Source organism: Apodemus sylvaticus, chromosome X (genome assembly GCF_947179515.1).
Source record: "Apodemus sylvaticus chromosome X, mApoSyl1.1, whole genome shotgun sequence".
Classification (NCBI taxonomy): domain Eukaryota; kingdom Metazoa; phylum Chordata; class Mammalia; order Rodentia; family Muridae; genus Apodemus; species Apodemus sylvaticus.
Window position 1 is genome coordinate 38,490,367 of NC_067495.1, and position 144,179 is coordinate 38,634,545.

The 144,179-nt window shown below is 37.0% G+C and overlaps 3 protein-coding genes across 3 annotated transcripts; all 3 read left to right on the forward strand.

The window, feature by feature from the left end:
* Positions 1–6,542: 6,542 nt before the first annotated feature.
* On the forward strand, positions 6,543–49,754 carry LOC127674430 (odorant-binding protein 1a-like). Its single transcript, XM_052170217.1, has 6 exons — positions 6,543–6,593; positions 7,063–7,202; positions 8,239–8,312; positions 9,683–9,793; positions 10,472–10,570; positions 49,684–49,754. Exons 1-6 carry the CDS (start codon positions 6,543–6,545, stop codon positions 49,752–49,754), a joined length of 546 nt encoding a protein of 181 aa, XP_052026177.1.
* Positions 49,755–50,332: 578 nt separating this feature from the next.
* On the forward strand, positions 50,333–54,716 carry LOC127674431 (odorant-binding protein 1a-like). The gene is made up of 6 exons (XM_052170218.1): positions 50,333–50,383; positions 50,849–50,988; positions 52,086–52,159; positions 53,546–53,656; positions 54,334–54,432; positions 54,700–54,716. Exons 1-6 carry the CDS (start codon positions 50,333–50,335, stop codon positions 54,714–54,716), a joined length of 492 nt encoding a protein of 163 aa, XP_052026178.1.
* A 69,267-nt stretch (positions 54,717–123,983) lies between these two features.
* Positions 123,984–128,352, forward strand: LOC127674432 (odorant-binding protein 1a-like). The gene is made up of 6 exons (XM_052170219.1): positions 123,984–124,034; positions 124,499–124,638; positions 125,757–125,830; positions 127,196–127,306; positions 127,985–128,083; positions 128,336–128,352. The coding sequence occupies exons 1-6, from the start codon at positions 123,984–123,986 to the stop codon at positions 128,350–128,352; spliced, it is 492 nt and encodes a 163-aa protein (XP_052026179.1).
* The last annotated feature ends 15,827 nt before the right edge of the window (positions 128,353–144,179 follow it).

The following is a 144,179-nucleotide window of genomic DNA, read 5'->3' on the forward strand; positions in this document are numbered from 1 at the left end:
TTGAATTTCATTGACCATGAAAATTGTAGAGAAGGTAAAGGGAAACATTTCATGATCTATTCTGATTTGAGATTAACCTGAATGGATAAGTCAAATTGTTTATATTGTACATAAAGACTAAGCCACTGGGAATGTTGAGGATGGAGACTCTTAGGTGATTTGTCACTCAATTGAAAATAAACCCTGTTTACTTTTGTGACTGTCATGATTGACTGAACTTGCTACTGTTTGAACCTCAGTTTTATCAAAGAATTTGTTATTTCTCATAATGTAATGAGATCAAAATATGGATATAAAATAAGTAATAATTAATATATACTGTATAGTAGAAAATGTAAAGGAGATAGTTATTAGTGGATATTAAGAAGGGTTATTATAAGCATTAAATAAAAACGTTGTCAATAATAAACAAACTTGTGGAGAGTAACGAATATTTGCAGTAAAATATATCAGAATCATATCCCCAACATATACTAGAGCTTTGTCCAGATGAAACATGGATCTATATATTTCAGAAGCAAAGTTGAAAAAACTTTAGAAGAACTGATTGTGTTAAAGTGCAAGAACTGGACATTGGACACAGGAACATTCCATTAGGTAAAACACCAATGAGTGAATGTTTTATTCTAAGATTGAAAATGAGTTGAAGAGTACAGGTAAACTTAATTAACCTTTAGATATTTTGTACTCCTGAAATAGTGCTGCATTAGCCAATACAAAATATGTATGACTTGACTCTAGCAAGGACCCATGGAGTGTCCAGGACATATTTTGCTGTCATACAAAAGAAGAAATTTTATGTAAGCAGAAAACAGTAAAATACATCCATTCTGGTTTGACATCAAACTGAATGTTGGATGATGATTTAATTGGATGATTGAGAAATACAAGCCAAAGGCAATGGTGGAGCTTGAGGATTCTGAGATGATTTGTCACTCAACCAAAACTAAAGAGTATTGATTTTCAGAATCATCATCATTGAGTCATGCTGATGGTTTGTAATTAATAACTCTAAATTTTACAGAAAAGTTTTGCAATTTGAATAATATCCAAATTTTGTTATGAATTTGTTAATAGTAAAAATAAAATGTTTTATTGAAAATGTCAAGAAGCACATTGATGTTAGATATTCTGTCCAGAAGGATTTTGATAAATATTGAAGTTTAAAATTGACTTCTTACAATGTATTTATTTTCAGGAAATCACATGAACATCTGTAACCAGAAATGTCTCTATCATTTCCATCATACAGAAATACATATTCTAGAAAATCAGAGAGCAATATATTTAAGAGGCAAAGCTGGATAAGATTTAGGAGAACTGAAAACTTGAGGCTTTAAAATATAAATATATGAGAGAAGAAAATTCATTTGGACAACAATTATTGAATGTCTAGATTGTCAAATAAAGTAGACAGAGAGACAGAGAGATAGAGACAGGGTAAATTTTATCCAAATTTAGACATTTGGAACTTTATGTTAATTGAAAACATTTTTAACTAAAACATATATAGTCACATATGTGTATGTATTCATATATATTTGAAAGATATTTAAGTATATTGTTAAAAGAGCACATGTATAAACCCCTCATAATTATTAATAAAATAAACACAGTATAGATAAATAAGTAATAATTTGAAAATTGGAGTATAGATAATAATGAAATGCAACAATTTAATAACGTCATTTATTCTTTCTGAAATTATAAAATAAAATTCCAGTTAAAATCATAAAATATCTGTTAGATAGTTTCTGTGTATGAAGTGTGAAAATTGGCAAAACGGCGGCAAGTTGAATCCACACAGGCTTTTGGGAACTGGGAAAATATACAGGTGCCTTCCTCTGTTCATATTGATCTTGAGCATCAAGTCAAGAAATACAGCAGCTCACTTCTTGACAAACAGAAGTCAGTGTATTATCCATTTGGTTTGAAAAGGTCAACATTTTCCTGATGACTAATGAAGTTGAGCATTTTTTAAGATGTTTCTCTGCCATCCGAAGTTCTTCAGGTGAGAATTCTTTGTTTAACTCTGTACCCCATTTTTTAATAGGGTTATTTGTTTTTGGGGTCTAACTTCTTGAGTTCTTTGTATATATTGGATATTAGCCCTATATCTGATGTAGGGTTGGTGAAGATCTTTTACCAATTTGTTGGTTGCCGACTTGTCCTTTTGATGGTGTCCTTTGCCAAACAGAAACTTTGTAATTTTATGATGTCCCATTTGTCAATTCTTGATCTTAGAGCATATGCTATTGGTGATCTGTTCAGAAACTTCCCCCCTGTACCGATGTCCTCAAGGGTGTTCCCCAGTTTCTTTTCTATTAGCTTCAGAGTGTCTGGCTTTATGTGGAGGTCCTTGATCCATTTGGAGTTGACCTTAGTACAAGGAGACAAGACAACCCTGAGATTTCACTTCACACCAGTCAGAATGGCTAAGATTAAAAACTCAGGAGACAGCAGGTGTTGGCGAGGATCTGGAGAAAGAGGAACTCTCCTCCACTGCTGGTGGGGTTGCAAATTGGTATATCAACTCTGGAAATCAGTCTGGCGGTCCTCAGAAAACTGGGCACATCACTTCCAGAAGATCCTGCTAAACCACTCCTGGGCATATACCCAGAGGATTCCCCACCATGTAATAAGGATACATGCGCTACTATGTTCATGGCAGCCCTATTTATAATATCCAGAAGCTGCAAAGAACCCAGGTATCCTTCAACAGAAGAATGGATGCAAAAAATGTGGTATATATACACAATGGAGTACTATTCAGCCATTAGAAACAATGAATTCATGAAATTCTTAGGCAAATGGATGGAGCTAGAGAACATCATACTAAGTGAGGTAACCCAGACTCAAAAGGTGACTCATGGTATGCACTCACTAATAAGTGGATATTAACCTAGAAAGCTGGAATACCCCAAACACAATCCACACATCAAATGAGGTACAAGAAGAGCAGAGGAGTGGCCCCTGGTTCTGGAAAGACTCAGTAAAGCAGTATTCGGCAAAACCAGAACGGGGAAGTGGGAAGGGGTGGTTGGGAGAACAGTGGGAGGTAAGGGGGCTTATGTGACTTTTGGGGAGTGGGGGACCAGAAAAGCGGAAATCATTTGAAATGTAAATAAAAATATATAGAATAAAAAAAAAAGAAAAGGTCAACAAACATGGAAGCATATCATCAATCTGTAATTGGATTGTGACATGGACTATTCTCTCATTCTTACTGGCATGGAACAGAACACAAATGCAAAGGAAGAATGTGTGATTTCTCAGGGATATCTCTGTAATGTGCTCTCAAACCAAATTTTTGTTTGTTGATAATTTCACACATAGAAAAATACTTTTATTTTTTTGTCCCATTTCAAAAATCTTCATTTCAAGCTTGGTAAATACCCTACACACAACAGGATCTTTACACAATATCATTTATTTTTAGTTTTATTAGTGGCTCTTTTAGTTTATTCAGGGTTATGCATGCCATTTTTGCTTGGTAACTAACTCTTGGTCCCTAAAGTCCTCATAAGGAAACAATAGGTAAATCACTGTTCTTACTAACTCTAAACCTACCAGTGGTCTCTAGCTCAGAAAGGAAGTATGTAGTCCCACGATCAAAATCCTCATTTTTGGTGTCTACTGGACAGGCAAAATCTACCATAGGCCTTGGAGGCAAACATGCTATCTGTGAACTAATATTCAGAATACATAAAAATTTAAAACACAATGTGTCAGAAAGCCCATGGAATCATGAATTTTCAGATAAATGACAGGTATCATAAAAGATTCTGTTGGTTGAAATAATCCCTGATCTAAAAAGACTAATGTGGCATGTTTTGTCTTTTGTGTTTTTCCTAGGTCCAAGTCTTCTAATAACAGATTTGGAAACACTTGAGACTTTGTAATAGTCATGCCAAAAATCACTATCTTCATGAAATTCTTCCCTTATTGTACAGGAAACCCTGTGGAACAGAGGTAGAAATTATAGCCATGGGTGATAGAGAACACCAAGCAAACATGCCATTTTTATTCAATATGAAGCATGGAGATATGAACAAACTGAAACTGAAGCACCACACAGAGGGCCAGCACAGGTCTGTACCAGAGAGAGACCTGGAACTACATGATGTGGACACATGCCCCATTTGTAAATCAGAAACCACTCCAATAGTCTTTTTCAAATCAAACTTAGTATCCTTCAAGGGAATCTCACCAAGCAATCAAACTAAACTTAAGCATAGCTACAAGCCCATCAGTAGATGGCCAGCAGAATTTGGAAGCAAGAGTATCTTTGGAGGTCTCTTTTCTTCCAATGTTGTCTTTTTTCCTTGAAAAATTATCTATTTTAAAAATTTTATTTATTTTATTTTATTATTTTATTTTTTCATTTTCCAATGATTCTGTAACTTAATAATGTTATTTGTTTATATCCAAAATGTTGCCCCAAATCTCCCTCTCTGATGGTTCTCTTTCAATCTGCTTCCCCTTCACAACTTTCCTCCTTTTTATATACTGTCATTTGCTTGTATTCTATAACTTCCAAGTTAGTGATTTCATGGGATTCTAGAGTATTTGAAGGTATTGTTATGTTTTTATTGTGGTTTCCATTGGGCTCTTTTTTTGTTACTTTGTTTTTTCCTAATTGGTTGTATTATTGTTTTACTTATCTTATTATGCTACTTTTATTTTCTTATTATTTCTTAGAGGAATTTTTGGCTTCCAATAAGAGACAGAAAGCCAATGAACCTAAGTAAGTACAGAGGTGTGGAGGAACTGGGAGGAGCAGAGAGATGGAAATCCACAAACTGTACATATTATATGAGAAAAACCCTACTTTGAATAAAAGGAAAAGGATTTCAGGTTCACTCATCACAACAAAATCTTCCCTTTGTAGCATCAGGTGGAGACCAGTTCAGAAAACCAGAACCAACCAAAATACAGAGATGTGGAGCCTAGTCATATCTATTCTACTGATTCCATACCTAAGGATCTAGCTTCATTGCAGATGAAAGAATGGAAGGATTATAAAGAACATAGGAAGAGACAGTTGGAAAGGTATAGAGAGAAGCCACAGCCAAAAAATGACACTGTGACTAAATATAAGTTTTATTGGGAAAACAATGGAAATGATAATTTGTACATAGAAAAGATCATGAAGCAACAATTCTGTATTAAGAACTACAGGAAATGTAGGAAGTTGAGAGTAGGAAGAGGGGCACAGCTCGTTATTCTACATCAGTTGATCAGCCCTGTAAGCATATGTTCAAGTAAAGTTATATATTTTGAGAAATAGTGGTTTAGGTGTGTGTGTGTGTGTGTATCAATATTATGTGAAGAAATATTTCACCAGATTTTATAAGATCATGGGAATGCATATGAGAGTCTTCAAAGGGAAGACAGGAAAGTGGGACATTATGTAATGATAACCTCAAAACAAAATAAGTGGAGATAAAACTACAAAGAAAATGTCACAAAGTATACACCTTTAATGTTTTATAGTGATGTAGCTATCAACCATGGTTTTTCAAACAAAAATAGGACAGTGTGACCTGTAGCTTATTCCATATGTTAGAGAGTATAGCCCCAGAGTATAAAAACTAATCTAGAATATTGATAGTCTCTTTGGTTGTTCCTAGATATGGCAGAATGCATCTTGTTTCTAAAGCCAACAGAGATCTTGGATGCAATGTATAAAGTAGTCACAGTGTTGCTGGGAAAATGGATATTCCATTAGAAAATATAATGCATAAATTTTAACCTGAATACAGTCCATTTATACATATGTAAAGTCTTTTATAATACTATTTTTTTACATATTTTTACATTTGCTTTGGTTTCTTTTCATTAGTAATTTTTGTATTTATAAGTAGTAAGCATCTGACCTCATTTTCATCCAAATTTATAGTTATTTTTCAATTATCTCTCTTGTAGCTATGTACATGTGGTGGTGGATGATATTGGAATGGAAGAATGAAGAAGTCGATATATGGAAAGGTTTAAATGTAGGAGAAGACTTATGACTATATCCTTATTGTCCTTACTCTTTAACAAATTTTCGAGCAAGCATGTGGTTACTCTGGCTCATATTGCCAAAGCCAGAGTTTTAAATTCCTTTATCTGAACAGTATTAGGCTATGATTCAGAATGTATCTTAATTTGCATGTCACCTTGGTTAAATGAATCTTATATGCATAGTGATATGCATTGTGACATTTACCCACCACTACATTTCTGGAGCCAAAGAATTACTCACAAATGCTATCATAGGGACACTCCTTTCATTCTAACTGAAATGCTCAATTAATCATCAAAACATATCACTACCTGGCAGATAATCTTATTCCTTTAAGGACATGAGTTCATATTTCATCTGCCATGGCACAGCAGGAAGTACTGAACAGAACTATGTTGTTATGATAGGAAATCATTTGTTGATTCCATGTCCCTCCCTTCCACTAACTTTATAAAAACCTTTGTCAGTCCACATCCTTCACAATTAGTTATCTACTTTGAGCTTCTGTAGAAGAGCAAAGTCAGGTGCCATCATGGTAAAATTTCTGCTGCTGGCTTTGGCATTTGGACTGGCTCAGGCTGAGGTAAATGTGTGAGGTCTGTGTTTGTGTGTGAGCTTTCTCAGTAGCATCATTCTATGGATGTGATATGTCATTCAGTTTATCCATGCAAGTCCATCTTCATTAAATAACCCTTCTGAGTTTTATTCAGGTACATTTTTCCAATCAGATGTTTTCTAAGATGAAAGATGTGAAATAATGGATTGGATTTACACATTGTATGAGGACAAAAGATAAGCAGTCTCAGGTCTATAATTCTATATATATCAGGTCATCATATATTTTGAGTTCCTGGTAATATTATCTTGAACTAACAAATGAAATATCAATGATGAATATTTCCAGTAATTTTAAATATATTAATGCTTGAGAGAAGAAATGTGAATACCTACTCTTAAAGTGTTGTATGGTTTTTGAGAGAAGAGATGTGAATTCCAACTCATACTTTAATGGTCTGTATGGTTTTCTTTTGTCATTTTTATTGCTTTTCCAGATTGAAGGAGAATGGAAAACTGTTGCTATCGCTGCTGATAATGTAGACAAGATAGAACCAGCTGGAGAAATGAGACTCTATTGTCGTGAAATTACTTGCGAAGCAGATTGCAAGATATTGAAAATCACATTTTATGTCCAGTAAGCAAATAATCCAGAATGTAAACTGAGCAAACTATTTAAATTTCCTATAATTTTTGTTTTTGTTTTTGTTTGCTTTGTTTTTTAAGACTGGCCTCTCTGTATAGCCGAGGCTTTCCTGGAATTCACTCTGTATACAAGGCTGGCCTTAAACTCAAAAATTGTTCTTCCTCTGCCTCCTGAGTTCTAGGATTAAAGTTGTGCACCAGCACTGCCTGTACTATTTCTTACTTCTAAAGTGATTTATTTTACAGGGGAATGTTTTACTTCTGGTCATGAATCCAAAGACTTCATTTTTAGCAATGCAATAATATTATTATATGATGGGTCATATCTGGATAATACTCAGAGAGATAATGCATGTCTCAAATTTCATGAGTACACCCTGAGGGATAATTGTGTTTGGAAGGATGCCATTGAATTTTATCATCTCTGTATGACAAGGAACCCTCTAAAGTAATCATCTGTAGTTAGGTGAAGGTTGTGATCACCTAGGTCTGAGCCATAGATATTTTATTATTCAATCAGTGATTTCATAAACATCTTCCACAAATAGGTCAGATAAATCTTGCTTTAGTATCTTTTTGATGAACTCTACATTCAGAGGTTCTCTCTGACATTTTGATTACTATTCACAACTTTAACTTTTTGGTTACATATAATACCACTTGAAATACATACATTTAAAAACATTTCTATATTGTGGTTGGACTAGTTCAAGAGAATTTTCGTTCAGAAATTCTTTCTCAATGACTATTTCAGTTTGTATAAGGATATCACAGAAACTTCATAGTATGGGGACAAATTGGCACAAATAAAAGAAACTATATGACTACAACCAGTATATTTTCTGAACAAGAAATAGGAAAATTTTAGATGAACAATTAAGAAAAAAGAGGTAATTAGGTCCAATTTCTGTACAGCGATAACATAACTGATCACAGTTCTTACTTAAATGCATTATAAACTTGATCTTTAATATGAATTCAATGGTAGCAATGAAGAAACCATTGTTCCTCTCTCTAATATTTTTTAGTGAAAATGGACATTGCTCTTTGACCACAGTCACTGGGTATTTGCAAGAAGATGGTGAGACCTTCAGAACCCAGTGTAAGTACAGTTTCTGGGGGCACCATCTGGGACTAAAGCATTGTGGTTTATGTTGAGAGTTCAGCTGGCCAATCTCATATAGGTTAAGAGTTAATTTGATTGTTTGGAAATTTATTAATCTCTCCAACCACCTCAAATATGTTACTAAGAACAAATACATTCTAGGTCACCTGAGGTTTACTTGGAGAAAACCATTATTATATAAAGATGTGACCAATTCTATTGTGACAATATATGTTGCAAGTAGTTTTTCACAAAAACAATATTTCCAGATAATTTTTACTGTTTTATCTTTTAATATTGCATCAATATTTTATTTGCAAATCCTGCTACTACATAGTAGGCCTTATTGTTATTAAATATATTTGAAGAATTCTTGCTTCTTTCCCCCCTGTTTTTGCAAGAAAAAACATGACCTGTCATCCTTGAGTGAGGGAAATTTTAGTTTGCACTTTTATTTTAAATATTTATTTTCTCAGGTATGGTAGATATTTTAATATTCTGAATATTGACTGAAAAACTTTCATTCTGAAAAGGAGTTATGCATAATACATGTTAAAATATTTCAAACTGACTTCTTCAATGTTATAAGTAATCCTAAAATAATAGCAACAGTATTCAAATAAATTATACATAATTTGACTTTGCACTTGATATTAAAGCATGAAAAACAAACAAAATCAAACAAAAGATGGCATAGTCTATTGTCCTGAAGATTTGTTAACTAATTTAATATCATTATTCAAAAACAGATTTGGAATAGAGAGGGACCAGATCCTAATATTCTTTTACTTGCTTGTAAGTTTGATAACAGAATAAGTGCAATTGTTTCACAAATCTCTGTCTCTGTCACTCTGTGTTACACACATACACTTTATGAGCATCTAGTAATCTCTAAAAATGTCTTATATACTTTTTAATAATAGAGAAAGTACAATATATTGTGAATGTTACTAATTAGTAACTATCTCTTTGAGTATATGTATACATTTCTCATCACGTTTTCCAATATTTAAAAACATAGTTTTATCTTCTGAAAAAATTCACCAACAGCCTTTGATATCTGGTTGAAAGTGCCAGTAGTACCTAAACAACAGTCCCACTAGTCTTGGCACAAGATATTCTGAGAATTGGAAAGTCTCTATACTTTGGATTTTTGATCAGTTTTGTGGCATACAAATTGATATTCTTCATATTATAATGTATATATGGAACGTGAATGTCTACAGGAATAGGCATGTATGCATGGATTGTATATTAGTGAATCAGTGACTATTGCTTCTGTCAGGGTCAAATTAATGTTTCACAAATAGGTGACATCAGAAAATTGAGTGTCACTGACTTTTGAAATATTTCTATTATCATTACAGATCAAGGGGATAATCACTATGCAGTTGTGAAGCAGACACCAGAGAACATAGTCTTTTACAGTGAGAATGTTGACAGAGCCAGCCGGAAAACAAAATTGATATTTGTTGTTGGTAAGAATGGCAATGCATCTCTGAAATAGTAACAAAGCTACTACTCTGAAAATAAAGACTAAGTCAGATTCACTATTCCCCCAGTACCGTGTTATAGATGTCCAAAGTTCTTTCCACTCACTGATAACCACATTGTGTGTGGACCTACATGAATGTTGTATTGTAATAGAGTGGCATGACACTAAAGATTGTGGGCAATGAAGGAAGTGATTGGAGGAGTTCATGTTCATGTTTTCTCCATGGACAAATGGGGCATATGTGATTTTCCCAAAGTTCAGACCATTTTCAGTGTCATTTCATGAAATGTGTAGAAAATTAAAGCATACAGTATAGCCCAAGAGAAATGGGGAGTTTCCATTTTCCATCGAAGTTCTTGACACTTTTATTTTTAAGAGTAGATGAGATTGATATGTGTAGTTTCCATAGACAAATAGTTTCTAAGTTTTTGTTCATCATGAAATACTGGAAAGTGATCTAATATCACAAGTTTTACCTTATTATTTATGTGCATGAGCCTTGGGTTAATTTTTATTAACAATATTAACCCCATCCAGAATGGATGAATTTGGAGAAGTTGGGACTTTTCATTAAATATCATAGTGGGACACAAAGGAAACAATATTCATAATGCAGGATTGTCATAAACAAATCTCTGACACTATTATTCATGGAATGCAGGAAAAAAACCTTTAACTCCTGAACAAGAGGATAAACTTGGTGAATTTGCTGTGTCAAAGAACATTCCTCCTGAAAACATTCGAGAAGTCCTGGGTACAGGTAAAGTTAATGCATGTTGTTTTTGCTATAGCATATATATATATATATATATATATATATATATATATATATATATATATATATATATATATATATATATATATAATATACTAATAATCATATACAAATTTATCTCTATTTGCATATGTATATATGTATATATACATAAACACACACACACATACACACACATATATATATATATGTTTATATATTTATACGCACACATATTTCATTCCTGATTTAGATAGAAAAATTTGGGAGCTTTTCTCATTTCCTAGTGATAAAATCTTTGTTGCTTCTTACCCCACTTACTTTCTTTTACAGATCCCTGTCCTCAGTAACAGTCTTCTGTAGGTGAGTAGAAAGGGACCCCATATATACCCACATATATGTTTTAAGTGAGAAATGTTTTTATGTAAAATTTGATATAAGCATGTTAGTAAAAGTACTTGATTTTAAATGAAGCGAGAGTGTTAAAAGTGTTTTATATTTGAAAGTCCTATAGTGACGAGTGTGACATAGAGAATAATTTCATTTATGAAATAATATTAAAGATTTTTGTATCATTCAGAATTGTTAATGTTTTTATTTCGAAAATATTCCATCAAGAAAATGTGTTTTTTTCATTTGAAATCTTTTCATTTTAATATGATTTCTGGAGTATATTTTCAGCAGATTTGGTATAAGCCTGTTTCCTTTTCAATATGTACTTTGATCACTCTCATTTTAAATTTGTATGTAGGACCACATTGTTATTATTTCCTGTAGTTACAATCTATATATCCAATGTATGGGGCACAGATTATATTTGTGAAAGAATTCCTTGTGTACAAATCTTTATCTATAATCTACATTGTTATATTTAACTTTGTTCTGTTGCAACCTCAGTGAGGAAACCTTTCCTGTCAGCTCAACCATGTGTTAATTTTTTTCATGTTTGCACAGATAACAACAGGATGAGAATTATGCATCGTAACCTCTTCACTGTGGAATCAGTATCATGTATAATTAAACTTTCCTTTCAAAATACTTTTTTGCCTCCCTGGTGCAGTCAAGGTACTGCATACCTGACTTGACTTTCCTTCCTCTTCTCATGACCTGTTCTTCCTTTTTGAATGAATAAATAAAACGATTCAAGAAGCAATAATGACCTTGTGAAAAGAGTCTCATTTAAAAGGCATGTGAATATAATACCTAAATATATGTAGCACATAAATGTTGACCAAATGATATATTTATATGTAAAACAATTGTAATATTTGAAAATGTCACACTTCAGGAGGCATTGCCAAGAACATCACAGAACTGAACTTTATGTTTTTCTTAGTATTTAGTTTCAACTGTAACTTTTCATAGGAGTTTGAATTATCCCAGCACACTAAAATATCTCACATAGCAAACTCATTGTTTCTGGCTATATTTTACACATTATTTAAAATAGATAAAATAAATATCTTTTCCAAAAAATCCCTCTACAGGGATTATCTTTTGCTTAATGACTCCAGCAATCAAATGAATCCAGGCACATTCAAATAGTATACAAATGAGTCAATCAGTTTTGAGAAATAGAATAAACTCACTGTAATCCATAATACCAAACCCTAGAAATATGCATTTATATACTACATTTTTCTATGTGTATTACAATGATTCCCTAGAAGGTAGTTAGCTATCAAGAAATAAGAAGCAGATACAGTCTTCTTAGAGGTTTGGAACAGTGAAATGAAGATGTAGACAGTGTTGTTACATCCTGTTTGGAAAGTCTAAAGATGAAACAGATGCAAAGTAGTATCCATAGGCAGCTGATGTGATTAAGAAACCATGGCACAGTCTTTTTGTTGTTGAAAGAAGGCTGTTATTTCACATTCCTTCCTGTTCCTTGTTAAAAGATGTCACTTAAAAAAAACACATATGTATAATCATTTTTTACAGTCCAGACATTTCCCCTCCTAGTCCACCCTCAGAAAGTTCCTCATCCCATTTCTCCTCCTCTGTCTCCAGTAGGATGTCCCTAAACTCATAGACCACCCCCACCCACCCTGTCAGTCCTCCCCATTCCCTGGGCCCTCAAGTATCTCCAGGGTTAAGTGCATCTTCTCTCACTGAGGTCACACCAGAGAGTGTTTTGCTGTATATTTGTCAGGGGCCTGGGACCAGCTTGTGTGTGCTGCTTGGTTGTTGACTCAGTATCTGTAAGATCTTAGGGGTCCAGCTTTGTTGAGATGCTGGTTTCCTATGGGGTCACCCTGTTCCTCAACTTCTTCCAGCCTTTCCCTAATTCAACCACAGGGGTCCCCCAACTTCAGATCGTTGTTTGGGTATAATTATTTGCATCAGTCTTGGTCAGCTGGCTGTTGAGCCTCTGGGAGCACAGCTTACCTAGGCTCCTATCTGCAAGTACATCATAGAATCAGTAATAGTGTCAGGTCTTGGAGTTTCCTCTTGAGATGGGTCCTAATTTGAACCAGTCACTGAACCTCATTTCCCTGACTTTTCTCCATTTGTGTTGCTGAAGTTCTTTAGACAAGAGCAATTCTGGATTAGAGTTTTTGACCGTGGGGTTGCAATCCTATCCCTTGACTGTATGCCCTGTCTTTCTACTGGAGATGGACTCTTTGAGTTCCTGCTCCCCACTGTTGTATATTTCATCTAAGGACCATACCATTGAGTCATGAGAGTCTCTCACATTCCAGGTCTCTGGTACATTCTAGAGAGACCCCTGACCTCCCAACTCCTGAGGCTGCCTGTTTCCATTAATTCTGCTGGTCCTCAGGGATTTACTCCTGAACCCCTCATGGAATACCTTGTCAGGTTCCGTTTCCCCCCCCCCCCTTCTTCTCCTAACCTTATCTATCCCTCTGTCCCCTGTGATTGCTTTCTTTACACTCCCAAGTAGGGTTTAAGCATCCTTACTTGAGTACTTCAGCTTGTTAACCTTCTTGAGTTCTGTGCATAGTTTTCTGGGTGTTCTGTAATTTTTTGCCTGATATTCATTTATCAGTGAGTACATACCATGCGTGTTTTTTTGGGTGTGAGTTACCTCACTCAGAAATTATATTTTCTAGTTCCATTCATTTGCCTGCAAACCTCATAATGTTCTTGTTTTTATAGCTGAATAGTATTCAATTATGTAAATTAACTGCAATTTCTGTATCCATTCTTCTGTTGTAGGACATCTGGGTTGTTTCCAGCTTCTGGTTATCACAAAATAAGGTCACTCTGAACAATAAAAGAACTTTATGGAACACATGGCCTTGTGGAATCATTGAGCATCTTTTGCGTATATGCCCTGGAGTGGTATAATTGGGTCTTCAGCTAGGTCTATTTCTATTTTCTTAGGAAACTCAGGATTGATTTCCAGAATGGTTATATCAGTTTGTAATCCTACCAGCAATGGGTGAGTCTTTGTCTTCCTCCACATTCTCTCCAACAGGTGCTGTCATCTGTTTGGTTTTTTTTAAATCTTAGTAAGTATGATTAGTGCTACCTGGAATCTCAGAGTTGTTTCGATTTGCAGTTTCCTGATGACTAAGGACATTGACCATTTCTTTAATGCTTCTTGGCAATTCGAGATTCCTCTGTTGTGAGTACTTTGCTTAGATTGTACCCCATTTTTGATTGGGCTGTTTGGCTTTTTTTGGAGGCTACCTTCTTGAGCTCTTTGTGTATTTTGAATATTAGCCCCTGTCAGATATGGAGTTAGTGAGGATTTTTTCCAATTTGTAGGTTGTCAATTTGTCTTATTGACTATGTCCCTGCCTTATAGAAGTTTTTCTGTTTCATCAGGCCCTGTTTATTAATTCTTCATTTTAGAGCCTGAACCATTGGTGTTCTGTTCATGAAATTTCCACTGTGCCCATGAATTTGAGGCTCTTGCCCTCTTCCCCTTCTATAAGATTCTATAAGATCCCCTTCTATAAAATCCTTCAGTGGATTTTGTTTGATGTGGAGGTCCTCACTCCCCTTGGACTTGACCTTAGTGTAAGGTGACAAATATTGCTCTATTTTCATTTTTTGACATACCAACTACCAGTTAGACCTTCACCATTTATTGAAGATGCTTTCTGTTTACCATTGTGTATTTTTGACTTCTTTGTCAAATGCCAAGTTACCATAGGTGTGTGGTTTTATTTCTGGGTTTTCAATTCTATTCCATTGATCAACCTGTCTGTTTCTTTACCAATATCATGCAATTTTTATCAGTATTGCTCTCTAGTATATCTTGAGAACAAGGTTGGTGATTCCCCCAGAAGTTCTTTTATTGTTACTAATTGTTTTTGGCATTCTGGGTTTTTTCTACCCCAGATTGCTCTTTCCCTGTCTTTGAAGAATTTTGTTGGAATATTTATGGAGATTGCATTGAATGTATAGATTGCTTTTGGTAGGATGGCCATTTTTCTATGCTAATGCTACAAATCCCTGAGCCTGGGAGATCTCTGCATTTTTTGAAGTCTTCTTTGATTTCTTTCTTTAGAGACTTGAAGTTATGGTCGTGCAGATCTTTCACTTTTTTTGGTTATCTCAATGTAATTTATATTATATGTGACTATTGTGATGGGTGTTGTTTCCTTATTTTCTTTCTCATCCCATTTATCATTTGTAAAGTTTGAATGCTGAATGTACATTTATGTCACTACCCCATTCTCCACCTTATTATTACTATTTCTTTGCCTCTAAACTCTCCTTATAATTCAAAACTTCTGCATTAATTTAATACTTATTTGAGTGGATATGTTTTGTTTGGTTTTATGTGTGCCCTCTTATGCCTTCTTGTCTTTCCCTAGCATCCACATTCCCAAGGGGAATCAAGTCTCTACAGAATTAGGTGCATCCTCTCCCACTGAAGCCAAACAAGGCAGTCCTATGCTATACATGTGCTGGGTGCCACAGACCATTGCATGTATGTTCTTTGGCTGGTGCCTTATTGTCTGGGAGATCTGAGGAGTCCTGATTAGTTGATATTGTTGCTCTTTCTAAGGGCTTGTAATCCCTACAGCTCCTTCTATCTTTCCACTAATTCTTCTGTAGGGGTCCACAACCTCAGTCCAATGGTTGGCTGTGTTTATCTGCACTTGGAGACGGTGGGTTGTAGCAAGGGATGTTCCTGATCCAGAGGCTGAAACCAGAATATTCCTGCCAGAGGCCTCCAGACAGGATCCTCCAATCTGTGAGGCAGGTGTAACCTGTGCAGGCTTCCTCTTCCACGCTGGCTGCTGGGTGGATCTCTATCTTCCTGTACCACTTGAAGATGGCACGCTTTGGCTGATTGTATTTTCTTGTATTTCTTTTATTTATTCATTTCCCTTTAAGGGATTCTACCTGCTTGACTATATTTTCCTTAATTTCATTAAATAAGGGATTTATTCATTTAATATTTAAATGCCTATGTCATCTGTATAAAATTAGACTTAAGGTCATTTTCTTGTACTTTAGTTGTGTTAGAATATCTATGCTTAGATGTGGTATTGTAGCTGATTTCTGATGGTGCCATATTGTTCTGGTTTTGATGATTGTACTTTTACACTGGCCTATAGCCATCTGGTTATTTCTTTGTATTGGCAGGCCTGAAAGTTTTTGATGGTAATAGGTCTCTGGGGATTCAGGTAGAGCTGCTTGTCCCAGGTGGCAGATGACTTCAAGGGATACAGGCAGGGCTGGTAGTACCTGATGGCTTCACACCTCTGGTTGTTCTGGATAGCAGCAGGCCTCTGTGATGCTTGCGTAGAAGAGCACAGAACAATTGTACTCTGAGAGGCTTCACCTAGCAGCTGAACAAACAGATGCAGAGACCTACAGCCAAACACAAGATGGAGCTCTGGAAGTCTTGTGAAAGATTTGGGGGAAGGTCTGAGAGACCCAGCAAGTATAGGGACTCAACAAGATAACCAACAATGCCAACTAATCTGGACCCTTGGGGGCTCCCAGAGATTGAACCACCAACCTAAAACCATATATGATCTGGACTTAGGACCCCTGCACATATGTAACAGGAGCATGGATTGTTCACGGATAATCTTTCTGCATTAAGAATGCATAAATGTTGTTTTTATTGTTGTTTAAAACTACTTGAAGATTTTTGTATTATTAAAGTAAAAATAACAAAGATCAGTAAAAGAACAATGACTCATTTTGGTGGACATACAGGAAAAGGGCTACTCTTGTTCATTTTTGATAAAAGTGAAAACTGGATCATCACTATAAAAATTAGTATGTAGTTCCCCCCCAAAGGTCTTCATTGTTTTAACCACAAGTTTTTGTATCCTGAATGGTTGAGAACACTTAATGAAATGTTCAACATCCTTAGTCATTAGGGAATTGCACATTAGAACCATCCTGAGATTCTACCGCACACCAATCAGAATGGTCAAAATCAAAAAGTTAGGTGACAGAAGATGCTGGTGAGTATGTGGAGAAAGAAGAACACTCCTATATTTTTGGTGGTATTGCAAACTTTTATAACCACTCTGGACATCAGTCTAGTGGTTCCTCAGACAATTGGATATAGTACTACCTAAGGACCCAGCTATAACACTCCTGGGCATATACCCCAAAATGCCCCAACATGTAACAAAGGGCACATTGTCCACTATATTCATAGCAGTCTTATTTATAACAGTCAGAAGTTGGAAAGAACCAAGATATCCTTCAGCAGAGGAATAGACACAGAAAATGTGGTACATTTACCCAATGGATTTTAACCAGCTATTAAAAACAATGACTTTATGAAATTCATAGGCACATGGATGGAACTTGAAAATATTATCCTGAGTGAGGTAACTCAGTCATAAAAGAACACACTCACTGAGAAGTGGATATTAGCCAAAAAGCTCACAATGCCCATGATACAACCCACAGACTATATGAAGCTCAAGATAAGGAAGTCCAAAGCCCTTAGAACGGAGAATGAAATATCCATGGGAGGATATACAGAGACAAAGTGTGGAGCAGAGATTGAAGGAAAGGTCATCCAGAGACTTCTCTACTTGGGGATCCATCCCATATACAATCATCAATCCCAGACACCATTGTGGATGCCAAGAAGTGCTTGCTGATTGGGGTCTGATATAGGTGTCTCCTGAGAGGGTCTTCCAGAGCCTGACCTTACAGAGACAAATTCTTGCAGCTAACCAATGGACTGAGCATGGGTTCCACAAAGGAGGAGTGAGCAAAAGGATTGATGGAGCTGAAGGGGGTTTGCAACCCATAAGAAGAACAACAGTATCAACCAACCAGAACTGTCAGAGCTCCCAGGGACTAAACTACTAACCAAAGAGTACACATGGCTCCAGCTACATGTATAATATAGGATGGTCTTGTTGAAGGGAGGAGAGGGTCAATGCTCCAATGAAGGGGATTGCCCGAGTTGGTGGGTGGGATTTGGATGGTGGCTGGGTGGGGTAAAATCCTCATAGAAGCAGGGGTATGGGTATGGGATAGGGAGTTTCGGGAGGGGTGCTTACTGGGAAGGAGCATAACATTTGAACTGTAAATGAAAAACATCTTGAAGAAGACAGGCTACTTGCTATGTCCACCCATTTTTAATGTTGTGCTTGGGACAGTAAACTACACAATGCAATAAGAGTAGGAGATTAAAAGCACACATGTAATTCAATATACACACATATTATACATAAGAGAGCCCCCAAATTGTACCAGAACACATGTGTATCAGTCAGCAATTTCTGTGATATTACAACAAAAAGATTCCGATTGCAAACATCAACCAGATTTATATAAATCTGAAGCAAACACATGAAAAATAATCATAGACATATTTTCATTTATATTAGCATCAAAGAAAAACATCTTTGAATAAACATAACCAAGAAGATGAAAGTAAACTTCTAATCTCAGCAGTAAGACTTTGAGGAAAAAGAAAACCCAGAAAATGGAAAGGCATTTATTTTAGTTTTTAAATATTTTTTTATTTATTTAATTCTAGCTGTTGTCACCCTTCCTGGTCCCCTTCCAGAGTGCCTCATCCCATTCCTCTTTCCCTTTGTTTTGGAGAGCGTGCTCATTCCTCCTATACCACCAGGCATTCCCCTTCCCTGGGGCCTCAAGTCTCTTTAGGATTAGGCACATTTCTCCCACTGAGGCCAGAATATGCAGTTTTCTGCTATGTATGTGCCAGGGGTCCTTAAGCCAGGCTCTGTATGCTACCTGTCTAGTGTCTCAATCTCTGGGAGCTCCCAGGGTTTGAGAAGATTTGAGACTGATGGTCTTCCTATGGGGTTGCCCTCCCCTTCAGCTTCCTCAATCCTTCCCCTAATTCAACTATAGGGGTCCTTGACTTCATTCTAATGGTTAGGTGTAAGTATCTGCCTCTGTCTCAGTCATTTGCTGGTAGGGCCTCTCAGAGGACAGCCATGCTCGGTTCCTGTCTGTAAGCACATCATAGCATCAGTAATGGTGTCAGGTCTTGGTGTCTCCTCATAAGGTAGATCTCCATTTGGGCCAGTCACTGGACCACCTTTCCTTCAGACCCTTATCCATTTTCCCCCTGAATTTCTTTTAAATGGGAACAATTCTATGTCACAAATTTTGACTATGAGTTGGGTAACTTAGTCCCTCCATTTGAGGGTGGTCCCACTTCTACTCCTCACTGTTGGACATTTATACTATGGTCACCCACAGTGAGTCCTGATACTCTCTCACCTTCCAGATCTATGGTATTTTCTAGAGGGTCCCCTACCCCCAACCCCCAGAGGCTACATAGCTTTGTTCATTCTCCTGGCTATCTGGGCTCCTCTCCTGTCCCTGCCTCTCATACCTTATCCTTCCATCTATTTCCCTCCCTCTCTCTGCCTCCTATGATTATTTTGTTCCCCTTTCGAAATGGAATATAAGCCTCCTTAGTTGGGCCTTCCCTGCTAGTTAAACTTATGGTCTATGACTTATATCTTAGGTATTCTGTACTTTTTGGCTAATATCCACTCATCTGCAACTACATGCCATTCATGTCCTTTGGTTTACCTACGTCAGGGTGATATTTTCTAGTTCTACCCTCTTGCCTGCAAAATTCACGATGTCCTCATTTTTAATAGTTGAATGATAGTATTCCATTGTGTAAATGAACCCCATTTTCTGTATCCATTTGTACATTGAAGGACTTGTTGGTTTATTCCAGCTTCTGGATATTAAAAATAAGGCTGTTATTAACACAGTGGCATATGTGTCCTTGTGGCATGATGGGTAATCTTTTGGAATATGCCCAGGAGTTGTATAGCTGGGTTTTCAGGTGGAAGTAATTATAATTTCCTAAGGAGCTGTAAGATTGATTTCCAGAATGTTCATCTTTCTCCACATCATGGTCAACATACGCTGTCACCTGATTTTTTTATCTTAGTCATTCTGACTGGTATAAGGTGGTATCGTAGGCTTGTTTTGTTTTACATTTTCCTGAAAACTAAGAAGCTTGTACATTTATGTTCTTCTTAGGCATTTGAGATTCTTTTAGTGTAAATTCTTTAAGTCTGTACCCCATTTGTAATTAGGTTACTTGTGTTTTTGGATGTTGATGTCTTTCATTCTTTGTATATCTTTGAAATGAGCCCTTTATGGAATATTAGTCAAGTGGAATAGTGAAGATTATGTTCTTAATCTGTAGGTTGCCAGTTTGACCTATTGACTGTGTCTCTTGCCTTACATAAGTTTTTTTGAGGTCCCATTTATCAATTGTTGATTTTAAAGCCAGAGTCAATTGTGTTCTGTTCAGGAAATTTTACCCTGTTCAAATGAGTTTGAGGTTCATTCCCAGTTTGCATACAAATAGAATATGTGTATCTGGTTTCATGTTGAGGTTCTTGATCCACTTGGACTTGAGCTTTATGCCAAGTGATAAATGGATCTATTTTATTCTTCTATAAACAGACTGCTAGTTAGACCAGCACTATTTGTTGAAGATCCCCCCCCCCCCCCGCTACTGCATGATTTTAGTTTCTTTGTCATAGATCAACTGTCCATAGTGTGTGGGTTAATTTCTGTGTTTGGGATGCAAGGATGGTTCAATGTATGAAAATTCATCAATGTCATATACTATGTAAACAAACTTAATGAAAAATCACATGATCATCTTATTAAATGCTAAAAATGCCTTTCACAAAATACAACACCCATTCTTTTTTGGCTTGGTGAGATCAGAAATTCATGGCACATACTTATTCATAATAAAAGCAATACACAACAACCTAATAGCCAATAACAAATTAAATGGAGAGAAACCAGATTTTATCTTTCTAAAATCAGGGACAAGACAAGGCTCTCCATTCTCTCACTATCTATTCAATATATTACTTGAAGTTCTAGTAAGAACAATTAGAGAACAAAAGGAGAAGGGTGAGTTAACTCAGTACCAAAAGGACATGTATGGCATATATTCACTAATAAGTTGATATCATGCAAAAAATGTACAGAATACCCAGGATACAAGCCACATAACTCAAGAATGTTAACAAGCTGACAAGTCCAAGTAAGAATTCTTCAATCCCACTTGGGAAGGAGAAGAAAGCAATCCTTGGGGTGGAGGTCAGAGGGAGTGAGTGAGCTGGGTAGCAGAGAGATGGGGGTGGAAGGGAACATGATCAGGTATATAGAGAGAAGGGTTCAGGAGTGAAGCCTTGAGGACCAGCAGAATGAATGGAAAGAGGCAACCTCAGGAGGTGGAAGGATGGGGGACTTGATAGAATGTACAAGAGACCTGGGAGGTGAGAGACTCTCAGGACTCAAAGGGAGGGACTTTAGATGAATTGCTCTACAATGAAGAGATGGAACTCAGGGTCCATCTCTAGTAGAAAGAGAAGGTATCAAGTGGAGGGATTAGGTTGCCATCCCACAGTTAAAAACTCTGACCCAGAATAGTTCCTTTCTAAAAGAACTTCAGGGACAAAAATTAAGACTAGACTGAGGGAAAGAAAATCCAGTGACTATCACAAATTGCCATCCATCTCAAATGGATGCTCCAAGGCTTGACACTATTACTGATGCTATGGTGTTCTTACAGACAGGGGCCTAATATGGCTATCCTCTGAGAGGTTCCAGGGAGTAGAGAGGCCAGGCAGGATCAAGTTGGTTGGGGGAAGGAGGGGGACATCCTCTCAGAGTGAGGGGAGGAGGAAATATTTGAAGAACTGTTGAAGGCAGACCAGGAATGAGATAACTACTGGACTATAAAACAAAATAAAGATCAAAAGAAACAAAAGAAAAAAAGAATAGCTATATATGTCAGGCTGGCTTCAAATTTGCAGAGATCTGCCTGCTTTAGCCTCTAGAGTAAAGGCATAAAACCATGTTCCATCATGCCCATTAATATTTGTGGCTTTTATGGGTATTTTAGTATTAACAATATGACCTACTAAAATGCCATGGCATTAATTCATTGCTAAATACTATGAATGTGAATAAGGCTACAACTTTAGTCATGACTTGAGTTTAGTAGCCACTGTAAATATTGTCTGCATCCATGAAGTAATTGACATCCAGATTTTTTAATCCATAGACTGAATGCTGGAGAGGTCTTGTTATCTCGTAGATCCTGTTCATGGAAATAAGCTAGGAGCTAATAAAAACCCGAAGCCTGTCTTACTTTTCAGTGATTGTAAAGGTTTCCTTCACATCATTTTCTCTGTATAGTTAACTCCCAGCTTTAGTGGTTAGTGTAAATGGAAACAACAGAAAGTGAATCTCTTCAAATGCTACTGATATATAAAATGGAAATGTGACCCATAGTACAAAGGCCTTAAAAACAAGAAGCTGATAGAGTCTCATAGACACTTCTGTAATTTATTTTTTTCAATCCTTATTTTTAGTGATGGTCCTTAAACACTTAAACCTCCCTTATAGCCTACCACCCACCAGCTGTAGTAGAAAGGAAAGATATGGGGAAAGTGAACTTGCTTAGAAATGGTTCTTTGGAGCAAATACCATCTGCTTTGTTAGGAAATCATCAATTCAGTTCACAGGTCAGCAGGGACAGCTCTATCCACTTCATGGATATAACAGCAGTTCAATATGGTAGAGTTGGAATACCAAACAGGAATCAGCAGTGGTAGAACTACTAAGCAGAAACAAATAGGCCTAAGCCTCCCCACAAGTCAGCAGGAAGGGCCAGGAGGGACAGCAGGAGAAGTGTCTTGGTTGTGCCTCTCTCAGTGAAGTGAAGATCAGCTAAGATGTAAGACCAACAAGGATTACCCAGCTAGTTCTACAACCAAGCCAAGTTAGCTCTATAAGTAAGTCTCAAGATCACTATTCTTTAATGTCCATCCATTCCTATTTATATTCCCTCCAAACATCATGTGTCCTTCATGGGTCTTGCCTCAGCATTATGACAAGTAGCCAGAGCTCCCAGAAGCAACAGGAAACTGCACCCCATCACCAGAAGTATATAGGTGTATTCTCTCTGTGGTGTCCTGAAAAAAGTAGCTCGACTATGCAATGTAATGTGGACCAATATTTGTGTGTCATTAGCAAGGAATCTTTCATTACATGCCCTTTCACATATTTGTTTATCAGAACATCCTTTCACTTGTGTCTGCCTCAGCAAAGTGTTTCATCTTGAGTCTGCCTTAGCCTTTCACCTGTGTCCACTTCAAGAAAACACTTCTTCACATATTTACCCCAGGAAAATATCATCCAACACAACCGATTTTCCAAAGAACCCTTAAATTTCCACTTCAAATTCTGTCATGCATAGAGTCTGAAATGCGTTTCTGGATTGATGTTGGGTGGTGGCACTGACTGGAGGAGAGTGTGGAAACTTTGGCAGATGGGACCTGTGGCAATTAGTTTTTGTCAACTTGCCACAAACTCAGGATTACATTATCCTATGAGCTTGATCACCAGGATCTCATGTCTCCAGAGGCATCTTGACTCCCAGGAGCTCTGCCAAACTCAGAATCTCGGGATCACAGGATCCTGGAATCACAGGACCACAGAGACAGCTGGACTCTGAGGAGTTCTTAAACAACTAGGATCACAGAAAGGAAGTCTCAAGTCAGATCTAGTGAAGGCAGGTAGCAGTAGAGATGAGGAGATGGCAGGAGGCAAGCTTAAGAACATAAGCAACAAAAACCAAGGTAACCCGGCATCATCAGAACCAAATTCTCCTACCATAGCAAATCCTGGATACACCATCACACAGGCAAAATAAGATTGGGATCTAAAATCACTTCTCATGATGATGATAGAAGACTTTAAGAAAAAATAAGCAACCTCTTTAAAGGAACACAGGAGAACACAGGTAAACAGATAGAAGCCCTTGAAGAGGAAACACAAAGATCTCTTATAAATTTCAGGAAAACACAATCAAAGAGGTGAAGGAAATGAACAAAGCCATCCAAGATCTAAAAATTGAAATAGAAAGAATAAAGAAGTCAAATCACAAAGGGAGACAACACTGAAGATAGAAAACCTAGGAAAGGTATGAGGAGTCATGGATGGAAGCATCAGAAACAGCACACAAGAAATAGAAAAGAGAATATCAGGTGTAGAAGATACCAGAGAAAACATTGATATAACCCTCAAAGAAAATGCAAAAGGCAAAAAGCTCCTAACTGAAAACATCCAGGAAATATAGAACACAATGAGATGATCAAACCTATCTATAATATGTATAGAAGATAGTGAAGATTCCCAACTTAAAGGGCCGGTAAATATATTCAATAAAATTATAGAAGAAAACTTTCCTAAGAGAAGGGCACCCACATTCATAAACGGAACTTGACTAAAGTACAAAACACACATCACACCCCACAAAATAATAAAGGGAGAATTCAACACCTCAAATGTCAGCAATGGAAAGATCATGGAAACAAACTAAAAAGAGATACGGTAAAACTAACAGAAGTTATGAACCAAATTGATCTAATAGCTATTTATAGAACATTTCATCCTAAAGCAAAAAAAAAAAAAAAAAAAAAAAAAAAAAAAAAAAAAAAAAAAAACCAAACCAAACCAAACCAAAACAAAACAAAACAAAAACCTTCTTCTCAGCACTTCATGGTACCTTCTCCAAAACTAACCATATAACTAGTCACAAATCAGGCCTCATTATATACAAGAAGATTGAAATAATACCATACAACCTATCAGATCACCCCTGCCCAAGGCTGTTCTTGCCACCAAAATAATGGAAAACACACATACATATGGAAGCTGAACAGTGCTCTACTCAATGTTAACTTGGTCAAGAAAGAAATAAAAAAGAAATTAAAGACTTTTTAGAATTTAATGAAAATGAAGACACATCATACCAAAACTTATGGAACACAATGAAAGCAATGGGAAGAGGAAAACTCATAGCTCTAAGTGTATACAAAAAGAAACTGGAGAGAGTTTTCACTAGCAGCTTGACAGAACACCTGAAAACACTAGAACAAAAAGAAGCAAATGCACCCAAGAAGAGTAGACAGCAGGAAATAATCAAACTCAGGGCTGAAATCAATGAAGTAGAAAAAAAGAGAAATAAACAAAGAATCAACAAAAGCAGGATCTAGTTCTTTGAGAAAACCAACAAGATATATAAACCCTTAGCCAGACTAACCAGAGATCTCAAAGACAGTATCCAAATGATTAAAATCAGAAATGAAAAGGGAGACATAATAACAGAAAATGTGGAAATTAAAAAATTCATCAGATCCTACTACAAAAGCTTATACTCAACAAAATTGGGAAATCTGCATGAAATGGACAATTTTCTAGACAGATACTAGGTACCAAATTTAAATCAGGAGCAGATAAACCAACTAAACAGTCCTAGAACCCTGAAAGAAATAGAAGGACTCATTAATAGTCTCCAAAACAAAAAGTCCAGTACTAGATGGGTTTAGTGGAGAATTCTATCAGACCTTCAAAGAAGACCTAATGCTAGTACTCTTCAAACTATTCCACAGAATAGAAACAGAAGGAACCCTACCCAATTCATTCTATGAAGCCACAATTGTGCTTATATCAAAAGCACACAAAAGCCAAACAAGAAAGAGAATTTCAGACCAATTTCCCTTATGAACATTGATGCAAAAATACTCAATAAAATTCTTGACAACCAAATCCAAGAACACATCAAAATGATCATTCACCATCATCAATTTGGCTTCATCCCAGGGATTCGGGGATTGTTCAACATCCTGCAATCCATCAACATAATCTACTACATAAACAAACTCCTTGAAATAAACCACAAGGCCATTTCATTAGATGCTGAAAAAGCATTTGACAAAACTCAGCATCCCTTCATGTTAAAAATCTTGGAAAGGTCAGTAATTCAAGGCCCATACCTAAACATAGTAAAAGCAATATACGCAAACCAGTAGCCAACATCAAACTAAATGGAGAGAAACTGGAAGCAGCCTCACTAAAATCAGGGACCAGACAAGGCTGCTTTCTCTCCCTATGTATTCAATATAGTACTTGAAGTTCTATCTAGAGCAATTAGACAGTAAATGGCGGTCAAAGGGATACAAATTGCAAAGGAAGAAGCCAAAATATCACTATTTGCAGGTGAAATAATAGTATACATAAGTGACCCCATAAATTCTACTAGATAACTACTGAACCTGATAAACAAATTCAGCAATGTGGCTGGATTTAAAATTAACTCAAACACATCAGTAGCATTCTTCTACTAAGGGATAAACAGGCTAAGAAAGAAATTAGGGAAACAACACACTTCAAAATAGTCACAAATAATATAAAATACCTTGGTGTGACTCTAACCAAGCAAGTGAAAGATCTGTGTGACAACAACTTCAAGTCTCAGAAGAAAGAAATTTAACAAGATCTCAGAAGATGGAAAGATCTCCTATACTCATGGATTGGCATTATTAATATAGTAAAAATGGCCATATTGCTGAATGCAATCTACAGATTCAATGCAATCCCCATCAAAATTCCAACTCAATTCTTCACAGAGTTCGAAAGAGCAATTTGCAAATTCATTTGGAATAACAAAAAAGTCAGGATAGTGAAAACTCTTTTCAACAATAAAAGAACTGGGTAAATCATTATCTCTGACATAAATATTACAGAGCAATAGCAAAGAAACTTGCACTGTATTTGTACAGTGACAAGCAGGTAGACCAATGGAATAAAATTGAAGACCCAGCAATGAACCCACACAATTGTAGTCACTTGATCTTTGACAAAGGAGCTAAAACCATGCAGTGGATAAAAGACAGCTTTTTAAAAAAATGGTGATGGTTCAACTGGCAGTAAACATGTAGAAGAATGAAAATCAATCCATTCTTCTCCCCTTGTACAAATCTGAAGTCCAAGTGCATCATGGAACGCCACGTAAGACCTGAATACTAAAACACTGAAGCTAATAGATGAGAAAGTGGAGCATAACTTTAAATACATGGGTACAGGGGAACAGTTACTGAACAGAACACCAACAGCTTATGACTTAAGATCAAGAGTTGACAAAGGGGACCTCATAAAATGGCCCAAGCTTCTTTAAAGCAAAGGACACTGCCAATAGGACAAAACAGCAATCAACAGATTGGGAAAAGATCTTTACCAATCATACATCCAATAGAGGACTAATATCCAATAAATATATATAAATTGGAGTGAGGACACACCTATTCAATTCCTGGGCATATACACAAAATATTCTCCAACATATAACAAGGACACATGCTCCATTATGTTCATAGTAGCCTTATTTTTAATAGCCAGAAACTGGAAAGAACACAGTTTTCCTTTACCAGAGGAATGGATACAGAAAACGTGGTACATTTACACAATGGAGTACTACTTAGCTATTAAAAGAAATGACCTCATAAAATTCCCAGGTAAATAGATGGAACTAGAAAATATCATCCTGAGTGAGGTAAACCAATCACAAAAGAACACACATGAGGAGAAAGAGAAACATTTCTCCATTGCTGGTGGGATTGCATGCTGGTACAACCAGTCTGAAAATCAGTTTGGCAGCTCCTCAGAAAACTGGACATAATACTACCTGGGGACCCAGCTATACCACTCCTGGACATATACACAGAAGATGTTTCAACATGTAATAAGAAAACACACTCCACTATGTTCATAGCAACCGTATTTTTAATAGGCAGAAGCTGGAAAGAACCCAGAAGTAATTCACCATATGAATGGATACAGAAAATGTGGTATATTCACACAATGGAACACTACTCATCTATTAAAAAATGAATTCATGAAATTCTTGGGAAAATGTATGGAACTAGAAAATGTCATCCTGAGTGAAGTAACCAAATCACAAAAGAACACACAGGTTATTCACTAATAAGTGGATATTCGCCCCAAAGCTTGGAATACCCAAGGTAAAATTCACAGACCACATGAAGCTCAAAAAGAAGGAAGACCAAAGTGTGGGTGCTTCAGTTCTTCTAAGAAGATGAACAAAATACTCACAGGAGAAAATATGGAGATAAAGTGTATAGCAGAGACTGAAAGAAAGGCCATCTAGAGACTTTCACACCTGGGGATTCATCCCATATATAATCACCAAACCCAACACTATTATGAATGCTAAGGAAGGCCTGCTGAAAGGAGACTGATATAGCTGTCTTTTTAGAGGCCCTGCCAGAGCCTTACAAATAAAGAGGCAAATACTCAGAGCCAACCACTGGACTGAGTGTGTGGTCCCCAATAGAGGAACTAGAGTTTGGACTGATGGAGCTGAAGAAGTTTGCAACCACATAGGAAGAACAATAATATCAACCAACTAGACCACCCAGCATTTCCGTGGACTAAGTGATCAACCAAGGAGTACACATGGATCCAGCTGCATATGTAGCAGAGGATTGCCTTGTCTAGCATGAGGTAGGAGAGGTCCTTGATTGTATGAAGTATCAATAGAGGCCCTACTGCAGAGGAATTGAGGGTGGGGAATTGGGAGTGGGGTGGGTGGAGGAACACCCTTATAGAAGCATGAGGATAGGGAGTTTCCAGCAGGGAAACTGGGAAAGGGAATAACAATTGGAATGTAAATAAAGATTTTGTTATATTTAGTACATTTAAATGAGATGAGATTAAGCATATCAATCATATTAAAACTTCTCTTATTTGATTAAATTTTCTTTTTTTTATTCGATATAATTTATTTACATTTCAAATGACTTCCCCTTTTCTAGCCCCCCCACTCCCCGAAAGTCCCGTAAGCCCCCTTCTTGATTAAATTTTCTAATCCCAAAACATCAGTAGTTGAGCAAGGAAATTATGATTTCCAGGTCAAAAGTTCAGAAAGAACTGAAGCCCTTGTGTTCAAAAGCATGTACTAGGGATCTGGAATGTTAACTACACTGGGTTGGCTCTTTAAAGGCAGTAATGCATAACCTATCATCAGACCGAGGGATTGTGACAACATGATGAACTTTGGTTTACCTGTGTGGAAGAGACCATACCAGAGCCTCCCCCAGACCCTGATTGTGAGCTTGTTTATTCTCAGCCATTCCATTGTATCTTCCTGTATTGGGGGTGTCACATATAATGAATCTATAGAAACAATCTTGATGAAAGGTATGACAAGTGGTTAATCTTTATAGCCCACCTTGCTGTAAGACATCACATTACTTCACAATGAATTTTAATGTTTTTCTGTCTAATAAATTATTTAACTTACTTAGTAGATTATTGTGCACATGGTATTGAGTTAATAACACCAGGGAATATTTTTTGACAAATTGTGTGGTAGTTAACTATGTCTATATCAAACTACGTGGGGCCAGATTCCCAAAGTTTGAACAAAGCCTATTTAGTTGTGTTGAAACAACAATTTAGCTTCCTATGGATTTTTACTCTTTAACTCTGGTGGTTGTGGAGACCCCTATAAAAATGTGCTATGTATATATGTACCATCTCAAATTTGTTAACTTTTTAGGTTCATGGGAGATATCTCATTTATTAATATTTTCAGAGTCAGTATATTGACCTAAGTTTACATCCCTCTTCTGTATAATATGGCAGATATGGGATACATCCATGTCAATTCTTTTCTGAAAATGAAAACAGGAGGATCTCACAGTGTAGGTAAAGTGCTAACTGACGATATTTGAGAAGCTTTAGTACAATGGAACATTATATCTGAAAAACCACCTGCATGGCTCCTGAGAATTGACATGGGACAATGAACTTTTGAAATCCAAATACTTGTCATTAAGCACAATATTGATGATGATTTAAAAATGTGTAGGTCTTGGGAAATAGAACAGAAAATACAGTAAGTATGTTTTTTTTTTGTCTAAATCTACTCACTGTCTTTGAAAAAATTTCACTTGTTATGTTTTTTCTGACAGAAACATATTCACAAATTTCTTTATTGAAACACTTTATGTATACAGGGTAATAAGAGACTACTACCAAATTACCATGCAATTTACACCTTCTTGGGGACTGTTAATTAAGACATTTCTGCAAGTGTTAATTAAAATAATTACTGTTCAGAATACAGTATAAAAATTTACCAGTATAGGGAATGTACAGAAATAGATTTTTTATCAACATCTATGTTTAAACCATGAGGAATGATTTTATATCTGTAGTCATGATATTTAAATACAGTAGAGAGTTGATGGTTAATACCTATAAAAAGTGCTACTATGCTATCATCAAAGATACCTTTCCATTCTTTGTGTAGTATCAATGGATATATCATAGCTTCTGTGCCAATGGCTCAGGAAACAGCAGTAGATGGACTTGGAAAGATTGTTAGAGACAGAAAATATGTATATCTACTGTGAAACAGTATTTCCTAGGAATAGCTGCTCAGTAAAGTCTGGATCAATCACAATATAATTGGACATGTTAAAATGACAAAGGAAAAACGGCTACTTCCCATCCCTACATATAAACTATAGGTAACTTAAGATAGGTAGGAGAAGGAGAATTAACTTCTCCAGGGATAAGCTCACTATTAGTTGTCTAATAAAGAAAGATCAGCCTGGAAACCATATACACATCAACAAACAAAATACACTCAGGTTCTATGTGTATATTCATATTCATCTATTTGCAAAATATATACACATAGTTGGATTATGTATGTGAAATTTATAGCCAAAGAAATAGAGGCTATGGACTTGATAGTAGGTAAGTATGTGAGAGAAAATTTAGCTTACAGGGGTTGTGGGAGGAAAATGTAACACTTCTATTTCAATTACAAACATAAAATTAAATTGAAGTAATATCTGATATTTAAGAGCTATAATTCAATATTTAACTTGTGAGTTGTAATGGTTTTTCTTTTTTTTAATGAAATTTTTTTTATTCGATATAATTTATTTACATTTCAAATGATTTCCCCTTTTCTAGCCCCCCCCCCCCACTCCCCGAAAGTCCCGTAAGCCACCTTCTTTTCCCCTGTCCTCCCACCCACCCCTTCCCACTTCCCCGTTCTGGTTTTGCTGAATACTGTTTCACTGAGTCTTTCCAGAACCAGGGGCCACTCCTCCTTTCTTCTTGTACCTCATTTGATGTGTGGATTATGTTTTGGGTATTCCAGTTTTCTAGGTTAATATCCACTTATTAGTGAGTGCATACCATGATTCACCTTTTGAGTCTGGGTTACCTCACTTAGTATGATATTCTCTAGCTCCATCCATTTGCCTAAGAATTTCATGAATTCATTGTTTCTAATGGCTGAATAGTACTCCATTGTGTAGATATACCACATTTTTTGCATCCACTCTTCTGTTGAGGGATAGCTGGGTTCTTTCCAGCATCTGGCAATTATAAATAGGGCTGCTATGAACATAGTAGAACATGTATCCTTATTACATGGTGGGGAGTCTTCTGGGTATATGCCCAGGAGTGGTATAGCAGGATCTTCTGGAAGTGAGGTGCCCAGTTTTCAGAGGAACCGCCAGACTGATTTCCAGAGTGGTTGTACCAATTTGCAACCCTACCAGCAGTGGAGGAGTGTTCCTCTTTCTCCACACCCTCTCCAACACCTGCTGTCTCCTGAATTTTTAATCTTAGCCATTCTGACTGGTGTAAGATGAAATCTTAGGGTTGTTTTGATTTGCATTTCCCTAATGACTAATGAAGTTGAACCTTTTTTTTTTAGTTTTTTTTATAAATATTTTTTTATTCGATATAATTTATTTACATTTCAAATGATTTCCCCTTTTCTATCCCCCCCCACTCCCCGATAGTCCCTTCTCTTCCCCTGTCCTCCCTCCTACCCCTTCCCACTTCCCCGTTCTGGTTTTGCCGAATACTGTTTCACTGAGTCTTTCCAGAACCAGGGGCCACTCCTCCTTTCTTCTTGTATTTCATTTGATGTGTGGATTATGTTTTGGGTATTCCAGTTTTCTAGGTTAATAACCACTTATTAGTGAGTGCATACCATGATTCACCTTTTGAGTCTGGGTTACCTCACTTAGTATGATGTTCTCTAGCTCCATCCATTTGCCTAAGAATTTCATGAATTCATTGTTTCTAATGGCTGAATAGTACTCCATTGTGTAGATATACCACATTTTTTGCATCCACTCTTCTGTTGAGGGATACCTGGGTTTTTTCCAGCATCTGGCAATTATATATAGGGCTGCTATGAACATAGTAGAACATGTATCCTTATTACATGGTGGGGAATCCTCTGGGTATATGCCCAGGAGTGGTATAGCAGGATCTTCTGGAAGTGAGGTGCCCAGTTTTCGGAGGAACCGCCAGACTGATTTCCAGAGTGGTTGTACCAATTTGCAACCCCACCAGCAGTGGAGGAGTGTTCCTCTTTCTCCACACCCTCTCCAACACCTGCTGTCTCCTGAATATTAATCTTAGCCATTCTGACTGGTGTAAGATGAAATCTCAGGGTTGTTTTGATTTGCATTTCCCTAATGACTAATGAAGTTGAGCATTTTTTAAGATGCTTCTCTGCCATCCAAAGTTCTTCAGGTGAGAATTCTTTGTTTAACTCTGTACCCCATTTTTTAATAGGGTTGTTCGGTTTTCTGGAGTCTAATTTCTTGAGTTCTTTATATATATTGGATATTAGCCCTCTATCTGATGTAGGATTGGTGAAGATCTTTTCCCAATTTGTTGGTTGCCGATCTGTCCTCTTGATGGTGTCCTTTGCCTTACAGAAACTCTGTAACCTTATGAGGTCCCATTTGTCAATTCTTGCTCTTAGAGCATACACTATTGGTGTTCTGTTCAGAAACTTTCTCCCTGTACCGATGTCCTCAAGGGTCTTCCCCAGTTTCTTTTCTATTAGCTTCAGAGTGTCTGGCTTTATGTGGAGGTCCTTGATCCATTTGGATTTGAGCTTAGTACAAGGAGACAAGGATGGATCAATTCGGATTCTTCTGCATGCTGACCTCCAGTTGAACCAGCACCATTTGTTGAAAAGGATATCGTTTTTCCATTGGATGTTTTCAGCCTCTTTGTCGAGGATCAAGTGGCCATAGGTGTGTGGGTTCATTTCTGGATCTTCAATCCTGTTCCATTGATCCTCCTGCCTGTCACTGTACCAATACCATGCAGTTTTTTAACACTATTGCTCTGTAGTATTGCTTGAGGTCAGGGATACTGATTCCCCCAGATTTTCTTTTGTTTCTGAGAATAGTTTTAGCTATCCTGGGTTTTTTGTTGTTCCAGATGAATTTGATAATTGCTCTTTCTAACTCTGTGAAGAATTGAATTGGGATTTTGATGGGTATTGCATTGAATCTGTATAGTGCTTTAGGCAAAATGGCCATTTTAACTATATTGATTCTACCGATCCATGAGCATGGGAGGTTTTCCCATTTTTTGAGGTCTTCTTCCATTTCCTTCTTCAGAGTCTTGAAGTTCTTGTCATACAGATCTTTCACGTGTTTGGTAAGAGTCACCCCAAGATACTTTATACTGTTTGTGGCTATTGTGAAGGGGGTCATTTCCCTAATTTCTTTCTCAGCCTGCTTATCCTTTGAGTATAGGAAGGCCACTGATTTGCTGGAGTTGATTTTATAACCTGCCACTTTGCTGAAGTTGTTTATCAGCTGTAGGAGCTCTCTAGTGGAGTTCTTTGGGTCACTTAGGTAGACGAACATGTCGTCTGCGAATAATGTTAGTTTGACTTCTTCCTTTCCAATTTGTATCCCTTTGACCTCCTTATGTTGTCGAATTGCCCGAGCTAGTACCTCAAGTACAATATTGAAAAGATAAGGAGAAAGGGGGCAGCCTTGTCTGGTCCCTGATTTCAGTGGGATTGCTTCAAGTTTATCTCCATTTAGTTTGATGCTGGCTACCGGTTTGCTGTATATTGCTTTTACTATGTTTAGGTATGGGCCTTGAATTCCTGTTCTCTCCAAGACTTTAAGCATGAAGGGATGCTGAATTTTGTCAAATGCTTTTTCAGCATCCAATGAAATGACCATGTGGTTTTGTTCTTTGAGTTTGTTTATGTAGTGGATTGTATTGATGGATTTCCGTATATGGAACCAACCCTGCATTCCCGGGATAAAGCCTACTTGATCATGGTGGATGATCGTTTTGATGTGTTCTTGGATTCGGTTGGCACGAATTTTATTGAGTATTTTTGCATCTATGTTCATAAGGGAAATTGGTCTGAAGTTCTCTTTCTTTGTTGGATCTTTTTGTGGCTTTGGTATCAGCGTAATTGTGGCTTCGTAGAAGGAATTGGGCAGTGTTCCTTCTGTTTCTATTTTGTGGAATAGTTTGAAGAGTATTGGTGTTAACTCTTCTTTGAAGGTCTGGTAGAATTCTGCACTGATGCCATCTGGTCCTGTGCTTTTTTTGGTTGGAAGACTTTCTATGACTCCTTCTATTTCTTTAGGCATTATGGGACTGTTTAGATGGTCTAGTTGGTCCTGATTTAATTTTGGTAATGGGTATCTGTCAAGGAAATTGTCCATTTCCTCCAGATTCTCCAGTTGTGTTGAGTACAGGCTCTTGTAGTAGGATCTGATGATTTTTTGGATTTCCTCAGTTTCCGTTGTTATCTCTCCCTTTTCATTTCTAAGTTTGTTAATTTGGATACTTTCTCTGTGCCCTTTGGTCAGCCTGGCTAAGGGTTTATCTATCTTGTTGATTTTCTCAAAGAACCAGCTCCTGGTTTTGTTGATTTTTTGTATGGTTCTCTTTGTTTCTACTTGATTGATTTCGGCCCTGAGTTTGATGATTTCCTGCCTTCTACTCCTCCTGGGCGAAATAGCTTCTTTTTGTTCTAGGGCTTTCAGGTGTGTCATTAAGCTGGTAATGTATGCTCTCTCCATTTTCTTTTTGGAGGCACTCAGGGCTATGAGTTTTCCTCTTAGCACTGCTTTCATTGTGTCCCATAGATTTGGGTATGTTGTGTTTTCATTTTCATTGTGTTCTAAAAAGTCTTTAATTTCTTTCTTTATTTCTTCCTTGGCCAAGGTATCATTGAGTAGAGTATTGTTCAGTTTCCACGTGTATGTGGGTTTTCTGTTGTTTCTGTTGCTATTGAAGACCACTTTTACTCCATAGTGATCGGATAGGAGGCATGGGATTAGTTCTATCTTCTTATATTTGTTGAGGTCTGTCTTGTGACCAATTATATGGTCGATTTTGGAGAAGGTACCATGAGGTGCTGAGAAAAAGGTATATTCTTTTGTTTTAGGATAGAATGTTCTATATATATCTGTTAAATCTAATTGGTCCAAAGCTTCAATTAGTTTCATTGTGTCCCTGTTTAGTTTCTGTTTTCCTGATCGGTCCATTGAGGAAAGTGCAGTGTTGAAGTCACCAACAATTATTGTGTTAGGTGCAATGTGTGCTTTTAGTTTTAATAAAGTTTCTTTTACGAAAGAGGGTGCCCTTGCATTTGGGGCATAGATGTTCAGGATTGACAGTTCTTCTTTTTGTATTTTTCCTTTGACCAGCAAGAAGTGTCCCTCAGGGTCTCTTTTGTTGACTTTGGGTTGACAGTCAATTTTATCTGATATTAAAATGGCTACTCCAGCTTGTTTCCTGAGACCATTTGCTTGTAAAATTGTCTTCCAGCCTTTTACTCTAAGGTAGTGTTTGTCTTTGACCCTGAGGTGTGTTTCCTGTAAGCAGCAAAATGTAGGGTCCTGTTTACGTATCCATTCAGTTAGTCTGTGTCTTTTTATTGGGGCATTAAGTCCATTGATGTTAAGAGATATTAAGGAATAGTGATTGTTACTTCCTATCATTTTTGACGTTATTTTTTAAATGTGAATGCTTAACTTCTTTTGGGTTTGATGAAAGGTTACTATCTTGCTTTTTCCAGGGTGAAGTTTCCCTCCTTGTATTGGTGTTGTCCTCCTATTATCCTTTTTAGGGCCGGGTTTGTGGATAGATATTGGGTAAACTTGGTTTTGTCATGAAATATCTTAGTTTCTCCATCTATGGTGATTGAGAGTTTTGCTGGATATAGTAGTTTTGGTTGGCATTTGTGTTCTCTTAGAGTCTGCATGTGATCTGCCCAGGACCTTCTAGCCTTCATAGTCTCAGGTGAAAAGTCTGCTGTGATTCTGATAGGTCTTCCTTTATATGTTACTTGGCCTTTTTCTCTTACTGCCTTTAGTATTCTTTCTTTGTTTAGAACATTTGGTGTTTTGATTATTATGTGACGGGAAGTATTTCTGTTCTGGTCCAGTCTGTTTGGAGTTTTGTAGGCTTCTTGTATATTCATGGGCATCTCTCTCTTTAGGTTAGGGAAGTTTTCTTCCATAATTTTATTGAAGATATTTGCTGGCCCTTTAAGTTGTAAATCTTCACTCTCATCTATGACTATAATCCTTAGGTTTGGTCTTCTCATTGTGTCCTGGATTTCCTGGATATTTTGGGTTACAAGCTTTTTGCATTTTGCATTTTCTTTAACTGTTGAGTCCATGGTTTCTATGGAATCTTCAGCATCTGAGATTCTTTCTTCTATCTCTTGTATTCTGTTGTTGATATTTGCATCTCTGTCCCCTGATTTCTTCCCAAGGCTTTCTATCTCCAAAGTTGTCTCCCTTTGAGTTTTCTTAGTTGTTTCTACGTCTGATTTTAGATCCTGGATGGTTTTGCTTAGCTCCTTCACTTGCATGTTTGTGTTTTCCTGTAATTCTTTAAGAGATTTTTGTGTTTCCTCTTTCATGACCTCAGCCTGTTGACCAAAGTTCTCCTGTATTTCTTTAAGAGATTTTTGTGTTTCGTCTTTCATGACCTCAGCCTGTTGACCAAAGTTCTTCTGTATTTCTTTAAGTGTTTTTTGCATTTCCTCCTTGTTGGCTTTTGTATTCTCCTGGATTTCTTTCAATGATTTTTGTGTTTCCCTTGCAAGGGCTTCTAACTTTTGATCCATTTTCTCCTGAATTTCTTTAAGTATGTCCTTCATGTGTTCCTGTACCAGCATCATGACCAGTGATTTTAAATCCAAATCTTGTTTTACTGGTGTGATGGGGTATCCAGGACATGTTGGTAGAGGAGAATTGGGTTCAGATGTTGCCATATTGCCTTGATTTCTGTTAGTGACGTTCCTGCGTTTGCCTTTTGCCATCTAGTTCTCACTGGTGTTAGTCTTGTCAGTGCTGGACTCACCAGTGCAAGCTGCCCCTTCCCAGTTGGCCTCTGGTGCACAGCTTACCTCCTGCACTGCTTGTAGACAGGGTGCTGCTGCCCAGGCTGTTCAGATCCCAAAGCAGGCAACCGAAGGCTCCCGCTGGGGCACGCTGGATTCACTGGAGCACACTGACTTCTCCCAGCTGGCCGCCCGGAAGCCCAGCTAGCCACTTGCAGGACTTGGAGACGTGGTGCTGCTGCCCAGGCTGATCTGGATCCGGAAGCGGAGAGAGTAGAGCTGAGGGCTTCCGCCTGAGGCCTTGCCCCAGATTGTGTCTGTGGACCAGATGGAGCCTGTGTGCACCCTCAGGGAGAGCCGATGGTGTATGCTGCTGTGACCTCCCCTGTGTTCCGCTCACTCCGCTGGGCAGCCGATCCGCCAACCGGGCTGGCGCACACAAGGTTAGCCTGGCTGCCCAGTCCCTGGGTCCAGGCAAAAGCCTGGGAGGCCAAGGTCCAAGCAAAGTTCCCCTAGGGCTATGACTGTTAATTGGGTCCTCCAGGTGACTAGGATGGCGGGCATGCGTGCCCGCGCTCCCTGAAAGCGCCGGGAGAGTCTGCTGTGCTAACAATCACCTGGGCGGGTTGACTCACAGATGGCCCACCAAGCCGCCCAGTTCTTGGGGTCAGTCCTGTGCCTTTTGGGGCCTAGACCCCCGCTTTGTTAGCCTCAGGCTATGCCTGTTACAGGTCTGCCCGCCAGAGCTCTCTGTCGTCCCGCAGGCAAAATGGCGGCGGCGCGCAGGCAGGCCTGGGCAAAAAACCTCCTGGCTGGGTTGGCACCCCGATGGCCCCCCGACCAGCCCAGGGCCTGGGTGCAGGCCAACGCCCGTCGGGCTCAGACCACCGCGGTGTTGGCCTTGGATTATGTTTGTGTACCTCAGTCTGTCCGATCCCTGGAGTACGGAACCAAGATGGATGCACCTCTCCTGACTGGTGGGAGGCCGAGTTCTGAAGTGGCTTCCGTGCAGGAAAGGCGCCGCACAACTGCAGCTGCTTGCCGCCCGGCTGGTCAGCGAAGGTCAGTGGTCGTGGGCGCAGGGCCTAACTGGTCCCTGTGTCGCCTTGGTTTCACTGCTGATGGCCCTTCAGCTGGAACAGCCACTGCTGCACTGCCACCGCCGCCGCCGCCGCCGCCTGTAATGGTTTTTCTAGTGTAACAGAGCACTAGACTCATATCATTTTACCTCCAAGATAATGTGTTATTTTCTGAGGAATAATTTTTTCATTCTATTTATTCATTATATTTCTTTTTACTATTGAGTTTATTCTTTATTTTGGTTGTATGTTTTTGTAATTCCATACAAAAATTTTAATTCACAGGTTTAATTCATCATTTTCCCACCACCTGCACATCTTCTGTACATTGAGAATAATGTTTCCCAGTAGTTATTCTGTCAAAAGCAAAATACAAGCAGAGATAGCAGTACCTATGGAGATGTATTTTGGAAAAAAAACTAGAGGAAAGTATAAAATCTGATAGCAAAACATGCAATATAAGGGCATTAGCTATGCATCTTCATGTATATAAAATCATAATTCCATTGGAAATTTGTACATGAGGCTTTCTTCATTAAGCCAAAGCTTAGACCTAGGTTAGCCATCAGAGTGAAAGGATGCTCTGAGGATGAAACTTATGATTAGATAAGAATCTTAGATGTCAATACTCTGAGTATTTCTACTCAGGGAACTTGGAATTTATAGTTATATGGTTAATTGAACCCTGTAAACAAGATCAAAATAAGCCCTTAAACTTCCTAGCTGGTAAGATTAGTATAAGAAGAAATAAAAGATAACAGGAAATTTGAAAAGATTGAAATTGATTGAAATTTTATTTTCCAAATAAACATATGCAGAGATAGAATGCAGAATGTGTTTTAATTTAGAATTTGTGGACGTTTGGTGAAATGATGTCAATGTTTTGTGAAATATAGAGATACAAGAGAACTAATGAATGAAAAACTTACTTTAGTGTTTCAGAAAACCTTTCCATAAAGTAAAATCTTGGACAATGTGCATATACAATTACTGTAAAACAGACACACAGAATGTCCATGCCATGCAGAAGAATAAATAATTCCTGTCATACAGCAGAGTAAGAAGGAAGAAGGAAATGATAAAAACAAATCTATTCTGATTTGACTTTAACCAGAACGGATGGAAGGATTTTCCTTGAATTGTACAAGAAGCCAAAGCTAACATTGTTTGGGGTTGTGAACTCTGAGGCCATTTATAACTAAAATTACATTAAAGAGTATTTATTTTCTTGACTCATTGTAGTTAATTTCTATTGGACCCGTTTTATCCTTAGTTTTGTAATACTGAATTCATATTTCTTTCATAGTTTCTAAAATGTAGATATAACTTGGTGACTAGTAACATATTTTTCTTTAATAAACACTAAAGAAGTATGTTGTTAATAGCTAGTTTATGAAGCACATTTTTTCTAATTTAGCATGAAAATCTTACACTTTCTAATAAGAGCCAATTTTCTTTTGTTGTTCTTTTTGTTTCTTTTAAATTGTTGATATTAAAAATTATGTAATTTTTCAGAATAGAGTTGAGGAACATCTTAAGGAATGAATAAAAAGAATGTTTAAGAAATTAAGTTGGAGAATCTTTAGTGAAAATAGTTCCATGAGACTTTGAGAACTTGGAGTGTGGAGAGAGGGAACATTTTTTCAGAAAAGAAAATACCAATGAATCATTGCCTTCTCCAATGTATGTAAGAGAGAGGCAGAGATAGAGAGGCAAACTTTATCAAAATCCCTTTATTGAGGATGTTGAGAGGTAGTAAAGGGGCAGTAAACAGAAAATTCATACATTTCCTTGGAGACACATAAAAACTTTTTATATAACAGGACATGTATTGATAAGGCATAATGAAATTCCCAATTTTAATAAAAATGAAATATCCAAACATCTGAGTAAATGATTCATTCAGATGCATATAAAATGAAACAAAATACTTATCTATAAAGTCCCTTGTTGCATGATGAAATTATAAGCAAACCCCAAATTACATGTCATCACACAGTCATTACAATGATATGTGCAACATGGTTACAATTTGGAACTATGGTAAACGCAATTTTATTCTCACACTTTGTGAAAATTTAAAGCTGTCCTCTTATGACTGTACTAAGCTTGAGTATATTGCCAAGAAATACATCTGCTCAGTTCTTGAGAACAATAATCATTGAATCTTTCTTTACTTTGAAAAGGTCAACAACCATAAAAATATATCTATCAATTTCAATCAGATTGTAACATGACATTATAGTTCCTAATAATTGCATACTACTAGGTGGAAACCAACCTTTAAAAATGATCAGAGACAAAAATGCCTAAAACTGTGCTACAGGATCACTATTAAAATTAATCACCTCACTTCAATGAATTCTAGAATTTTAGAGAACACAGATATGAAGAGTATCACAAACCTTAGCATATGCTCTTTTCACAGGGTGGGATGATTTTGTGGACTTTTCCTGAGTCATGCACAATATCCATTAAGCTGAGATCACAGAATATCTCACCATTGAACACAAATATCTACAATATTTTTTATTTGCTAAAATATGAGGCTTGTCACATATATCTCAATAACATGTATCAATTAAGTGAAACAATTGGCAATTTCACACACATATCACATATGTAAGGTATTCTGTTTAATCCCTGTTTCACATTTCTCACATATGAATGTCAAGCTATCAATGTTTTCTAAATCACAGGACTCTTTTCTTGATCCATTTTTAAAGAATGTTTTTGTGTTTCTGGATAATTTCATCCTATCACTGAATTAAAGACAATTTTGGAAATAACATTGGGATTCTAGGGGCCACATCATTCGATAAAAGATGGCCCATAGCTCAGAATAGAAGGCTATAAGAACCTAGACAGCTCCTCATGTAAAATATCTAACATATGGGCAATATCTTTTAAGGGCTCAGTGCAGAAAAACATGTAAAATGTCAACTCTGGCAAAAAAGTGTCAAGAAGGACTTCAGATAAGTAAAATTTCATAAAGCTAAAGAAGTAATAAACAGCGTGAAGGAGAAATACCTAGAATGGGAGGGAATCTTTATCAGCTCTAAACATGAAATAGAATTAATATCCAGAGAATATAAACATCTGCAAAATCAGAGTCAGAAAATAAATTTTCCACTCAAATTGGGCCTCTTATCTGAAGAAAGTATTTTAAAAATATACAGTCACAAAGAGAGAAAATGACTCAGAAATATCTCAAAAATATAACTCTGCACTAATTATTTGGGGAATGCAAATAAGAGAATGGCTAAGATTACTTCTTATCCCAGGAAGAAGAGAAGAGATAAGCATTATGTAGGGGATTACCAGGAAAGATAAGTCGGAGGATGTTGACTGGGGAATGGGCAGAGGGAAGACAGCTTATGAGACTTATGGGGAGGGGGGAAGGAGGAAAGGGGAAAGAATTTGGAATGTAAACAAAGACTTCAGCAAAATGGCAGGTTATAAAATCAACACAAGCAAATCAGTGGCCTTCCTATACTCAAAGGATAAACAGGCTGAGAAAGAAATTAGGGAAATGACCCCCTTCACAATAGCCACAAACAGTATAAAGTATCTTGGGGTGACTCTTACCAAACATGTGAAAGATCTGTATGACAAGAACTTCAAGACTCTGAAGAAGGAAATGGAAGAAGACCTCAAAAAATGGGAAAACCTCCCATGCTCATGGATCGGTAGAATCAATATAGTTAAAATGGCCATTTTGCCTAAAGCACTATACAGATTCAATGCAATACCCATCAAAATCCCAATACAATTATTCACAGAGTTAGAAATAGCAATTATCAAATTCATCTGGAACAACAAAAAACCCAGGATAGCTAAAACTATTCTCAGCAACAAAAGAAAATCTGGGGGAATCAGTATCCCTGACCTCAAGCAATACTACAGAGCAATAGTGTTAAAAACTGCATGGTATTGGTATAGTGACAGGCAGGCAGATCAATGGAACAAGATTGAAGATCCAGAAATGAACCCACACACCTATGGCCACTTGATCCTCAACAAAGGGGCTGAAAACATCCAGTGGAAAAAAGATAGCCTTTTCAACAAATGGTGCTGGTTCAAATGGAGGTCAGCATGCAGAAGAATGCGAATTGATCCATCCTTGTCTCCTTGTACTAAGCTCAAATCCAAATGGATCAAGGACCTCCACATAAAGCCAGACACTCTGAAGCTAATAGAAAAGAAACTGGGGAAGACCCTTGAGGACATCGGTACAGGGAGAAAGTTTCTGAACAGAACACCAATAGTGTATGCTCTAAGAGCAAGAATTGACAAATGGGACCTCATAAAATTACAAAGTTTCTGTAAGGCAAAGGACACCATCAAGAGGACAGATCGGCAACCAACAAATTGGGAAAAGATCTTCACCAATCCTACATCAGATAGAGGGCTAATATCCAATATATATAAAGAACTCAAGAAGTTAGACTCCAGAAAACCGAACAACCCTATTAAAAAATGGGGTACAGAGTTAAACAAAGAATTCTCACCTGAAGAACTTCGGATGGCGGAGAAGCATCTTAAAAAATGCTCAACTTCATTAGTCATTAGGGAAATGCAAATCAAAACAACCCTGAGATTTCATCTTACACCAGTCAGAATGGCTAAGATTAAAAATTCAGGAGACAGCAGGTGTTAGAGAGGGTGTGGAGAAAGAGGAACACTCCTCCACTGCTGGTGGGGTTGCAAATTGGTACAACCACTCTGGAAATCAGTCTGGCGGTTCCTCCGAAAACTGGGCACCTCACTTCCAGAAGATCCTGCTATACCACTCCTGGGCATATACCCAGAGGATTCCCCACCATGTAATAACGATACATGCTCTACTATGTTCATAGCAGCCCTATTTATAATTGCCAGATGCTGGAAGGACCCAGGTATCCCTCAACAGAAGAGTGGATGCAAAAAATGTGATATATCTACACAATGGAGTACTATTCAGCCATTAGAAACAATGAATTCATGAAATTCTTAGGCAAATGGATGGAGCTAGAGAACATCATACTAAGTGAGGTAACCCAGACTCAAAAGGTGAATCATGGTATGCACTCACTAACAAGTGGATATTTACCTAGAAAACTGGAATACCCAAAACATAATCCACACATCAAATGAGGTACAAGAAGAAAGGAGGAGTGGCCCCTGGTTCTGGAAAGACTCAGTAAAGCAGTATTCGACAAAACCAGAACGGGGAAGTGGGAAGGGGTGGGTGGGAGGACAGGGGAAGAGAAGGGGGCTTATGGGACTTTCGGGGAGTGGGGGGCTAGAAAAGGGGAAATCATTTGAAATGTAAATAAATTATATCGAATAAAAAAAAGAATATAGAAAATTAAAAAAAAAAAGAAAATTCCTACTCAAAATTCTGATATTAACTTAAACCACTACATAGCAGGGGCTATTTTAAGACATTTTCATATTTTCAATAGTCAAAACTGCATATAAACATTTCCTTGTTTGCTCCATTCACCCACACCACACTACTCCCACATCCATACACACAACTAGATTAGTAACATTTTTCTCTTTGTATTCATAGAGTATTAGGGATGATAATTCTGCATCGAACAGCCGTATGGAGTACTACTCCCTACTAAAGTAACTTAATTTCCCTTTTTCTTGTCCTCATTTTTTTTGCGGTTAAATCTAGGGGTGGACTTTACAAAATTTTTCCCCTTCCATGTTAACATGTCCATTGATACTGCCATTTTTCTCATTCAAACATTTTTAGGAGACAAATTTTTCAGGCAAATTTCCATTATTATGACTTTCAGTGTCTTTGATTTCCAATCTTTCCACTCCCACTTCAGAGATGTTCCCTGTCCTCTAGGTGAAGGTGTTGGGTGTTGTTATGTATGCACAGTTGGACATGTCTTGAAGCGTGTTGCCTGGAGCTTTTTTCTCTTTTCAACCTCCTCTTTTTATAACATTATCCATCATAGTGAGAGAAGACTCTGATGGTGCAATAACATCTTAAACTAGGATCTCTTGTTGCAATATCCTGGGTGTTGTTAGTTCATGGAACATTGAATTCGCAATTAATACTCTTGGTTGAATATGAATACAAGATAAAATTAATTCCTTAATGCTTGTCAACCTAATAGTAATATAAAATAAAAGCAAGGAAAAGTGAAAGAAATAAAAAATAAAAACAAGTAGATTTTATAGTATTCAAAATAAACGGATATAGAATTATATTTGTAACAGATTTTAATTCAAAAATTACAAAATCTTGTTAATTATTTTAAGATTGTATATTATGATAAAATCATTTACCCCTTAATATTTCCATCTGTGTACTATCCATATGCCCCCTTTCTCTGTCATACTTCAAGACTTCCTTTTATATTCACTTTTGTCATATTCAAAATTGTGAATATGTGATGATTCAATATGACAGTTTGTGATTATAGATAAGAACAAGGGAATTGGAATCAATGAACTTATTTAATTTTCCATAAAGCTATTTAGGAAGGAAAATTATTCACAAAGTTTGTGTATATGATTATACTCAGGTTCATTTATACTCAAGAGACATAGAATTTCAGGGAGCATGAATAAAATAGGGAAGGTAAAAGGAAAAATTTAGCGTTCTATTCTGATTTGAGATCAACCTGAATGGATGAAGCAAATTGTTTATATTGTACATAAAGACTAAGCCACTGGGAAATATTGAGGATGGAAACTCTCAGGTGATTTGTCATTCAATTGAAAATAAAACCTGTTAACTTTTGTGACTGTCATGGTTGACTCAACTTGCTACTGTTTGAACCTCAGTTTTGTCAAAGAATTCATTATCTCTCATAATGTCATAGAGCCAAATTATAGGTACAAAAATATGCGTTATAATGGAAAATGTAAAGTAGATAGTTGTTAGTGAATATGCATAAGGATTATTATAAGAATGAAAGAAAATCATTGTCAATCATAAACGAATTTTGTGGAGAGTAATGAACATTTGCATTAAAATATTTCAGAATCATTTCCCTCAAATACACTAGAGGTATGTCAAGATGAAACATGGATCTATATATTTAAGAGGCAAAGCTAAAGAGACTTTAGAAGAACTGATCATGTTAAGTATAAAAACTGTACATTGGACAAAGGAACATTCCTTTAGGGAAATGGCCAATGAGTGAATGTTTTATTCTTATACTAAAAATGAGTAGAAGAGGAGAGGTAAACTTAATTAACCTTTTGATATTTTGGACTCTAGAAATAGCATTTATTTAGCCAATACAAAATGCATATGCCTTTATTCCAGCAAAGACACATGGAGTGTCCAGGACATATTTTCCTGTCATACAAAAAAAATTGTTCAAGCAGAAAATAATTAACCACATCTATTCTGATTTGACACCAACCTGAATGTATGATGATAATTTAATTGGATGCTATAGAGTATAAGGCCAAAGGCACTGATGGAGCCTAAGGATTCTGAAATTTGTCACTGAACCAAAACTAAAGTGTATTGATTTTCAGAATCATCATATTTGATTCATCCTGATGCTGTAAAATTTATAGCTTGTATTTAACTGAAAATTTATCCATTTTAGAGTAATAGAATAAAAATTTTGTTATTAATTTGTTAATAGTAAAAATGAACCATTTTATTGAAAATGTCAAGAAGCATATTGATGTTAGTTATTCTATACAGAGGGAGATTGATAAATATTTGATTTTAATATTGACTTCTTACAATGTATTTATTTATCAGGAAAACACATGAACATCTGTCCTGAGAAATGCCTGTATCATTTCCACCCTACAGAAATCCATATCCTGGAAAACCTGATAGCAATATATTTAAGAGGCAAAACTAGATAAGATTTAGGAGAACCGAATACTTGAAGCTTAAAAACATTGATATATGAGAGAAGAAAATTCATTTTGTGCAACAATTACTGAATGTCTGAATTGTCTGATAGACAGAGAGACAGAGACAGCACCTTCAAAGTATTAATAAAATAACACCATATAGATAAGTAACAATTTGAACAGAGGAATGTAGAAAATAATGAAGTGGAACAATCATGTAACATGTCATTTCATTCTTTCTGAATAAAATAAAATAAAATTCCAGTTTGAAAACATAAGATATCTCTTACATAGTTTCTTTTTACAGTGTGTGAATATTGGCCAATCGGTTGAGAAAATTGAATCCACACAGGTGTTTGAGAACTGGGAAAACATACAGGTGCCTTCCTCTGTTCATATTGATCCTGAGCATCAAGTTAAGAAACACAGCAGCTGAATTCTTGACAAACAGAAGTCAGTGAACTATCCATTTGGTTTGAAAAGGTCAACAAACATAGGTCAACAGAGAAATATATCATCAATCTGTAATTGGAATGTAACATAAATTATCCTTTCATTCTTACTGTCATGGAACAGAAAACAAATGCAAAGGAAGAATGTGTGTGTTCTTTGGGAGATCTTCAGTAATGTGATTTTATACTAAATTTTTGTTTGTTGGTAATATTACACATAGAAAAATTTTCTGTTAATTTTTTCTCCCATTTCTAAAATCTTCATCTCAAGCTTATCAAATCTCCTACATACAACAGTATCTTTTCACAGTATCATTACCTTTAGTTTTATTATTGGCCCTATTAGGTTATTCAGGATTATGCATGCTATTTTGGCTTTGTAATTAAATCTTGGTCCCTAATGCTATCACAAGGGATCAATAGGAAATGACAGCATTCTTCCTACCTCCAAATCTATCAATGGATTCTAGATCAGAAAGGAAGTGTGCAATCCAGTGAACCGGATCCTCATTTTTGCTGTCTAGCAGATGGGCAAAATCTACTATAGGTGTTGCAGGCATACATGCTAGCTGTGTACTAATATCCAGAACAGATGAATATTTAAAACACAGTGTGTCAGAAAGTCCATGGTGGATTTTTTGTGAGACGTTGACATGAAGGCAAATGTCTAAAAAGAAAAGATTCAGAGAGAAAGTGAGAGGGTTTAGAGATAACTTTTGGAGAAATTGCAAAATTACAGAACTACTCTGGAAAACAGTGCATAGAATTCTCAATTGGGTAAAAGTAAATGCACCATGTGACTCTCTCAAACAACAACAATTTTGTTTGGCTTGTGCCCAAATGACTTGACATGATTTTTGTCAGTTACTTGCTCATATATGTTTATTGCTCCTATATTCATATCAGCTAGGAAATGGAGATAAACTAAATCTCCTAAAACTGTCTTATGGCTGATAAAAATGGTACATGTATAGTGTGAAATATTATTAACTGATGAATAAAATGGAATCATGAAATTTGCAGATAAAAGAATCTGTTGGGTGAGATGACCCAGACCTTGAAAGACAAATGTGGCATGTTTTGTTTGTTGTGTTATTCCTAGCTACAAATCTCAAGATCAAGATTTAGGAATCACTTGAGACCTTATAATTATCATGCCTAAAGTTAGTATCTATATCAAATCATTCACTTTATGGTACAGGAAACCCTGTGGAACAGAGGTAGAAATTATAGCCGTGCATGCTAGAGAACACCAAGCAAACAAGACTTCTTTTTCAATATGAAGGATGGAACTATGAATGTACTGAAACTGAAGTACCACACAGAGGGCCTGCATAGGTCTGTACCAGAGAGAGACCTGGAACTAAACAATGTGGACCCATGCCCCATTTGTAAATCAGAAACCACTCCAATAGATAGCCACTTTCAAATCAAACTTAATTTTTTTTAGGGAATCTTACTGAGTAATCAAAATCAACTAAAGGATAGCTACAAGCCCATAAGTAGACCACCAACAGAAACTGGACTCAATGGTATGTTTGGAGGTTTCTATTCTCAAAATGTTGGCTTTTTCCTTTTTGAAAAATTAACTATTTTGTACATTTTATATTTTTGTTTTTATTTTCCAATGATTTTTTAACTTACTAATTTTATGTATTTACATTCCAAATGTTGCTGCAGAATGTCCCTCTCCAAGGAGTCTTCTAGAAAATCCTCTTTTGCTTCATTTCTTTTCCCCCTTTTAATTACTATATCATTTCCATATATATTATGCCTTCCAAGTTATTGATTTTATTGGATTCCAGAGTCTGTGAAACTATAGTTATGTTTTTCCTCTGTTTTATATTTGGCTCATTTTTCTGTTAGTTTTTGTGGTCCAATTTACTTGTGTAAGTATTGTATTTATTTTATTTTATTATACATTATTTTATTATTAATCCTTAGAAGACTCTTTTGCTTTCTAATGAGAGACAGAAATCCAGTGCATCTAAATTAGTCGGGAGGTGAGTAGGAACTTGGAGGAACAGAGAAATGGAATTCCATAAACTGTCCATATTATATGAGAAAAAAACTAATTTGAATAGAAGGAAAAGGGTTTTTGGTTCACTCATCACAATAAAATCTTCCATTCATAGCAGGTGGAGACCAGTTCAGAAAACGAAAACCAGCAACAACCAAAATTGAGAGATGTGGAGTGTAGTTATATCTATTCCACTGATTCCATAACCAATAATCTAGCTGCATTGCAGTAGAAAGTATGGAAGTATTGTAAAGAGTAAAACGAGATAGAGTTAAAAGGGAGAGATGAAGAGAGAAGCTGCAGCCAAAAATGACACTATGACTAAATATGAGTTCAATTGGGAGAGGGAATGGAATGATAATGTAGATTGGAAAGACCATGAAGCAACAATTCTATATTAAGAACTGCAAGAAATGTAGGAATTAGAGAGTAGGAAGAGGGAACAACAGGTTATTTTACATTAGATGATCAACCCTTTAAACCTATGTTCAAGAAAAATTATATATTTTCAGCAAAAGAATTATATGCGTGTGTGTGTGTGTGTATGTGGTGTATGTGTGTGTGTGTGTGTGTGTGTGTGTGAGAGAGAGAGAGAGAGAGAGAGAGAGAGAGAGAGAGAGAGAGAGAGAGAGAGTGGTATGTGTGTCTTAGTATGTGTGTGTATGAACAATACCTGAAGAAATTTTTCCCCAGATTGAATGAGATTAAGGGAATGCATATGGGAGGGTTTAGAGGGAGGAAGTGAGAGTGGAAAATTATGTAATTATTACCTCCAAAGCAAATAAATGGAAATAAAACAACAAAGATAATGATATAAAGTACACACCTTTACTGTTTTCCAGTGATGTAGCTATAAAGCCTGGATTTTTAAAGAAAAATAGCACGGTGCTAACTGTAGCTTATTCCATGTCTTAGAGGCTACAGTCCCAGAGGAGAAACAATATTCTAGAATTTTGATACTCTTTTTGATTCCTCCTAGATATGGCTGACTACATCTTGTTTATAATGAGAACTGAGATCTTGAATCTGATGTGTAAAGAAGCCAAACTTTTTGCTTAGAAGAGGGAAATTCCTTTAGAAAATATAAAGCATTAATTTTAGCTCGAATATAGTCCATTTACCCATAGGAACAGTCTTTCAAAATATCATTACTTTTTTTTTTACATACTTTTACACTTTGGTTTCTTTATATCAGTAATTCTTGTAATTATAATCAGTGAACATCTGGCTTGTTTTTTCTGTATTTATAGAGTTACTTTTCAATGATCTCTTTTGTAGCTATGTGTATGTGGTGGTGGATGATATTGACATTGATGAATAAAGAAGTCAATATATGGAAAGTTTTAAAAGTATGAGAAGTCTTATGACTATATCTTTATAGGAAATTTTCCTTATTCTTTAACATATTTTCGAGTAAGCAAGTGGTTACTCTGGCTCATATAGCCCAAGCCAAAATTTTAAATTCTTTTATCTGAACAGTATTAGGCTATGATTCAGAATGTATCTTAACTTGCATGTCACCTTGGTTAAATGAATCTTATAAGCATAGAGATATGCATTGTGACATTTACCCACCACCACATTTCCGAAGCCAAAGAATTACTCATAAATGCTATCATAATGATACTCCTTTCATTCTAACTGTAATGCTCAACTAATCGTCAAAACATATTACTACCTGGCAGATAATCTTATTCCTTTAAGGACATGAGTTCATATTTCATCTGCCAGGGCCCAGCAGGAAGTACTGAACAGAACTAGGTTGATGTGATAGGAAATCATTTGTTGATTCCATGTCCCTCCCTTCCACTAACTGTATAAAAACCTTTGTCAGTCCACATCCTTCACAATTAGTTATCTACTTTGAGCTTCTGTAGAAGAGCAAAGTCAGGTGCCATCATGGTAAAATTTCTGCTGCTGGCTTTGGCATTTGGACTGGCTCAGGCTGAGGTAAATGTGTGAGGTCTGTGTTTGTGAGCTTTCTCAGTAGCATCATTCTATGGATGTGATATGTCATTCAGTTTATCCATGCAAGTCCATCTTCATTAAATAACCCTTCTGACTTTTATTCACGTATATTTTTCCAATCAGATGTTTTCTAAGATGAAAGAAGTAAAATAATGGATCAGATTTACAGATTGTGTGAGGACAAAAGATGAGCAGTCTCAGGTCCATAATTCTATATATATCATGTCATTATATATTTTGAGTTCCTGGTAATATTATCTTGAACTAACAAATGAAATATCAATGATGAATATTTCCAGTAATTTTAAATATATTAATGCTTGAGAGAAGAAATGTGAATACCTACACTTAAAGTGTTGTATGGTTTTTGAGAGAATAGTTGTAAAAACCAACTCATATTTTAATGGTCTGTATGATTTTCTTTTGTCATTTTTATTGCTTTTCCAGATTGAAGGAGAATGGAAAACTGTTGCTATTGCTGCTGATAATGTAGACAAGATAGAACCTGCTGGAGAAATGAGACTCTATTGTCGTGAAATTACTTGTGAAGAGGATTGCAAGATATTGAAAATCACATTTTATGTCCAGTAAGCAAATAATCCAGAATGTAAACTGAGCAAATTATTTAAATTTCCTATAATTTTTTTGTTTTTGTTTTTGTTTGCTTTGTTTATTGAAACTGGGCTCTCTATATAGCGTTGGCTTTCCTGGAACTCACTCTGCATAAAAGGCTGGTCCTAAAACTCCAAAATTGTCCTTCCTCTGACCTTGAAGTCTAGAATTAAACGTATGCTCCATCACTGTCCAAACCATTTCTTACTGCTAAAGTGATGTAATTTTCAGCGGAATATTTTGATTCTCGTCATGAATCCAAATACCCCATTTTTAGCAATGTAATATTATTCTACATTGGGCCAAATCTGAATATCACTAAAAGAGATAATACATGTCTCCAAAAGTTATGAGTAAATCTTGAGGGATCATTTTGTTTGGAGGTCTGTCATTAAATTTTATCACCACTGTTTGACAGAGAAACCTCTAAAGAAACCATGTGTAGTTAAGTGAAGGGCGTGATCACTTAGGTCGGAGCCATAGATCTTATATTATTCAATCAGTGATTTCATAAACTCCCTCCACACATAGGTCTAATAAATCTAGTTTTAGTATCTTTTATATGAGTTCTACATTCAATGCTTCTCTCTGACATTTGGATGACTATGTTTCATGCATGTCTGCATATCTCAATAAGAACTGAGAATGCTTAGAAACATTTATATTTTATACCCACAACTTTTACTTTTAGGTTACATATAATACCACTTGAAATAAATACACATATACCCATGTCTATATTATGGCTGGACTAGATCAAGAGAATTTTCATAAAGAAATTCTTACTCAATGACTATTCAAGTTTGTATAAGGATATCACCAGAAACTCAAATTGGCACAAATAAAGAAAGTAACTATATGACTGCCACAAGTATGATATTTTCTAAAAGAGAATTATGAAAAATTTAGGTGAATAATTAAGAAAAAATTAGGTAATTAGGTCCTATCTCTGTACAGTGACAACATTATTGATCACAGTTCTTCCTTAAATGCATTATAACACTTAATGATTTTTAATATGAATTCAATGGTAGCAATGAACAATCCATGGTTCCTGTTTTTAATATTTTAGTGAAAATGGACATTGCTCTTTGACCACAGTCACTGGGTATTTACAAGAAGATGGCGAGACCTTCAGAACTCAATGTAAGTACAGTTTCTGGGAGCACCCTCTGTGACTAAACCATTGTGGTTTATGTTGATAGTTCAGGTGGCCAATGTTATATAGGTCAAGAGCAAATTTGGTTGTTTGGAAATTGATTAATCTCTCCAACCATCTCAGATATGTTACCAAGTACAAATAAATTCTAGGTCACCTGATGTTTACTTGGAGAAGACCATTATTATATAAAGATGTGAATAATTATAGCAATATTTTTTGCAAGTAGTTTTTCCACAGAAACATTACTTCAAGATAATATTTACTCTCTAATTTTTTAATATTGCATCAATTTTTATTTGCAAAACTAGCTACTCTATAGTAGGACTCACTGTTATTAAACATATTTGAAGATTATATGCCTGTGTACCCCCCTGTTCTTGCAATAAAAACATGACCTGTCATAATTGAATAAGGGAAATTTTAGTTTATACTTTGATTTTAAATATATATGTGGAGCTACATGAATGTTGTATTTGTTTGTTTTAAATATATATGTGGAGCTACATGAATGTTGTATTTGTTTGTTTTAAATATGTATGTGGACCTACATGAATGTTGTATTTTTTTCAGATTTGGTAGAGAATTTAATATTCTTAATATTGACTGATAAACATCTACTCTTAAAAGCTGTTATGCATAGTACTTGTTAAAATATTTCAGACTGATACATTCTATTTTGTAAGAAATCCTAAAATAATAGCAACATTCTTCAAATAAATTATACATAATTTGACTTTGCACTTGACATTAAAGAGACCAGACCCTAGTATTCTTTTACTTTCTTGTAACTTTGATCACAGAATAAGTGCAATTGTTTCTCAAAAATCTGTCCTGTCTGTCTCTCTGTCACTCTGTCTTACACACATACACACTGTGAATATCTAGTAATCTCTAAAAATGTCTTAACTATATCATTTTCAGTAATAACAGAGAAAGTATAATATTTTGTGCATGTTATTAATTAGTAACTATCTCTTTGACTACATGTATGCATTTCTCATCAAGTTTTCCAATGTTTAAAAACATAGTTTTAACTTCTCAAAAATTTCACCAACACCCTTTGATATCTGGTTGAAGGTATCAGTAGTACCTAAACAACAGTCCCACTAGACTTGGCACAAGATATTCAGAGAATTGGAAAGTCTCTATACTTTGGATTTTTTATCAGTTTTGTGGCATACAAATATTATTCATATTATAATGTAGTGTGGGAAATGAATGTCTACAGTAATAGGCATGTATGCATGGATCGTATATTTGTGAATCAGATATTATTGCTACTCTCATGGTCAACATTAATGTTCCACAAATAGGTGACATCAGAAATTTGAGTGTCACTGACTTTTGAAATATTTCTATTATCATTACAGATCAAGGGGATAATCACTATGCAGTTGTGAAGCAGACACCAGAGAACATAGTCTTTTACAGTGAGAATGTTGACAGAGCCAGCCGGAAAACAAAATTGATATTTGTTGTTGGTAAGAATGGCAATGCATCTCTGAAATAGTAACAAAGGTACTACTCTGAAAATAAAGACTAAGTCAGATTCACCATTCCCCCAGTACCGTGTTATAGATGTCCAAAGTTCTTTCCACTAACTGATAACCACATTGTGTGTGGACCTACATGAATGTTGTATTGTAATAGAGTGGCATGACACTAAAGATTGTGGGCAATGAAGGAAGTGATTGGAGGAGTTCATGTTCATGTTTTCTCCATGGACAAATGGGGCATATGTGATTTTCCCAAAGTTCAGACCATTTTCAGTGTCATTTCACAAAATGTGTAGAAAATTAAAGCATACAGTATAGCCCAAGAGAAATGGGGAGTTTCCATTTTCCATCGAAGTTCTTGACACTTTTATTTTTAAGAGTAGATGAGATTGATATGTGTAGTTTCCATAGACAAATAGTTTCTAAGTTTTTGTTCATCATGAAATACTGGAAAGTGATCTAATATAACAAGTTTTACCTTATTATTTATGTGCATGAGCCTTGGGTTAATTTTTATTAACAATATTGACCCCATCCAAATGGATGAATTTGGAGAAGTTGGGACTTTTCATTAAATATCATAGTGGGACACAAAGGAAACAATATTCATAATGCAGGATTGTCATAAACAAATCTCTGACACTATTATTCATGGAATGCAGGAAAAAATCCTTTAACTCCTGAACAAAAGGATAAACTTGGTGAATTTGCTGTGTCAAAGAACATTCCTCCTGAAAACATTCGAGAAGTCCTGGGTACAGGTAAAGTTAATGCATGTTGTTTTTGCTATAGCATATATATATATAATATACTAATAATCATATACAAATTTATCTCTATTTACATATGTATATATACATAAACACACACACACACACACACACACACATATATATATATATATGTTTATATATTTATACGCACACACATATCTCATTCCTGATTTAGATAGAAAATTTTGGGAGCTTTTCTCATTTTCTAGTGATAAAATCTTTGTCGCTTCTTACCCCACTTACTTTCTTTTACAGATCCCTGTCCTCAGTAACAGTCTTCTGTAGGTGAGTAGAAAGGGACCCCATATATACCCACATATATGTTTTAAGTGAGAAGTGTTTTTATGTAAAATTTGATATAAGCATGTTAGTAAAAGTACTTGATTTTAAATGAAGCGAGAGTGTTAAAAGTGTTTTATATATTGAAAGTCCTATAGTGACAAGTGTGACATAGAGAATAATTTCATTTATGAAATAATATTAAAGATTCTTGTATCATTCAGAATTGTTAATGTTTTTATTTCGAAAATATTCCATCAAGAAAATGTGTTTTTTTCATTTGAAAACTTTTCATTTTAATATGATTTCTGGAGTATATTTTCAGCAGATTTGGTATAAGCCTGTTTCCTTTTCAATATGTACTTTGATCACTCTCATTTTAAATTTGTATGTAGGACCACATTGTAGTTTTTCCTGTAGTTACAATCTATATATCCAATATATGGGGCACAGATTATTTTTGTGAAAGAATTCCTTATGTACAAATCTTTCTCTATAATCTACATTGTTATATTTAACTTTGTTCTGTTGCAACCTCAGTGAGGAAACCTTTCCTGTCAGCTCAACCATGTGTTAATTTTTTTCATGTTTGCATAGATAACAACAGGATGAGAATTATGCATCGTAACCTCTTCACTGTGGAATCAGTATCATGTATAATTAAACTTTCCAGTCAAGGTACTGCATACCTGACTTGACTTTCCTTCCTCTTCTCATGACCTGTTCTTCCTTTTTGAATGAATAAATAAAATGATTCAAGAAGCAATAATGACCTTGTGAAAGAGTCTCATTTAAAAGGCATGTGAATATAATACCCAAATATATGAAGCACATAAATGTTGACCAAATGATATATTTATATGTAAAACAATTGTAATATTTGAAAATGTCACACTTCAGGAGGCATTGCCAAGAACATCACAGAACTGAACTTTATGTTTTTCTTAGTATTTAGTTTCAACTGTAACTTTTCATAGGAGTTTGAATTATCCCAGCACACTAAAATATCTCACATAGCAAACTCATTGTTTCTGGCTATATTTTACACATTATTTAAAATAGATAAAATAAATATCTTTTCCAAAAAATCCCTCTACAGGGATTATCTTTTGCTTAATGACTCCAGCAATCAAATGAATCCAGGCACATTCAAATAGTATACAAATGAGTCAATCAGTTTTGAGAAATAGAATAAACTCACTGTAATCCATAATACCAAACCCTAGAAATATGCATTTATATACTACATTTTTCTATGTGTATTACAATGATTCCCTAGAAGGTAGTTAGCTATCAAGAAATAAGAAGCAGATACAGTCTTCTTAGAGGTTTGGAACAGTGAAATGAAGATGTAGACAGTGTTGTTACATCCTGTTTGGAAAGTCTAAAGATGAAACAGATGCAAAGTAGTATCCATAGGCAGCTGATGTGATTAAGAAACCATGGCACAGTCTTTTTGTTGTTGAAAGAAGGCTGTTATTTCACATTCCTTCCTGTTCCTTGTTAAAAGATGTCACTTAAAAAAAAAAACACATATGTATAATCATTTTTTACAGTCCAGACATTTCCCCTCCTAGTCCACCCTCAGAAAGTTCCTCATCCCATTTCTCCTCCTCTGTCTCCAGTAGGATGTCCCTAAACTCATAGACCACCCCCACCCACCCTGTCAGTCCTCCCCACTCCCTGGGCCCTCAAGTATCTCAAGGGTTAGGTGCATCTTCTCTCACTGAGGTCACACCAGAGAGTGCTCTGCTGTATATTTGTCAGGGGCCTGGGACCAGCTAGTGTGTGCTGCTTGGTTGTTGACTCAGTATCTGTGAGATCTTAGGGGTCCAGTTTTGTTGAGACTACTGGTTTCCTATGGGGTCACCCTCTTCCTCAACTTCTTCCAGCCTTTCCCTAATTCAACCACAGGGGTTCCCCAACTTCAGATCATTGTTTGGGTATAATTATCTGCATCAGTCTTGGTCAGATGGCTGTTGAGCCTCTGGGAGCACAGCCTACCTAGGTGTTGCAACCAAATCTGTCAACTGTATGACCTGTCTACTGGAGATGGACTCTGACTTCCTGCTCCCTACTGTTGAGTATTTCATCTAAGGTCCATACCATTGAGTCCTGAGATTCTCTCACCTTCCAGGTCTCTGCTACATTCTAGAGAGACCCCTGACCTCCCAACTCATGAAGTTGCCTTTTTCCATTCATTCTGCTGGTCCTCAGGGATTTACTCCTGAACCCCTCAAGGAATATCTTGTCAGGTTCCCCTTTTCCTTTCCCCCCTTTTCTCCTAACCTTAATTATCCCTCCCTCTACCCCCTGTGATTTCTTTCTTCACACTCTCAATTTGGATCGAAACATCTTCACTTGGGCCCTTCAGCTTCTTAACATTCTTGAGTTCTGTGCATAGTTTTTTGGGTGTTCTATATTTTTTTCTGCCTGATATTCACATATCAGTGAGTACATACCATGCATGTCATTTTGGGTCTGAGATAAATGACTCAGGATGATATTTTTTAATTCTATCCATTTGCCTGCAAAACTCATAATGCCCATGTTCTTAATAGTTGAATAGTCTTCAATTATGTAAATGAACAACATTTTCTGTATCCATTCTTCTGTTGTAGGACATCTGGGTTGTTTACAGCATCTGGCTATCACAAAATAATGTCACTATGAACAATAAAAGAACTTCATGGACCACATGGTCTTGTGGGGGTGTTTGGTCATATTTTGGGAATATACCCAGGAGTGTTATAATTGGGTCTTCAGGTAGATTTATTTCTAATTTTCTGAGGAAACTCAAGATTGATTTCCAGAGCGGTTGTACTAGTTTGTAATCTACCAGCAATGGAGGAGTCGTCCTTTTCCTCCACATTCTTTCCAACAGGTGCTGTCATCTGAGTTTTTTATCTTAGGTATTCTGATTAGTGTTAGCTGGAATCTCAGATTTGTTTTGATTGCATTTCGCTAATGAGAAAGTACTTTGAGCATTTCTTTAAGTGCTTCTTGGCCATTGGAGATTCCTCTTTTTGAGTACTTTTCTTAGTTGTATACCCCATTTTTGATTGGGTTGTTTGGATTTTTTGGAGTTTACCTTCCTGATTTCTTTATATATTTTGGATATTAGCCTCTTTCATCAGTGGGGTTAATGAAGATTTTTTTTTTCCAAACTGTAGGTGGTTAGTCCTATTGAAGATGTCCTTTGCCTTACAGAAGGTTTTCTGTTTCATCAGGCCCTGTTTATTAATTCTTGATGTTAGAGCCTGAGACATTGGTGTTCTGTTCATGAAATTTCCCCTGTACTGATGAATTTGAGACTCTTGCACACTTCCCCTTCTCTAAAATTCAGTGTATTTTGTTTTATGTGGAGATCCTCACTCCACTTGGACTTGTCCTTAGTGGTGACTAATATTGAACTATTTTCATTTTTTGACATACCAATGGCCAGTTAGACCAGTACCATTTATTGAAGATGTTTTCTATTTTCCATTGTATATTTTTTGGTTTCTTTGTCAAATACCAAGTTTCCATAGGTGTGTAGTTTTATTTCTGGGCTTTCAATTCTATTCTGTTGATCAACCTGTCTGTTTTTGTATCAATACCATGAAATTTTTATGTGTATTGCTCTGTAGTATATCTTGAGATCAGAGTTGTTGATTCCCCCAGAAGGTCTTTTATTGTTAATAATTGTTTTTGATATCCTGTTTGATTTTTGTTTTTTGTTTTTTGATTTTCCACATCAAATTGTTCTTTCTATGTCTTTGAAGAATTGGGTTGGAATATTGATGGGGATATTATTGAATTTGTAGATTGCTTTTGGTAGATTGACTATTTTTTCTATGCTAATCCTATCAATATATGAACCTAGGAGACCTCTCCATTTTCTGAAGTCTTCTTTGATTTCTTTCTTGAGAGACTTGAAGTTCTAGTCATACAGATATTTTACTTGTTTGGTTATCTCAGCATAATTTATATTATTTTGTTACTATTGTAACAATAGGTGCTGTTTGCTTATTTTCTTTCTCAGCCCATTTATCATTTGTAAAGTTCGAATGCTGAATGTTCATTTATGTCACCACCCCATTTTATACCTTATTATTACTATTTATTTGACTATAATCTCTCCTTATAATTTACAACTTCTACATTAATTTAATATTTATTTGAGTGGATGTAATTTGAGTGGTTATTGTGTGTGTGTGTACACGTGCGCATGTATCTCTGTGTATGTGTTGAGAGATAGGTGGTTGACACAGAAATTTATAGCCAACTATTTTGATATAGAGATTGCAATATGTGCTCCTCATCATGACAGATTTCTTGGTCTTCAATAATCTGTACGTGTTCTCACTTGTAGTGTTAAGTGAATATGAATAATTTTATATGATCAGAAGTTACTGTCAAATATTGGTGTCTAAAATGGCTTAGACGTTTTATTTTATTTTATTTTTTTTCTTTTTTTATTCGATATATTTTTTATTTACATTTCAAATGATTTCCCCTTTTCTAGCCCCCCACTCCCCGAAAGTCCCGTGAGCCCCCTTTTCTCCCCCTGTCCTCCAACCCACTCCTTCCCACTTTCCCGTTCTGGTTTTGCCCTATACTTCTTCACTGAGTCTTTCTAGAACAAGGGGCCACTCCTCCTTTCTTCTTGTACCTCATTTGATGTATGGATTATGTTTGGGGTATTCCAGTTTTCTAGGTTAATATCCACTTATTAGTGAGTGCATACCATGAGTCACCTTTTGAGTCTGGGTTACCTCACTTAGTATGATGTTTTCTAGCTCCATCCATTTGCCTAAGAATTCCATGAATTCATTGTTTCTAATGGCTGAATAGTACTCCATTGTGTAGATATACCACATTTTTTGCATCCACTCTTCTGTTGAGGGATACCTGGGTTCTTTCCAGCATCTGGCAATTATAAATAGGGTCTGTTGTGAACATAGTAGAGCATGTATCCTTATTACATGGTGGGGAATCCTCTGGGTATATGCCCAGGAGTGGTATAGCAGGATCTTCTGGAAGTGAGGTGCCCAGTTTTCGGAGGAACCGCCAGACTGCTTTCCAGAGTGGTTGTACCAATTTGCAACCCCACCAGCAGTGGAGGAGTGTTCCTCTTTCTCCACATCCTCTCCAACACCTGCTGTCTCCTGAATTTTTAATCTTAGCCATTCTGACTGGTGTAAGGTGAAATCTCAGAGTTGTTTTGATTTGCATTTTCCTAATGACTAATGAAGTTGAGCATTTTTTAAGATGCTTCTCTGCCATCCGAAGTTCTTCAGGTGAGAATTCCCTGTTTAACTCTGTACCCCATTTTTTAATAGGGTTGTTTGGTTTTCTGGAGTCTAACTTCTTAAGTTCTTTATATATATTGGATATTAGCCCTCTATCTGATGTAGGATTGGTGAAGATCTTTTCCCAATTTGTTGGTTGCCGATTTGTCCTTTTGATGGTGTCCTTTGCCGTACAGAAACTTTGTAATTTTATGAGGTCCCATTTGTCAATTCTTGATCTTAGAGCATACCCTATTGGTGTTCTGTTCAGAAATTTTCTCCCTGTACCAATGTCCTCAAGGGTCTTCCCCAGTTTCTTTTCTATTAGCTTCAGAGTGTCTGGCTTTATGTGGAGGTCCTTGATCCATTTGGATTTGAGCTTAGTACAAGGCGATAAAGATGGATCAATTCGCATTCTTCTGCATGCTGACCTCCAGTTGAACCAGCACCATTTGTTGAAAAGGCTATCTTTTTTCCATTGGATGTTTTCAGCCCCTTTGTCGAGGATCAAGTGGCCATAGGTGTGTGGGTTCATTTCTGGATCTTCAATCCTGTTCCATTGATCTGCCTGCCTGTCACTGTACCAATACCATGCAGTTTTTAACACTATTGCTCTGTAGTATTGCTTGAGGTCAGGGATACTGATTCCCCCAGACTTTCTTTTGTTGCTGAGAATAGTTTTAGCTATCCTGGGTTTTTTGTTATTCCAGATGAATTTGTTAATTGCTTTTTCTAACTCTGTGAAGAATTGACAAGGCTTAGACGTTTTAAATCTTAATAGTTACAATATAGAATAGGTAGGCAAAATGATATAATAGTGGTCCTTTGTTCATAGAGGAATCTTTTTAGTTGAAAATATACTATGCGTTATAGAAGGTAAATCATGCCTGGTTCTCTAAACATATCCCAACTCCATTGTACTTTTCATATACCATTGGAATTTTTGTTAATTTATTTTATTTATTTACATTCCAAAGGTTGCCGCACTTTCTGGTCCCCCCTCAGAGAGTTCTTCACTCCATTCACGCTTCCATTTGTCTCTGAGAAGGTGCTCTCCAAAACTACCAATCAACTTGCTCTCTCACCCTCACTACCCCTACTTGACCTTACCCAGCATCCTCTTTCCCCATGGGAATCAATTTCTACAGAATCAGGTGCATCCTTCCCACTAAGGCCAAACAAGGCAATCCTATACTACATATATTCTAGGGGCCACAGACCATTTCATGTAAGCTCTTTGGTTGGTGCCTTATAATCTGGGAGCTCTGAAGAGTCTGTATTAGTTGATATTGTTGTACTTTCTATGGGGTTGTAATCTCCTATAGCTTCTTCCATCTTTCCCCTAACTCTTCCATAGGGATCCTCAACCTCAATCCAGTGGTTGGCTATATTTATCTGCATTTGTTTCAGTCTGCTTTTAGATCCTCTCAGAGGACATCTATGCTAGACTCCTGTCTACAAGTACAACTTGGCATCATTAATACTGTCAGTGTTTGGTACATGCCCATGGGATGGATACTCAGTTGGGCTGGTCAATGCATGGTTTTTCCTACAGTTTCTGCTTCATTTATGTCCCTGCATTTCTTTTGGACATGAACAATTCTGGGTCAAAAATTGAAAGTACGTGGATTGTCCTATCCTTCCTAATGGGTCTCTATCTACTAGAAATGGTATTTCAGGTTCAGTTTCTTTCCTGTTGGGCATTTCAGATAAGGTCCTCCCCTTTGAGTTCTGGGAGCTTCTCATATCCTTGTTCTCTGTGAATTTCTAAGGTTTCCTCCTTGCCCCACCTCTGCAACTGCATATATCCATTTATTCTCCTGGCATGCTGGGCTTCACTCCTGTCTTCTCCTCTATCTGATCTTGCCTCTTTTCTCCCTCCTTCACCCCATTTTCACTTAGTTCCCTACCTCCTTCTGCCTCCATTTATTATTTTCTTCCCCATTTTAAGTAGGATTAAAACATCCTCACTTGGGTCTTCCTTCTTCTTAAACTTCAAATGTTCTGTGGATTGTTTCATGGGTATTTTATATGTTTTGGTTAATATCCATTTAACAGTGATTACACACCATGCATGTGATTTTGGGTCTGAATTATCTTACTAAGGAAGGTACTTTCTGGTTCTATTCCTTTTTCTGAAAATCTCATGATGTACTTGTTTTTAATAGCTGAATAGTATTCAATTCTGTATCTACTCTTCAGTAATCATTTGGTGAATGGAAATCACAGCATGGCTAAGATTAATTCTTATCCCAGGCAAAATATAAATGAAAACTTGGATAAGATGTTGTGAAAAGGAAATATTCATAGTGGATTGCAAAACTGAACTACTCTGAAAATGAGTGTGCATTATTTTCATGAGACTGAATATAAATCTACCATGTGAAACAACTATACAACTCTTTGCCATATGTCCAAATGACTTGACATTCTATCCCAAGGACACTTTGCCTGTCATCTTTATTGCTACTCTATTCATAATATCTAGGAACTGGAAACAATCTAAATACCCTTCACCTGAGAAATGGATAAGAAAAAGAAGTGCCTCATGCATTATGGAATAATATAATACTGCAAATATTAATCAAATTATGGATTTAGCAGGCAAATGGACAAAAACAGAAAATATCATACTTAGTTATGTAACCCCTATGAGGAACCCCAACCATCACATTTTCTTTCTTGTCTGAAATTCTTAGGTGCAAATTTGCCCACAAAAATATACAAGAGTGAGTGAAAAAGGTATCAAGAAAAGAGTGCACATGTTGGGTGAGACTCAGGAATGAGAGGTTAATGGCAGAATAAAACTACTCTAAAGAAGAAAACAGAATCACAGGAACAAGATTTAAAATGGGGATGAGGTAGATAATTTAATACAATTGGGGAGGATTATAGGGGAGATGTTGCAAAAACAAAGTTATTTGATCTGAACCCATGGAATCATATTGAACATTTACCTATCTCACATTTAAACTTTTATTTTGTACTTATAGCTTATATTTATCTACGTTTATTCAGAACACACACACATTCACACGCACACTTTCACACACACACACACACACATATACATACGTATGTATATACATGCACATACATGTATGTAATCATTAATATATTAAATGAAATTTAGCAACTTGGGATCATATACTACCCACAGGAATGATAGATTATAAATCAGGCAATATTTGGAATGGTAAAATTCCTTTGGATAATTTGTCAGGTTTTCAATGTGCCTGCCAAAACAATAAAAATTATTTTGAGTTTTTGAGAACTGTAGTGGTTGTTGTAGGCCCCTATGTCTAAAGACCCTGTCGTGTTAGGCTATAGGACTCAGGTAATGCTATCTGGATCTGTGAAACTAAGAATTCTGTCCTGCCAGGTTGTTTTTCTGGTTCCAGAAATACTATTTATTCTGCCAAAGGAGAGCAGGAAATAGTTCTACCAAGATGTGACACCTAAGAACAATGACAATTAGAAGCATGTCCAGATAAGCAAAAAGGTACAAGAAATGGCACTCACAAGTTGCTGGCCGCCAACTACAGTGTGATAGAATTCAGGAGCCACTCAGTGGGAGGGCAATCATCCCTGGAACTGGAAACTTTGTCAAGGGTCCAGGATTATTTATTGCTCATGAAATTTGAAATGAATCTCCACACCTTCTACTGTCACACACCAATGCCTGGTTGTGTGATTGGACATAGCAAATGCCTCTATTCTCTCTACAGAACCCCTTCCTAATACATGGTTCTCTGTACGCACTTACAACTCTTGTTGACTCTTTATATATATATATATATATATATATATATATATATATATATATATTTTATATACATTTCAAATGATTTCCCCTTTTCTGGGTCCAAATCCCTGCAAGTCCCATAAGCCCTCTTCCGTCCCCCTGTTCTTCCATCCACCCCTTCCCATTTCCCTGTTCTGGAATTCCCCTATACTCTTGCACTGAGTCTTTACAGAACCAGGGGCCATTCCTCCATTCTTTTTGGACACCATTAAATTTGTGGATTATGTCCTGGGTATTCAAAGTTTCTAGGCTAATATCCACTTATCAGTGAGTGCATACCATGATTAATCTTTTGAGACTGGGTTTCTCACTTAGTATGATGTTCTCCAGCTCCATACATTTGTCTAAGATTTTCATGAATTCATTGTTTCTAATGGCTGAATAGTACTCCATTGTGTAAATATACCAATTTTTTTTTTTTTTTTGTATCCATTCCTCCGTTGAAGGTCACCTAGGTTCTTTCCAGCTTCTGGCTACTACAAATAGGGCTGCTATGAACATAGTGGAGCATGTGTCCTTATTGCATGCTGAAGAATCCTCTGGATATATGCCCAGGAGTGGTATAACAGGGTCCTCAGGAAGTGACATGCCCAGCTTTCTGAGGAACCACCATAGTGATTTCCAAAGTGGTTGCACCATCTTGCAATCCCACCAGCAGTGGAGGAGTGTTCCTCTTTCTCCACATCCTCGCCAACACCTGCTATTTCCTGAGTTTTTGACCTTAGCCATTCTGACTGGTGTGAAGTGAAATCTCAGGGTTGTTTTGATTTGCATTTCCCTAATGATTAATGATGTTGAACATTTCTTAAGGTGTTTCTCAGCTCTCCGAAGTTCTTCATGTGAAAATTCTTTGTTTAGCTCCGTACCCCACTTTTTAATGGGGTTATTTGTTTCTCTGGGTTCTACTTTCTTGAGTTCTTTGTATATATTAGATATTAGCCCTCTGTCGGATTTAGGGTTGGTGAAGATCCTTTCCCAGTCTGTTGGTTGATGTTTTGTCCTTTTGACAGTGTCCTTTGCCTTACAGAAACTTTGTAGTTTTATGAGGTCCCATTTGTCAATTCTTGATCTTAGAGCATCAACTATTGGTGTTGTATTCAGGAACTTTTCTCCTGTGCCCATGTCCTCCAGGGTCTTCCCCAGTTTCTTTTCAATTAGTTTCAGTGTGTCAGGTTTTATGTGGAGGTCCTTGATCCATTTGGAGTTGAGCTTGGTACAAGGAGATAAGAATGGATCGATGCACATTCTTCTGCATGCTGACCTCCAATAAAACCAGCACCATTTGTTGAAAAGGTTATCTTTTTCCACTGGATGCTTTCAGATCCTTTGTTGAAGACCAAGTGACCATAGGTATGTTGGTTCATTTCTGGGTGTTCAATCCTATTCCATTGATCTGCTTGCCTGATATTGTACCATTACCATGCAGTTTTTATCACTATTGCTCTGTAGTAGAGTTTAAAGTCTGGGATACTGAATCCCCCTGAAGTTATTTTACTGTTGAGAATAGTTTTAGCTATCCTGGGTTTTTTGTTATTCCAGATGAATTTGAGAATTGTTCTTTCTAGCTCTATGAAGAACTGGGTTGGGATTTTTATGGGGATAGCACTGAATCTGTAGATTGCCTTTGGCAAGATAGCCATTTTAACTATATTAATCCTGCCAATCCACGAGCATGGAAGGTTTTTCCATTTTCTGAGATCTTCTTCGATTTCCTTCTTCAGAGATCTGAAGTTCTTGTCATATAGGTCTTTCACTTGTTTGGTTAGAGTCACCCCAAGATACTTTATGCTGTGTGTAGCTATTGTGAAGGGGGTCATTTCCCTAATTTCTTTCTCAGTCTGCTTATCCTTTGACTATATAAAGGCTACTGATTTGCTTGCATTGATTTTGTAGCCAGCCACTTGGCTGAAGTTGTTTATCAGCTGTAGGAGTTCTCTAGTAGAGTTTTTTGGGTCACTTAAGTATACGATCATATCATCTGCAAATAGTGATAGTTTGACTTCTTCCTTTCCAATTTGTATCCCTTTGACTTCTTTCTGTTGTCTAATTGCTCTAGCTAGGACTTCAAGAACTATATTGAAAAGATATGGAGAGAGGGGGCGGCAGCCTTGTCTAGTCCCTGATTTTAGTGGGATTGCTTCAAGTTTCTCTCCATTTAATTTGATGTTGGCTACCAGTTTGCTGTATATTGCTTTTACTATGTTTAGATATGGGCCTTGGATTCCTTTCCTTTCCAAGACTTTTAGCATGAAAGGATGCTGAATTTTGTCAAATGCTTTTTCAGCATCTAATGAAATGATCATGTGGTTTTTTTTCTTTGAGTTTGTTTATGTAGTGGATAGCATTTATGGATTTCCTTATATTGAACCATCCCTGCATCCCTGGGATGAAGCCTACTTGATCATGGTGGATGATCATTTTGATGTGTTCTTGGATTCAGTGGGCAAGAATTTTATTTAATATTTTTGTATCGATATTCATAAGGCAAATTGTCCTGAAATTCTCTTTCTTAGTTGGATCTTTGTGTGGTTTTGGTATCAGCATAATAGTGGCTTCGAAGAAGGAGTTGGGTATTGTTCCTTCTGTTTCTATTTTGTGGAAAAGTTTGAAGAGTAATGGTGTTAAGTCTTCTTTGAAGGTCTGATAGAATTATGCAGTGATGCCATCTGGTCCTGTGCTTTTTTTGGTCGGAATGCTATCTATGACCCCTTCTATTTCCTTAGGGGTTATGGGTCTGTTTAGATGGTCTATTTGATCCTGGTTTAATTTTGGTAATTGGTATCTAAGAAAATGTCCATTTCCTCCAGATCTTCAAAGAAGACCTGATATCAATTTTTCTCAAACTATTTCATAACATGGAAATAAAAGGAATGCCACCTAACTCGTCCTAAGAAGCCACAATTACGCTGATACCTAAACCACAAAAGGACCCAACCAAAAAGTGAACTTCAAACCAATCTTGCTTATGAATATCAATGCAAAAATACTAAATACATTTGTTGGAACCTGAATCTAAAAACACAACAAAACCATCACTTACCTTGATTAAGTAGGCTACATCACAGTGTTGAATGGTTGTTTTAATATAGGAAAATCCATTAAATTAATCCTCTATATAAACAAACTCAATGAAAAAAATCACATGGTCATTTCCTTAGATGCAGAAAAAACATTTGACAAAATACAACACCCCTTCTTATTAAAAGTATTGAAGGGATCAGGAATTCAAGACCCATACTTTAACATAATAAAAGCAATATACAGAAAATCAACATCCAATATCAAATTAAATGGAGATATACTTGAAGCTATCCCACTGAAATCAGGGAGAAGACAAGGATGTCCACTCATCACTTATCTATTCAATATAGTATTCAAAGTGCTTGCGATAACAGTAAGACAACCAATAGAGATCAAGGAAATGCATATTTGTAAAGAAGAAATAATGCTTGTAAAGGCCTTATGGGAACCTGCTATCGTATAACTTCATTTATACATTATATATATTATACATTATATACTATATATTATATAATATATAATAAAACAATAATAAAAATATCTTTTAAAATACATCTTTATTCTAATGTTGAGTTATCTTGTTGTCTGAAGTGAGCCTATTTACTCACTACCACTGTTATTGTGCTTCAATGCCATAAAATAATAAAAATATATAAAATACTAACATAAACAAAGTGCTTTCTAGTCTACATACAGATTACTACATGTTACCTAAAATGTCAACTAAATTCTAACCACATGTCTATCCTACACTGGTAAAATGTATCTTTATTTCCTATGAAAATTAACATTATACTGTTTTAAAGTGCTTGAGAGTTTATTTATATACATTGGCTTTAAAAATAAACATCAAACATTAGTAATGTTAAAAAAAAGATATCACTATTTGCAGATGATAGTATATATAAGTGACCCTAAAAATTCTAACAGAGAGCATCTCCAGCTGATAACAACTTCAGCAAAGTGGTGAGAAATAAAATTAACTCAAATAAATCAGTAGCCTTCTTTTATACAAATGATAAATAGGCTGAGAAAGAAATTAGGGAAACAACTCTCTTCACAATAGCCACAAATAATATAAAATATCTTGGCATAACTCTAACCAAACAAGTAAAATACCTGTATGAAAATGACTTCAAATCTTTCAAGAATGAAAGCAAAGAAGATCTCAGAAAATGGAGAGATCTTCCATGCTCATGGTTTGGCAGAATTAGAATAATAAAATGGCCATCCTACAAAAGAAAATCTATGGTTCAATCCAACCCCCATCTACATCCAAACACAATTCTTCAAAGACATGGAAAGACCAATTCTCAAATTAATCAGGAGAGGCAAAAAATAATGAAAAGAATTCATAACAATGAAAGAACAGCTCACAATCCCTGACTTCAAGCTTTACTAGAGAACAATAATGATTTTTAAAACAAGCGTATGATATTGGTACAGAGACAGACACATTGATCAATGAAATAGAACTGAATACCCAGAAATAAAGCCATACACACATGGACAATTGATCTTTGACAAAGAAGCCAAAAATATACAATGGAAAAAAAGAAAACTTCTTCAATAAATGGTGCTGGTTTAATTGGCTGTCAGTATTTAGAAAAATGAAAATAGACTGCATCTGTCAGTTCAAGTCCAAGTGGATCAAGGAACTCAACATAAAACCAGATACACTGAATCTAATAGAAGAGAAAGTAGGAAAGAGCCTTGAATTCATTGGCACACAGTGAAATTTACTAAACAGAACTCCAATGGTTCAGCTCTAATGTCAAGAATTGATAAATGGGATCTCATGAAATTGGAAAGTTTCTGTATGTCAAAGGACATAGTCAAAAATGTAAATGCAGCAACCTACAGATTGGGAAAAATGTTCACAACCCCTATATCAGATAGAGGGCTAATACCCAAAATATGTAAAGAACTAAAGAAACTAATCACCAAATAACCGAATAACCAAATTAAAAAAAAAAAAAAAAAACGGGATATAGAACTAACCTGAGATTTCACAACCGAGGAATTTCAAATGGGGGAGAAGCATCTAAAGAAATGTTCAGTTAGGCTTGGGCAGCGGCAGCAGCAGCAGCGGCTGGTCCAGAGGAAGGGCCATCTGCAGTAGAACCAAGCAGACAGGGTCCAGGCAGACCCTGCGCCCACGACCACTGGCCATCGCTGGCCAGCCAGGCTGCGAGCAGCAGAGGATTTATGGCGCCTTTCACCACACAGAAGCCACATCAGAACTCTGCCTCCCGCCAGTCAGATACAAGGCCTCCATATTGGTTCTCGGTTGCCAGAGAAATCAGACAGAGGTACGCAAATATAACCCGAGACCAACATCGCGGGTGTCTAAGCCCGACGGGCGTTGGCCTGCACCCAGGCCCTGGGCTGATCGGGGGGCCACCAGGGTGCAAACCCGGCCAGGAGGGTCCCCCCCTCCCCCCCACTGCCAGCGCGCGCGCACCACTGCCATTTTGCCTAAGGGAAGCCAGAGAGACCTAGCAGGCAAAACCAAACCGGCTAACAGGAATAGCCCAAGGCAGACATAGCAGGGGTCTCAGACGGTCAGGCCCTGGACTGCCCCCAGGTCCTGGGTTGCTCGGTGGGCCATCTGTGTGCCGACCCAGCCAGGAGATTGTTTGCCCGGGCCGGCTTGCACCACCGCCATTTTGCCTATGGGAAGCCAGAGGGACCCAGCAGACAAAACCAAACCAGCTAACAGGCATAGCCTGAGGTGGACATAGCAGGGGTCGCAGACACCCGGGATAAAGCCTACTTGATCATGGTGGATGATCGTTTTGATGTGTTCTTGGATTCGGTTGGCAAGAATTTTATTGAGTATTTTTGCATCGATGTTCATAAGGGAAATTGGTCTGAAGTTCTCTTTCTTTGTTGGATCTTTGTGTGGCTTTGGTATCAGTGTAATTGTGGCTTCGTAGAAGGAATTGGGTAGTGTTCCTTCTGTTTCTATTTTGTGGAATAGTTTGAAGAGTATTGGTGTTAACTCTTCTTTGAAGGTCTGATAGAATTGTGCACTGAAACCATCTGGTCCTGTGCTTTTTTTGGTTGGAAGACTTTCTATGACTCCTTCTATTTCTTTAGGCGTTATGGGACTGTTTAGATGATCTATTTGGTCCTGATTTAATTTTGGTATTTGGTATCTGTCAAGGAAATTGTCCATTTCCTCCAGATTCTCGAGTTGTGTTGAGTACAGGCTCTTGTAGTAGGATCTGATGATGTTTTGGATTTGCTCAGTTTCCGTTGTTATATCTCCCTTTTCATTTCTAAGTTTGTTAATTTGGATACTCTCTCTGTGCCCTTTGGTCAGTCTGGCTAAGGGTTTATCTATCTTATTGATTTTCTCAAAGAACCAGCTCCTGGATTCGTTAATTCTTTGTACGGTTCGCTTTGTTTCCAATTGATTGATTTCTGCCCTGAGTTTGATGATTTCCTGCCTTCTACTCCTCCTGGGTGAATTGGCTTCTTTTTGTTCCAGGACTTTCAGGTGTGTCATTAAGCTGCTAGTGTATGCTCTCTCCATTTTCTTTTTGGAGGCACTCAGGGCTATGAGTTTACCTCTTAGCACTGCTTCCATTGTGTCCCAAAGATTTGGGTATGTTGTGCCTTGATTTTCATTAAATTCTAAAAAGTCTCTGATTTCTTTCTTTATTTCTTCTTTGGTCAAGGTGTCATTGAGTAGAGTATTATTCAGCCTCCATGTGTATGTGGGCTTTCTGTTGTTTTTGTTGCTATTGAAAATCACTCTTACACCATAGTGATCTGATAGGAGGCATGGGATTAGTTCGATCATCTTATATTTGTTGAGGTCTGCCTTGTGTCCAATTATATGGTCGATTTTGGAGAAGGTACCATGAGGTGCTGAGAAAAAGGTATATTCTTTTGCTTTAGGGTGAAATGTTCTATAAATATCAGTCAAATCCAATTGGTCCAAAGCTTCAATTAGTTTTACTGTGTCCCTGTTTAGTTTCTGTTTTCCCGATCGGTCCATTGAGGAAAGTGGAGTGTTGAAGTCCCCCACAATTATTGTGTTAGGTGCAATGTGTGCTTTGAGCTTTAGTCAAGTTTCTTTTACGAATGAGGGTGCCTTTGCATTTGGCGCGTAGATGTTCAGAATTGAAAGTTCTTCTTGGTGAATTTTTCCTTTGACCAGCAAGAAGTGTCCTTCTGTGTCTCTTTTGATGACTTTAGGTTGAAAGTCAATTTTATCTGATATTAGAATGGCTACTCCTGCTCGTTTCCTGAGACCATTTGCTTGTAAGATTGTCTTCCAGCCTTTTACTCTAAGGTAGTTTTTATCTTTGACACTGAGGTGTGTCTCCTGTATACAGCAAATTGTAGGGTCCTGTTTCCTTATCCAGTCTGTTAGTCTATGTCTTTTTATTGGGGAATTGAGACCATTGATGTTAAGAGATATTAGGGAATAGTGATTATTACTTCCTGTCATTTTTGATGTTCTTTTTATATTTGAGTGGTTATCTTCTTTTGGGTTTGATGAAGGAAGGTAACTATCTTGCTTTTTCCAGGGTGTAGTTTCCCTCCTTGTATTGGAGTTTTCCTCCTATTATTCTTTGCAGAGCTGGGTTTGTGGAAAGATATTGTGTAAATTTGGTTTTGTCATGGAATATCTTGGTTTCTCCATCTATGGTGAATGAGAGTTTTGCTGGGTATAGTAGTCTTGGCTGACATTTGTGTTCTCTTAGAGTCTGCATGAGATCTGCCCAGGATCTTCTAAGCTTTCATGGTCTCTGGGGAGAAGTCTGGTGTGATTCTGATAGGTCTTCCTTTATATGTTACTTGGCCTTTCTCTCTTACTGCCTTTAATATTCTTTCTTTGTTTAGTGCATTTGGGGTTTTGATTATTATGTGACGGGAGGTATTTCTGCTCAGGTCCAGTCTGTTTGGAGTTCTGTAGGCTTCTTGTATATTCATAGGCATCTCTCTCTTTAAGTTAGGAAAGTTTTCTTCCATAATTTTGTTGAAGATATTTGCTGGCCCTTTCTGTTGTAAATCTTCACTCTCATCTATACCTATAATCCTTAGGTTTGGTCTTCTCATTGTATCCTGGATTTCCTGGATGTTCTGGGATACAAGCTTTTTGCATTTTGCATTTTCTTTGACTGTTGAGTCAATGGTTTCTATGGTATCTTCGGCATCTGAGATTCTTTCTTCCATCTCTTGTATTCTGTTGTTTATATTTGCATCTATGGCCCCTGATTTCTTCTCAAGGTTTTCTATCTCCAAAGTTGTCTCCCTTTGTGATTTCTTAGTTGTTTCTACTTCTGTTTTTAGGTCCAGGATGGTTTTGCTCAGTTCCATCATTTTTTTTGTCTGTGTTTTCCTGTAATTCTTTAAGAGATTTTTGTGTTTCCTCTTTCATGACTTCTGCCTGTTGACTCAAGTTCTCCTGCATTTCTTTAAGTTTTTTTTTTTTTTTTTTTTTTTTTTTTTTTTTTTTTTTTTTTTTTTGCCTTTCTTCTTTATTGGCTTCTATCTCTTGGGCCTTATTCTCCTGCATTTCTTTAAGTGTTTTTTGTGTTTCCATTATACGGGATTCTAGCTTATTCATGTTCCTCTGTATTTCTTTAAGAGATTCATTCATGTCCTTTTTGTGCTCTTCTAGCAGCATCATGAACAGTGATTTTAAATCCAAATCTTGTTTCTCTGGTGTGTTGGCATAACCAGGACTTGCTGATGTTGGAGAGTTTGGTTCAGATGCTGCCATATTGCCTAGATTTCTGTTAGTAGCGTTCCTGCATTTGCCCTTTGCCATCTTGTTCTCTGGAGCTAATTGGTCTTGTCTCTGGCTGGTGTTTCAGCCTCCTGAGAGGCTCTAGGGCTATTTCTGCAACACTGGAGGGCAGGGTTTCCCCTGTTGCAGATTGCTGATGTGCTTTCCTCCTCTTGGGTGCCCTTGCAGCCCTAGTGTTCTTTGCCCCAGATTGTGTCTGTGAGCCAGAAGGTGCCCGTTTGCTCCTTCAGGGAGTGCTGAGGCTGTATGCTGCAGGGACCTTTTCTGTGTGCTGATCTCTCTGCTGGGCAGCGGAACTCCCAACCGGGTTGGTGCACACAAGGCTAGCCTAGCTGCTCAGGCCCTGAGTCTAGGCAAAAGCCTGGCAGGCCAATGTCGGAGCAATGTTCCCCTCAGCTGTGAGTGTTAATTGGGTCTGTCAGGTAGGATGGTGGCATGCGCGCGCTCCCTGAGAGTGCTGGGAGAGTCTGCTGCGCTAACAATCTCCTGGCTGGGTCAGCACACTGATGGCCCACTGAGCAGCCCTGGGCCTGGGGGCAGTCCAGGGCCTGACCGTCTGAGACCCCTGCTATGTCCGCCTTGGGCTATGCCTGTTAGCTGGTTTGGTTTTGCCTGCTAGGTCTCTCTGGCTTCCCGTAGGCAAAATGGCAGTGGTGCTCAAACTGGCCCGAATAAACAACCTCCTGGCCGGGTCTGCACACAGATGGCCCACCGAGTAGTCCAGGGCCTGGGGGCAGTCCAGGGCCTGACTGTCTGAGACCCCTGCTATGTCCTCCTCGGGCTATGCCTGTTAGCTGGTTTGGTTTTGCCTGCTAGGTCTCTCTGGCTTCCCATAGGCAAAATGGCAGTGGTGCGCAAATCGGCCCAGATAAACAACCTCCTGGCTAGGTTGGCACACAGATGGCCCACCGAGCAGCCCAGGGCCTAGGGGCAGTCCAGGCCCTGACCGTCTGAGACCCCTGCTATGTCTGCCTCAGGCTATGCCTGTTAGCTGGTTTGGTTTTGTCTGCTGGGTCCCTCTGGCTTCCCGTAGGCAAAATGCCGGCTGTGCACGCTGGCCCGGGCAAACAAGCTCCTGGCTGGGTCAGCACACAGATGGCCCACCGAGCAACCCAGGACCTGGGGGCAGTCCAGGGCCTGACTGTCTGAGACCCCTGCTATGTCCGCCTCGGGCTATGCCTGTTAGCTGGTTTGGTTTTGCCTGCTAGGTCTCTCTGGCTTCCCGTAGGCAAAATGGCGGGTGATGCGCAAATCAGCCCGGATAAACAACCTCCTGGCCGGGTCTGCACACAGATGGCCCACTGAGTAGCCCAGGGCCTGGGGGCAGTCCAGGGCCTGACTGTCTGAGACTCCTGCTATGTCCTCCTCGGGCTATGCCTGTTAGCTGGTTTGGTTTTGCCTGCTAGGTCTCTCTGGCTTCCCATAGGCAAAATGGCGGTGGTGCGCAAACCGGCCCAGATAAACAACCTCCTGGCTGGGTCGGCACACAGATGGCCTGCCGAGCAGCCCAGGACCTGGGGGCAGTCCAGGGCCTGACCATCTGAGACCCCTGATATGTCCGCCTCAGGCTATGCCTGTTAGCTGGTTTGGTTTTGTCTGCTGGGTCTCTCTGGCTTCCGTAGGCAAAATGGCGGTGGCGTGCACACTCCGGCGGGGGGAGGGGGTCACCTCCTGGCCGGGTTTGCACCCCGGTGCCCCCCCTCCCCGATCAGCCCAGGGCCTGGGTGCAGGCCAACGCCCGTCGGGCTTAGACCCCCGCGATGTTGGTCTCAGGTTATATTTGCGTACCTCAGTCTGATTTCTCTGGCGACCGAGAACCAATATGGAGGCCTCGTATCTGACTGGCGGGAGGCAGAGTTCTGATGTGGCTTCTGTGTGGTGAAAGGCGCCGTAAATCCTCCGCTGCTCGCAGCCTGGCTGGCCAGTGATGGCCAGTGGTCGTGGGCGCAGGGTCTGCCTGGACCCTATCTGCTTGGTTCTACTGCTGATGGCCCTTCCTCTGGACCAGCTGCTGCTGCTGCTGCTCTTCAATTCTATTCCATTGATCTAATTGCCTGTCACTGTACCAATACCATGCAGTTTTTATCACTATTGCTCTGTAGTACTGCTTGAGTTCAGGGATACTGATTCCCCAGAAGTTCTTTCACTGTTAAGGATAGTTTTAGCTATCCTGCGTTTTTTGTTATTCCAGATGAATTTGAGAACTGCTCTTTCTAACTGTATGAAAAATTGAGTTGGGATACTGATTCTAAGGTCAAGACCACATGATCCATAATGCTCATCCTGTTGTTATCTGTGAAAACATGAACGAGAAAAAAAAAATAACTCATGGTTGAACCAACAGAAGAGATTTCATCCTTGAGATTACACAGAACATAATTAAATCCACCAATGTAGATAATAGAGAAGGGATTGTACACAAACAGTTCCATTCCTAGAAAGCACCTGTACTTTGTACATTGTATATAATAGGAGAAGATTCTACAGCAAATAAAGACATTGTGGGGTCCTACATTAAAATTTATTAATTTTTATTTTTATTAGGTATATTCCTTATTCACACTTCAAATGTTGGCCCCCTTCCTGGTTCCCCCTCCCCTGAAAATTACATAAACCATCTCCCCTTCCCCAATCAACCCACCCCTGCTTCCTTGTCCTGGTATTTCTCTACACTATGGTATCAAGTCTTTCTAGGACCAATGGCCTTTCCCCCATTTGGCGTCCAACAAGATCATCCTCTGCTACTTATGTGTCTGGGGCCATGGGTAACTCCAAGTGTACTCTTTGGTTGATGGTTTTGTCCCTGGGAGCTCTGGGATTACTGGGTGACTCATGTTGTTCCTCCTATGGCACTGCAAACACCTTCAGCTCCTTTGGTCCTTTCTTCATCTCATCCATCGAGGATCCTGGGCTTTAGTTTAATTGCTGACTGAGAGTTTCCCCTTATGCATTTGTCATGCACTACCAGAGCCTCCGAAGTGACAGCTAAATCCGGCTCCTGTCAGAAAGCCCTTGTAGGCATCCACAATAGTGTCGGGTTTTGTAATTGTATATGGGATGGATTCCTAGCTGGGGTAGTATCTGGATGGTCTTTCCTTCAGATTCTGCTGTACACATTGTCCCTGTATCTCCTTCTGTGGGTATTTTGTTCCTCCCTCTAAGAAGGACTAGAGTATCCATACTTTGTTCTTCCTCCTTCTCGGGAATCATTTGGTATGTGAATTCTGTCTTGCATATTACAAGCTTCTAGGCTAATATCCAATTATCAGTGAGTGAATACCATGAGTATTCTTTTGTGATGGCTCCCATGGTGCCACTGTACTGAATATCATGTGTAGGCCTGCAAGATTAACAGAAAACACTGTCATGGGTCATTCTGTAAGGAGAATGCCAAAGCTTTACTGAGAGACCAGGAATACACACACACACACACACACACACACACACACACACACACACACACACATATGTATATACTAGAGGCCAGAGAAGACAACAGAAAAAAAAAACAATTATAGCCATAGGTCAGGTACCTGGAAAGTCCCTACCACACCAGATGAGAAGGCAGGAATCAAGCTAAGCAGCAGGATGTTTTGCTCTCAAGAAACCTATGTAAGCAGCTCAGCTGGGTGCGTTGAGCTAAGCTCACCAATTCCCAGCACTTTTGTGATTGTGTTACCTCACTCAGGATGATAGTCTCCAGTTCCATCCATTTGTCTAAGAATTTCATGAATTCACTGTTTTTAATGGCTGAATAGTACTCCATTGTGTATATATACCACATTTTTCTGTATCCATTCCTCCACTGAGGGACATCTGGGTTCTTTCCAGCTTCTGGCTACTATAAATAGGGCTGCTATGAACATAGTGGAGCATGTGTCCTTATTACATGCAGGGGAACCCTCTGGGTATATGCCTAGGAGTGGGGTAGCTGGGTCCTCTGGAAATATCATGCCCAGTTTTCTGAGGAACCGCCAGACTAATTTCAAGAGTGAATGTACAAGTTTGGAATCCCATCAGCAACACACCAGGGGTGTTTCTCTTTCTCCACAACCTCTCCAGCACCTGCTGTCTCCTGAGTTCTTTATCTTAGCCATTCTGACTGGTGTGAGGTGAAATCTCAGCGTTGTTTTGATTTGCATTTCCCTAGTAACTAAGGATGTTGAACATTTCTTTAGGTGCTTCTCAGCCATTCAATATTCCTCAGGTTAAAATTCTTTGTTTAGCTCTGTACCCCATTTTTAATGGGATTATTTGGCTCTCTTAAGTCTACCTTCTTGAGTTCTTTGTATATATTGCTTATTAGCCCTCTCTTGGATGTAGTGTTGGTAAAGATCTTTTCCTAATTTGTTGGTTGCCATTTTGTCCTATTGAAAGTATTATTTGCTTTAAAAGAACTTTGTAATTTAATGAGGTCCCATTTGTCAATTCTTGATCTTAGAGCATAGGCTATTGGGGTTCTGTTCTGGAAATTTTCCTCTTTGCCTATGTTTTCAAGGCACTTTCCCAGTTTCTTCTATTATTTGCAGTGTGTCTGGTTTTATATGGAGGTCCTTAATCCACTTGGACTTGAGCTTAGTACAAGGGGATAAGAATGGATCTATTTGCCTTCTTCTTCAGGCTAGCCACCAGTTGAACCAGCACCATTTGATAGAAAAGGCTATCTTTTTTCCACAGGATGAAATTAGCTCCTTTGTTAAAGATCAAGTGACCATAGGTGTATGGGTTCATTTCTGGGTCTTCAATTCTATTCCATTGATTTACCTGCCTGTCACTGTACCAATAACATGCAGTTTTTTAAACACTATTTCTCTGTAGTACTGCTTGAGGTATGGGATACTTATTCCCCCAGACGTTCTTTTACTGTTAAGGGTAGTTATGGTTCTCCTGTGTTTTCTGTTATTCCAGATGAATTTGCAAATTGCTCTTTCTAGCTCTATGAAGAATTGAGTTGGGATTTTCATGGGGGTTGCAATGAATTTGTATATTGCTTTTGTCAAGATGGCCATTTTTGCTATATTAATCCTGCCAATCTACGAGAATCAGAGATCTTTCCATTTTCTGAGGTATTCTTCAATTTCTCTCTTCAGAGACTTGAAGTTCTTGTCATACAGATCTTTCACTTGTTTGGTTAGAGTCACCCCAAGATATTTTATAAGGTTTGTGACTATTTTGAAAGGAGTCATTTATCCAATTTCTTTCTCAGCCTGTTTATTCTTTGAGTATAGGAAGGCAACTGATTTGCATGAGTTAATTTTATATCCAGCCACTATGCTGAAGTTGTTTATCAGCTATAGGAGTTCTCTAGTGGAGTTTTTTTTGGTTCAGTTAAGTATACTATTATATCATCTGCAAGTATTTATAAGTTGACTTCCTCCTTTCTGATTTATATTCCTTTGACCTCCTTTTGTTATCTAATTGATCTAGCTAGAACTTCAAGTACTATATTGAATATATATGGAAAGAGAGGGCAGCCTTGTCTAGTCCCTAATTTTATTGGGAATGCTTCAAGTTTCTGTCTATTTAGTTTGATGTTAGCTATCAGTTTGCTGTATATTGCTTTTACTATATTTAGATATGGGCCTTGGATTCCTGATCTTTCCAAAACTTTTAGCATAAAAGGATGCTGAATGAATATTGTAAACTGATTTTTCAGCATCTAATGAAACGTCCATGTGGGTTTTTTTTCCCCCTTGAGTTTGTTTGTGTAGTAGATTACATTGACGGACTTACATATATTGAACAATCCCTGCATGCCTGCAATGAAGCCTACTTGATCGTGCTAAATGATAGATTTGATATGTTCTTGGATTCTATTGGCAAGAACTTTATTGGGTATTTTTGCATTGACATTTATAAGGGAAATTGGCCTGAAATTCTCTCTCTTTGCTGCATCTTTTTGTGGCTTTGGTATCAGCATGATGTGGCTGCATAAAACAAGTTGGGTAGTATTACTTCTGTTTCTATTTTGTGGGATAGGTTGAAGAGTATTGGTGTTAGGTCTTCTTTGATAGTCTGATAGAATTCTGCAATAAAACCACCTGGTCCTGTGCTTTTTTTTTTTTTTGTTTTGTTTTGTTTTGTTTTTGTTTTTGTTTTTAGAAAACTTTCAATGACTGCTTCTATTTCTTAAGGGGTTATGGGACTTTTTAGATGTTCTAGTTGATCCTGATTTAATTTAGGTATTTGGTATCTGTCGACGAAATTGTCTGTTTCCTCCAGATTTTCCAGTTGTGTTGAGTATAGGCTTTTGTATTAGGATCTGATTTTTTTTTTAAATTTCTTCAGTTTCTGTTGTTATATCTTCCTTTTCAATTCTGATTTTGTTAATTTGGATACTGTCTCTTTGCCCTCTGGTTAGTCTGGCTAAGGGTTTATCTATCTTTGTTGATTTTCTCAAAGAACCAGCTCCTGGTTTTGTTGATTGATGTCAGCCCTGAGTCTGATGATTCAGACTTCTACTCCTGGGTGAATTAGCTTTTTTCTGTTCTAAAGCGTGGTGGATTTTTCCTTTCATGAGTACGAAGTGTCCTTCCACACCTTTTTTTGATGACTTTAGGTTGAAAGTCTATTTTATCTGATATTAGAATGGCTACGCCAGCTTGTTTCCTGGGACTATTTGGTTGGAAATTTGTTTTCCAGGCCTTTACTATGAGGTAGTGTTTATATTGGACACTGAGCTGTCTTTCCTGTGTTCAGCACAATGCTGGGTCCTGTTTAAGTATCCAGTCCATTAGTCTATGTCTTTTTGTTGGGGATTTGAGTCCGTTGATATTAAGAGATATTAAGGAACAGTGATTGTTACTTCCTGTCATTTTTGATGTTATTTTTAAGTTTGAGTGGTTATCTTCTTTTGGGATTGATGAAAGAAGATTACTGTCTTCTTTTTTCTAGGGTGTAGTTGCCCACTTTGTATTGGCATTTACAATCTATTATCCTTTGTAGGAGCGTGTAAAGATATTGTGTAAATTTAGTTTTATCATGGAAAATCTTGGTTTCTCCATCTATGGTGATTGAGAGTTTTGCTGGGTATAGTAGTCTGGGCTGGCATTTGTGCTCTCTTAGGGTCTGTATGAGATCTTCCCAGGATCTTCTAGATTTCATGGTCTCTGGTGAGAAGCCTGGTGTAATTATGATAGGTCTTCCTTGATATGTTACTTGGTTTATTTCTCTTAATGCTTTTAATATTCTTTCTTTGTTTAGTACATTTGGTGTTTTTATTATTATGTGCCAGCACTCCTAAACCCAAAATACCAGGAAATTCAGGACACAATATAAAGACCAAATCTAAGTATAACAGAAATTGTAGAGAGTAAAGATTCCCAGCTCAAAGGACAAAAGGACCCAGAAACATCTATGGTCAAGGCATACTTATTTTATACTGGCTAATGCAACACTATTTCAAGAGTCCAAAATATCTAAGCGTTAATTAAGTTTACTTCTCCTCTTCAATTCATTTTCAGTCTTAGAATGAAACATTCACTATTGGTATTTTCCCTAATGTAAGTTTCCAGTGTCCATTGTCCAGTACTTACACTTTAACGTGATCACTTCTTCTAAAATTTTTTCACCTTTTTTTCTTAAATATATAGGTCCATGTTTCATTTGGACATAGCACTAGTGTATTTGGGGGAAAAGATTCTGAAATATTTTAATGCAAATGTCCATTACTCTCCACAACTTTATTTATGTTTCACAATGATTCTCTTTCCTGCTTATAATAATCCTTCTGAATATCCACTAATAGCTATCTCCTTTACATACTCCATTATAAAGTATATTTTAATTATTACATCTTTGTATCCATATTTTGGTCCTATTACATTATGAGAAATAATGAATTCTTTGACAAAACTAGGTTCAAACAGTGGCAAGTTGAGTCAACCATGACAGTCACAAAAGTAAACAGGCTTTATTTTCAATTGAATGACAAATCACCTGAGAGTCTCCATCCTCAACATTTTCCAGGGGATTAGTCTTTATGTAAATATAAACAATTTGACTTATCCATTCAGGTTGATATCAAATCAGAATAGATCATTAAATGTTTCATTTTACCATCTCTATAATATTCACGCTGAATGAAATCCAGGTATTTTGAGTATAAATGAGCTTGAGTATAATCATATGCACAAACTGTGCTAATGATTCTCATTCTTAAATAGCTTTACAGAAAATTAAATAATTTTATTATTCATTGATTCAAATTCCCTTGTTTTTATCTAAAATCACAAACTGTAATATTGAATCATCATATTTTCACAATTTTGCCTGTGACAAAAATGAACTTAAAAGAAAGTCTTAAAGTATGGCAGAGAAAGTAGAGGCATATGAGATAGTACATAGTGAGAAAATGCAAGGGGCAAATTATTTTATTATTATATAATACCATAAGTTAAAATGAAGACATATTCTGTAATTTATGAGCTAATCTCTGGTACACATATAATCCTATATGTGATTATTTTGAATATTGTGAAATCCACTTCTTTTTATTTCTTTCACTTTTCCTTGCTTTTACTTTGTACTACTGTTACGGTTGACAAGCATAAAAGAACTATTTTTATCGTGCATTCAGAGTCAACTACTAGTATTAGTTCTGAATTCATGTTCCCTGACCTAAAAACACCAAGGATATTGAACCATAACATCTAATTTAAGATGAAATTGCACTATCAGAGCCTTCTCTCACTACTCTGGCTAACATTTTACAAAGAGTGGGCTGAAAAGAGAAAGAAAACTCCAGGCAACATGTGACAAATACAACTTCAAACACATAAAGACATTCCAGCTACTTCACCAAGATGCCAGGGAACATCTCTGATATGTGAGTGGAATGATTGGAAGTCAAAGATACTGAAAGCCAAATAACAGAAATGTGCTTGTAAAATTTGTCTCCTAGAAATGGTTGAACTAGGAAAATGGCAGTATCAATGGACATGGTAACATGGAAGGGGAAAACTTTTGTAGAGTCCCACCCCTTGAAATAACCACAGAAAACTAATGAACACCAGGACAAGGAAAGGTAACATCCTTAAGTAAAAAACTACTATTCTATTGGACTCTTCAATTCAGAACTGTCATTCCTAAAAGAACATGTACACAAACAGACAAACATTATTCATCTGGTTCTGTGTATGTGTATGGGAGTAGTGGGTAGGTGAATGAAGGAAACAAGGAAATGTTGATGTGCATTGTTGACTATTGAAATTCTGCACTAAATCCATCTGGTCCTGGGCTTTTTTTTTTGTTGGAGGTTTTTAATGACTTCTATTTCCTTGCTCTTGATTTAACCTTTGTATGTGGTATCTCTCTAGAAAACCATCCATTTCATGTAGATTTTCCAGTTTGTTGTGCTAAGACTTTTATAGTAGTTTTTTTTTAATTTCTTCTATTTCTGTTGTTATGCCTATGTTTTTATTTCTGATTTTGTTAATTTGGATACTGCTTCTCAGCCCTTTAGTTAGTTTGGATAAGGGTTTATCTATCTTTTTGATTCTCTTAAAGAAACAATTTCAGGTTTTGTTGATTCTTTGTATTGTTCAATTTGTTTCCACTTAGTTAATTTCAATCTTGAGTTTGACTATTTTTGCCTTCTTCTCCTCTTGGATTAGTTTGCCTCTTTTAGTTCTAGAGATCTCAGGTGTGCTGTTCAGTTGTTATTGTAAGATCACTCCAGTTTCTTTACTAGGGCACTTAATGCTATGAATTTTCCTCTTACAATGCTTTCATTATGTCTGATAAGTTTGGGTATGATGTGTCAACATTTTCATTAACTTCCAGGAAGTCTTTAAGTTGTTTATTTATTCCATGACCAAGTTATCATTGAGTAAAGAGTCTTTCAGTTTCCATGTGTATGCTGTAGTACTTTTTCTGTTCTTGAAGACCTGCCTTTAGGCCCTGGTGATCTGATAGGATGCATGGTATTATGTCAGGCTTCTTGTGTTGGTTGAGGGTTGTTTTACCACCAGCTATATGGCTGATTTAGGAAAAGGTACCAGGAGGTGCTGAGGAGAAGATGTATTCTTTTGTTTTATGGTGAACTGTTCTGTAGATATCTGTTAAACCCATTTGGTTCATAATCTCTCTTAGTTTCACTGTGTCTGTGTTTAGTTTCTGTTTAAATGGCCTGACATTGGTGAGAGTGGGGTGGTGAAGTCTTCGACTGTTATTGTGTGGGGTTTAATGTGTCTTTTGAGCTTTAATAAAGTTTCTTTAGCCATTCTGACTGGTGTGAGGTGAAATCTCAGGGTTGTTTTGATTTGCATTTCCCTAATGATTAATGATGTTGAACATTTCTTAAGGTGTTTCTCAGCTCTCCGAAGTTCTTCATGTGAAAATTCTTTGTTTAGCTCTGTACCCCACTTTTTAATGGGGTTATTTGGATCTCTGGGTTCTACTTTCTTGAGTTCTTTGTATATATTAGATATTAGCCCTCTGTCGGATTTAGGGTTGGTGAAGATTCTTTCCCAGTCTGTTGGTTGATGTTTAAACTCAGGAGACAGCAGGTGTTGGCGAGGATGTGGAGAAAGAGGAACACTCCTCCACTGCTGGTGGGATTGCAAGATGGTACAACCACTTTGGAAATCAGTCTGGAGGTTCCTCAGAAAACTGGACATGTCACTTCCTGAGGACCCTGTTATACCACTACTGGGCATGTATCCAGAGGATTCTTCAGCATGCAATAAGGACACATGCTCCACTATGTTCATAGCAGCCCTATTTGTAATAGCCAGAAGCTGGAAAGAACCTAGATGTCCTTCAAAGGAGGAATGGATACAAAAAAATGTGGTATATTTACACAATGGAGTACTATTCAGCCATTAGAAACAATGAATTCATGAAATTCTTAGACAAATGGATGGAGCTGGAGAACATCATACTAAGTGAGGTAACCCAGTCTCAAAAGATCAATCATGGTATGCACTCACTGATAAGTGGATATTAGCCTAGAAACTTTGAATACCCAGGACATAATCTACAAATTAAATGATGTCCAAAAAGAATGGAGGAGTGGGCCCTGGTTCTGGAAAGACTCATTGCAAGAGTATAGGGGAATTCCAGAACAGGGAAGTGGGAAGGGGTAGATGGAAGAATAGGGGGACGGAAGAGGGCTTATGGGACTTGTGGGGAGTGGGAACCCAGAAAAGGGGAAAATATTTGCAATGTAAATAAAAAATATAAATAAATAAAAATAAAAATGAAGAAAAAAATAAAGTTTCTTTTATGAATGTGGGGCGCTCTTGAATTTGGGGAATATCTGTTCAGAATTGAGATTTTCTCTTGGTTTATTTTCCCTTTGATGTATATGAAGTGTACTTCTTTACTGTTTTTGGTAACTTTTGGGGGAATGTAGATTTAACTGGATATTAGGATGGCAGTTCCTGCTTGTTTCCTGAGACCAATTGCTTGGAAATCCCTTTTCCATCCTTTTTTTCTATATTTTTTGTTTATATTCCAAATGATTTTCCCTTTTGCAGTTACCCCTCCATATATGTCCCATAAGACTTCTTCCCTCTGCCCATTCCCCGATCAACCCCTTACCACTGCTTTGTCCTGGAAATACCCTACAATGCTACATCAAGATTTTCCAGAACCAGGGACCTCTCCTTCCTTCTTCTTGGGAATCATTTATTATGTGAGTTTTGTCATGGGTATTCAGAGCTTCTGGGCTAATATCCACTTATTAGTGACTGCCTTCCATGTGTGTTCTTTTGTGAATGGGTTACCTCACTTAGTATTATACTTTCACGTTCCAACCATTTGCCTAAGAATTTCATAAATTCATTGTTTTTAATTGCTGAGTAGTATTCCATTGTGTAAATACACCACATTTTCTGTATCCATTCCTCCATTGAGGGACATCTGGGTTATTTCCAGCTTCTGGCTATTACAAATAAGGCTGCTATGAACATAGTGGAGCATGTATCCTTATTACATGCTGGGGAATCATCTGGGTATATGTCCAGGAGTGGTATAGTGGGGTCCTTTGGAAGTGTCATGCCCAGTTTTCTGAGGAACCACCAGCCTGATTTCCAGAGTGGTTGTACCAACTTGTATTCCTACCAGCCAGTGGAGGAGTGTTCCTCTTTTTCCCTATCTTCACCAACACCTGCTGTCTCCCGAACTTTTGAACTTTTAATCTTAGCCATTCTGATTGGTGTGATGTGAAATCTCAGGGTTGTTTTGATTTGCATTTCTCTAATGACTAATGATGTTGAACATTTATTAAGGTGCTTCTCAGACATTCGAAGTTCTTCAGGTAAAAATTCTTTAGCTCCGTACCCCATTTTTAAATAGGGTTATTTGGTTCTCTGCTATCTCACCTCTTGAGTTCTTTGTATGTATTGGATATTAGCCCTCTGTCAGATGAAGGGTTGGTGAAGAATTTTTCCCAATTAGTTGGTTGCTATTTTGTCCTTTTGACAGTGTCATTGCCTTACAGAAACTTTGTAATTTTATGAGGTCTCATTTGTCAGTTCTTGATCTTAGAGAATAAGCTATTGGTGTTATGTTCAGGAACTTTTCCCCAGTGCCCATGTGCTCAATGCTCTTCCCCAGTTACTTTTCTATTAGTTTCAGTGTGTCTGGTTTTGTAGAGGTCCTTGATCCCCTTGAAGTTGAGCTTTGTACAGGAGATAAGAATGGATCAATTTGCATTCTTCTGCATGCTGACCTCCAGTTGAACGAGCACCATTTGTTGAAAAGGCTATCTTTTTTTCCACTGGATGGTTTCAGCTCCTTTGTTGAAGATCAAGTAACCATAGGTGTGTGGGCCCATTTCTGTGTCTTCAATCCTGTCCCATTGATGTACCTGCCTGTCACTGTACCAATTCTATGCAGTTTTTAACACTATTGGTTTGTAGTACTGCTTAAGGCACAGGATACTGATTCCCCCAGAAGTTCTTTTACTGTTGAGAATAGTTTTAGCTATTCTGGGTTTTTTGTTATTCCATATGAATTTGAGAATTGCACTTCCTAACTCTATGAAGACCTCAGTTGTGATTTTGATTGGTATTGCATTGAATCTGCATATTGCTTTTTGCAAGATGGAGATTTTTACTATATTAATCCTGCCAGTCCACAAGGATTGGAGATTTTCCATTTTCTGAGGTCTTCTTTGATTTCCTTCTTCAGAGACCTGAAATTCTTGTCATACAAGTCTTTCACTTGTTTGGTTAGAGTCACAGCAAGATACTTTATATTGTTTGTGGCTATTGTGAATGGTGTCATTTCCCTAATTTCTTTTTCAGCCTGCTTTTCCTTTGAGTATAGGAAGGTTACTATTTGCTTGTGTTGAATTTATAACCTGCCACTTTGCTGAAGTTGTTTATCAGCTGTGGAAGTTCTCTGGTAGAGTTTTTGGGTCATTTAAGTATACTATCATATAATCTGCAAATAGTGATGGTTTGTCCCAGCACTCTGGGAGGCACAGGCTGGAGGATTTCTGAGTTTGAGGCCAGTCTGGTCTGCAGAGTGAGTTCCAGGACACCCAGGGCTATACAGAGAAACCCTGTCTCAAAAAAACCAGATCCAAAATTAAAAAAAAAAAGTTAGCAAGAGTTTGACTTCTTCTTTTCCAAATTGTATCCCTTGACCTCCTTATGTTTTTAAGTTGTTCTAGCTAGAACTTCAAATATTATATTGAAAAGATAGGAAGTGAGGGGGCAACCTTATCTATTCCCTGCTTTTAGTGGAATTTCTTGAAGTTTCTCTACATTTAGTTTGATGTTGGCTAACAGTCTGCTGTATATTGCTTTTACCATGAATAGGTATGGGCCTTGTATTCCTGTTCTTTCCAAAACTTTTAGCATGAAAGAATGCTGAATTTTGTCAAATGCTTTTTCAGCATCCAATGAAATGTCCATGTAGTTTTTTCTTTGAGTTTGTTTATGTAGTGGATTGCATTGATGGATTTCTGTATATTGAACCATCAATGCATCACTCGGATGAAGCCTACTTGATCATGGTGAATGATCAGTTTGATGTCTTCTTGGATTCTGTTGGCAAGAATTTAGTTGAGTATTTTTGCATTGGTATTCACAAGGTAAATTGGCCTGATGATCTCTTTCTTTGTTGGATCTTTGTGTGGTTTTGGTGTCAGTGTAATTGTGGCTTCATAGAACGAGTTGGGTAGTGTTCCTTCTGTTTCTATTTTGTGAAATAGTTTGAAGAGTATTGGTGTTAGGTCTTATTTGACGGTCTGGTAAAATTCTGCGGTAAAACCGTCTGGTACTGTGCTTTTTTGGTTGGAAGACTTTCTATGACCCCTTCTATTTCTTTAGGGGTTTGGGGACTGTTAAGATGATCTATTTGATCCTGATTTAATTTTGGTATTTGATGTCTGTCTAGGAAATTATCCATTTCCTACAGATTTTCCAGTTGGGTTGAGTATAGGCTTTTGTAGTAGGATCTGATGATTTCTTTGAATTTCCTCAGTTTCTGTTGTTATATCTCCCTTCTAATTTCTAATTTGGTTAATTTGGATGCTAAGTTTGTTAATCTGTATACTTTCTCTGTGCCCTTTGGTTAGTCTGGCTAAGGGTTTATCTATCTTATTGATTTTCTCAAAGAACCAGCTCCTGGTTTTGTTGATTCTTTGCATGGTTTTCTTTGTTTCTACTTGATTGATTTCAGCCCTGTATTTGATGATTTCCTGTCTTCTCCTCCTCTTGGGTGAATTAGCTTCTTTTTGTTCCATAGCTTTCAGGTGTGCCCTTAAGCTGCTAGAGTATGCTCTCTCCATTTTTTTCTTGGAGGCACTCAGGGCTATGAGTTTTTCTCTTAGCACTGCTTTCATGGTGTTCCATAAATTTGGGTATGCTGTGCCTTCATTTTCATTAAATTCTAAAAAGTCTTTTATTTCTTTCTTTCTTGACAAAAGTATCAGTGAGTAGAGTAGTATCAGTGAGTAGACTATTGTTCAGCTTAAATGTGGATGTGGGCTTTCTGTTGTTTTTGTTGCTATTGAAGACCACTCTTACACCATAGTGATCTGATAGGAGGCATGGGATTAGTTTGATCTTCTTATATTTGTTGAGGACTGTCTTGTGACCAATTATATGGTCGATTTTGGAGAAGGTACCATTAGGTGCTGAGAAAAAGATATATTCTTTTGCTTTAGGATGAAATGTTTTATATATATATATATATATATATATATATATATATATATATATATATATATATATATATATATATATATATATAAAATGTTAAAAACCAACTGTTCCAAAGCTTTAATTAATTTCACTGTGTCCATGTTTAGTTTCTGTTTTCCTGATCTGTTCATTGAGAAGAGTAGATTGTTGAAGTCACCCACAATTATTGTGTTAGGTGCAATGATTGCTTTGAACATTTGTAAAGTTTCTTTTACGAATGAGGGTGCCCTTGCATTTGGAGCATAGATGTTCAGAATTGAGAGTTCTTCTTGGTGGAGTTTTCCTTTGACCAGCACAAAGTGTCCTTCTGTGTCTCTTTTGATGACTTTAGGTTGAAAGTCAATTTTATCAGATATTAGAATGGCTACTCCAGCTTGTTTTCTGAGATGATTTGCATGTAGAATTGTCTTCCAGCCTTTTACTCTGAGGTAGTTTTTGTCTTTGACACTGAGGTGTGTTTCCCGTATGCAGCAAAATGTAGGGTCCTGTTTCCTTATCCAGTCTGTTAGTCTATGTCTTTTTATTGGGGAATTGAGTCCATTGAGGTTAAGAGATATTAAGGAATGGTGATTACTACTTCCTGTTATTTTTAATGTTACTTTTATATTTGAGTGGTTATCTTCTTTTGGGTTTGATGAAAGAAGGTTACTATCTTGCTTTTTCCAGGGTGCAGTTTCCCTCCTTATATTCGTGTTTTCCACCTATTATCATTTCTAGGGCTGGGTTTTTGGAAAGATATTGTGTACATTTGGTTTTATCATGGAAAAATCTTGTTTTTTTCATCTATGGTGAGTGAGAATTTTGCTGGGTATAGTACTCTTGGCTGTTATTTATGTTCTCTTAAAGTCTGTATGAGATCTGCCCAGGATCTTGTAGCTTTCATGGTCACTGGTGAGAAATCTGTTGTAATTCTGATAGGTCTTCCTTTATGTTATTTGGCCTTTTTCGCTTACTGCCTTTAATATTCTCTTTTTGTTTAGTACATTTGGGGTTTTTATTATTATGTGATGGGAGGTATTTCTGTTCTGGTCCAGTCTGTTTGGAGTTCTATAGGCTTCTTGTATATTCATGGGCATCTCTCCTTTTAGGTTAGGGAAGTTTTCTTCCAGAATTTTGATGAAGATATTTGTTGGCCCTTTAAGTTGTAAATCTTCACTCTCATCTATGCCTATAATCCTTAGGTTTGGTCTCATTGTGTCCTGGATTTCCTGGATGTTTTCGGTTACAAGCTTTTTCGATTTTGCATTTTCTTTGACTGTTGAGTCAATGGTTTCTATGGTATCTTCAGCATCTGAGATTCTTTCTTCTATCTCTTGTATTCTCTTGTCAATACTTGATTCTATGGCCCCTGGTTTCTTTCCAAGGTTTTCTCTCGCCAAAGTTGTCTCCCTTTGTGATTTCTTAAGTTGTTTCTACTTCTGTTTTTAGATCCTGGATGATTTTGCTCAGTTCCTTCTCTTATGTGTATGTATTTTCCTGTAATTCTTTAAGAGAGTTTTGTGTTTCCTCTTTCATGACTTCTGCCTGTTGACACAAGTTCTCCTGTATGTCTTTAAGTAATTTTTGCATTTCCTCCTTATTGGCTTCTATCTGTTGACCCATATTCTCCTGAATTTCTTTAAATGATTTGTGTGTTTCCATTGTAAGGGCTTCTACCTTTTGATTCATGTTCTCCTGTATTTCAAGAGATTTATTTATGTCCTTGTGATCCTCTAACAGCATCATGACTAGTGATTTTAAATCCAAATCTTGTTTGTCTAGTGTGTTGGTATATCCAGGACTTGCTGTTGTTGGAGTATTGGGTTCAGATGCTGACATATTACCTTGATTTCTGTTAGTAACATTTCTGTTTGCCTTTTGCCATCTGGTTATCTCTGGTATTAGTTGGTCCTGTTGTCACTGGCTGGTTATTGAACCTCCTGTGAGTCTGTAAGGCTATTTCCACACCACTGGATGACTGGGTTTCCCCTGGCCCAGATTGCTGATGAGCTGCCCTACTCTTGGGTGCCATTGAAACCCTGGTGTGCCTTGCCCCAATGTTATACTCGGGTTGTCTCTGTGTACCTGGTGTTGTTTGTCTGGTACGCCTGGGAGCGAAGATGGTGGATGTCTCAGGAACCCCCTCCAAGTGCTAATCACTCTGCAAGACAAATGGCCCAGGACACGGCTGGCACACAGATGGCCCCACAGAGCTGCCCAGGCCCTGGTGCAGTCAGAAGCCTGGCGGGCTGTGTCCTGAGTGACGTCAAAGTTGGGATATCTCTGTGAACCTGGTGCTGCCTATCTCCTCAGTCCAGGTGTGAAGATGGTGGATGCTGAGGGGACCTTTTCCAAGTGCAGATCACTCTGCAGGCCAAACATCCCCTGACAGTCCCTGGGCGCAAGCAGAAGCCTGGAGGGCTGTGTTCTAATGTTAGACTCAGGACATCTCTGTGTACTTGGCACTGCCTGTCCCATCTGATCAGGAGCCAAGATGGTAGAGACCCACTTCAAATGTCTATCAGTCTACAGGGCAAAAGTCCCTCAATAGGGCTGGCACATAGATGGCTCACAGAGCTGCCCAGGTTCTGGGCACAGGCAGAAGTGTCTTTTATAAATATGGGTGCTCTTGAATTTGGGGCATATTTATTCAGAATTGAGACTGTCTCTTAGTGGATTTTCCCTTTGATGAATATGAAATGTATTTCCTTATCAGTTTTGATAATTTTTAGATGAAAGTAGATTTTATTGGATATTAGGACCCCAACTCCTGCTTGTTTCCTGTGACCAATTGCTTGGAAGTCCCTTTTCCATCCTTTTACTCTGAGATAGTCTGTATTTGTTATTGAAGTGTGTTTTATGTATTCGGCAAAATGCTGTATCTTTTTTGCACTTCCAGTCTGTTTTGTCTTTTTATATGTGAGTTCAGTCCATTAATATTCACGGATATTAAAGAGAGATGATTGTTGGTTCCTGATATTTTTATTTTTAGGTGGCTTTATGTGCTTATGGTTCTCTCCTTTTCACTTTGTTGCAAGATTCTTTATATCTTGTCCTTTCTTTGGTACAGGTACCACCTTATGTTGGAATTTTCTTTCTAGGAACCTCTGTAGGGCTGGATTGATAGATAGAGATTGTTTGAATTTGGTTTTGTTCTGGAATATTTTGCTTTTTCCACCTATGTTGAATGATAGTTTTGCTGAGTATATTAGCCTGGGCTGGCATTTTTGTTCTATTAGAGTCTGGATGACCTCTGAGCAGGTTCTTCTGGTTTTCATAGTCTCTGTTGAGAAGTCTGGTGTAATTCTGATATGTCTACCTTTTTATGTTACTTGGCCCCTTTCCCTTGCAGCTTTTAGTATTATTTCTTTGTTCTGTGCATCTTCTGTTTTGATTATTATGTGACAATAGGATTTTCTTTTCTGGCCCCATTTATTTGGCTTTCTATAGGCTTCTTCTACCTTTATGGACATCTCATTTTTTTAGATTGGGGAAGTTTTCTTCTATGATGTTATTGAAAACATTTTCAGGTCCTTTGATCTGGGAATCATTGTTCTCCTCTATGCCAATTATTCTTAGATTTCGTCTTTTCCTTGTGCTCTGAATTTCTTGGATGAGTTTTATGAGTTTTTCATGTTTTGACTTTTCTTTGACTGTTGTTTCAATCTCTTCTACAGTATCATTTTCACCTGAGATTCTCTCTTCTGTCTTTTAATTCTGTTGGTGATACTTACATCTGTAATTCTTGACATTTTCCCTAGGTTTTCCATTTCTGGCTTTGCCTCCATTTGTGTTTTCTTTATTGTTTCTACTTCCACTTTTATGTCTTGTTTCACTCTATTCCATTCCTTCACCTGTTTACCTGTGTTTTCGTCTATTTCTCTCAGTGAATTATTGATATCTTCCTTAAAGGACTGTATTATTTTCATATAATAGGATTTTAGATCAGTTTCCTGATTTTCAGGTGTGTTGTTGTATTCATGGTTTTCTGTGGTTCAAGGAGAAATTAGTTCTGATGATGTCCATGAATATTGGCTTCTGTTGCTTTTGGTCATGTGCTTGCCTTTTGCCATCTGGATATTTCTGGTATTTGTTGGTCTGAATTCTGCGTCTTTTGTCACTAGGTTGCTTCATGTCTTGTGGTAGGCCTGCAGCCCTAGCTGTAGCAGACTACCTATAGGGCATTCCAACTGGGGGCTCTTCACAGGAGCAGAGAATATGCAGATCTGATTCCTGACTACAGTAGATATCTTGTGAGGTCTTCAGACTGTTGGGTCATCAGCAAAGCATTCCAGATGTTATCCAACTGCTCAGAGTGCAGCTGATTCTCAATTGCTTTAGTGCAGTAGTTCCTTAACTGCTCTGACTGCATCGGGTTCTCTATGATGGATCAGGAGATTATGTCTTCACTGGAGCAGACCAGCCAGGAGTATTAGGCACAAGTTAAACTGAGTTTTTGATCTAAATCATTCTGACTGGTATAAGGTGGAATTTTGGGGTCATTTTGATTTGCATTTCCTGGATGACTAAGGAGCTTGAACATTTAAGTTCTTCTAGGCCATTTGAGATTCTTTTGCTGTGAATTCTTTGTTTAGCTCAGTATCACATTTTTAATTAGGGTATTTGGGTTTTTGGAGGTTAGCTTATTGAGTTCTCTGTATATTTTTTAAATGAGCCCTCTATTGGTTATAGGCATAGTGAAGTTTTTTTTTTCTTATTCTGTAGGTTGCTGAGTTGTCCTATTAACTGTGTCTCTTCTCTTGCCTTACATAACCTTTTCAGTTTCATGAGGTTGCACTTATCAATTCTTAATCTTGAAGCATGAACCATTGGTGTTCTGTTGAGGAAATGTCGTCCTGTGCCAATGAGTTTGAGACTCATTCCCACTTTACTTTCTATAAGATCATATGTATCTGGTTTTATGTTGAGGTCCTTGATCCACTTGGACTTGAGTCTTATGCAAAGTGATAAATGGGTCTATTCTCATTTTTGTATATAAAGATTGCCAGTTAGACCAGCAGTATTTATTGAAGATGTTTTCTTTTTTCCACTGGATGATTTTGTCTTCTTTATCAAAGATCTAGTGTCCATAGGTCTGTGGATTTATTCCTGTGTCAGAGGTGTAGGGATGATTCTATATGTGAAAATTTATTAATGTCATACACTATGTCAATTAACTTAAGGAAAAAAGTCACGCGATAATCTTATTAAAAAAATACAACACCCCATATTGTTGGCTTGGAAAGATCAGAAATTCACGGCACATACTTAAACATAATAAAAGAGTATATAGCAAACTAATAGCCAATAAAAAATTAAATGGAGAGAAACTAAATGCTATCCCACTAAAATCAGAGAAGACAAGGCTCCCAACTCTCTCCCTATCTATTCAATATAGTACTTCAAATTCCAGTTAGAACAATTAGATAGCAAAAGGAGAAGGACAGTGAGGTAACTCAGAACCAAAAGGACATGCATGGTACATACTCACTAATAAGTAGATATTAGCCAAAAACATACAGACTACCTAGGAAAAAATCCACGTAACTGAAGAAATGTCAACAATCTCAAGGGACCAATTGAGAATGCTTCAATCCCACGTGGGAGGGAGAAGAAAACAATCATGGAAGTGCAGGTCAGAGGGAGGGAATGAGCTGTGTAGGAGAGGGAGAAGGAGAACATGATCAGGTATTAGGGGAGGGAGGTTCAGGAGTGAAGCCCTGAGGACCAGCAGAATGAGTAGAAACAGGCAACCTTAGGAGGTGGGAGGTTGGGGGAATCTCTAGAATGTACCAGACACCTGGGAGGTGAGAGACCCTCAGGACTCAAAGGGAGGGACCTTAAATGAAATGCTCTACAATGAAGAGGTCCATCTCTACTTAGGGTCCATCAAGTAGAAAGACAGGGCTTCAAGTGGAGGGATTTGGTTGCCATCCCACAGTCAAAAACTCTTTCCCAGAATGAACTTCAGGTATGAACATTGAGAAGAGACTAAGTGAAAGGATGTCCAGTGACTAGCACAAATTGGGATCCATCTCAACTGAAGGATCCAAGGCTTAATACTATTAGTGATGCTGTAGTGTTTTTACAGACAGGAGCCTAGCATGGCTGCCTTTCGAGAGGTCCCAGGGAGTGGAAAGGCCCAGCAGGGTCAGGTTCATTTGGGGCAGGAAGGAGTAAACCTCTTGAAGACAGGGAAGGAGGAATTTGTTAAAGAACAGTTGGAGGAAGACCAGGAATGTGATCACTACTAGACTGTAAAAATAAAATAAAGATAAAAGAAACCAAAGAGAAAAATAAGAAATAGCTATTTATGTCAGGCTAGCTTCAAATATGCAGAGATCTGCCTGATTCAGACTCTAGAGTACAGGTATAAAACCATGCACCATCATGCCCATTAATATTTGTGGATTTTATGGGTATTTTAGTGTTAACAATATGACTTATTAAAATGCCATGGCTTTAATTCATTGCTAAATATTATGAACATGAATCAAGCTACACTTTAGTCATGAGTTCAGTTTAGAAGCCACTGTAAATATTGTCTGCATCCATGAAGCAATTAGCATCTGGATTTTTAATCCCTAGACTGAATGCTGGAGAGGTCTAGTTATCTCTCAGATCACATTCATGGAAATAACCTGGGAGCTCATAAAAATCAGAAGCCTGTCCTGCTTTTCAGTGATTGTAAAAATCACCCTCACATCATTTTCTCAGTATACTTTAACTCTTGGTTTTGGTGGTTAGTGTAAATGGAAACAACAGGAAGTGAATGACTTCAAATCTTACTGACCTATAAAAGGGAAATAGGACCCATAGTACAAAGGCCTTAAAAACAAGAAGCTGATAGGGTCTCACAGACATTCTTGTAACTTTATTTTTTTAATCCTTATTTTTAGTGATGGTCCTTAAACACTTAAACCTCTCTTCTAGTCTACCACCCACCAGCTGTAGTAGAAAATAATGGATATGGGGGAAATGGACCTGTTTAGAAATGGTTCTTTGGATTAAATCCCATCTGCTTTGTCAGGAAATCAGCAGTTCTGTTCACGGGACAGCAGGGAGAGCTCAATTCACTTGCCAACACTTCATGGATATACCAGAAGTTCAGTATGGAGAGTTGGAATAGCAAACAGGAATCAGCAGTGGTAGAACTACTAAGCAGAAACAACTAGGCCTTAGCCTTCCCACAAATCAGCAGGAAAGGCCAGGAGGGACAGCAGGAGAAGTGTCTTGGTTGTGCCTCTCTCAGTGAAGTGAAGATCAGCTAAGATGTTAGACCAACAAGGATTACCCAGATAGTTCTACAACCAAGCCAAGTTAGCAGTATAAGCAAGTCTCAAGATCACTATTCTTTAATGTCCATCCATTCCTATTTATATTCCTTCCAAACATCATGTGTCCTTCATGGGTCTTGCCTCAGCATGTGACTCTGTCTCAGCTGACATCACTATGACAGCAGCCAGAGCTCCCAGAAGCCACAAGAAACTGCACCCCATCACCAGAAGTATCTTAGTGCATTTCTCTCCGTGGTGTCCTGTGAAAAGGAGATCGACTATACAATGTAATGTGGACCAATATATATGTGTCATTAGCAAGGAAACCTTCATCACATGCCCTTTCCCATACTTGCTTATCAGAACATCCTTTCCCTTGTGTCTGCTTCAGCAAAGTGTTTCTTCTTGAGTCTTCCTTAGCCTTTTACCTGTGTCCACTTCAGGAAAGCACTTTTGCACATGTTTGCCCCAGAAAAACACCATCCAACACAACTTATTTCCCAAAGAACCATTAAATTTGTATTTCACATTCTGTCCTGGATAGGATCTGAAATGTGTTCTGGGACTGATGTTTGGTGGTAGCACTGATTGGAGGAGAGTGTGGAAACTTTGACGGATGGGACCTGTGTCAATTCATTTTTGTCAATTTGCCACAAAGGAGGGTCACCCATGAAGAGGAAAACTCAGTATTTTCTTTAGTTCCTGTCCTGGATTTCTTTAATTTTGCACTGTATCTTATAAATTTAAATAAATCCTTGCCTCTCCACATTAGCCCCCCAATAGAGATCAAGATGACTCAAATTGGAAAGGAGGCAGTCCAAGTATCAATCTTTGCATATTCTTTCTCCTCTATTAGTTGCAGTATATCTACATTTATGTTGAGGTCTTTTAAAAAAAGATTTATTTATTATATATAATTACACTGTGGCCATCTTCAGACATAACAGACGAGAGCATCAAATATCATTACAGATGGTTGTGAACCACCATGTGGTTGCTGGGATTTGAACTCAAGACCTCTAGACGAGCAGTCAGTGCTCTTAACCACTGAGCTACCTCAACAGCCCTATGTTGAGGTCTTTGATGGCCTTGGACTTGAGCTTTGTGCAAGGTGATAAATATGGATCTATTTTAATTCTTATTGAATTAACAACCCCCAAATTTCAACCAGAGAATACCTACATGTGATAAAGAACTTTAGTAAATTGGAGGAATATAAAATTAATTCAAACATATCAGTAGGTTTCCTTTATACAAATGATAAACAGGCTGATAATGGAATTAGGAAAACAATACTCTTCACAATAGCCATCTTCTATAAGGATATGTTTTTATGTTTTTTAATTTTTTTTTATTTTATGGAAGGGATGATGTAAGTGTAGAGGGCAGATAAGGAGGGATGAAGAGATGGCTGGGATTATGGGGCATGATGTAAAATTTACAATCAAGAAAAAGTTAAAAGAATTCAAAGCAGGGAAATAAAAGATTAAATTAGAAGAAAAGAAACAAAAATTATTAAATTAGAGGAAATACAAAAAGAGTAAAGAAAATAAATACTTAAAAAGAAAGAAAATCTCTGAGTCAGTGTGGTCTGGTTAGTCCAGCAGGCTACGGGCGGGAGCCTTCAGGTATCTGCTTTGGGATCTGAACAGCCTGGGCCATAGCACTCAGTTTCCAGGAAGTGCAAGAGCCTGGTGTGCACCCGGAGGCAGACAGGGAGGACACAGCTTGCTCCGGTGGGTCCGGCCATACAGAGCTTAGGTTCCAGTACTGAGGCCTCTGGTGGGAGCCTTCAGATCTCCGCTTCGGGATCCAGAACAGCTTGGGCTACAACACCACATCTCCAGGACCTGCAAAAGGCCAGAGGGGCACCCAGGAGGCCGGCTGGGAAGAGTCAGTGTGCTCTGGTGAGTCCAGCAGGCCCTGGACTGGAGCCTTCAGGTGTCTGCTTCTGGATCTGAACAGCCTGGGCCACAGCACCCTGTCTCCAGGCAGTGCAGGAGGTAAGCTGTGCACCAGAGGCCAGCTGGGAAGAGGCAGCTTGCACTAGTGAGTCCAGCATTGACAAGACCAACTAACACCAGTGAGAACTAGATGGCAAAAGGCAAACGCAGGAACTTCACTAACAAAAATCAAGGCAATATGGCAGCATCTGAACACAATTCTCCTTTAACAGCGTATCCTGGATACCCCATCACACCAGAAAAACAAGATTTGGATTTAAAATCACTGGTCATGATGCTGGTACAGGAACACATGACGGACATACTTAAAGAAATTCAGGAGAAAATGGATCAAAAGTTAGAAGCCCTTGCAAGGGAAACCCAAAAATCATTGAAAGAAATTCAGGAGAATACAAAAGCCAATAAGGAGGAAACGCAAAAATCACTTAAAGAAATACAGGAGAACTTGTGTCAACCGGCAGAAGCCATGAAAGAGGAAACACAAAACTCTCTTAAAGAATTACAGGAAAACACACATCAAGCAAGTGAAGGAGCTAAGCAAAACCACCCAGGATCTAAAACCAGAAGTAGAAACAACTAAGAAAACTCAAAGGGAGACAACTTTGGAGATAGAAAACCTTGGGAAGAAATCAGGGCACATAGATGCAAATATCAACAACAGAATAAAAGAGATAGAAGAAAGAATCTCAGATGCTGAAGATACCATAGAAACTATGGACTCAACAGTTAAAGAAAATGCAAAATGCAAAAAGCTTGTAACCCAAAACATCCAGGAAATCCAGGACACAATTAGAAGACCAAACCTAAGGATTATAGGCATAGATGAGAGTGAAGATTTACAACTTAAAGGGCCAGCAAATATCTTCAATAAAATTATGGAAGAAAACTTCCCTAACCTAAAAAGAGAGATGCCCATGAATATATAAGAAGCCTACAGAACTCCAAACAGACTAGACCAGAACAGAAATACCTCCTGCCACATAATAATCAAAACCCAACATGTACTAAACAAAGAAAGAATATTAAAGGCAGTAAGAGAAAAAGGCCAAGTAACATATAAAGGAAGACCTATCAGAATCACACCAGACTTCTCACCTGAGACTATGAAAGCTAGAAGATCCTGGACAGATCTCATGCAGACTCTAAGAGAACACAAATGCCAGCCAAAACTACTATACCTAGCAAAACTCTCAATCACCATAGATGGAGAAACTAAGATATTCCATGACAAACCAAGTTTACCCAATATCTATCCACAAACCCAGCCCTACAAAGGATAATAGGAGGAAAACACCAATACAAGGAGGGAAACTTCACCCTGGAAAAAGCAAGATAGTAACCTTTCATCAAACCCAAAAGTAGTTAACCAATCAAATTTAAAAAATAACATCAAAAATGACAGGAACTAATAATCACTATTCCTTAATATCTCTTAACATCAATGGACTCAATGCCCCAACAAAAAGACATAGATTAACGGACTGGATACATAAACAGAACCCTACATTTTGCTGCATACAGGAAACACACTCCAGTGTCAAAGACAAACACTACCTTAGAGTAAAAGGCTGGAAGACAATATTACAAGCAAATGGCCTCAGGAAACAAGTAGGAGTAGCCATTCTAATATCAGATAAAATTGATTTTCAACCCTAAGTCATCAAAAGAGACTCTGAGGGACACTTCTTGCTATTCAAAGGAAAAATACAACAAGAAGAACTCTCAATCCTGAACATCTATGCTGCAAATGCAAGGGCACCCTCATTCATTAAAGAAACGTTACTAAAGCACAAAGCACACATTGCACCTAACACAATAATTGTGGGTGACTTCAACACTGCACTTTTCTCAATGGACCGATGAGGAAAACAGAAACTGAACAGGGACACTGTGAAACTAATTGAAGCTTTGGATCCAATTAGATTTAACCTATATATAACATTTTATCCTAAAGCAAAAGAATATACCTTTTTCTCAGCACCTCATGGTACCTTCTCCAAAATCGACCATATAATTGATCAACAAATATAAGAAGATCGAACTAATCCCATGCCTCCTATCGGATCACTATGGAGAAAAAGTGGTCTTCAATAGCAATAAAACCAACAGAAAACCCACATATACATGGAAATTGAACAACATTCTACTCAATGATACCTTGGTTAAGGAAGAAATAAAGAAAGAAATTAAATACTTTTTTAGAAATTAATGAAAATGAAGACACAGCATACCCAAATCTTTGGGACACAATGAAAGCAGTGCTAAGAGGAAAACTCATAGCCCCGAGTTCCTCCAAAAGAAAATTGAGAGAGCAAACACTAGCAGCTTAATGACACACCTGAAAGCCCTGGAACAAAAAGAAGCTATTTCACCCAGGAGTAGTAGAAGGTAGGAAATCATCAAACTCAGAGCTGAAATCAATCAAGTAGAAACAAAGAGAACCATACAAAGAATCAACAAAACCAGGAGCTGGTTCTTTGAGAAAATCAACAAGATAGATAAACCCTTAGACAGATTAACCAAAGGGCACAGAAACAGTATACAGATTAACAAACTTAGAAATGAAAAGGGAGATATAACAACAGAAACGGAGGAAATTCAAAAAAATCATTAGATCCTACTACAAAAGCCTATACTCAACACAACTGGAGAATCTGGAGGAAATGGACAGTTTCCTAGACAGATATCCGACACCAAAACTAAATTAGAATCAAATAGATCATCTAAACAGTCCCATAACACCTGAAGAAATAAAAAGGGTCATAGAAAGTCTCCCAACCAAAAAAAGCACGGGACCAGATGGCTTCAGTGCACAATTCTAACACCAATACTCTTCAAACTATTCCACAAAATAGAAGCAGAAGGAACTCTACCCAACTCATTCTATGAAGCCACAATTAGGCTGATACCAAAACCACACAAAGATCCAACAAACAAAGAGAGCTTCAGGCCAATTTCCCTTATGAATATTGATGCAAAAATACTTAATAAAATTCTTGCAAACCGAATCCAAGAACACATCAAAACGATCATCCACCATGATCAAGGCTTCATCCCAGGGATGCAGGGATAGTTCAATATAAGGAAATCCATCAATGCTATCCACTACATAAACAAACTCAAAGAAAAAAAACATATGATCATCTCATTAGATGCAGAAAAAGCATTTGACAAAATTCAGCATCCTTTCATGCTAAAAGTCTTGGAAAGAACAGGAATTCAAGGCCCATACCTAAACATCGTTAAAGCAATGTACAGCAAACCAGTAGCCAACATCAAACTAAATGGAGAGAAACTTGAAGCAATCCCACTAAAATCAGGGATTAGACAAGGCTGTTCTCTCTCTTCATATCTCTTCAATATAGTACTTGAAGTTCTAGCTAGAGCAATCACACAACATAAGGATGTTAAGAGGATACAAATTGGAAAGAAAGAAGTAAAATTATCTCTATTTGCAGATGACATGATAGTCTACATAAGTGACCCGAAAACCTCCACCAGAGAACTCCTAGAGCTGATAAACAACTTCAGTAATGTGGCTGGTTATAAAATCAACTCAAGCAAATCAGTTGCCTTCCTATACTCAAAGGATAAGGAGACTGAGAAAGAAGTTAGGGAATTGATACCCTTCACAATAGCCGCAAGCAATATAAAGTATCTTGGTGTGACTCTAACCAAACAAGTGAAAGATCTATATGACAAGAACTTCAGGTCTCTGAAGAAGGAAATCAAAGAAGACCTCAGAAAATGGAAAAATCTGCCATGCTCGAGGATTGGCAGGATTAATATAGTTAAAATGGCCATCTTGCCAAAAGCGATCTGCAGATTAAATGCAATACCCATCGAAATCCTAACTCAGTTCTTCACAGAGTTAGCAAAAGAAATTCTCAAATTCATCTTGAATAACAAAAAACCAAGAATAGCTAAAACTATTCTCAACAACAAAAGAAATTCTGGGGGAATCAGTATCCCTGACTTCAAGCAATACTACAGTGCAATAGTGCTAAAAAACTGCATGGTATTGGCACAGTGACAGACAAGTGGACCAATGGAATAGAATTGAAGATCCAGAAATGAATCCACACACCTATGGTCACTTGATCTTCGACAAAGGAGCCAAAAACATCCAGTGGAAAAAAGATAGCCTTTTGAAGAAATGGTGTTGATTCAATTGGAGGTCAGCATGCAGAAGAATGTGTATTGATCCATTCTTATCTCCATGTACTAAACTTTACTCCAAGTGGATCAAGGACCTCCATGTAAAACCAGACACACTGAAACTAATAGAAAAGAATCTGGGGAAGACCCTTGAGGACATGGGCACAGGGGAAAAGTTCCTGAACAGAACACCAATAGCTTATGCTATAAGATCAGGAATTGACAAATGGGACCTCATAAAATTACAAAGTTTCTGTAAGGCAAAGGACATTGTTAAAAGGACAAAATGGCAACCATCAATTTGCGAAAGAATATTCACCAACCCTACATCTGATAGAGGGTTAATATCCAATATATACAAAGAACTCAAGAAGTTAGACCCCAGGGAACCAAATAACCCTATTAAAAAATGGGGTACAGATCTAAACAAAGAATTTTCACCTGAAGAAATTTGGATGGCCGAGAGGCACCTTAAGAAGTGCTCAACATCATTAGTCATTAGGGAAATGCAGATCAACACAACCCTGAGATTTCACCTTACACCAGTCAGAATGGCTAAGGTCAAAAACTCAGGAGACAGCAGGTGTTGGCGAGGATGTGGAGAAAGAGAAACACTCCTCCACTGCTGGTGGGGCTGTAAGATGGTACAACCACTGTGGAAATCAGTCTGGTGGTTCCTCAGAAAACTGGACATGACACTTCTGGAGGACCCTGCTATACCTCTCTTGGGCATATACCCAAAGGATTCCCCGGCATGCAATAAAGACACATGCTCTGTTATGTTCATAGCAGCCTCATTTATGATAGCCAGAAGCTGGAAAGAACCCAGATGCTCTTGAGAGGAGGAATGGATACAGAAAATGTGGTATATTTACACAATGGAATACTACTCAGCAATTAGAAACAATGAATTCACAAAATTTTTAGGCAAATGGTTTGATCTGGAAAATATCATCCTAGGTGAGGTAACACAATCACAAAAAATACACGTGGAATGCAATCTCTGATAAGTGGATATTAATTAGTCCAGAAGCTCTGAATACCCAAGGCACAAATCATATAACAAATGGCTCCCATGAAGAAGTATGGAGAGTGTCCTGATCCTGGAACGGATTGATCTAGCATTGGAGAGGAATATAAAGAAAGAGAAAAAGGAGGGAGGTGATTGGAGAATGGATGGAGAGTAGAACGCCTATGGGACATATGGGGAGTGGGGATCTGGGAAAGGGGAAATCATTTGGAATGTAAACATAAAATATAGAAAATAAAAATATTTTTAGAAAAAGAAAAAAGAATGAAAATCTCAAGATGTATAAAACCATATCAATTAAAAATTGGACTATAAAGGTTATCCATCTTACTTTACTGCAATGATAACAAAACTACACAAAGATTAAATTTTTTTCTATAATCAGTCAATTTTCACATAAATGTACTTATATCAATCTTGAGAGTTATGTTTCTCAATGTTTGAAGAAATGCATGAATTTGGAGGTGAGTGGTGTCTGAATATCTTAAACAGAAACTACAACTACTTTTCAGTTGTTTACCATGTGAACATTATGCTTCCTTTATGGTTTTGCAATAGTTTAAATTATTACGAAAATTATATATCTTAATTATAATGTTTTCTGCATTATTTCAAAATATTCAGAATCTAAACTATCAAAAGTGGAACTGGGTATTAAAAGATTACGTTAATTTAGTAGATTTAAATTATATCTATCTATCTATCTATCTATCTATCTATCTCTATCTATCTATCTATCTATCTATCTATCTATCTATCTATCTATCTATACTAAGCATATTAATCATAATAAAATCTCTATGGTTTGAATAAATTCTCTAATCTTAAAACATCAGTTGGGTAAGAAAATTATGATTTCATGGTTGAAATTATAGGGAGAACTGTCACCCTTGTGCTCAAAAATAAGTGCTAGGGAACCTGGAATGTTAAGCACTGTGGGTTGTTTCTTTAAAGGCAGTAATGCACAACCTGTCATCAGTGCAGAATTCTTGGGAAAACATGATGAATTTCCTTTTACCTGTGTGGCAGAAACCACACCAATGCCTCACCCATTGTGAGCTTGTTTTTTCTCAGTCACTCCACGAAACCTATCTTTGTAGAAAGTGGCACATATAATAAATCTATAGAACCCAACTTGATGCAAGGAATGACAAGTGGTCAATCTACAGAACCCATCTTTCTGAAAGATATCACATTATTCATGAAGAATTTTAATGTATTCCTGCCTGATCATTTATTTAGCTTACTTTGTGGTTTATTGTGCATATGGTATTGAGTTAATTAACGCCAAGAATGTTTTTTTTTTTTTTTTTTTTTTTTTTTTTTTTTTTTTGCCAAATTTTGTGGTGGTTAAGTATGTCTACAGCAAACTACTTGGGGCCATATTCCGAAAGATTGAACAAAAGTCTATTTAGTTGTGTTGAAACAACCTTCTAGATTCCTGTGGATAATTACTATTTTGACTCTGGTGGTTGCAGAGACCCCCATAAAACTATGCTACGTATAGATGTACTGTATCAAATTTGTTATCTTTTTAAGTTCATGGGAGATATCTCATTCAATAATGTTTTCAGAGCCAGTATATTGACATGAGTTCATGTCGCTCTTCTATATAATATGGCAGATATGGGATACATCCTTCTCAATTCTTTTCTGGGAATGGAAACAGGAGGATCCCACAGCCTAGGTAAAGTGCTAACTGAAGATATTTTAGAAGCTTTAGTACAATGAAACAATATGTCTGAACAATCAGCTGCATGGCTCCTGAGAATTGACATAGGATGATGAGATTTTAAAATCTAAATACTTGCCATTAAGCACAATATTGATGATGATTTAAAAATGTGTAGGTCTTGGGAAATAGAACAGACAATACAGCAAGTTAATTTTCCTTGTCTAAACCTACTCACTGTCTTTGAAAAAATTTCACTTGTTATGTTTATGCTAACAGAAATATATTCAAATTTTTTTATTGAAACACTTCATGTACAAAGGCCACTATGAGACCACTCCCAAATTACCATGCAATTTAAACCTTCTCTGGAATATTAATTAAGAAATTTCTATTAAGAAGACAGTGAAAAATTTTACCAGTATAGGGAATGTGCAAAAATAGATTTTTCATCAATGTCACATTTCAAGTCATAGGTAGCTGGCTATGTTTAAACCATGAGGAATGGTATTCTATCTACAGTGAGAATATCTAAATGCAATATAGAGTTGTTGATTAATGGCTATAAAAAGTGCTACTGTGCTATCATTGAAGATACCTTTCCATTCTTTGTATAATACCAATGGATATATCATAGCTTCTGGGTAAATGGATCAGGAAACAGAACTTTAGATGGACTCAGAAACATTTTTAGAGACAGAAAATATGTACATCTACTATGAAACAGTGTTTCATAGGAATAGGTGCACAATAAAGTCTGGATAAATGTCAATATAATTGGACATGTTAAAACTGAAAGGGGAAAATTATAGCTTTCCATCCCTAGACAGAGACTATACATAATTAAAGACAGATAAGAGAAGGAGAATTAACTTCTCCCAGGGATAATCTCACTTTTAGTTGTCCAATACAGAAAGATCTGTCTGGAAACAATATACACATCAACAATCAAAATGCACTCAGGTTCTATGTGTATACTTATATACATCTATTTTCAAAACACACACACACACACACACACACACACACACAGACACACACACGGGGACACACACACACACACACACACATGGATGGACACACACACACACATACACACACACACACACACACACACACACACACTCACACAGTTGGATTATGTATGTGAAAATTATAGCCAAAGAAATAGAGGGTATGAAGTTTATAATAGGTGAGAACATGGGAGAAAATCTAATTTACAGGGGTTGGGTGAGGAAAATGTTATGCTTCTACTTCAGTTTCAAACATGAAATTACATTGAAGTACTATCTTATATGCAAGGAACATAATTCAAAAATTAACTTGAGTTGCAATACTCTTTCTAATGTAACACAGCACTAGACTCATATCATTTTTCCTCCAAAATAATGTTACTTTCTGAGGATCATTTTATTATACTTGTTATTCATTCTATTTCCTTTCTATGACTGAGATTATTCTTTATTTTGGTTTCATGTTTTTAGAATTCTGTACAATAATTTTAATACACAGTTTTAAAATATGAATATTAATTTAATATTAATAATACTTTAATAATATGAAAGTTTCTTTTTTTCTTTTCTTTTTTTTTAATATGTAGGCCACAGCTTTCTTGAGTTTGTTGCTTTTTTTTTATTCGATATATTTTTTTATCTACATTTCAAATGATTTCCCCTTTTCTAGCCCCCTCACTCCCCGAAAGTCCCGTAAGCCCCCTTCTCTCCCCCTGTCCTCCCACCCATCCCTTCCCACTTCCCCGTTCTGGTTTTGCCCTATACTGCTTCACTGAGTCTTTCCAGAACAAGGGGACACTCTTCCTTTCTTCTTGTACCTCATTTTTTGTGTGGATTATGTTTTGGGTATTCCAGTTTTCTAGGTTAATATCCACTTATTAGTGAGTGCATACCATGATTCACCTTTTGAGTCAGGGTTACCTCACTTAGTATGATGTTCTCTAGGTCCATCCATTTGCCTAAGAATTTCATGAATTCATTGTTTCTAATGGCTGAATAGTACTCCATTGTGGAGATATACCACATTTTTTGCATCCACTCTTCTGTTGAGGGACACCTGGGTTCTTTCCAGCATCTGGCAGTTATAAATAGGGCTGCTATGAACATAGTAGAACATTTAACCTTATTACATGGTGGGGAGTCTTCTGGGTATATGCCCAGGAGTGGTATAGCAGGATCTTCTGGAAGTGAGGTGCCCAGTTTTCGGAGGAACCGCCAGACTGATTTCCAGAGTGGTTGTACCAATTTGCAACCCCACCAGCAGTGGAGGAGTGTTCCTCTTTCTCCACACCCTCTCCAACACCTGCTGTCTCCTGAATTTTTAATCTTAGCCATTCTGACTGGTGTAAGGTGAAATCTCAGGGTTGTTTTGATTTGCATTTCCCTAATGACTAATGAAGTTGAGCATTTTTTAAGATGCTTCTCTGCCATCTGAAGTTCTTCAGGTGAGAATTCTTTGTTTAACTCTGTACCCCATTTTTAATAGGGTTGTTTGGTTTTCTGGAGTCTAACTTCTTGAGTTCTTTATATATATTGGATATTAGCCCTCTATCTGATGTAGGATTGGTGAAGATCTTTTCCCAATTTGTTGGTTGCCGATTTGTCCTCTTGATGGTGTCCTTTGCCTTACAGAAACTTTGTTATTTTATGAGGTGCCATTTGTCAATTCTTGATCTTAGAGCATATGCTATTGGTGATCTGTTCAGAAACTTCCCCCCTGTACCGATGTCCTCAAGGGTGTTCCCCAGTTTCTTTTCTATTAGCTTCAGAGTGTCTGGCTTTATGTGGAGGTCCTTGATCCATTTGGATTTGAGCTTAGTACAAGGAGACAAGGATGGATCAATTCCCATTCTTCTGCATGCTGACCTCCAGTTGAACCAGCACCATTTGTTGAAAAGGCTAACTTTTTTCCATTGGATGTTTTCAGCCTCTTTGTCGAGGATCAAGTGGCCATAGGTGTGTGGGTTCATTTCTGGATCTTCAATCCTGTTCCATTGATCTGCCTGCCTGTGACTGTACCAATACCATGCAGTTTTTAACACTATTGCTCTGTAGTATTGCTTGAGGTCAGGAATACTGATTCCCCCAGAATTTCTTTTGTTGCTGAGAATAGTTTTAGCTATCCTGGGTTTTTTGTTGTTCCAGATGAATTTGATAATTGCTCTTTCTAACTCTGTGAAGAATTGAGTTGGGATTTTGATGGGTATTGCATTGAATCTGTAGATTACTTTTGGCAAAATGGCCATTTTAACTATATTGATTCTACCGATCCATGAGCATGGGAGGTTTTCCCATTTTTTGAGGTCTTCTTCCATTTCCTTCTTCAGAGTCTTGAAGTTCTTGTCATACAGATCTTTCACATGTTTGGTAAGAGTCACCCCAAGATACTTTATACTGTTTGTGGCTATTGTGAAGGGGGTCATTTCCCTAATTTCTTTCTCAGCCTGCTTATCCTTTGAGTATAGGAAGGCCACTGATTTGCTTGAGTTGATTTTATAACCTGCCACTTTGCTGAAGTTGTTTATCATCTGTAGGAGTTCTCTGGTGGAGGTTTTTGGGTCACTTAGGTAGACTATCATGTCATCTGCAAATTATGATAGTTTGACTTCTACCTTTCCAATTTGTATCCCTTTGACCTCCTTATGTTGTCGAATTGCCCGAGCTAGTACCTCAAGTACAATATTGAAAAGATAAGGAGAAAGGGGGCAGTCCTGTCTAGTCACTGATTTTAGTGGGATTGCTTCAATTTTCTCTCCATTTAGTTTAATGCTGACTACCGGTTTGCTGTATATTGCTTTTACTATGTTTAGGTATGGGCCTTGAATTCCTGTTCTTTCCAAGACTTTAAGCATGAAAGGATGCTGAATTTTGTCAAATGCTTTTTCAGCATCCAATGAAATGACCATGTGGTTTTTTTTTTTTTTTGAGTTTGTTTATGTAGTGGATTGCATTGATGGATTTCCGTATATTGAACCAACCCTGCATTCCCGGGATAAAGCCTACTTGATCATGGTGGATGATCATTTTGATGTGTTCTTGGATTTGGTTGGCAAGAATTTTATTGAGTGTTTTTGCATCGATGTTCATAAGGGAAATAGGTCTGAAGTTCTCTTTCTTTGTTGGATCTTTGTGTGGTTTTGGTATCAGCATAATTGTGGCTTCGTAGAAGGAATTGGGTAGTGTTCCTTCTGTTCCTATTTTGTGGAATAGTTTGAAGAGTATTGGTGTTAACTCTTCTTTGAAGGTCTGATAGAATTCTGCACTGAAACCATCTGGTCCTGTGCTTTTTTTGGTTGGAAGACTTTCTATGACTCCTTCTATTTTTTTAGGCTTTATGGGACTGTTTAGATGATCTATTTGGTCCTGATTAAATTTTGGTATTTGGTATCTGTCAAGGAAATTGTCCATTTCCTCCAGATTCTCCAGTTGTGTTGAGTGCAGGCTTTTGTAGTAGGATCTGATGATTTTTTGGATTTCCTCAGTTTCCGTTGTTATATCTCCCTTTTCATTTCTAAGTTTGTTAATCTGTATACTGTCTCTGTGCCCTTTGGTTATTCTGTCTAAGGGTTTATCTATCTTGTTAATTTTCTCAAAGAACCAGCTTCTGGTTTTCTTGATTCTTTGTATGGTTCTCTTTGTTTCTACTCGATTGATTTCCGCCCTGAGTTTGATCATTTCCTACCTTCTACTACTCCTGGGTGAAATAGCTTCTTTTGTTCCAGGGCTTTCAGGTGTGTCATTAAGCTGTTAGTGTTTGCTCTCTCAATTTTCTTTTGGAGGAACTCGGGGCTATGAGTTTTCCTCTTAGCACTGCTTTCATTGTGTCCCAAAGATTTGGGTATGCTGTGTCTTCATTTTCATTAATTTCTAAAAAAGTCTTTAATTTCTTTCTTTATTTCTTCCTTAACCAAGGTATCATTGAGTAGAATGTTGTTCAGTTTCCATGTATATGTGGGTTTTCTGTTGGTTTTATTGCTATTGAAGACCACTTTTTCTCCATAGTGATCCGATAGGAGGCATGGGATTAGTTCGATCTTCTTATATTTGTTGAGGTCTGTCTTGTGATCAATTATATGGTCGATTTTGGAGAAGGTACCATGAGGTGCTGAGAAAAGGGTATATTCTTTTGCTTTAGGATAAAATGTTATATATATGTTAAATCTAATTGGTCCAAAGCTTCAATTAGTTTCACAGTGTCCCTGTTCAGTTTCTGTTTTCCTAATCGGTCCATTGAGGAAAGTGCAGTGTTGAAGTCACCCACAATTTTTGTGTTAGGTGCAATGTGTGCTTTGTGCTTTAGTAACGTTTCTTTAATGAATGAGGGTGCCCTTGCATTTGGAGCATAGATGTTCAGGATTGAGAGTTCTTCTTGTTGTATTTTTCCTTTGACCAGTAAGAAGTGTCCCTCAGAGTCTCTTTTGATGACTTTGGGTGGAAAGTCAATTTTATCTGATATTAAAATGGCTACTCTAGCTTGTTTCCTGAGACCATTTACATGTAAAATTGTCTTCCAGCCTTTTACTCTAAGGTAGTGTTTGTCTTTGACCCTTAGGTGTGTTTCCTGTAAGCAGCAAAATGTAGGGTCCTGTTCACATATCCAGTCAGTTAGTCTATGTCTTTTTATTGGGGCATTAAGTCCATTGATGTTAAGAGATATTAAGGAATAGTGATTGTTACTTCCTGTCATTTTTGACGTTATTTTTTAAATTTAATTGGTTAACTACTTTTGGGTTTGATGAAATGTTACTATCTTGCTTTTTCCAGGGTGAAGTTTCCCTCCTTGTATTGGTGTTTTCCTCCTATTATCCTCTGTAGGGCTGGGTTTGTGGATAGATATTGGGTAAACTTGGTTTTGTCATGGAATATCTTAGTTTCTCCATCTACGGTGACTGAGAGTTTTGCTGGATATAGTAGTTTTGGCTGGCATTTGTGTTCTCTTAGAGTCTGCATGAGATCTGCCCACGATCTTCTAGCCTTCATAGTCTCAGGTGAAAAGTCTGGTGTGATTCTGATAGGTCTTCCTTCATATTTTACTTGGCCGTTTTCTCTTACTGCCTTTAATATTCTTTCTTTGTTTAGTACATTTGGTGTTTTGATTATTATGTGACAGGAAGTATCTCTGTTCTGGTCCAGTCTGTTTGGAGTTCTGTAGGCTTCTTGTATATTCATGGGCATCTCTCTTTTTAGGTTAGGGAAATTTTCTTCCATAATTTTATTGAAGATATTTGCTGGCCCTTTAAGTTGTAAATATTCACTCTAATCTATGCCTATAATCCTTAGGTTTGGTCTTCTCATTGTGTCCTGGATTTCCTGGATATTTTGGGTTACAAGCTTTTTGCATTTTGCATTTTTTTTAACTGTTGTGTCCATGGTTTCTATGGTATCTTCAGCATCTGAGATTCTTTCTACTATCTCTTGTATTCTGTTGTTGATATTTGCATCTATGTGCCCTGATTTCTTCCCAAGGCTTCCTATCTCCAATGTTGTCTCCCTTTGAGTTTTCTTAGTTGTTTCTACTTCTGGTTTTAGATCCTGGATGGCTTTGCTTAGCTCCTTCACTTGCTTGTTTGTGCTTACCTGTAATTCTTTAATAGATTTTTGTGTTTCCTCTTTCATGACCTCAGCCTGTTGACCAAAGTTCTCCTGTATTTCTTTAAGTGTTATTTTGCATTTCCTCATTATTGGCTTTTGTATTCTCCTGGATTTCTTTCAATGATTTTTGTGTTTCCCTTGCAAGGGCTTCTAACTTTTGATCCATTTTCTCCTGAATTTCTTTAAGTATGTCCTTCATGTGTTCCTGTACCAGCATCATAACCAGTGATTTTAAATCCAAATCTTGTTTTACTGGTGTGATGGGGTATCCAGGACATGCTGGTAAAGGAGAATTGGGTTCAGATGTTGCCATATTGCCTTGATTTCTGTTATTGACATTCCTGTGTTTGCCTTTTGCCAACTAGTTCTCACTGGTGTTGGTCTTGTCAATGCTGGACTCACCAGTGCAAGCTGCCCCTTCCCAGGTGGCCTCTGGTGCACAGCTTACCTCCTGCACTGCCTGGAGACAGGGTGCTGTTGCCCAGGCTGTTCAGATCCCGAAGCAGACACCTGAAGGTTCCCGCTGGGGCACACCAACTTCTCCCCGCTGGCTGCCCGGAAGCCCCTCTTGCCTCTTGCAGGACCTGGAGATGTGGTGTTGCCGCCCAGGCTGATGTGGATATGGAAGTGGAGAGGTCTGAGGGCTACCGCCAGAGGCCTCCGGACTGGAGCCTAAGCTCCGTGCCGCAGGAGAAAGCTGTGCTGTGAGCTCCCAGACTGCCTCTGGGTGCACACCAGGTCTCCCGCACTTCCAGGAGATGGAGTGCTGTGGCCCAGGCTGTTCAGATCCCAAAGCAGGCACCTGAAGGCTCCTGCTGTATTCACTGGAGCACACCGATTTCTCCCCGCTGGCTGCCCAGAAGCCCCTCTTGCCTCTTGCAGGACCTAGAGATGTGGTGTTGCTGCCCAGGCTGATCTGGATCCATTAATACACAGTTTTAATTCATCATCTTCCTGCCACCTGCACATCTACTGTTCCTTGGGAATAATGTTTCCCAGTAGTTATTCTGTCAAATAGAAAATACAAAGACAAGCAGATATAGAAGTATCTATGAAGAAGAACTTTGAAAAATAACTAGAGGAAAGTATAAAATCTGATAGCAGAACATGTAATATAAGGGCATTAACTTTATTTATTTCTTCTTGTGTGTAAAATCATATTTCCCTTGGAAGGTGGTGCATGAGGCTTTCTTCATCAAGTCTAGGCTAACGCAGGTCAGCCATCAGAGTGAAAGAAGGCTCTGAGGATGAAATGTATCCCTAGATAAGAATCTGGGATGCCCATTCTCTGGGTATTTCTACTCATTGAGCTTCAAATTTATAATTATATGGTAAACAAGATCAAAATAAGCCCGTAAACCTCCTAGTTGGTAAGATTTCTATAAGAAGAAATAAAAAATAAGAGGGAATTTGAAAAAATTGAAGTAAATTTCAATTTTATTTTCTAAATAAACATATGCAGAGAGAGAATGCAAAATCTATTTTAATTTAGAATTTGTGGATATTTGGTAAAACACTTTCATTGTTTCATGAAATATAGAGATACAAGAGAACTAATAAATCAAAAACTTTATAGTGTTTCAGGACACTCTTTCATCAAATAAAATCTTGGATGTTGTGCATATACAATTACTGTAGAATAGACACACAGAATGTCCATGCCATACAGAAGATTAAATAATTCCTTTAATACAGCAGTGTAAGGAGAAGGAAGAAGGAAATGATAACAACACATCTATTTTGATTTGACTTTAACCAGAACGGATGAGAGGATTTGCCTTGAATTGTATAAGAAGCCAAAACTAACATTGTTTGGGGTTGTGAACTCTGAAATCATTTATCACTAAAATAAGATTAAAGAGTGTGTATATACATACATACACACACATATATATATATGTATGTATATATATATATATATACATACATATATATATATATTTGATTTCTATTGGAACTGTTTCATCCTTAGTTTTGTAAAACTGAATTCATATTTCTTTCATACTTTCCAAAATGTAGATGCAACTTGGTGACTAGTAACATATTTTGCTTTAATAAACACTAAAGAAGTATGTTGTTAATAGCTAGTTTATGAAGCACATTTTTAAGTTAGCATTAAAATCTTTCATTTTAAATTGTTGATATATAAAAGTTAAGTAATTTTTTCAGAATAGGGTCGAGCAAAATCTTAAAGAGTCAATAGAATGAATATTTAAGAAATTAAATTGGAGGAACTTTAGTGAAAATAGTCCCCTGGGATTTTGAGAACATGGAGAATGGAGAAAAGGAACATATTTCAGAAAAGAAAATACCAATGAATCAGTACATTATCCAATGTACATAGGAGAGAGGCAGAGATAAAGAGGAAAATTTTATCAAAATATCTATTTAGGATGTTAAGAACAGTAAATAGAAAATTCATAATTTTTTTGGAGATACCTAAAAAACTTTGTATATTATAACAGGACATATATTCAGAATGCATAATAAAATTCCCAATTTTAGTAAAAATGTAGTATCCAAACATATGATACATTCAAATGATTCATTCAAATTCATATAAAAGGAAACAAAATACTCATCTATAAAGTCTCTTGTTTCATGATGAAATCATAAGCAAACACCAAATTACATGTCATCACACAGTCATCACAATGATATGTGCAACATGGTTACAATTTGGAAACCTGGTAAAGGAAATTTTATTCTCATACTTTGTGAAATTTAAAGTTGTCCTCGTATGACTGTACTAAGCTTGAGTATTAGGCCAAGAAATACATCTGCTCAGTTCTTGAGAACAATAGTCATTGAATATTTCTTTTACTTTGAAAAGGTCAACAACCATAAAAATATATCTATCAATTTCAAGTGGATTGTAACGTGGTCTTATAGTCCATAATTATTGCATACTAGTAGTTGTAAACCAATCTTTAAAAATGATCAGAGACAAAAATGCCTAACACTGTGCTACAGGATCACTTTTAAAATTAATCACCTCACTTCAATGAATTCTAGAATTTTAGAGAACACAGATATGAAGAGTATCACAAACCTTAGCATATGCTCTTTTCACAGGGTGGGATGATTTTGTGGACTTTTCCTGAGTCATGCACAATATCCATTAAGCTGAGATCACAGAATGTCTCACCATTGAACACAAATATCTACAATATTTTATATTTGCTAAAATAGGTGGCTTGTCATATATATCTCAATAACATGTATCGATTAAGTGAAACAATTTGCAATTTCACACACATATCACATATGTAAGGTATTCTGTTTAATCCCTGTTTCACATTTCTCACATATGAATGTCAAGCTATCAATGTTTTCTAAATCACAGGACTCTTTTCTTGATCTATTTTTAAAGAATGTTTTTGTGTTTCTGGATAATTTCATCCTATCACTGAATTAAAGACAATTTTGGAAATAACATTGGGATTCTAGGGGCCACATCATTCGATAAAAGATGGCCCATAGCTCAGAATAGAAGGCTATAAGAACCTAGACAGCTCCTCATGTAAAATATCTAACATATGGGCAATATCTTTTAAGGGCTCAGTGCAGAAAAACATGTAAAATGTCAACTCTGGTGAAAAAGTGTCAAGAAGGGTTTCAGATAAGTAAAATTTCATATAGCTAAAAAAGTAATAAACAGCGTGAGGGAGAAGCACCCAGAATTGGAGAGATCTTTTTCAGCTCTAAATATCAAATAAAATTAATATCCAAAAACATAAACTTCTGCAGAATCAGTGCCAGAAAATAAATTTTCCACTCTAAATGGGCCTCTTGTCTGAAGAAAGTATTTTAAAAGTATACAGTGAAAAAGAGAGAAAATGATTCAGAAATATGTCAAAAATATAAATCTGCACTAATCATTTGGGGAATGCAAATCAGAGCATTGCTAAGATTACTTCTTATCCCAGGAAGAGAAAAGCATTAAGAAAACTTGGATAAGATGTATAGAAAGGGGAAGACTCCTATTGGGTTGTAAAATTGTACTACTCTGAATCCCGGTGTTTATTATTTTCAAGAGACTGAATGGAAATCTACCATGTGAAACAACAATACAACTTTTTGCTATGTGCTCAAAAGAACTTGATATTCTATCTCAAGGATACATTGTCATGTTTATTGCTACTCTATTCATAATATCTAGAAACTGGAAACAATATATGTACCCTGCACCTAAAAAGTGGATAATAAAAATGAATTCCTCATGCATTATGGAATACTATAATATTGTAAATATTAATGGAATTTTGGATTTTACAGGCAAATGGACAAAAAAGGAAATATCATACTTAGTTATATAACCCATACCAAGAACCCCCAAAATCATATTTTCTTTCTCATTTGCTGTTCTAAGATGGAAATCAACAGATACAAATATACAAGATTGAGTGAAAAAGTTATCAAGTAAAAAGACATTTGGTGGGGTAGAGGTGAGGAATGAGAGGCTAATGGAAGGATAAAAGTACTCTAAAGATGAAAACAGAATCACAGGAACAAGGGTAAAAGTGTGCATGAGGTAGATACCTTAATACAATAGGGGAGGGTTATAGGGGAGGTATAAAAACAAAAATAAAGTTCTTTGATCAAAACCCATGCAATCATATTAAATATTTATTTGTCTTACATTTAAAGTTTTATTTTGTACTTATAGTTTATATTCCATTGTTTATTTAGATCACATAAATATATATACATATGTGTACATGTATACATATATACACACATGTATATAATCATTTATATGGTAAATGAAATGTAGTCACTTGTGTTCATATGCAACCTACAGGAATGATAGATTAAAAATGGCAATATTTGGAACTGTAAAAATCCTTTGGATAATTTGTCAGGTGTTCAATGTGACTGCCAAAACAATACAGATTATTTTGAGCTTGGGATAACTATAGTGGTTTTGGTAAGTCCCTATGTCTAAAGACCCTGCAGTGTTAGGGTATAAGACTCAGTAATTCTACCTGGTTCTGTGATGCTAAGTATTCTGTCATGTCAGGTTGTTTTCCTGGTTCCAGAAATACTATTTAGTCTGCCAAAGAAAAGCAGGAAAAAGTTCTACTGAGATGTGACACCTAAGAACAATGAAAATTAGAACTATGGACATATAAGCAAAAAGGTACAAGACATGGCACTCACAAGTTGTTGGCCACCAACTACTGTGTGATAGGATTCAGGAGCCACTCAACGGGAGGGCAATCATCCATGGAACTGGAAACCTTGTCAAGTGCCCAGAGTTAATTATTGGTCATCGAATTTGAAATGAATCGCCCAATGCAGCTTTGCTAGAGCATGATCATTGCTGCCTATGTTGTAAGGCTTACATTTATAACCAAAGGTAATTATAGATAGCACATCTCATGTAAAAAAGCTCATTTTTATTGCATATTGAAAAAAATCATAGAAAACAACATCTGGGCCCTAGTCAAACAACAATAGAGTATGGGGGCCAGGTCCCGAAGGCTATATCTTAGGTCTGCTATATTAGAAAGAAAATTCCTTGGGTATTCCAAGTTTCTAGGCTAATATCCACTTATCAGTGAGTGCATACCATGATTGATCTTTTCTGAGACTGGGTTGCCTCACTAAGAATTTTATGAATTTATTGTTTCTAATGGCTGAATAGTACTCCATTGTGTAAGTATAATCCACATGTTAAATGATGTCCAAGAGGAATGGAGGAGTGGCCCCTGGTTCTGGAAAGACTCAGTGCAGCAGTATAGGGCAATACCAGAACAGGGAAGTGGGAAGGGGTGGATGGGGGAATAGGGGGAGGGAAGAGGACTTATGGGACTTTTGGGGAGTGGGGAACCAGAAAAGGGGAAATAATTTAAAATGTAAATAAAAATATATCGAATAAATAAAAAAAGAAAGAAAATTCCTACTCAAAATTCTGATATTAACCTAAACTAGCACATTGCAGGGGCTATTTTTAAGACATTTTCATGTTTTCAATAGTCAATACTGCACATAAACATTTCCTTGCTTCCTCCATTTACCCACTCCATACTACTCCCACATCCACACAAACAACCAGATTAGTAACATTTTTCTATTTGTATTCAAAGTGTATTAGGGATGATAATTCTGCATTGAAGAGCCATATAGAGCTCTAAAGGAACTTAATTTTCCTTTGTCTGGTATTCGTCAGTTTTCTGTGGTTAATTCAAGGAATGTACTTTACTAAATTTTTCCCCTTCCATGTTAACATGTCCATTGATACTTCCATTTTCCCAGTTCATCCTTCTTTAGGAGAAAAATTTTATAAGCAAATTTCCATTATTCTGGCTTTCAGTGTCTTTGATTTCCGATCTTTTCACTCCCACTTCTGAGATGTTCCCTGCCCTCTAAGTGAAGGAGTTTGGTTTTGTTATGTGCACGAAGTTGTATGTGTCTTGAAGTGTGTTGCCTGGAGTTTTCTTTCTCTTTTCAACCTCCTCTTTTTATAACATTATCCATCATAGTGAGAGAAGACTCTGATGGTGCAATGACACCTTAAACTAGGATCTCTTGCTTCAATATCCTGGGTGTTGTTAGTTCATGGAAAATTGAATTCACAATAAATACTCTTGGTTGAATATGAATACAAGATAAAATTATTTCCTTAATGCTTGTTAGCCTAATAGTAGTATGAAATAAAAACAAGGAAAAGTGAAAGAAATAAAAAATTGGATTTCATAGTATTCAAAATAAACCGATATGGAATTATATTTGTAACAGATATTAATTCAAAAATTACAAAATCTTGATAATTATTTTAATTTGTGATAGTATATTATGATAAAATCATTTACCTCTTAACTTTTCCCTCTGTGTACTATCCATATGCCCTCTTTTCTCTCTCGTACTTCAAGACTTCATTTTAAATTCATTTCTGTTATATTCAAAATTGTGAATATGTGATGATTCAATATGACAGTTTGTGATTCAACAGTGTGTTCCAGATAAGAACAAGGAAATTGGAATCAATGAATTTATTTAATTTTTCATAAAGCTATTTAGGAAGGAAAATTATTAGCAAAGTTTGTGTATATGATTATACTCAAACTCATTTATACACAAGAGAAATATAATTTCAGGGAGCATGAATATTATAGAGAAGGTAAAAGGAAAAATTTAACAATCTCTTCTGATTTGAGATCAACCTGAATGCATGAGGCAAATTGTTTATATTGTACATAAAGATTATGCCACTGGGAAATGTTGAGGATGGAAACTCTCAGATGATTTGTCATGCAATTGAAAATAAAACCTGTTTACTTTTGTGACTGTCATGATTGACTCAACTTGCTACTGTTTGAACATTAGTTTTGTCAAATAATTCATTATCTTTCATAATATAATGGTGCCAAAATACAGATACAAAGAAGGCTTTGTAATGTATAATATAAATTAGATAGTTGTTAGTGAATATTCAGAAGGATTTTATAAGAAATAAAGAAATTCATTGTCAATCATAAACAAATTTGTGGAGAGTGAGGAACATTTGCCTTAAAATATTTCAGAATTATTTCCCCCAAATACACTAGAGCTATGTCAAGATGAAACTTGTATATATATATATATATATATATATATATATATATATATATATGGGGCAAGGCTGAAGAAACTTTAGAAGAATGAATCATGTTAAGTGAAAGGACTGTATATTATATTGAAAATGAGTAGAAGAAGAAAGGTAAACTTAATTAACCTTTAGATATTTTGGACTCTCGAAATATCATTTCATTAGACAATACAAAATGTATATGCTATTATTCCTGCAAATACAAATGGAGTGCCAAGGATACATTTTCCTGTCATACAAAAGAAATGGCATGTAAGCAGAAAATAATTTACTACATCTATTCTCATTTGACATCATCCTGTAAGAATAATGATGATTTAATTGAGTGCTATAGAAGTACGAGGCCAAAGGCACTATTAAAGCCTGAGGATTCTGACATTATCAATGAACCCAAACTAAAGTTTATTGATTTTCAGAATCATCATTGTTGATTAATTTTGATACTGTGAAATTTATAGCTTGTACTTAACTGCAAATTTATCTATTTTAGAATAATAGAATCCAAATCCTGTTATTAATTTGTTAATAGTAAAATGAACTGTTTTATTGAAACTGTCAAGAAGGATATTGATGCTAGTTTTTCTGTACAGAAGGATTTTGACAAATATTTGAATTTAAAATTGACTTCTTACAATGTATTTATTTTTCAGGAAAACACATGAACATCTCTAACTAGAAACTTCTGTATCATTCCACCATACACAGATCAATATCCTGGAATATCAGAGAGCAATATATTTAAGAGGCAAAGCTGAATAAGATTTAGGAGAACTGAACACTTGAAGCTTTAAAACACGGATATATGAGAGAAGAAAATTCACTTTGGACAACACTTACCGAATGTCTGAATTGTCTGATAAAATAGACAGAGAGACAGAGACAAAGAGATGGGGTAAATTTTATCCAAATTTAGATATTTGGAACTTGGAGATAGTTGAAAACATGTTTAACAAAAACATATATATTTGTAAAGACATTTAAGTATATTTTTTATAGGAGGACATGTATTCAGAATGTATAATCACTTTAAAAGTATTGATAAAATAATACCATATAGGTAAATAAGTAAAAATTTGAACAGAGGAATATAGAAACTAATGAATTGGATCAATCATGTAACATGTCATTTTATTCTTTCTGAAAATATAAAATAAAATTCCAGTTTGAAATCATAAGATATCTCTTACATAGTTTCTGTGCATGATGTGGGAATATTGGAAAATTGGTGGAGGCAATTGATTCCACACAGGTGTTTGGGAACTGGGAAAAATTCAGGTGCCTTCTTCTGTTCATATTGATCCTGAGCATCACATAAGAAATACAGCAGCTGACTTCTTGACAAATAGAAGTCAGTGAACTATCCACTTGGTTTGAAAAGGTCAGCAAACACAGAAGCATATTACCAATCTGTAATTGGATTGTAACATGGATTATCTTCTCATTCCTACTGGAATGGAACAGAAAACAAATGCAAAGGAAGAACGTGTGATTTCTCTGGAATATCTCCAGTAATGTGCTTTTATACTAAATTTTTGGTTGTTGACAATAATGCACATAGAATAATATTCTTGTATTTATTTCTCCCATTTCTAACAACTTCATCTCAAACATGTCAAATCCCCTACACACAACAGTATCTTTTCAGAGTATCATTACCTTTAGTTTTATTATTTGCCCAACTAGTTTATTCAGGGATATGCATGTTATTTTGACTTTGTAATTAAATCTTGGTCCCTAATGCCTTTACAAGGGAACAATAGAAAATGGCAGTGTACTTTCTACCTCCAAACCTATCAGTAGTCTCTAGTTCAGAAAAGAAGTGTGCAATCCAGTGAACCAGATCCTCATTTTTACTGTCTAGCAGACAGGCAAAATCTACTATGCACCCTCCTGGCATACATTTTATCTGTGAATTAATATCCAGAATAAATAAAAATTTAAAATACCATGTGTCAGAAAGCCCATGGTGGCTATCTTGTGAGACTTTGACATGAAAGCAAATGTTAAAGAAGATGAGAATCAGAGAGAAAGTAAGAGGGTTCAGAGATAACTGTTGGAGGAAATTGCAGAATTACTCTGAAAACAGTGCAGAGAATTCTCCACTGGATAAACATAAATGCACCATGTCACTTTGTTCAGCAACAACAGTTTTGTTTGGCTTGTGCCCAATTGACTTGACATGATTTTTCTGAGTTACTTGCTCATATATGTTCCTTGCCCCTGTATTTATATCAGCTAGGAAATGAAGATAACCTAAATATCCTAAAACTTGTCTTATGGCTGATAAAAATGGTACGTGTATAGTGTGGAAAACTATTAAATGATGAGGAAAATGGAACATGAAATTTGCAGATAAATGATGGGCAAATCCTTTTCCCCTTCATTTCTTTCCCCCCTTTTAAATACTATATCATTGCCATATATATTATGCCTTCTAAGTTATTGATTTTACTGGGATTCCAGATTCTGTGAAACTATAGTTATGTTTTTCTTGTGTTTTCTATTTGGCTCATTTTTCTGTTAGTTTGTGTGGTCCAATTTACTTGTGTTAGTATTGTATTTATTTTATTATGTATTATTTTATTATTAATCCTTAGAAGGCTCTTTTGCTTTCAAATGAGACACAGAAAACCAGTGCATCTAAATTAGTCAGGAGGTGAATAGGAACTTGGAGGAACAGAGAGATGTAATTCCATAAACTATACATATTAAATGAGAAAAAACCTATTTTGAATAGAAGGAAAAGGGTTTGGGTTCAGTCATCACAATAAAATCTTCCCTTCATAGCAGGTGGAGACCAGTTCAGAAAACCAGAAACAACCAAAATTCAAAGATGTGGAGTGTAGTTATATCTATTCCACTGATTCCATACCCAAGAATCTAGTGGCGTTGCAGTAGAAAGTATGGAAGGATTATAAAACTATTCTCAGCAACAAAAGAAAATCTGGGGGAATCAGTATCCCTGACCTCAAGCAATACTACAGAGCAATAGTGTTAAAAACTGCATGGTATTGGTACAGTGACAGGCAGGAGGATCAATGGAACAGGATTGAAGATCCAGAAATGAACCCACACATCTATGGCCACTTGATCCTCGACAAAGAGGCTGAAAACATCCAATGGAAAAAAGATAGCCTTTTCAACAAATGGTGCTGGTTCAAATGGAGGTCAGCATGCAGAAGAATGCGAATTGATCCATCCTTGTCTCCTTGTACTAAGCTCAAATCCAAATGGATCAAGGACCTCCACATAAAGCCAGACACTCTGAAGCTAATAGAAAAGAAACTGGGGAAGACCCTTGAGGACATCGGTACAGGGAGAAAGTTTCTGAACAGAACACCAATAGCGTATGCTCTAAGAGCAAGAATTGACAAATGGGACCTCATAAGGTTACAGAGTTTCTGTAAGGCAAAGGACACCATCAAGAGGACAGATCGGCAACCAACAAATTGGGAAAAGATCTTCACCAATCCTACATCAGATAGAGGGCTAATATCCAATATATATAAAGAACTCAAGAAGTTAGACTCCAGAAAACCGAACAACCCTATTAAAAAATGGGGTACAGAGTTAAACAAAGAATTCTCACCTGAAGAACTTCGGATGGCGGAGAAGCATCTTAAAAAATGCTCAACTTCATCAGTCATTAGGGAAATGCAAATCAAAACAACCCTAAGATTTCATCTTACACCAGTCAGAATGGCTAAGATTAAAAATTCAGGAGACAGCAGGTGTTGGAGAGGGTGCGGAGAAAGAGGAACACTCCTCCACTGCTGGTGGGGTTGCAAATTGGTACAACCACTCTGGAAAGCAGTCTGGCGGTTCCTCCGAAAACTGGGCACCTCACTTCCAGAAGATCCTGCTATACCACTCCTGGGCATATACCCAGAGGATTCCCCACCATGTAATAAGGATACATGCTCTACTATGTTCATAGCAGCCCTATTTATAATTGCCAGATGCTGGAAAGAACCCAGGTATCCCTCAACAGAAGAGTGGATACAAAAAATGTGGTATATTTACACAATGGAGTACTATTCAGCCATTAGAAACAATGAATTCATGAAATTCTTAGGCAAATGGATGGAGCTAGAGAACATCATACTAAGTGAGGTAACCCAGACTCAAAAGGTGAATCATGGTATGCACTCACTAATAAGTGGTTATTAACCTAGAAAACTGGAATACCCAAAACATAATCCACACATCAAATGAGATACAAGAAGAAAGCAGGAGTGGTCCCTGGTTCTGGAAAGACTCAGTGAAACAGTATTTGGCAAAACCAGAACGGGGAACTGGGAAGGGGTGGGAGGGAGGACAGGGGAAGAGAAGGGGGCTTACGGGACTTTCGGGGAGTGGGGGGGGCTAGAAAAGGGGAAATCATTTGAAATGTAAATAAATATTAATTAAAAAAAAGAAAAAAAAAGAATAAAATGAGAGAGAGTTAAAAGAGAGAGATGAAGAGAGAATCTGTAGCCAAAAAATGACACTATGAATAAATATGAGTTCAATTGGGTGAGGGAAAGGAATGATAATGTAGATTGGAAAGACCATGAAGCAACAATTCTATATTAAGAACTACAAGACATGTAGGAATTAGAGATTAGGAAGAGGGGAATTATGGTTATTTTACATCAGATGATCAACCCTGTATACCTATGGTCAAGTAAAATTATATATTTTCAGCAATAGCATTGTGTGTGTGTGTGTGTGTGTGTGTGTGTTTGTGTGTGTGTGTATTAAAAACACCTAAAGAAATCTTACACCACATTGAACAAGATCAAGGGAATGCATATGGGAGGCTTTAGAGGGAGAAAAGGAAGTGGGGAATTATGTAACTATTACCTCAAAAGTCAATAACTGGAGATAAAACTACAAAGATAATGTCAGAAAGTACACACCTTTACGGTTTTCTAGTTATGTAGCTATAAACCATTGGTTTTCAAAGAAAAATACTATGATATTAACTGTAGCTTATTCCATGCTATAGTTCCAGAGGAGAAACAATTCTCTAGAATTTTGATAGTACATTTGGTTGTTCTTGGATATGGCTGAATACATCCTGTATCCAATGACAACCGAAATCTTAGATCTGATGTGTAAAGAAGTCAAAATTTTGCTTGGAAGAGGGACATTTTATTATAGCTATAAAGCATTAATTTTAGCTTGAATGCAGTCCACTTATGGACATGAACAATCTTTCAGAATATTAATTTTTACATACTTTTACACTTGCTTTGTTTTCTCTTCATCTGCACTCTTTGTAATTATAAGCAGTGAACATCTGACCTATTTTTCTGTATTTATAGAGCTATTTTTCAATTATCTCTCTTGTAGCTATGTACATGTGGTGGTGGATGATATTGGAATGGAAGAATGAAGAAGTCGATATATGGAAAGGTTTAAATGTAGGAGAAGACTTATGACTATATCCTTATTGTCCTTACTCTTTAACAAATTTTCGAGCAAGCATGTGGTTACTCTGGCTCATATTGCCAAAGCCAGAGTTTTAAATTCCTTTATCTGAACAGTATTAGGCTATGATTCAGAATGTATCTTAACTTGCATGTTACCTTGGTTAAATGAATCTTATATGCATAGTGATATGCATTGTGACATTTACCCACCACTACATTTCTCGAGCCAAAGAATTACTCACAAATGCTATCATAGTGACACTCCTTTCATTCTAACTGAAATGCTCGATTAATCATCAAAACATATAACTACCTGGCAGATAATCTTATTCCTTTAAGGACATGAGTTCATATTTCATCTGCCATGGCACAGAAGGAAGTACTGAACAGAACTATGTTGTTATGATAGGAAATCATTGGTTGATTCCATGTCCCTCCCTTCCACTAACTTTATAAAAACCTCTGTTATTCCAAATCCTTCACAATTAGTTATCTACTTTGAGCTTCGGTAGAAGAACAAAGTCAGGTGCCATCATGGTAAAATTTCTGCTGCTGGCTTTGGCATTTGGACTGGCTCAGGCTGAGGTAAATGTGTGAGGTCTGTGTTTGTGTGTGAGCTTTCTCAGTAGCACCCTTCTATGGATGTGATATGTCATGCAGTTTATCCATGCAAGTCCGTCGTCATTAAATTACCTTTCTGAGTTTTATTCAGGTACATTTTTCCAATCAGATGTTTTCTAAGATGAAAGATGTGAAATAATGAATTGGATTTACAGATTGTATGATGACAAAAGATTAGCAGCCTCAGGTCCATTATATATATCAAGTCATCATATATTTTGAGTTCCTGGAAATATTATTTTAAACAAACAAATAAAATATCATTGATGAATATTTCTAGTAATTTTAAATATAACAGTGAACGAGAGAAGAAACATGAATACCTACTCTTAAAGTGTCATATGGCTTTTGAGAAAAGTGTTGTGAATAGAAACTCATATTTTAATGGTCTGTATGGCTTTCTTTTGTCATTTTTATTGCTTTTCCAGATTGAAGGAAAATGGATAACTCTTGCTATCGTTGCTGATAATGTAGACAAGATAGAACCAGCTGGAGAAATGAGACTCTATTGTCGTGAAATTACTTGTGAAGAGGAATGCAAGATATTGAAAATCACATTTTATGTCCAGTAAGCAAATAATCCAGAATGTAAACAGAGCAAACAATTTTCATTTCTTATAATTCTTCTGTTTCTCTTTTTGTTTGTTTGTTTTGATTTTTGAGACCGGGTTTCTCTATATAGCCCTGGCTTTCCTGGAAAACACACTGTATTCAAGGCTGTCCTCAAACTCAGAAACTGGCTTGCCTCTGCCTCCTGAGTGATAGAATTAAGGGTGTACACCATCACTGTCCATACCATTCCTTACTGCTAAAGCTATGTACTTTTCAGAGGAATGTTGTGATTCTGGTCATGAATTCAAAGACCCCATTTGTAGAAATGTGATACTATTATTCTACAATGGGCCATATCTGGATACCACTCAGAGAGAAAATTCATTTCTCCAATTTCATGAGTACACCCTGAGGGATCATTGTGTTTGGAGGGCTGCCAATGAATTTTAACATCTCTTTTAGACAACGAACCCTCTAAAGAAATCACCTGTAGTTAGGTGATGGGTTTGATCACCTAGGTCAGAGCTATAGATTTTATATAGTTCAATCATTGATTTCAGAAACATACTCCACCCATAGGTCAGATAAATCTAGTTTTAGTATCTTTCTTATGAACTCTACATTTAAAGATTCTGTCTGACATTTGGATGACTGTGTTTCATGCCTGCCTGCATATCTCAAAAAGAACTGAGAATGCTTAGAACCATTATATTTTATAGCCACAACTTTATCTTTTAGGTTACATATAATACCTCTTAAAATATATACATATAATCCCATGTCTATATTATGGCTGGACTAGATCAAGAGAATTTTCATACAGAAATTCTTGCTCAATGACTATTCAAGTTTGTATAGGAATATCACCAGAACCTTCATAGTATGGGGAAACTTTGGCACAAATAAAGAAATGCAACTCTGTGACTGCAGCCAGTATGATACTTTTTGAACAAGAAATAGGAAAAGTTTAGGTGACTGATTAGGGAAATCATAGGTAATTAGGTCCTATCTCTGTACAGTGACAGCATAATTGATCACAGTTTTTCCTTAAATGCATTATAACACTTGATGATCTTTAATATGAATTCGTTGGTAGCAATGAACAAACCATGGTTCCTCTCTCTAATATTTTAGTGAAAATGGACAATGCTCTTTGACCACAGTCACTGGGTATTTGCAAGAAGATGGTGAGACCTACAGAACCCAGTGTAAGTACAGGTTCAGGGAGCTCCCTCTGAGACTGAAGAATTGTGGTTTATGTTGATAGTTCAGCTGGCCAATGGTACACAGATCAAGATCAAATTTGGTTGTTTGGAAATTGATTAATCTCTCCAACCACTTAAGATATGTTACTGAGTACAAATATATTTTTGGTCATCTGAGGTTTACTTGGAGAAGACCTTTGTTATATAAAGATGTGAATAATTTTAACAATACATTTTGCAAGTAGTTTTCTAACAGAAGCATTATTTCCAGATAATTCTTATTGTTTCTTAATATTGCATCAATATTTTACTTGCAAATCCTGCTACTCCATAGTAGGTCTCAATGTTATTAAATATATTTGAAGAATTCTTATGTCTTCTCCCTCTGTTCTTGCAATAAGAACATGATCTGTCCTCCTTGAGTGAGGGGAATTTTAGTTTAAACTTTTATTTTAAATATTTATTTTCTCAGACTTTGTAGGTAATTTAATATTCTGAATATTGACTGAAAACTTTCATTCTGAAAAGCAGGTCTGCATAATACATGTTAAAATATTTCCAACTGAATTCTTCAATATTGTAAGCATTATTCATATACATTATACATAGCTTGACTTTGCACTTGATATTAAAGCATGCAAAACAAACAAATAATCAAGCACCAGATGGTACACTCTATTGTCCTGAATATTTGTTACCTAACTTTATATGATTATTCAAAAAGTGACGTGGAATCGAAAGGTACCAGACCCTAGTATTCTTTTACTTTCTTGTATATTTGCTCACAGAATATGTACAAATGTTTCTCACAAGTCTCTATCTCTGTCTGTCTCTGTCTCTGTCACTTTATGTTATAAACATACACACTGTAAACATCTAGTAATCTCAAAATATGTCTTACATACATCATTTTCATTGATAATAGAGAAAGTACAATATTGTATGCATGTTGTTAATTAGTAACTATCTCTTTAACTACATGTGTACATTTCTCATCAAGTGTTCCAATGTTTAAAAAGATAGTTTTAACTTCTCAAAAAATTCACCAACAGCCTTTGATATCTGGTTAAAATGCCAATAGTACTTGACCAATATTCCCACAAGTCTAAGCACAAGATATTCAGAGAATTGGAATGTCTCTATACTTTGGATTTTTGATCAGTTTTGTAGCATACAAATAGATATTATTCATATTATAATGTAGTGTGGGAAACGAATGTCTACAGGAATAGGCATGTATGCATGGATTGTATATTTGTGAATCAGATATTATTGCTACTCTCATGGTCAACATTAATGTTCCACAAATAGGTGGCATCAGAAATTTGAGTGTCACTGACTTTTGAAATATTTCTATTATCATTACAGATCAAGGGGATAATCATTATTTAGTTGTGAAGCAGACACCAGAGAACATAGTCTTTTACAGTGAGAATGTTGACAGAGCCGGCCGGAAAACAAAATTGATATTTGTTCTTGGTAAGAATGGCAGTGGATCTCTGTAATAGTAACAAAGGTACTACTCTGAAAGTAAGAACTAGGTCAGATTCAACATTCCCCTTAGTACAGTGTTATAGGATGTCCAAAGTTCTTTCCACTAACTGATAACCACATTGTGTATGGACCTACAAGAATGTTGTATTGTAATAGAGTAGCATGACACTAAAGACTGTGGGCAAGGAAGGAAGTGATTAGAAGAGTTCATGTTCATGTTTCCTCCCTGGACAAATGGAGCATATGTGATTTTCCCAATGTTCAGACCATTTTCAGTGTCATTTCAATAAATGTCTAGAAAATTAAACATAGAGTATAGCCCAAGAGAATGGGAAGCTTCCATCTTCCATGGAAGTTCTTGACACTTTTATTTTTAAGAGTAGATGAGATTGATATGTGTAATTTCCATAGACAAATAGTTTCTACGTTTTTGTTCATCATGAAATACTGGAAATTGATCTCATACCACAAGGTTCACCTACTTAGTTATGTCTATGATTCTTGGGTTAATTTTTATTATCAGTATTGACCCAATCCAGGGTGGTTGGATTTGGAGAAGTTGGGATTTTTCATTAAATATCATAGTAGAACACAAAGGAAGCAAAGAATATAATGCATGTTTGTCATGAACAATTCTCTGACATTAATATTCATGGAATGCAGGACATAAAACTTTAACTCATGAACAAAAGGATAAACTTGGTGAATTTGCTTTGTCAAAGAACATTCCTCCTGAAAACATTCGAGAAGTCCTGGATATAGGTAAAGTTAATGCATTTTTTTTTTTGCAATAGCATATATATGTATATATGTTAAATATATTAATATTCAGATACAAACTTATCTCTATTCATATATGTATATATGTGTATGAATGTATGTATATATATGTATATACATATATTCATATGCACACATCTCATTCCTGATTTAGATAGAAATTTTTGGGAGCCGTTCTTATGTTCTTGTGATAACATCTTTGTTTCTCCTTACCCCACTTACTTTCTTTTACAGATCCCTGTCCTCAGTAACAATCTTCTGTAGGTGAGTAGACAGAGACACCAGATATAACCATGTCTCTGTTTTAATTGAGAAGTGTTTTTACGTCAAATTTTGACATAAGCATGTGAGTAAAATTACTTCTTTTTAAATGAAGCTAAATGAAGCAAGAGTGTTATTAGTGTTTTGTTTATGTATATCAACAAGTATTACATAGAGAAAATTTCATTTATAGAACAATATTAAATGCTTTTTGTCATTCAGAATTGTTAATGTTTCTATTTTGAAATATTTCCCTCAAGAAAATGTGCATTTTTTTATTTGAAAACTTTTCAATCATATACGATTTGTGGAATACATTTTCAGCATATTTGGTATAAGCCTGTAATCTTTTCAATATGTACTTTGGTCACTATCATTTTAAATTTGCATGTTGGACCACATTGTCATTATTTCCTCTAGTAGCTCTTTATATATCCAATGTATGGGGCATGGATTATTTCTATGAAAGAATTCCTTATGTATAATTCTTTCTCTTTAATCTATATTGTTATATTTAACTTTGTTCTGTTGAAATCTCAGTGATGAAACCTTTCCTATCAGCCCAATCATGTGTTTTTTCATGTTTGCAGAGATAACAACAGGAAGAGAATTATGCCTCATAACCTCTTGACTGTGGAATCAGTATCATGTATAACTCAACTTTCCTTTCAAAATACATTATTTTCCTCCCCTGTGCAGTCAAGGTACTGCATACCTGACTTGCCTTTCCTACCTCTTCTCATGACCTGTTCTTCCCTTTTTCAATGATTAAATAAAGTGATTCAAGAAGCAATAATGACCTTGTGAAAGAGTCTCATTTAAAAGGCACATGAATATAATACCTAAATATATGTAACACACAAATGTTGAACAAATGATATATTTATATGTAAAATAATTGTACTATTTGAAAATGTCACACTTCAGGAGGCAATGGCAAGAAGGTCACAGAACTGAACTTTAGATTTGGCTTAGTATTTAGTTTCACCTGTAATTTGTCATAGGAGGTTGTATTATGCCAGCACGCTAAAATATTTCACATAGCAAACTCATTGGTTCTGGCTACATTTTCCATATTATTTAAAATAGATAAATATATTTTCCAAAAATACATCTAAGTGCATTATCTTTTATATAATGACTCCAGCAATAAAATGAATCCAGGTATATTCAAATAGTATACAAATAAGTCAATCAGTTTTGAAGAATAGAATAAATTCACTGCAATCCATCATACCAAACCCTACAAATATGTATTTATACACTACATTTTTCTATGTGTATTGCAACTAAGAACTTAGAACTTAGTAATATATCAAGACCGAAAAAGCAGATGCAGTCTTATTAGAGGGATGAAACAGTGAAAGGAAGAAGATGCTAGACAGTGTTGTTGCATTCTGTTTGGAAAGTGTAAAGATGACACAGATGCAAAGTAGTATTCATAAGCAGCTGATGTGATTAAGAAACCATGCCAGAGTCTTTCTGTTGTTGACAGAAAGCTGTTAATTCACATGACTTTCTGTGACTTGTAAAAAGATTTCACTTTTATAAAGTCACATATGTATAATGATTGTTTTACAGTCCAGCCATTTTCTGCTCCCTGTCTATCCTCAAACTGTACCTCATCCCATTCTTTCTCCCCTGTCTCCAATAGGATGTACCATAACTCCTAGACCACCCATACACACCTTATCAGTCTTCCTCACTCCTTGGGCCCCCAATTATCTCAAGGGTTAGGTGCATCTTCTCTCACTGAAGTCACACCAGTCACTGAAGTCCTCTGCTGTGTATTTGTCAGGGGCCTGGTGCTTGCTAGTTTGTGCTGCTTGGCTGTTGACTCAGTATCTGAGAGATCTCAGGGGACCAGTTCTGTTGAGACTGCTGGTTTCCTATGGGGTCACCCTGTTCCTCAAATTCTTCCAGCCATTCCCCAATTCAAACACAGGGGTACCACATCATCAGATCTTTGCTTGGGTATAATTATCTGCATCAGTCTTTGTCAGCTGGATTTTGGGCCTCTTGGAGGAGAGCCATTCTAGGCTCCAATCTGCAAGTACATCATAGAATCAGTAATAGTGTCAGGCCTTCGAGCCTCCTCTTGAGATGTGTCCTAATTTGAGAATATTACTGAACCTCTTTTCCCTGTCACTTCTCCATTTTTGTTGCTGAATTTCTTTTAGACAGGAACAATTCTGGGCCAGAGTTTTTGACAATGGGGTTGTAATCCTATCCCTTGACTGTATGTACTGTCTTTCTACTGGAGATGGGCTATATGAGTTCCTGCTCCCCACTGTTGCATATTTCGTCTAAGGTCCATACCACTGAGTCCTGAGAGTTTCTCACCTTCCAGGTCTCCAGTACATTCTAGAGAGACCCCTGACCTCTTAAATCCTGAGGTTGCCTGTTTCCATTCATTCTGCTGGTCCTCAAGGCTTTACTACTGAAACCCTCCCAGAATCCCCTGTCAGGTTCCCCCTTTTCCCTGCCCTTCCTCTCCTAACCTTATCCCTCCCTCTCTCCCCTGTGATTGCTTTCTTCACACTCGCAAGTGAGACTGAAGCATCCTTACTTGGGCCTTTCAGCTAGTTAACCTTCTCGAGTTCTGTGCATATTTTTCTGGGTGTTCTGTAATTTTTTGCCTGATATTCATTTATCAGTGAGTACATACCATACATGTGATTTTGGGTCTGAGATACATCACTCAGGATGATATTTTCTAGTTCCATCCATTTGCCTGAAAACTCATAATGTCCTTGTTCTTAAAAGCTGAATAGTATTCGAATATGTAAATGAACCATAATTTCTGTATCCATTCTTCTGTTGTAGGACATCTGGGTTGTTTCTTGCTTCTGGCTATCACAAAATAAGGTCACTATGAAAAATAAAAGAACTTTATGGAACACATGGCCTTGTGGATTGGTAGGACATGTTTTGGGAATATGACCAGGAGTGTTATAATTGGGTCTTTAGGTAGATATATTTCTAATTTTCTGAAGAAACTCAAGATTGATTTCCAAAGTGGTTGTACCAGTTTGTAATCCTACCAATAATGGAGGAGTCTTCCTCTTCATCCACATTCTCTCTAAGAGGTGCTGTCACCTGAGATTTTTATCTTAGCCCTTTTGATGGTGTTAGCTGTAATCTCAGAGTTGTTTTGATTTGCATTTCCCTGATGACTAAGGATTTTGACCATTTCTTTAAGTGCTTCTTAGACATTCGAGATTCCTCAGTTGTGGATAATTTGCTCATTTTTATGCCCCATTTTTGATGGGGTTGTTTGGATTTTTTGGATATTACCTTCTTGAGTTCTTTATATATTTTGAATATTAGCCTCTTTCAGATGTGGGGTTAGCGAAGATTTTTTCCACTCTGTAGGTTGTCAATTTGTCTTATTGACTGTGTCCTTTGTCTTACAGAAGCTTTTCTGTTTCATCAGGTCCTGTTTATTAATTCTTAATATTACAGCCTGAGTCATTGGAGTTCTTTTCATGAAATTTCCCCTGTGCCCATGACATTTTGAGGCTCTTGCCCACTTCCCCTTCTATAAGATTCAGTGTATTTTGTTTTATGAGAAGGTCCTCATTCCACCTGGACTTGACCTTAGTGCAAGGTGGCAAATATTGATCTATTTTATTTTTAGATATACCAACTTCCAGTTAGACCAGCAACATTCACTGAAGATGCTTTCTCTTTTCCATTGCATGATTTTTGGCTTCATTGTCAAATATCAACTTTCCATAGGTACGTGGTTTTATTTCTGGGTTTTCAATTGTATTCCATTGATCAACCTGTCTGTTGCTGTACCAATACCATGCAATTTTCATCAGTATTGCTCTGTAGTATATCTTGAAATCAGGGTTGGTGATTCCCGCAGAAATTCCTTTATTGTTAGTAATTGTTTCTGATATAATTTTTTTTGATTTTCCACATCAAATTTTTCTTTCCATGTCTTTGAAAAATTGTGTTGGAATATTGATAGGGATTGTATTGAATGTGTAGATTGTTTTTTGTAATATTGTATTGAATGTGTAGATTGTTTTTTGTAGGATGACCATTTTTTTCTATGCTTATCCTACCAATCCATGAGCCTGAGAGATCTCTGCATTTTCTGAAGTCTTCTTTGATTTCTTTCTTGAGAGACTTGAATTCTAGTCATACAGATCTTTCACTTGTTTTGGTTATCTCAAGGTAATTTATTTTCTATGTGACTATTGTCAAGGGTGCTGTTTGCTTATTTTCTTTCTCAGCCCATTTATCATTTGCAAAGTTTGAATGCTGAATGTACATTTATGTTACCACTCCATCTTCACCTTATTATTACTATTTGTTTGCCTCTAAACTCTCCTTATAACTCACAACTTCTGCATTAATATAATACTTATTTGAGTGGATGTGTTTTGTGTGGTTTGTGTGTGTGTGTGTGTGTGTGTGGTGACAGAGAGGAGGTTCACACTGAAATTTATAGCCAACTATTTTGATTTAGGGATTGTAATATGTGCTCCTCTTCATGACCAATATTGTGGTCTTCAATAACCTGTATGTGATCTCACTTGTTGTGTTAAGTGAATATGAATAATTCTTTTTTGATCAGAAGTTAATATCAAATCTTAATATCTAAAATGGCTTAAAAGTTCTAAATTACACCATTAACAATAGTTAGAGCATAGAAGATGCATGGAAATGATATAATAATGGTCCTTTGCACACAGAGGAAACTTTTTAGTTGAATTTTACTATGAGGTATAGAAGGTAAATCATGCCTGGCTTTGTAAACATATCCCATCCCCATATCCCATCTCTGTACTTTTCATATACCATTTCAATTTTTGTTAAATTATTTTATTTATTTGCATTCCAAAGTTTGCCCCACCTCTTGGTCTCCCCATAGAGAGTTCTTCAGTCCATGCATCCTTCCATTTGTCTCTGAGAAAGTGCTCTACCAAACCACCCATCAATTTGCACTCTCTCCACCTCCACCCCTACTTGAGTTTCCCCAGGGGAATCAAGTCTCTTCAGTATTAAGTGCATCCTCTCCCACTGAAGCCAAACAAGGCAATCCTATGCTACATATGTGGTGGGGACCACAGACCATTCCATGCATGCTCTTTGGCTCATACCTTATAATCTGGGAGCTCTGAGGAATCGTGATTAGTTGATATTGTTGTTCTTTCTATGGGGTTGTTATCTCTTACAGCTCCTTCCATCTTTCCCTTAACTTTTCTATAGTTATCCCCAACCTCAGTCCAATGGTTGCATTTCTCTCAGTCAACTGCTGTGGGAGCCTCTCAGAGGACATCTATGCTAGACTCTTGTCTGCAAGCATCATTAATACAGTCAGCATTAGGTACATGCCCATGGGATGGATCCCTAGTTGGGCTAGTCACTGCATGGTCTTTCCAACAGTCTCTGCTTCATTTATTCTTTCTGCAATTCTTTTTGACAGGAATAGTTCTGGGTCAATAATTGAAGACAGGTGGTTTGTCCTATCCCTCAGTTGGGTCTGTGTCTTTATGCTGGAGATGGTTGTTCAGATTCTATTTCTTCACTGTTGGGCATTTCAGATAAAATCATCCCCTTTGAGTTCTGGGAGCTTCTTACATCTTTGGTTTCTGGGAATTTCTGAAGGTTTCCCCTCCACCCCATCTCCACAACTGCATACATCCATTCATTTTCCTTGCATTCTGGGCTTTGCTCCTGTCTTCTCTTCTACCTGATCCTGCCTTGTTTTTCCCTCCTACAGCTCTCTTCCACTTAGATCCCTCCTCATTTTGCCTCCATTTATTATTTTGTTCCCCTTTCTAAATAGGATTGAAGCATCCTCACATGGGGAATCGTTCGTGTCAAACTTTGAATGATCTGTAGATTGTATCATAGATATTTTATATGGTTTATTTAATATCTGCTTAACAGTGATTACATACTATGCATGTGCTTTTGGGTCTGAATTATTTTACTTAGGAAGGTACATTCTAGTTCTGCCTGAAAACCTCATGGTGTCCTTGTTCAAAATAGCTGAATAGTATTCAATTCTGAATCTACTCTTCAGTAATCATTTGGTGAATGAATATCACAGCATGGCTAAGATTAATTCTTATTCCAGGCAAAAGATAAATGAAAACTTGGATAAGATGTAGTGAAAAGGATATATTCATAGAGGATTATAAAATTGAACTACTCTGAAAACCAGTGTATATTATTTTCATGAGACTGAATATAAATCTACCATATGAAACAACTATACAGGTATTTGTCATATGTCCAAATGGCTTGACATCTATCCCAAGGATTCTTTGTCTGTCATCTTTATTGCTGAAATATCTAGAAAGTAGAAACAATCTAATTGCCTTCCACCTGAGAAATGGATAATAAAAAGGAGTTCCACATGCCCTGTGGAATAATATAATACTGCAAATATAGATAGAATTACAGATTTAGCAGGCAAATGGACAAAACAAGAAAATACCATACTTAGTTATGCAACCCATACCAAGAACCACAAACATCACATTTTCTTTCTTTCTGTTTTTTAAATATTTATTCTAATTGGTTGCCTTTTCAAATTTTACTTTGCATTTAAAAAAGACTATAGTAACGTAATAGTGAGAGCTTGAATAAATATTACCAAGCATCTGAAATAAATTTTTTTTTAATTTTTTTATTCGGTATATTTTTTATTTACATTTCAAATGATTTCCCCTTTCCTAGCCCCCCCACTCCCAAAAAGTCCCGTAAACCCCCTTCTCTCTCCCTGTCCTCCCACCCACCCCTTCCCACTTCCCCATTCTGGTTTTGCCCTATACTGCTTCACTGAGTCTTTCCAGAACAAGGGGCCACTCTTCCTTTCTTCTTGTACCTCATTTGATGTGTAAATTATGTTTTGAGTAATCCAGGTTTCTAGGTTAATATCCACTTATTAGTGAGTGCATACCATGATTCATCTTTTGAGTCTGGGTTACCTCACTTAGTATGATGTTCTCTAGGTCCATCCATTTGCCTAAGAATTTCATGAATTCATTGTTTCTAATGGCTGAATAGTACTCCATTGTGTAAATATACCACATTTTTTTTGCAACCACTCTTCTGTTGAGGGATACCTGGGTTCTTTCCAGCATCTGGCAATTATAAATAGGGCTGCTATGAACATAGTAGAGCATGTATCCTTATTATATGGTGGGGAATCCTCTGGGTATATGCCCAGGAGTGGTATAGCAGGATCTTCTGGAAGTGAGGTGCCCAGTTTTCGGAGGAACCGCCAGACTGCTTTCCAGAGTGGTTGTACCAATTTGCAACCCCACCAGCAGTGGAGGAGTGTTCCTCTTTCTCCACACCCTCTCCAACACCTGCTGTTTCCTGAATTTTTAATCTTAGCCATTCTGACTGGTGTAAAGTGAAATCTCAGGGTTGTTTTGATTTGCATTTCCCTAATGACTAATGAAGTTGAGCATTTTTTTAAGATGCTTCTCCGCCATCTGAAGTTCTTCAGGTGAGAATTCTTTGTTTAACTCTGTACCCCATTTTTAATAGGGTTGTTCGGTTTTCTGGAGTCTAACTTCTTGAGTTCTTTATATATATTGGATATTAGCCCTCTATCTGATGTAGGATTGGTGAAGATCTTTTCCCAATTTGTTGGTTGCCGATTTGTCCTCTTGATGGTGTCCTTTGCCTTACAGAAACTTTGTAATTTTATGAGGTCCCATTTGTCAATTCTTGCTCTTAGAGCATACGCTATTGGTGTTCTGTTCAGAAACTTTCTCCCTGTACCGATGTCCTCAAGGGTCTTCCCCCTTTCTTTTCTATTAGCTTCAGAGTGTCTGGCTTTATGTGGAGGTCCTTGATCCATTTGGATTTGAGCTTGGTACAAGGAGACAAAGATGGATCCATTCGCATTCTTCTGCATGCTGACCTCCAGTTGAACCAGCACCATTTGTTGAAAAGGCTATCTTTTTTCCATTGGATGTTTTCAGCCTCTTTGTCGAGGATCAAGTGGCCATAGGTGTGTGGGTTCATTTCTGGATCTTCAATCCTGTTCCATTGATCCTCCTGCCTGTCACTGTACCAATACCATGCAGTTTTTAACACTATTGCTCTGTAGTATTGCTTGAGGTCAGGGGTACTGATTCCCCCAGAATTTCTTTTGTTGCTGAGAATAGTTTTAGCTATCCTGGGTTTTTTGTTATTCCAGATGAATTTGATAATTGCTCTTTCTAACTCTGTGAATAATTGAGTTGGGATTTTGATGGGTATTGCATTGAGTCTGTAGATTACTTTTGGCAAAATGGCCATTTTAACTATATTGATTCTACCGATCCATGAGCATGGGAGATTTTCCCATTTTTTGAGGTCTTCTTCCATTTCCTTCTTCAGAGTTTTGAAGTTCTTGTCATACAGATCTTTCACATGTTTGGTAAGAGTCACCCCAAGATACTTTATACTATTTGTGGCTATTGTTAAGGGGGTCATTTCTCTAATTTCTTTCTCAGCCTGCTTATCCTTTGAGTATAGGAAGGCCACTGATTTGCTTGAGTTGATTTTATAACCTGCCACTTTGCTGAAGTTGTTTATCAGCTGTAAGAGTTCTCTAGTGGAGTATTTTGGGTCACTTAGGTAGACTATCATGTCATCTGCAAATAATGATAGTTTGACTTCTTCCTTTCCAATTTGTATCCCTTTGACCTCCTTTTGTTGTCGAATTGCCTGAGCTAGTACCTCAAGTACAATATTGAAAAGATAAGGAGAAAGGGGGCAGCCTTGTCTGGTCCCTGATTTCAGTGGGATTGCTTCAAGTTTCTCCCCATTTAGTTTGATGCTGGCTACCGGTTTGCTGTATATTGCTTTTACTATGTTTAGGTATAGGCCTTGAATTCCTGTTCTTTCCAAGACTTTAAGTGTGAAAGGATGCTGAATTTTGTCAAATGCTTTTTCAGCATCCAATGAAATGACCATGTGGTTTTTTTCTTTGAGTTTGTTTATGTAGTGGATTGCATTGATAGATTTCCGTTTATTGAACCAACCCTGCATTCCCGGGATAAAGCTTACTTGATCATGGTGGATGATCGTTTTGATGTGTTTTTGGATTCGGTTGGCAAGAATTTTATTGAGTATTTTTGCATCGATGTTCATAAGGGATATTGGTCTGAAGTTCTCTTTCTTTGTTGGATCTTTGTGTGATTTTGGTATCAGCGTAATTGTGGCTTCATAGAAGGAATTGGGTAGTGTTCCTTCTGTTTCTATTTTGTGGAATTATTTGAAGAGTATTGGTGTTAACTCTTCTTTGAAGGTCTGATTGAATTCTGCACTGAAACCATCTGGTCCTGTGCTTTTTTTGGTTGGAAGACTTTCTATGACTCCTTCAATTTCTTTAGGCGTTATGGGACTGTTTAGATGATCTATTTGGTCCTGATTTAATTTTGGTATTTGGTATCTGTCAAGGAAATTGTCCATTTCCTCCAGGTTCTCCAGTTGTGTTGAGTACAGGCTCCTGTAGTAGGATCTGATGATTTTTTGGATTTCCTCAGTTTCTGTTGTTATATCTCCCTTTTCATTTCTAAGTTTGTTAATTTGGATACTTTCTCTGTGCCCTTTGGTCAGTCTGGCTAAGGGTTTATCTATCTTGTTGATTTTCTCAAAGAACCAGCTCCTGGTTTTGTTGATTCTTTGTATGGTTCTCTTTGTTTCTACTTGATTGATTTCAGCCCTGAGTTTGATGATTTCCTGCCTTCTACTCCTCCTGGGTGAAATAACTTCTTTTTGTTCCAGGGCTTTCAGGTGTGTCATTAAGCTGGTAATGTATGCTCTCTCCATTTTCTTTTTGGAGGCACTCAGGGCTATGAGTTTTCCTCTTAGCACTGCTTTCATTGTGTCCCATAGATTTGGGTATGTTTTGTCTTCATTTTCATTGTGTTCTAAAAAGTCTTTAATTTCTTTCTTTATTTCTTCCTTGACCAAGGTACCATTGAGTAGAATATTGTTCAGTTTCTACGTGTATGTGGGTTTTCTGTTGTTTTTGTTGCTATTGAAGACCACTTTTACTCCATAGTGATCAGATAGGAGGCATGGGATTAGTTCTATCTTCTTATATTTGTTGAGGTCTGTCTTGTGACCAATTATATGGTCGATTTAGGAGAAGGTACCATGAGGTGCTGAGAAAAAGGTATAATCTTTTGCTTTAGGATAGAATGTTCTATATATATCTGTTAAATCTAATTGGTCCAAAGCTTCAATTAATTTCATTATGTCCCTGTTTAGTTTCTGTTTTCCTGATCGGTCCATTGAGGAAAGTGCAGTGTTGAAGTCACCCACAATTATTGTGTTAGGTGCAATGTGTGCTTTGAGCTTTAATAAAGTTTCTTTTATGAATGAGGGTGCCCTTTCATTTGGAGCATAGATGTTCAGGATTGAGAGTTCTTCTTGTTGTATTTTTCCTTTGACCAGCAAGAAGTGTCCCTCAGGGTCTCTTTTGATGACTTTGGGTTGAAAGTCAATTTTATCTGATATTAAAATGGCTACTCCAGCTTGTTTCCTGAGACCATTTGCTTGTAAAATTGTCTTCCAGCTTTTTACTCTAAGGTAGTGTTTGTCTTTGACCCTTAGGTGTGTTTCCTGTAAGCAGCAAAATGTAGGGTCCTCTTTATGTATCCAGTCAGTTAGTCTCTGTCTTTTTATTGGGGCATTGAGTCCATTGATGTTAAGAGATATTAAGGAATAGGGATTGTTACTTCCTGTCATTTTTGACGTCATTTTAAAAATGTGATTGGTTAACTTCTTTTGGGTTTGATGAAAGGTTACTATCTTGCTTTTTCCAGGGTGAAGTTTCCCTCCCTGTATTGGTGTTTTCCTCCTATTATCCTTGGTAGGGCTGGGTTTGTGGATAGATATTGGGTAAACTTGGTTTTGTCATGGAATATCTTAGTTTCTCCATCTACGGTGATTGAGAGTTTTGCTGGATATAGTAGTTTTGGCTGGCATTTGTGTTCTCTTAGAGTCTGCATGAGATCAGGCCAGGATCTTCTAGCCTTCATAGTCTCAGGTGAAAAGTCTGCTGTGATTCTGATAGGTCTTCCTTTATATGTTACTTGGCCTTTTTCTCTTACTGTCTTTAATATTCTTTCTTTGTTTAGTACATTTGTTGTTTTGATTATTATGTGACGGGAAGTATTTCTGTTCTGGTCCAGTCTGTTTGGAGTTCTGTAGGCTTCTTGTATATTTATGGGCATCTCTCTCTTTAGGTTAGGGAAGTTTTCTTCCATAATTTTATTGAAGATATTTGCTGGCCCTTTAAGCTGTAAATCTTCACTCTCATCTATGCCTATAATCCTTAGGTTTGGTCTTCTCATTGTGTCCTGGATTTCCTGGATATTTTGGGGTACCAGCTTTTTGCTTTTTGCATTTTCTTTAACTGTTGAGTCCATGGTTTCTATGGTATCTTCAGTGTCTGAGATTCTTTCTTCTATCTCTTGTATTCTGTTGTTGATATTTGCATCTATGTCCACTGATTTCTTCCCAAGTCTTTCTATCTCCAAAGTTGTCTCCCTTTGAGTTTTCTTAGTTGTTTCTACTTCTGATTTTAGATCCTGGATTGTTTTGCTTAGCTCCTTCACTTGCTTGTTTGTGCTTTCCTGTAATTCTTTAAGAGATTTTTGTGTTTCCTCTTTCATGACCGCAGCCTGTTGACCAAAGTTCTCCTGCATTTCTTTAAGTGTTTTTTGTGTTTCCTCATTATTGGCTTTTGTATTCTCCTGGATTTCTTTCAATGATTTTTGTGTTTTCCTTGCAAGGGCTTCTAACTTTTGATCCATTTTATCCTGAATTTCTTTAAGTATGTCCTTCATGTGTTTCTGTACCAGCATCATGACCAGTGATTTTAAATCCAAATCTTGTTTTACTGGTGTGATGGGGTATCCAGGACATGCTGGTAAAGGAGAATTGGGTTCAGATGTTGCCATGTTGCCTTGATTTCTGTTAGTGACGTTCCTGCGTCTGCCTTTTGCCATCTAGTTCTCACTGGTGTTAGTTGGTGTTGTCAATGCTGCACTCACCAGTTCAAGCTGCCCCTTCCCAGGTGGCCTCTGGTGCACAGCTTACCTCCTGCACTGCCTGGAGACAGGGTGTTGTTGTTCAGGCTGTTCAGACCCGAAGCAGACACCTGAAGGCTCCTGCTGGGGCCCTCTGGATTCACCTGGGCACACTGACCTCTCATGCTGGCCGCCCGGAAGCCCCACCTACCTCTTTCAGGACTTGGAGATGAGGCGCTGCTGCTCAGGCCGATCTGGATCCGGAAGTATATGGGCTTTCTATTGTTTTTGGTTTTTGTTGAAGACCAGCTTCAGGCAGTAGTTATCTGATAGGATGCATGGAATTACTTCATTCTTGTATCTCTTGAGGTCTGTTTTGTGACCAAAATATTGTCAATTTTGGAGAAGATAGAATGTGGTGTTGAGATGAAGGTACATTCTCTTTTTTATTTAATACATTCTTTGTTTACATTCCATATGATTTTCCTTTTCCCGGTTCCTCCCCCTCCATAAGTTCCATAAGCATTCTTCCTTCTGCCCATTTCCCAATCAACTCCCTACCACTACTCTGTCCTGGTCATCCCCTACAATGCTGCATTAAGCCTTTACAGGACCAGAGGGCCCTCTCCTTCCTTCTTCTTGGGAATGATATGTGAGTTGTGTCTTGGGTATTCAGAACTTCTGTACTAATAACCACTGATCAGTGATTGCATTCCATGTGTGTTCTTTTGTGAACGAGATACCTCACTTAGGATGATATTTTCCAGTTCCAACCATTTGTCTAAGAAATTAATATATTCATTGTTTGTAATTGCTGAATAGTATTCCATTGTGTAAATATACCACATTTTCTGTATCCATTCCTCCATGGAGGGACTTCTGGGTTCTTTCCAGCTTCTGGCTATTATAAATAGGGCTGCTATGAACATAGTGGAGCTTATATCCTTATTGCATGCTGGGGAGTCCTCTGGGTATATGGCCAGGAGGGTCCTATGGAAGTGTCATGCCCAGTTTTCTGAGGAACCGCCAGACTAATTTCCTGAGTGGTTATGCCAGCTTGCAATCCCATCAGCAGTGGAGGAGGGAGTGTTCCTCTTTCTCCACATCCTCGCCAACACCTGCTATCTCCTGAACTTTTAATCTTAGCCATTCTGACTTGTATGAGGTGAAATCTCAGGGTTGTTTTGATTTGCATTTCCCTAATGACTAATGATGTTGAACATTTCTTAAGGTGCTTCTCAGCCATCCAAAGTTCTTCAGGTGAAAATTCATTGCTTAGCTCTGTACCACATTTTTTATAGGGTTATTTGGTTTTCTGGGTTCTAACTTCTTGAGTTCTTTGTATATATTGGATATTAGCCCTCTGATGGATATAGGGTTGTGAGCATCTTTTCCCAATATATTGATTGCCATTTTGTCATTTTGACAGTGTCCTTTGCCTTACAGAAACTTTGTAATTTTATGAGGTCCCATTTGTCAATTCTTGATCTTAGAGCATAAGCTATTGGTGTTCGATTCAGGAACTTACCCCCTGTGCCTATGTCCTCAAGAGCCTTCCCGAGTTTCTTTTCTATTAGTTTCAGTGTGTCTGGCTTTATGTGGAGGACCTTGATCCACTTGGAGTTGAGGTTAGTACCAGGAGATAAAAATGGATCAATTTTCATTCTTCTACATGCTGACCTCCAATTGAATCAGCTATCTTTTCTTCCACTGGATGTTTTCAGGTCCTTTGTTGAAGATCAAGTTACCATAAATGTGTGGTTTCATTACTGTGATTTCAATCCTATTCCATTGATCCACCTGCCTGTCACTGTACCAATATGATGCAGTTTTTAACACTATTGCTCTGTAGTATTGCTTGAGGTCCAGGTTACTGATTACCTCAGAAGATTTTTACTGTTGAGAATAGTTTTAGCTATCCTGTTTTTTGTTATTCCTGATGAATTTGAGAATTGCTCTTTCTAAATTTATGAAGAACTGAGTTGAGATTTTCATGGGGATTGCACTGAATCTGTATATTCCTTTTGGCAAGACGGCCATTTTAACAATATTAATTCTGCCAATCTACAAGCAAGGAAGATTTTTCCATTTTCTGAGGTCTTCTTCAATTTCCTTCTTTAGAGACCTGAAGTTCTTGTCATACAGATCTTTCACTTGTTTGGTTAGAGTCACACCAAGATAATTCATATTGTTTGTGGCTATTGTGGATGGGGTCATTTCCCTAATTTCTTTCTCAGCCTGCTTATCCTTTGAGTATAGGAAGGCTACTGATTTGCTTGAGTTGATTTATAACCAGCCACTTTGCTGAAGTTGTATATCAGCTGTAGGAGTTCTCTGGTTGAGTTTTTGGGGTCGCTTAAGTATACTAACATATCATCTGCAAATAGTGATAGTGTGACTTCTTCCTTTCCAATTTATATCCCTTTTACCTCCTTATATTGTCTAATTGCTCTGGCTAGTACCTCAAGTATTATAATGAAAATATATGGAGACAGTGGGCAGCCTTGTCTAGTCCCTGATTTTAGTGGGATTGCTTCAAGTATCTCTCCATTTAGATTGATGTTGGCTACCGGTTTTCTGTATATCGCTTTTACTATGTTTAGGTATGGGCCTTGAATTCCTGTCCTTTCCAATACTTTTAGCATGAAAGGATGCTGAATTTTGTCAAATGCTTTTCTAGCATCTAATGAAATGACCATGTGAACTTTTTTCTTTGAGTTTTTTTATGTAGTGGATTGCATTGATGGATTTCCATTTATTGAACCATCCCTGCATCCCTGGGATGAAGCCTACTTGATCATGGCGAATGATCATTTTTGTGTGTTGTTGGATTCAGTTGGCAAGAATTTTATTGAGTATTTTTGCATCAATGTTCATAAGGGTAATTCGTTTGAAGTTCATTTTTGTTGTTGGATATTTGTGTGGTTTTGGTATCGGCATAATTGTAGCTTCATAGAACGAGTTGGATAGTGTTCCTTCTGTTTCTATTTTATGAAATAGTTTGAAGAGTATTTGTGTTGGGTCTTCTTTGAAGGTCTTATAGAATTCTGCACTAAAACCATCTGGTCCTGTGCTGTTTTTGGTTGGAAGACTTTCTGTGACCCCCTTCTATTTCTTTAGGTGTTATGGGACTGTTTAAATGATCTATTTTATCCTGATTTAAGTTTGGTTTTTGGTATCTGTCTAGGAAATTGTCCATTTCCTCCAGATTCTCCAGTTGTCTTGACTATAGGCTTTTGTAGTAGGATCTGATCACTTTTTTTTTGTATTTCCATAGTTTCTGTTGTTATATCTCCCTTTTCATTTCTAATTTGGTTAACTTGGATGCTGTCTCTGTGCCCTTAGGTTCATCTTAGCACTGCTTTCTTTGTGTCCCATAGATTTGGGTATGTTGTGCCTTCATTTTCATTAAATTCCAAAAAGTCTTTGATTTCTTTCTTTATTTCTTCTCTGTCAAATTTATCTTTCAGTAGACTATTGTTCAGCCTCCATGTGTATGTGTGCTTTCTGTTGTTTTTCTTGTTATTGAAGAGTACTGTTACTCCATAGTTATCAGATAAGAGGCATGGGATTAATTTGATCTTGTTATATTTGTTGAGGTCTTCGTTGTGACCAATTTTATATTTGGTATTGGAGAAGGTACCTTGAGGTGCTGAGAATAAGGTATATTCTTTTGCTTTACGATGAAAAGTTTATATATATATATATATATATATATATATATATATATATATATATATATATATATGTGTGTGTGTGTGTGTGTGTGTGTGTGTGTGTGTGTGTGTGTAACTTTTCATCCTAAA

Bases quoted from the DNA above. Each gene is read 5' to 3' on its own strand.
- LOC127674430 (XM_052170217.1), top strand. From the start codon at position 6,543: ATGGTAAAATTTCTGCTGCTGGCTTTGGCATTTGGACTGGCTCAGGCT. The intron at 8,313-9,682 runs GTAAGTACAGTT...TTATCATTACAG, and splicing joins TGAGACCTTCAGAACCCAGT to ATCAAGGGGATAATCACTAT. The intron at 10,571-49,683 runs GTAAAGTTAATG...CTGTATTTATAG, and splicing joins TCGAGAAGTCCTGGGTACAG to AGTTACTTTTCAATGATCTC.
- LOC127674431 (XM_052170218.1), top strand. From the start codon at position 50,333: ATGGTAAAATTTCTGCTGCTGGCTTTGGCATTTGGACTGGCTCAGGCT. The intron at 50,384-50,848 runs GTAAATGTGTGA...TTGCTTTTCCAG, and splicing joins TTGGACTGGCTCAGGCTGAG to ATTGAAGGAGAATGGAAAAC. The intron at 52,160-53,545 runs GTAAGTACAGTT...TTATCATTACAG, and splicing joins CGAGACCTTCAGAACTCAAT to ATCAAGGGGATAATCACTAT.
- LOC127674432 (XM_052170219.1), top strand. From the start codon at position 123,984: ATGGTAAAATTTCTGCTGCTGGCTTTGGCATTTGGACTGGCTCAGGCT. The intron at 124,035-124,498 runs GTAAATGTGTGA...TTGCTTTTCCAG, and splicing joins TTGGACTGGCTCAGGCTGAG to ATTGAAGGAAAATGGATAAC. The intron at 125,831-127,195 runs GTAAGTACAGGT...TTATCATTACAG, and splicing joins TGAGACCTACAGAACCCAGT to ATCAAGGGGATAATCATTAT.